Source organism: Corvus kubaryi, unplaced genomic scaffold, assembly GCF_017639235.1.
Source record: "Corvus kubaryi isolate FWS band 111438036 unplaced genomic scaffold, C.kubaryi_AGA036_p1.0 74, whole genome shotgun sequence".
Taxonomy (NCBI): Eukaryota; Metazoa; Chordata; class Aves; order Passeriformes; family Corvidae; genus Corvus; species Corvus kubaryi.
In genome coordinates this window covers 5616891-5760383 of record NW_024582061.1, presented here as the reverse complement: position 1 = coordinate 5760383, position 143493 = coordinate 5616891, and the positions used below count along the sequence as shown (strand labels likewise).

At 41.6% G+C, this 143493-nt stretch overlaps 4 protein-coding genes and 1 long non-coding RNA gene across 10 annotated transcripts; 2 read left to right on the top strand and 3 right to left on the bottom strand.

Annotated features, from left to right (window-relative positions):
• Window positions 1–9659: 9659 nt before the first annotated feature.
• Window positions 9660–17211, bottom strand: KCNJ8 (potassium inwardly rectifying channel subfamily J member 8). The gene is made up of 3 exons (XM_042050945.1): window positions 16696–17211; window positions 16014–16458; window positions 9660–12488 (listed from the first exon to the last, which is right to left on the bottom strand). Exons 2-3 carry the CDS (start codon window positions 16376–16378, stop codon window positions 11588–11590), a joined length of 1266 nt encoding a protein of 421 aa, XP_041906879.1. The 5' UTR covers window positions 16379–16458; window positions 16696–17211; the 3' UTR covers window positions 9660–11587.
• Window positions 17212–26950: 9739 nt separating this feature from the next.
• Window positions 26951–98225, bottom strand: ABCC9 (ATP binding cassette subfamily C member 9). Of its 4 annotated transcripts, XM_042050750.1 has the most exons (43): window positions 98010–98223; window positions 95512–95738; window positions 94120–94197; window positions 88873–88976; window positions 87235–87400; window positions 84301–84442; window positions 83810–83931; window positions 82749–82915; window positions 81835–82077; window positions 77611–77805; window positions 74956–75120; window positions 73269–73424; window positions 71323–71457; window positions 69842–70004; window positions 69290–69330; window positions 68323–68465; window positions 65055–65163; window positions 63838–63948; window positions 63205–63277; window positions 61207–61312; window positions 59549–59587; window positions 56099–56137; window positions 54137–54238; window positions 52665–52749; window positions 52089–52169; window positions 51009–51146; window positions 50396–50521; window positions 49668–49764; window positions 48500–48747; window positions 47466–47614; window positions 46621–46690; window positions 45639–45796; window positions 43464–43556; window positions 40740–40842; window positions 38393–38494; window positions 35524–35644; window positions 34439–34569; window positions 33782–33860; window positions 30795–30903; window positions 30460–30563; window positions 29579–29712; window positions 29248–29310; window positions 26951–27257 (listed from the first exon to the last, which is right to left on the bottom strand). In XM_042050750.1, exons 5-43 carry the CDS (start codon window positions 87377–87379, stop codon window positions 27120–27122), a joined length of 4725 nt encoding a protein of 1574 aa, XP_041906684.1. In that variant the 5' UTR covers window positions 87380–87400; window positions 88873–88976; window positions 94120–94197; window positions 95512–95738; window positions 98010–98223; the 3' UTR covers window positions 26951–27119. The 4 variants fall into 4 exon arrangements, with proteins under 4 accessions (XP_041906684.1, XP_041906685.1, XP_041906686.1 ...); XM_042050752.1 differs by lacking the exons at window positions 59549–59587; window positions 94120–94197 and adding an exon at window positions 27937–28116 and having other exon boundaries at window positions 27170–27257; window positions 98010–98225; XM_042050751.1 differs by lacking the exons at window positions 59549–59587; window positions 94120–94197.
• On the top strand, window positions 97510–100751 carry LOC121675359. The gene is made up of 2 exons (XR_006020062.1): window positions 97510–97784; window positions 98211–100751. It is a non-coding gene; the product is annotated as an uncharacterized LOC121675359 (long non-coding RNA).
• Window positions 100752–114441: 13690 nt separating this feature from the next.
• CMAS (cytidine monophosphate N-acetylneuraminic acid synthetase) lies at window positions 114442–127027 on the top strand. Of its 3 annotated transcripts, none has more exons than XM_042050934.1 (9): window positions 114442–114675; window positions 117319–117461; window positions 117688–117843; window positions 120398–120531; window positions 121386–121480; window positions 122161–122332; window positions 123831–123981; window positions 124750–125032; window positions 126293–127027. In XM_042050934.1, exons 1-8 carry the CDS (start codon window positions 114515–114517, stop codon window positions 125022–125024), a joined length of 1287 nt encoding a protein of 428 aa, XP_041906868.1. In that variant the 5' UTR covers window positions 114442–114514; the 3' UTR covers window positions 125025–125032; window positions 126293–127027. The 3 variants fall into 3 exon arrangements, with proteins under 3 accessions (XP_041906868.1, XP_041906867.1, XP_041906866.1); XM_042050933.1 differs by having other exon boundaries at window positions 125139–127027; XM_042050932.1 differs by having other exon boundaries at window positions 124750–127027.
• A 4850-nt stretch (window positions 127028–131877) lies between these two features.
• LOC121675440 (sulfotransferase 6B1-like) lies at window positions 131878–140063 on the bottom strand. The gene is made up of 6 exons (XM_042050927.1): window positions 139813–140063; window positions 138827–139011; window positions 137647–137773; window positions 135383–135477; window positions 134159–134345; window positions 131878–132044 (listed from the first exon to the last, which is right to left on the bottom strand). Exons 1-6 carry the CDS (start codon window positions 139955–139957, stop codon window positions 131926–131928), a joined length of 858 nt encoding a protein of 285 aa, XP_041906861.1. The 5' UTR covers window positions 139958–140063; the 3' UTR covers window positions 131878–131925.
• Window positions 140064–143493: the final 3430 nt, after the last annotated feature.

Genomic DNA, 143493 nt, shown 5'->3' with positions numbered 1-143493 from the left:
TTTTTTGTTGTTGCTATGTAAACTGCGTGACGGCCTGGGGAAAATCGACGGTGGGAAAATCTCCTGAGAAGAAACGTGTCCTTCGCTTCCTCTGGGAATGCTCAGTACCCTGGAGATTCTTCTTGCTTGACATTTTGTTTCTCAAGTGACTACTGGACCTTTGCTCAGATGAGATAAGTCATTTTTCTTTCCCTGACTACAAGTAGTACATGTAATTATGTAATTGTAAGGCTTAAGGCTAAACTGGTTTATGATAGTGGACATGCAGGGGTTTGTCCTCCCAGAGCTTTTCTGAGCCAGACTGAGCTGGGCTGGATTACTTTGGCCATGTTTTGGTGGCAGGTAGCACAGCAAGCTCAGGAAATCCCTGTTCAGTGGTGGGCCATTGCCCATCCCTGCTCTCAGATATTCTCCCACAGCAAATTTGGGGGCCAACACACTTGAAGGCAAACTAGGGTGTACTTCTTATGTTCCTGAACAAGAAACAAACCTTGTTTATAAAATTAAAACATATATTTGTTCTATCTTCTGGAAATACAGCAGAGTTAGTGGGAATAAAGGTTGTGAAACATGATGAGGTTGCATCTGGAAAACTTGAAGTCCTCCACAGAACACCAGATTCAGATTATGCTCAGATTGTGACAGATTGTGTCAGAACAAATCACAAATTTTAGCAAATCTGAACCTCTTCTTTGCACCTGGTAGTATATTCAGATAGGAGCTGCTCACATTCACGGCATGTGGAAGGCACTTTGCAGGCTCACAGGCTCACTTTGCAGGCTCTAATAAATGCACACAAGTGATCCAAACAGTCTACTTCAATTTATTTTCATTGTACAGTGTTCACATCTGGTGTTTCAAACAGCAGCAGTCTACCCTGCAGTGTCTGGAGGTCTGTCTCTATCCAAAAGGAGACAATGCTTTCAAAATCGGTACTGAACCATGAGATACATTAGGGAACACCAAATCTTGTTCTCTTACTAGATTACTGATGTATCTTTTTTCATTATTAATTGAGGTTCTGTTACTACATAATCTTCCTCTCCTTTGTTTTACCAGAAAACCTATGGAACAAAAGAAGCCTGCTGCCATATGGAAAGGGCAGCTAGAACCTTCCTGCTGTTTCCTTTTGCATGAAAGGTTGCACTGAAATGTCTAAACAAAGATCTTTGTAGTTGTGTGTAAGTTTAGGGTTAAAGAGCTCCCTGGGGCTGGAAGGCACACACCCACGCTGCCTGGGAAGGGCTGCTTCAGGATTAGGAAAACTCCCCTGCTAGACAGATTTATGCTGTGGGGTTCCTGCCACTTTTCCCTTTGAATGCTCTTCCTGCCTGAGCTCTTTAAGTAGATATTTAACTGTAGAATCCTTAAGAATTCTCCTAATTTGGAGGGGACTTCATGCAAGTGTACCAGGATTGCTGAACTGTTTAGGATTTCAGAGGTGTTGAGGTGTTTTAATGAATCACACAATCGCTTGGGTTAGAAAGGGCCTCAGAGCTCATCCAGTTCCATCCCCCTGCCATGGGAAGGAACACCTTCCACTAGACCAGGTTGCTGAGATTCCCATCCAGCCTGGCCTTGAACACTTTTATTTCAGTGGGTAACGCATCCCCAGTGTTTTAATTTCATTATATTTATTCATATTAGCAGACACTACTCTACAGTTCACACTTTATTAGGTACCTATGTCTTAGCAAGAGATTCCCAGCACAACAACTGGAATCTAGCACTTACAGATCTCCCCTTCAGAATCCTTTGATCCTAAAAAAACCAAAATCACGTTTACTTCACCAAAAAGAATAGTACATCTAGTAAGAAATGCTCTTAAAACTGTGACCAGCTGACATTGACTGCTGCTTTCCTTAAAAGCCGTCCATCTCTTGACTTCTTCAGAGCATTCCCACATTAGCCTGGTTCCCTAGAGGAGCTGTCTTCTCCTTCTCTGGATGATGTGTTCCTTCAAGTCTGCTGTCTCTGATATCCCTCTTTTCCATCTTGCCTGGTCACATTACAATACTCTGTATGTGCCAAAGATGGCTTGTCCTGCCATTCCTGGGTTTTATCCTTTCTTTTGCCCAGCAGCCCTTTGTTGAGCTGGTTCACTGGAGTGGCCCAGCCAAATTGTTTCAGCATTCACTCTCCTCTATTTATCACAGAGAATCCACATTGTCAATGCTCAGAGTGTGTGCAAGACCCACACATGCCATAATCAGTTGTTTCGCAGGAGGAAAAGCAAAAGCCAAGGAAGGGAAGCAGGAATCTGGTTTGCCTCTGACAGCCCTTTGAACTGTGCTCTGGCAGCTCCGAGTCCCCAGGGGCACATCAGGCACATGTGCTTTGGAGAGCAAGAGGATCCAGGGCTGATCCTCACTGCTGCTGCTGGGAGTTTGCATGGCCACGGCATGTGACCCAGCTGGGAGAGAGTCCCTGCCTGGCTGAAGGGGCTGCACGTAGCTCTGTACTCACTGCTGATTTCCGTGACCAAATTCCATGTCCTGCACGGCGTGTGCAGCTCCCATGTGATGGCATCCATGGCTGGGGAGCTCCCCAGGGATACAAATGGGCACTGAGAGTTAAGTGCTAGCCTTTCAAAGCTCACATCTCTGAGTGAAACCATTTGGCAAGCTCTCTGTGTCTTTGCTAATGATTTCACCCCTAGGAAGGTATTTTTACCCTCTTCTGTGTGCATGGTGCTGATGGGTCCGTATTGATGGGAGGTCTGGAATCTGTTTCTACTAAGAAAACCCCTCCCCTTTTCCCAATAGGAGCTAAACAGCAACAATCTTCAGATGTGTATTTGCACACACACATTTGTACATGCACACACTTTTCCTCTGCATTTTATTTCCCCAGTGTTATATCCCAAATGACATTCCCAAAATACTCATATGAAATGCCTGGAAATCCTAATGGGGGTAAGAGTTCCCAGCCTTTCTCCGCCAGTGTGTTCAAATGTAACTCAAGCTGAAAATTTCCAAGGGGAAAGTGATCATGAGGAGCTCACTGAGACACTTGACAGAAATCTAAACCAACCCATTGCAAAGAGTTACAAACAAAAACTGGTCTCAAAACCAGTGCTTCTCCTGTGACATCATGTCACATTAATCACTGCTAAGTTGACCTAATAAGGATGAAAATTCCCATTTTGCGGCCTGCTCTCCCAAACAAAAAAAATGCATCTTCTGCTGTGTCGGACCTTCCTTAATGTCTGCCAGAAGAGATGGGGTTGGGAGCTTTGCTCAGATGTCAGTGTAGTTAGCTGAGGCCCGAGGTGAGGGAGAAGTCCATCTTACTGAGGGTCTTTTCTCTCTAAAGCACATGGTGGAGTCTCTGAGAATGAGGACTCATGAGATATAGATATAGATATATATGTAATGTGTGTGTGTGTGTGTATGTGGCCAAAGACTAAGCTTAAAGTGGAATCTTTTGGCTGGAAAACCAAAGTAAAAATAACTTGGAGAATCCCTACTGTCAAATCTGGCAGTTCAAACACTTGCTTCTTTATACATATAAATGTGCATGTACATATATATATATAGATATCAAGTTAAACAAACTTTTCTCCTTTGATTTGAAAATGTGCACAAGGAAAACTTAAGCTGAAGGATTTTACTGATGAATTAATAGTTCTGTGCTTGAAGTGTAATAGGAAAGAATGTGTTGATGTACACAGATGTACAGTTTTGGAAAGACATAAGGAGTCTGAGTGATCTGCAGTGGATTGCAAACACTGTGCAAGGTGTGGCTACCTACTTAAAATTGTATTTCTTTTTTGTGGACACCACTAGCAGCCTCTTAGTGAGTGAGTGCTCAGATGTTGACATCTGAAATGAGAAAGGGATGATCACGTTTCCATGCTAAATTATTGTGCTTGTATGTGTCTTGTGCATGGTTTCAATTTAAACATCTCCACCTGTAAAGTCACTGGCACCTCTGCTTTGAAGACTGTTCCACCTACCGTTCAGTACATGGTCAAGAAGACTTTGTTTTAGTCTTCTGAACTTCTTATTTCTCTGATTTTGTGCCCTTTCTCTAGTAACTGATTTGAATGAATTAGGACTCATTGCCTGTTGCTTTTTATATTTAACCAGAGGATCTGAATTGATATTTGAACAGATTATAGTCCCTTAAGGAAAACACCCATGACCGATAACACCATACTTACTACTAATATAAACTGAAGGATATTCATGTCTTTAAAATTAGGTTAAATTTAATATTTCATGGAGCACATTGAGTCTTGTATTCCATTTTTCATGTGGATGTTGACAGTACAAAGCAGCTGACTATAAGGAGAGCTTCAGTCCAGAAATGTCATTACTCTCTTAATTTAACAAAAAATATGTAAAGAATGATGTGAGATTTTGTATATGGAAAAAATAGCACATCCCAAACAATTTAATCTGATCAGCCAAGAATAGTATCTGTTTATAATATGATTTAAAACACCAGCTAAGGCTGGGCAGACAACATTTATTAGTACTTGATATATTTTTGAAATATATTTATTAGTACTTGATATATTTTTGAGGTGAAAAGATGACCACCCAAAGGGCAAACAATTGTCACTTGCTCTGACTCAAACTCAGCAGAGTTTCTTTCAGTGTCACAACCCTTCAGTTTTGTTTCATGTCCTGCCCCGACTGAATTTGAAAACCATGACAGTCAGCAGAAACAGCCCCTCTCTGACAGACCAACCCAGATCACCCAGAATCAAAGACCTAACATCAAAAAATACACTCTGAAGGATAATGAGGCTGGGCCATGAGAGGATGCAATCAATTTACATGGCTATTGTGGTTACAAAAGAAAAAAAAGCACTTGAGGAAAGCAGTGATGTTCCCTGGATGAGGAAGATGCTGAGTCCAAACCACAACAGCCCTTCGCAGTCACTCCAGTGCCATTCCTCAGTTTTATGGTCTTTGTAGTAGACCTCAGACCATAAAACCAAGAAGTATCATTTCACTTTGGCCCACACAGAAGCTGGCTTTCTCATCCTTGCTACTGAGCCAAAATTTAACAACAGCAGGAATCCAAGTAAACTCCTGTAACAATGAGATACCCTAATTTTTACAAATTATCCCCAGGGACACTTGTCAATGCTGTTTGAAGAATCCATAATTAGCACTGAAATGCATTTGTCAACATAAATCAGCCATCTGGGGATGCCTAACTCTGCTGGGGTTTTTGTTCCCCCATGTTTGTTTGTTTCCTCAGTGGGAGATTAATTTAAGACTCAGAGGAAAGCTTTCTCTTGACCAAAACTCATTGAACTCTCCCTAGCCATAAATTTGGAATGCAGCAGGGACCATTAGATCACCCCATGTGACATATTGAGCGGCACAGGCCATGACATCATGCACAGCTACTCCTGCACTGGGCCCAGAAAACTGTGTAGAGATTAACACTTATCCTCGAGAAAATTACAGCATGTTTGTGGTGGGAGTGATGTCTTCAGACAGATCAACTCTTCCTTAGAGTACAAAAAAAGGTGTTAAACCTTTGTTACAGGTGAAGAGAGAATCCATTCCATTTCTGTTTGCCTCTTTGAATTTTTAATAACCTAAATGTTAAAATAATTGGTAGCAATAACTAAAGTATGGACAATATTTTCCTTGAATGCATGTTTCTTGTAGTGTGTCTTGATGATCCTAGAATATTCCCATCAATGCTAGCCAATAACTCGTCAGTGTTCTGAGAGTCCTCAACCAGAAACCCCCTGTATACTCATATTTTAAAATATTTCTTTCAATCCAAGCCCCTTGGTGATGTGTCCTGACTGTGAGTGCCTCAATCCCAGTGGCTGTTTCTCTTGGACAGCACTGATCTTGCCTCTGCAGGCTAAATCTCTCTTCAGCATCCAATAAGGGAATGTGGGAATGTATTTTATCTTTACTATCCAGTTATCACATGAGAAATCTTTTTTTTTTTTAAAGTTAAAGAATTCTTAAGGGAAAATAGAAAACATAATTCAGGGAGATAGGGCTGAGAAGCATTATTAATGTGCTAAGGATGTTAGAAATTGATGCCTATCGGCTTAGATTAGTCTGGATGTCATGTAAATATACACAAATATAGGGAAAAATATTTTAATATAAGATTTGGGGTTAAGTCTCACCTGGCTTTTCAAGCAACCCCCACCAGTGTTTTGAAAGTACCAGGCCCCACAGAGAATATGTTTTGTCAAAATAATGAAAGCTTTGTTCCTTTCATCATGTAATATCTAATGTTTTTTAATCCTGTCAAAGCTCCTTTCTGGTCTTGGACTAACTACTTTTGCAGCTTGCAGCAAAAAACATTTGCTAATAATAACCACTAGAGTGCTTGGAAACTGGTTTCACAAAATGTCCTCAGTCTCTAGTTTGTGAGGGAATAAAACATGTGGAGAATTAACCATCTTTTTTATTTTCAATCAGAAAAAATAGTGTGTCCATGCTGCTTTCCAGATGGCAAAGCAAAAGCATGATTCCTGGGCTGCACTTTATAAAGTGTAGATAAAGGCTCAGGCTTTTATGAAATTCATTCACTATGGCTGTGAGGCAAGGCCTCTGAAACGACCCTTTGGCCTAGAGTGACACATGGCCTTAGGGTAAAGACCCACGGCACACAGGAGGTGTTCAGTAAATCTGAATATTCCTCTGGCTCTCACTTGACAATGTCTTGAGTATCCCAGAAAGCCCAGAAAGAAGGGTAACCCTTGTGTGGAAGGAGCCAGGCAGTTGTATAGGCCAGGGCAGATCACTGTAGGCCAACGTGCTCATGAAGAAATGCTCAAGGGGCAGAACCGTTTTACAAGGCCAGAATTGTTTTACAAAGCCAGAGTGATGCCAGGGGTAGCAGAGAGGTTAAAAGTGAGGCTTGCAGCAGGCCTTTCAAGTGTCGAGCTCCTGCTTCTGTCCCTGGCTTGCAACAGATGTTGCAAAAGAGAGCGCAAGAAATCCTGAAGGTGACAGCCACAGAATCAGCTGCCAACAGGGGAAGTTTGTTCCAAATCCTGTTACTCAGAGGTTGGCTTCGACCCTGGAGCATTAATCTTTATATCCCCTGTAAGCACTGCCTGTGTTTGTTTGCTCTGTGTCCCCACCACGGTAACTCTGAATCTTCTGGGTGTCCCAAACATGGACAAACACTCTCACTGCCATTTTTCTGTTTAAAACAGAGAGGTTCCTTAGGTGAAAGGTAGAAAGAAAAAATAAAGTGCAACCCCAGACATTATGCCTGTCCTGGAAGGACTTTATAATTACTTTTCTGAGTTTAGAAAATAGTTTTGCTCTTCTGGTAGGCTGCACAAAGAGCCAAAGCATATTAAATACACAGAATAAGTGATGTCAAGTAATGCAGTTCCAGTTACACCGTGTGCAGAGGGATGGGAATGGCAGGGACACGAGTAAATGTGAAGGGATGATGTTGATACCTGGCTGCTTCTGTCCCTGACCTCTTGCAGAACTGCAAAACTTGCTCAAGAAAGGGGCTTTGCACTGAAGGATTTTCTGCACAGAGCAGGAGCACAGCACGTATGAACATTGTGATAGACAAATGTTATAATATTGGCTTTCTGCAAATGTTAAAATGAATGACGTTCAAGTAGCTTTGTAATTGTAATAGATACATATTATAATAATGGCTTTCTACAAATAGATGTTATATGTATAATGTAGCTTTGTTATATAGTTTTGTAACAATAACTAATGCCTTTATTTCTGTCATTAACTAAAAACTTAGACATAATAGTGAAATAACTAATATAGTTATGCTTGTGAACTGTCTGCTTGGTTGGATAACATTGTGTTGAAGACCCCTGCTACTGACTTGCCAACTATCAGCAACTGCCGTCTGCAGAAACCATCGACCAAAGCCCACTCTGGAGGTGATGATAAAAACTGACTAAAACCACAGCCAAGAAATGTGCGTGCTCTGAAAAGGCAGATCCAAGGAGGAGCCCTGCTAAACAGCACCTGGAACATGTAAACTAGTTTAAGGAAACGTTTGAATATGCATCATTGATTATGAAGATGCACGAGGCTGATGCAATAGGACAGGTATGTAAAGGTGTCTACGAAGTAACAGGTGTGCTCTTGGCTAAGTGCCAAAGCACCCAGCGCTGTGAATTTTGCTTTATTATCTTTGTCCCTTATTGTCCTTTATTAAACTTTTAAATCCTAACAGGAGAGTGAACCTCATTTTTCACAAACATGACATTCACGGCACGAAGTTCTGCCTTGTTTATCTGTTCAGCATCCTGGCATATGACTGAGGTGTATTAGTGTTACCTCAAAATACCAATATCGTAGTGTTCCAAGAAACAGAGTGCATTAAAAGTGTGAAGCAGAGAGAGCCATGAAGATGAAATAAAAGTTGGAAGTAGAAAATGGTTCTGGGCAAAAAAAAAAAGCTCATTTGAAATACTGAGAGAATAATGAGGTAACATAAAATTATTATTCAAAAGGACCATGGAAAAGGCTGGGATACAGGAAGGTCCAAGAGTATAGAAGAATGAATGAAGAATGCAAAGAGAAAAAAAGGAAAGGAACAGGGAAAAATCAGAGACAGAAGAAATCGTTGGAGGTTAGGATTTTTCATTTTGTTTCTTTCTCTCATGGAATTTTGTCACATCTGTTGCTAAAAGACAATAACGACCTGTACTTATGAGAGGCAAAAGAAATGGCCAAGGTAGGTGAAGGGTGCAGCTGGCTACTCTCTTACCTGGGAGGTTTTCTCTTTGGAAGGGCAAAGATACTGTGAGATTTTGGCCAGGTGGTGAGGGCCTGGGCTCGGCTCCTCTCGCTCTCTCTCTTTCGGCATCAGAGGAGGCACAGCCGGTATGCGGTCGCTGCCCAGAGGATTCACTGCAACTACGGAGCTTTTGTCCTCCCATTGCTTCTCCTACTGTGGGTGAGCCTTTGCTCGTTAGAGCAGCTGTTGGACTGGGACCTTATCAACACCCTATCCCTCACCATCTACTTGGGTGCCTCAGGGGAAAAACCCAGGACCCCTACCGCCTCCCCCTTCCCGGGGGGTGCATCTCCCCGGCTGCGTGCAGCAGCTGCTATGAAGAAGCCCGGCCGCCACTGTCCAGCTCCGCTGCTTTCTGCCGCTGCCTCAGGCTGTTTTCGCTACACCCTAACCCACACCCCCTGCCTGCCGGGACCCAACAGCTCCTCCTACAGCTGCGGAGCTTCTGATACATTTCCTTTACTACTCTGGGGTCTTCCTGCCATCCCAGCCGCTGCTCCGAGGTTCCTGCTGCACCCCTTTCGCCATCCAGCCCGCCCGCCATTACCGCATGAGGGAGACGCGGCTGAGCTGGCGCCACAGCGCCCCCTGCAGGTGCGGGGGAACCATCGCAGCTGCCCTGCCCGGCCGGGAGCCAGCAGCGCCCCTGCCGGCTGCGAGCGGAACTGCACCGAGGGGAAAGGGCCCGACAGCCGAGAAGGGATGGACTGGGTTCTGGTTCTGTTTGCTGCTGCTGCCAGTGGTGCTGTTTGTTTGCCTTGGTATACATACTAGTAAAGAACTGTTATTCCTTTTCCCATATCTTTGCCTGAAAGCCCCTTAATTTCAAAGTTATAATAATTCAGAGGGAAGGGGGGTCATATTTTTTCCATTCCAAGGGAAATTCCCGCCTTCCTTGGCAGATACCTGTCTTTCAAACCAAGACATTATTGCAACTTTTTTTTTATTATTATTATTATTATTTTGTATAAAACCTGCTTTTGCACAGCATCTGACTTAACCATGTATCCAACAGCCAGTCTCAGAGAAATTCACAGCCCTGGAAATGGAGGACAGAGACAAATTGTATGTGCTTCCCTCTGACTCTTCTTGGAAGCTGCAGCTGATCATTGTTTGGACACACAACAGACAGATTAATTCCTCCAGATGTTCACCATCCACCTTTCCAGAACATTAATGGGCAGGCCAGGGAATGAATGCTTTTAGCAGAAACTTCAGTTTCCTCTGCTGCTTCAGATGAAGTATTTTGTCAGAGTTTTTGTTCTGGAGAACACCTGTTCCGAATGCAGAGAGTCCACACCTCAGAGCAATGCCCCTCCCTGCCACCACCCAACGCCTCATGAAGCCTGAAACCATCCATCCAACAACTGCTGATGTGCTATTTCCAAAGAGAATTAGAATCCAGCATTGCTTTTGACTATTTCACCTTACAGGAAAAAGGAAACAATTAAAATTCCGAAAGTATTTAAATGGTTGAGTGGCTTGGAAGGTCAGAAAAAAGATAGTACTTCTCTCGAGCCACAGACGTAAGACAATTTCAGCAAGAGATTTGAACAGGAACTTGTCCATAGTTATGCTTATTCAGGAAACAAACATGTATTAATTTAGGTTACCAAATGTGACAGAATTAGTTGCCTTATTTTTATGTATTCTTGTAGAAAAACTTGGGATGACATTTTTGGGAAGACTCCAGGTAACAAATGCCCATCTTAATTTGAAGAGAAAAGCTGCTTCCCACCAATTCTCAATGCCAGATTATATAAAAACACAGGTGAGGCACTGCTAAAAAACAGGAATTCAGCAGCAGCACCCAAGTGCCCCTGAAAACCATTCAGATAGTTTTGAAAATGCTATCTCTAGTATTATTGGCAGGCTTCCCTCTCATTCCCATTCATGAGTTCCCACTGGGAAAAAATAACCTTCTGCTGGAGCAAGCAGACTTAATCCTATGAAAAGTAAGTGAAGCAAGTACACGTGTTTCCTTCCATGTAGGAATCTATCGGAGAAAGCGAAACAGGATTTGGTCTTCCAACGTGATGAGAATGTTAAAGAGGCATCTGCTTTTTCCAGCTTGAATAATTTCAGCGAAACACATGCCCAGGTGGCAGCCAGGAGGACTGGAATTTCTCAGTTTGGGCTACAGCTACTCTAAGATGTGTGTTGTCCTGCAGCCAAGTATCTCACTCTGAGAAGAAGAGCAGCACTTAGCTGTTTCGCTGGTTTTCCTGCCTGGAGTGGCACCAGTTTTCCTGTGGGGTGGACAGGTCACTCCACCTGACCTGAATTTGCTCTCATAATGCCCTTGCCACAAACCAACAGAAAAGAAAAAGCCTGGAAAACCAAAGGTAAAATGGTGGCTCTTCTCCAGTGAAATCCTTGATGAATTTAGCTATTCCTTTTAAGAGAACAAGGAATTCACACAAACAGGTCAACATCCAAATGTCATGCACAAAATCCATGGGAGCTGTTGAATGCAGAAGTTTCGTGAAAGCACTCACTTACATAGGAAAGCCCCACATTTTGTGACAGCCAGCAGAAGAAAGAGACTCTTGATAGGAAAAATATGATTAAAAAAATCAGCATGCCATTAAAACAAGTATAAATACACATTATATTACATGAGTGAAGTGTGTTTTCTTTAGTGTACGTGCCATTTTTTATTAATTCATACACTAAGTGCTAAGGTGTTTTCTAATGCCATTAGGGGGTGCTTTCAGTAAGTAATGGAATAAATAGTTCTTGCATGGTTCTCTTCTGCATCGTGTTCTTGGTTTCTTAAGTAAAAGGAAATTGAAGCAAAATACCTCAGATGCCTCCTCCTTCCAAAGCCAGTGCCATGGCACGAAGCTGTGCATCACGTTTCTGAGGCACTCTGGCTCCCCTCGGGCGTGATAAACTGCACTTTGGGCACGATGAGCGAGGAGTTGGTTCTCCGCATGGAGTTGCTCCTCCGAATGGAGTTGTTTCTCCTCATGGAGTTGCGCTTTCTCAGCGAGTTTTGGTGGGACAGCTCGCTCTTCTGCAGGGTCTGGATGAGGATGGAGGGCTTCTCATCGAGCTCCCGGGCACTGCAGCGTGGTGCAGCCACTTTGACGGTGTTGCCGAACTTGGAGTAGTCAACGGCATACACGCCTTCCTCCTCGGTGACGATGGGCACAAAGCGGTGACCCCACAGGATCTCCTCTGCCACGTAGGAGGTTCTCGCCTGTGTTGTGATGCCGGTGGTTTCTACAACCCCTTCCAGTATCACGATGAGCTCCAGGTCCTGGAGCGCCAGGTCAGAAGCGGATATGTCATAAAGAGGACTCCGCTTGTCTATGACGTGACAAATGATCAAGGGAGCCACCAGGAAAATGTTGTTGCTTTCAATGGGGTTATCCACGGGGATATCCACTTGGTGAATGGGTATGACTTCTCCTTCAGGGGTCGTGGTCTTCCTCACGACCTGGATTCTCACCGAGGCGCTGATGATCATGCTCTTCCTCAGGTCCCCCACCCGGAACATGAAGCAGAGCTTGCCATTGCGGACGGCAATGACCGCCTGCCGGCTGAAGATCAGCGTCTCGGCCCGCCGGTGAGCCTGTGCCGTCTTCATGAATATGCAGCCCAGCATGACAGCGTTGATGATCAGCCCCACAATGTTCTGCAGGATCAAGACCGTGATGGCCAGGGGACACTCCTCGGTCATCATCCTGCCCCCAAAGCCAATGGTCACCTGAACTTCGATGGAGAAGAGGAAAGCGGAGGTGAAGGACCTGTAGGGGAAGATTGCACCCAGTTAACTCTCAGGACATGTAGCACAGACTAAGAAGCTGTTAACACGTACTTCCAGAAACAAACTTAAGGACCTATTTGTATGGTTCTAGTACACATAAGCCTTCTGTTAACACCAGCCAAAGCACTGCATGCTAGGTGGCTTAGATTTGTGTGGCTGGTGTGGTGTCTGATGCCTGAGCTCCTCAAAGACCATCTGGGTGACCCTGAGCTGCTCAGGGAATCTCTGTCCAGGAGCACAGGCTGCCCACTGGCTTAGTGAACAGCTCTGGAACAGCTGGGCTTTCCACCTTCTCCATCCCATGAAGCTCTTGGTGGAGAGAGGTGGTTTTGGCAAGAGTGGGCAGTCAGCTGGCACACTGAGATCCTTCCACCAGCCTATGCAGGGAAAGGAAACAGGGAAAACTGCAGCATTTCACTCATGCTACCTGAACTGTGACCCAAAATTTCCTGCGGAGGGAGGGGAATGGGGCTTTCCCAGATTTGTGACGCTTCCCAAACCCTTGCTCATCTTGTGACTGAACAGGATGAGGCTGCAGAGAGAGGCCAGTGGCCCCCAGGGTACCCCCTGTACACCCTGGCAGCAGCACAGCCCTGTGACCCAGGGCTTGGGTTTAGCTCACTGCCAGGGAAAGACCAGCTGGAAAATGTCAACACAGAAGTGGGATGTAGAAGTGTGGGTTAAGTTAAATACCCTAAAATGCTATGGTGCTGGATGTCAGAAAATGCTGTCCACAAACTTCCCAAAATACTTTATAGTAGCCACAAAGTCATATCCCCTGTATATATCAGGGTCCTTAACTTCCTTTTATATTTATTTATTCCTTTATTCCTTCTAGATACATCCTTCAAGCACAATCCAATAAATCTGAAGCATCCCAATGTTTAACAGGGATATACCTGGAAAATATATCCTGCCCATGAAGATAGGTCTTAATCATTCATTTGGTTTGCTCTGCTTTTCAATTAATCTGCTTTTAATTTTTTTTTATTTACTAGCCATATTTTCACTGGTATATCAAGGACACATTCAAGTAGCATAGGCAATACTAGGGATAATTTTCTGTGCAATGAGAAAGTCTATCTTTCAGAAAACCAGCCAGTCTCTGCACAGATATCTTTGAAATAACTCTTTTCTTTTGCCTTTGCTATTTTCCTTAATCATTAATAAGTTCCTTTGTATTGAGGGGGGTTATTTTTGTATTTCACTCTGAAGAAATCAGAGATGAAGGAGTTAATTAATAGAATCCATGGAATGATTTCTTGTGTTCATGAATATTCATTTACATGCAGAATGAAGCTTCTGGATTAAACTTCATTCAGCTTAATTCAGCTTAAAAATCCATCCAGTAAATAACCTGACTTCCCTTAGCAATATTATTTCTTTCAAAAAAAAAAAAAAAAAGAAAAAAAGAAAGAAATCCACGTTTTTAACAGTGGAAGTAAGTGAAAGAGCAAGTTTGTAAAGCATTTTGACCATGTGAAACGGGAGAGAGTAAGTGCAAATCACACTGTTCCCAGGTCCTTCCCCCCAGAGCTGTGTAACAGCTTTCCTTTTTGGATAATGTTTGCTTTCTGTGGCAAAGAGCTGTGAGGCTTAGAAATTCCTGCAGTACTTTGTAAAATGAAAGTGCTGTGCAAGCTCTAGGCACTGGTTAAAATTTCCAAAGCCAGGTTTTCCCATAAATATGTAATGGCATTTACCCAAGAAAGCTCTCCTGAAATATCTGTGGGCCTAAATCTCAGGGGAGTAGCTTAAAAACAATTTGCCATGATTCTGGCATTGCAATACTAAAGATATTTTACACCCAAAACCTTGCCATTCTTAAAGATGTCAGCAATCACATCATTACTTCATGACTTTGGCCAAAGTGGTAGCCAGATTTCCCTAGGAAAGGAAAAGATTTCCCATGGCTTGGACATTGGACTGGAGCAGCTGCTGCCTGAACACCCCATGAGGGAGGGGTGTGTGTTCTTTGGCATGGGCTAAACCAGAATTTCTATTGACTCATTCACTGTGCTTCCCAGCAGACATCCTGGAAGAGCCACAGGTAGCTACGGGGAGGGAATAGGGGCAGAGTCCTGGCTGTGGATGTGCCTGGCCCCAGTGGCATGAAGCCCCTGGCCCCCAGCTCAGGACCTGTGGGGTGACCCAGCAGCCACACCAAGGGAGCCACCAGCCACGTGCAGGGATGTCCCCTCAGCTGACCCTGACGAGCTGCAGGGTTGTAGCTGTTTGCTAGTTCCGGTTGGACAGATCCCACAAATCCCAGAAATGCCAGGGGTAACGCTCCTGCGGGCGCAAGCTGGGTCATGACATCTCATTTCAGAGGAAACTGCTTGTGGCCAGGCATTGGAGAAGAAATAAAACAGCAACCCCTGCTCCAATTCCCCCCAACCTAGTGAAGGTTAGCTTGGAAAAATCTCCTCTTATTTTACCTCGGAAAATCTCCATTTAGCAAAAGAAGTGTCAAAACAAAGGGAGAATTAAATGCCTGCTACCTCATGGGCCAGATACAATGTCCCTTCAGACTTGATGAGTTGCCTCAAAACTTTGTGTGGGAAAGAAGAGAAGAGAAGTGGATTCTCTGACGTCTCAGAGCACTCTGCAGCCCCCAGACCCTCACAGCACTGCAATGTGTAAAGGCAGATGATCTGGGGCAGTCTGGTGGTAGAGAACCAGGACTTTTCTACCTAAAAACCTAGTGCTACAAAGGCAGATTTAATTGATGAGATCCTGAAGTGATCTTATGGCTTACCCCACCTGCAATTCACAGTCTTCTCTTCCATGTATGTTTGTGTCAGCTTATCAGAGCCTTGACAACTGTTGTGGCTTTGGGGACGGAGAGTAAAATACTTCAACAGGTGACATTTAATCCAGTCATCCCTTAAGCTTTCACTGTCTGACACATCATGCACAGTGTGGAAAGTGCTCCTCTGTCAAACTGCTGGCCTGTGGCTTCACCAAGGTATTTTGAAGCCTCGCATATTTAAGAGTCTCATGGGATTCATCTTGAAACGCACCTAGTTTTGCCCTAAGTGACACATTTCCTGGCACCTGTGGCTGGTGCCCTGCGTGACACCCAGGGCTGGTTCCCTGCCTCACGGGAACTGCTCTGGAGGGAGCACCTCTCGCTGGCGTGGCGCTGGGGATGCTCCCGCTGCCGTAGACAACGTTACAATACATATAACACATACCCACTCTTGCAGCAGGCTCTTATCTCGACAGGCAATCGAGTTACCCACAGAGTGTGGAGACACATGAAAAGCAGCAGGTCTCCCTCTCTTTCAGATCCTGTAAGGAATCAAAGACATCTACAGTACAGTATTTTCCAAGCCCGGGAGGCTTGCTGAGTTTACGCAATCTAGAGGAAAACACTGCACTTTTCAACTGTCTCAACCAAACATAACGGTTCATGTAAACCAAAAGCTGCGCTTCAGACAACGCCAGGACAGCAGGCAGCTCTGTCCCTCCCCGTCCTTCATCCCACCAAACTCTACTTTACCTGACACACGTCACGCACGGTGTCCACTTCGTGCTGTTCAAAGTGTTTTCCGTGCTCGGGTCCATGTCGCCGTGGGCAAAAGCCACCAGCCACCACATCATGGCAAAGAGCAGCCAGCTGCACAGGAAGGACATGGTAAAGATGACCAGCGTGTGACGCCACTTCAGGTCCACCAGGGTGGTGAAGATGTCCTGCAGGAATCGCCCCTGCTCACGGATGTTCTTGTGGGCCAAGTTGCACGCGCCATTCTTGGCGATGAAGCGGGCTTTGCGTGGCCGGTCGCGGATGCGCGGCTTGCGCAGGTTCTCGGCAGCGATCCGTGCCAGCACATACTCTTCAGGGATGATACTCTTGCGAGCCAACATCTTCCTGCCACCATAGTCCACTCAGCAATGCGAAATGGAGGACGGTCCCTCTAGCAAGTCGCCGCGGGGCTCGCTTTACCCTGCAAAATAGAGAGAGCCTGGTCAGAGTTGTCACCTGTGCAAGAAGTCCCGATTAGGTACCCCCTGCCAAACCCCCCTACATTAAATGCTGGTTCTACAGTGCCCTCCCTCTCTCAGACCATCGTTTTTATATGAGCAGTCAGTATCAGCTCGTAGCAGAAATGAAAGATGCTATTAGGAGACTCCTTGCAGGAAGGGAGGCTGCAAAGCAGTCTCACAAAGTCGGTGTAAAGTACCGTGACAGACACCAGGTCGGTTCCGCAGGCTGTTTCTCCGGGAGACAGCAATGCTCAGATGGGTACCGGAACACGAAGCACTAAGTTATTCGCATCCTTCAGGACCTGAAGAATCAGATGTCTGTGGTTTGAGCCGAAGTTAGTCTGCGGAGAGAGTGTGGAAACTCCTTCCTTACGGCTGCAGCCCCGCAGCGCATCCAGCAGCCCGCCGGGAGCCCCTGCCCCGTCCCCCGACAGCATCACAAGAAGGGGCTGAGCTGGAGGTGCGGCAGGCAGGGAACGGGACTCCACAGAGCAAGCGGTCGCATTTTCCCTCGCAGCTCTCCTTCCCTTCCGGGATCAGGCGGGGAAACCCTCCCTTTATTTCCAAACTTTGTCCCCAAACGGGTGACAGAACAAACCCACGGAAAGCCCGGCTCCCCGGCGGCTGGCCCGTCCCACCGGGGGAGGGCAGGGCTGCCTGACCCCCGGCGCCTCGCAGGGACCCCCCCGGCCCCGCCGCCACTCACCGCAGAACGGGGCGGGACGCGGCCGGCCCGGGCGGAGCGGGCCGGGCGGAGCGGGGGGGTCCGGGCGGAGCGGGGCGGGGCTCGGGGGGGATGCGCGGAGGGGCCGGGCGGGAGTCGGACTGGGGATGCGGGGCTCGCTCGGGGTGCGGGGCTCGCTCGGGATGCGGAGCCGGGGCGGGGAACCGCGGTCGGGATGCGGAGCACGGGCTCACAGCTCCCTTCGCTGTGCGGTGCCTGTGGCCGATGGGTTCGGGGCTTTTAGGCAGGTTCCGGCCCATTTAGCAGCGGGGCAAGGTGCTAACGCTGGTGGTCTGTGCCATTTCGCTGGGTATACAAAGCTGCGCGCCTGCCTGCTTCCACTGGCAAGCCAGGAGTTGCGCTGGCTTTATCTTCCCTCGAATCTGGCTGAGACAGAGAAAACGAGGCTTGTGCGTAAGTGTTTGGGGGACCAAAGCCAGAATCTCATGACCTTTGCAGCTTTGGACAAACTTAATTACCTGTCTCTGCAAGAAAAGGAGGAAAGACATTTCTTTTCACGGGTCGCATCAGGCCCATTGTAATGTTCAGCTGGGGAATGGGCACCGGCAGATGGAGGCTTGTATTTGGGATGGGTATAGGAGGAATTATGCACAATGACAACCTCTCCCCCACCTCCCCAGTGAAATCACTGAAGTTATTTCTCTTTCCCACTGGTTGAGGTTTACAGTTTTGGCCCTTGTGTTTAATGGAAACTTGCATTCTTGGAAATTGCAGGTTTTTTGTTGGGTTTTTTTTGTTTTTTTTTTTTTTGTTTTTTTTTGTCCTGAGGTCTTAGGGTTTGTAATAGGAAGAATAAACAGTACATCAACTTTATGAAAATATCTAAATTTAGATTTTAATGAAGCCAAGTGCAGAGATTGTGTCAGATTAACCGCAAATCCAAGGAGTGTGAGTGTGTGTGTGTATGGTAGGGAGGTTCCAAACTTTTCTGTGTACCACTCAAGTGAATCACCTGTAGGGTATAAAATTTATACAGAACAAAATACCTCACTCCTCTCTGTAAACTAGGGAACTGCTTGACAGGCCTGTTGCAATCAGGAAGGTTTTAAGCATGTTCAGGCTTGGAAAAACTGAGAAGGCACCTTTGACAGGCAGTGTAATCTTCAGCTTGAAGATATCCACCCTGCTGAACACATGCACGTGCTCAACTTTAAATAGATGAGTGGTTCCTGGAAACTTCTCCAGCACTGGCCTTTGCTAATACCACATACCTGGTAGCCAGAGGAGAGACAGATGCAAAGCTCCAGTCATATTAGGCAATTAGCTAAGTATTTGTGTGTGAAATTAACTTTAGGCAGATGGGAAGCTGAAAAATCAGGGTCTAAGCCAAATATGTTTAGATTCTAACCAGACTCTGAGTACAAACACATAAAGTCACTTGGGTGGGTATCTGCAGGGTTAGCATTGTTGGTGTGTGGCACTTTGTGGGCCGGGCTTGGAGAACTTGGGAAACGATCCTGCTACAAATGGGGTGGCAGAGACAGCTCTAGAGGGGCTGACTCATTTGTTTCATGCAGTCTCCAAAAGTGCATCTCACTTGGATGTAACTATTGGAAATAACTGGTTTAATACACATGAAAAAAAATGTTCCCTTTTCCTTTTTCCCTTTTCCTTATTCTTTTCCTCTGCCCTTCTCCCTTTTAGCTCCTGTGAAGTATTTGTTCTGTTCTAGGGATAGAAACAAGATTGTTGTTCCCCAGTACGGCTGCTAGATGCAACTCAAGATAACTGTCTGGGAACTGCATGGAGCACTCCCCACCCCTCACTTCTCCATGAGATCCTTGAATTGTATGACTTTGCTTCTGACACAGATTGGCTCATGCCACTTGCCCGGTCACACAGTTTCCTCTGAAGCTCTTGAAAGCCACAGCTTTATAAGCAGGAGCACAGAAAGAAATGTTGCTTTATTTACTTGCCACCTCAGAGCATAACCCATGTGTGGCTGGTTTTGACCCCATCCCCTTCTCGCTCAGCCCCTCAGCTGCTGCTGTGCTCCCCACCCCATCTCTGCTGGTAGTGAGTGCAACTGTGTGACACTAAGTTAGAGTGTGGATTAGCAGGTAGTTTGAAAAAATGGGTTAAACCCATCTTTGAGGGCAGGTGGGAGCAAGGAGTAACACTCCTCAATCTACTGAAGTGGAACAGAAACTGCTGCCAGCACTGGCACTGTCAGGAGTCCCCTGTGAGCTCTCAGCCCCACATGTTCCCCACTAACCTGCTGGAGGTTTCCTCCCCCTTCACTGGGCACCCTGCAGAGGCTGGAATTTTTGTAGCTGAGATAGGAAGGGATCCATCAAACACACACAAATAGTCCTGGCACAGCCCCAGTGTGACTGAACAGAAGTTACTGATCCTTTCACCCACCATCATACAGTGCAGGAAAAGTGTTCATAAAATCCCATCTTTTCCTCTCTGCCTGTTCTATACTGGAAGAGATGCCTTCCTCCTCACTTTTACTGGAGATTATAGTTTTGAGGAAGCCTGCTGGGCCATGACCACAGGGATGTGAGGATCAAGAGCTCCAGACATGATTCTGAGCACAGCATCCATTTCCCTAAGTTCCAGTGTATGAATATGCTCTGGGGAGTGACAGCTACTAAAACCCGTCCCCTCTGACCTTTTAAATACTTGTTTGGTTGCCACATGCACACTTGAGTCTGAGATTCAAGTAATAGCTGGGAAAATCTCCTAAAACGTCTCCTAACCCGTTTGGTAAGGAACATGGTGTCTGAGTGTTGTGAACACAGCCTTTTCAGGAAAAAAATGCTCAGAATTGATGACAGTTTTAGGTCCAGTTTTCTTAAGGCCCTTCATGTGTCTCCTTCTTGCTGTTTCATTCCCCTACACCCACAAGCATTAGTGATATTATGGTAAATATCACTTTACAACTATGCCTATCTAAAAAACAGGATTAAATAATGCGCTTAGACATGAATCTGAAATTTCCCCATTATAGCCATGTCCAGCCCTTTCAGAAAATCCTGCTTCGTAATAAGTTTTGTTTGAAATTCTAATCTTAGCTTAGAGATAGGATGACTTTGCAGGCGTCCAGAGATGTCATGCACTTAGAGGCTTCCACAGAGACACAAAGCTGATAAGCCATATTCGGATAGCGTGGGTGAACTCTTCCCTACATGAGCTGGCAGGACATCCATCAAACATGAAAGAGCAGAAACTGCAAACTAAGGGCATCTGTTACCCTGAACCAGCTCTTTTTTTCTCCTCCTGTTTCATGCAAGAGCAGCAGGACAAAAATAGTTTTTATCATCAGAATACATGTGACTAGTGCCCCTGGTCCAATGTAAGTTGCATAGTGAAGTTTGTTCATTACATACCTTTTCCTGGAGTTTATCCTAAGGCTCTGGGAAAAGCAACCCCAGTTTGGGGTTGTTTCCTTGCCTCTCCATGCCATAAGTTACAGGATGGTTGTAAATCAGTTTCTAGGTGGGTTGAACATGGCTACAGTGAGTCTCTAGCTGTGTTCCTAGAGTGTGGTGTCCGTTATGTTCTTCTCCTCTCTGGCTCACTGGCTTTTCCAGGGTTAAATTAAGATTGTGCCAGTGACAGAAGGGAGATGCCATTCTCAAATTCAGACCTTATCACGGAATATCTGGCACCTCCAAGCCCTCAAATCTCAGATGCTGTGCTGGGACCTGAAGAAGCAGATGGCCCCAAACCTGAATAATTCAGCCACAGTACCCAGAGATTCTTAGACTCCAACCTTCCTGCCTCTGACAGAGAAGTCTAATGGTCATATTGCTGAAAGAGTAAGGGCCTAATGTGCCTGGTAGAATAAAAACACATATAACCATTAAATAAGCAAGAATATGCTGCCTTGGGGCATCTGTGGCTGTGATCCTGAAGGGTGGTAGATCTGGACCATGTCATTTACACGAAGCTGCATTAGTTCCTTAGTTACATGGTTAAATATTTTACTGCACGTTGGAAGTGATATTTATGGATATAGCCCGAAAATCCTGAAGTAAATTAAAGGGAGAGTTAAGAAATGTCATGAGAATAGCTATGTGGAACTCTTTTGGGCAGTCCTAGCTGGGACTGTTCATTACTTACTTATACCTTTAATCCAAAGGTTGTATAACCATGTAATGTATTTATGTATAAAGCAGACTAATATACATACATGGGAATGAATGCAGTGGCCACTGAAATGTGCAGTGTGGTGTTGTGAGCTGAATGCTGCATTATTATACAGCAGTTCTTGGGATGAAAATCCCCGTGTTCTATGACAAGCACGTGATGAATGACAATTACACCTAACAGAAACCAATTGAAAATATTTTTTAAATGACTGCTTGTTTATAGTGTTCAGAATGTGGTTTATTATATTAAAGAAATGAGCAGCCCCTGCCAGGAATGTCTGTTCTGTTTGCATGGGTAGTACCTAGCAGCAGACGAATGCTGTCAATAGTGAATAATTATTAGTAACTGTAGTAAATAAGATTTTCTAAAAATCTCTCTTCTCTTGACAGAGTACACTTGGAAGCTTCTTAGCTTCATTCAAGCCAATGCTTTAAGCTGTCCTGCCAAGACAGCATCAGCAAGTTGCTAATTTGTACGAGTCAGAGAACTTCTGCTTCAGGACAGTTTTTTTGATAATTTGAATACCTGATAGTCTTTCCCCACAGTTCTGCACAGAGGTCAATTCTAGTGGAGAAAAAACAGAGCAGTAAAAAACCAATGTGGAAATGATTGGGATGTTTGCATGGCAATGAATAATTTGATTTACAGTTTTGTTTTCAGACTTTTCTTAGTAGTCTCTTAGTTTTGCCTCTGAAAGGATTTATTTCCAAAGAAACTAAGGAGTTCTTCACATGCCACCATGGAATTCATATCAGAGAATTTACATAACATATTTCGATTTTAAATAAGGCTTTCAAAAGATGCTACTTGAGGATACAAATATACTGAGTTAATTTTTGCTTTTAATCACAACTCATGGGAGAATCATTGCTCCAGAGAGGTTTTTACAAGTGGCGCTGTGGTTTCAGTGGATACTTTAGAGCTGATTTCGACTGGCAGTATCACACTGGGGACACGGGGTTATAGTGCTTCCAAGGGGAACATACTCCAGCTTCTGACACTGGGTAATGGAAATATGGTAATGAAAAGATGGCCCCTGCCCACAGCTTTTTTTATAAAGCTAGCTGTTGGCTCAAGTGCATTATATGTCTACTTATTTATTTGATAAAATACCTACAAATCTTGTGTAAAATGCTCACGTGAGGTTTCCTTCAGCTTATCATGATGCATTAGCAGAACTGTCTGTGAATGAATTAACATCTTTATACAATAAAACACAACAGTCCATTGCTTTGGGAAGCAAAAAGAGCACAATCAATTAAATAAAGCAATTCATTGTACAAGGAGTTTTTACTACTTGACCACATTCAAAATTGTATTTATATTTTAAGAAAACACAATTCAATATGATTGCTTTTTGCAGAGGTTTTACATATAATGAGATGCAAACTTCTTTGGGCCATATTCCTGTTGGTACTAACTGAGTTGCATGGAGGTGTACAAATTTATAGCAGAGGTGTTCTGCTAGTTTACACAAACCTAAAAGGGGCTTGACCAAGTGCTTGAGAAGCTTTGGAGAATATATTCTTTCAGCTGAATGATACAGTTGGGAAAAGCAGGCACACTCTTGCAAATAAAGAGCTTTTTCAGGTCTGCAGTGAGACTGGAACTTACAAACACTTGAGATACTTCTTGTGTGGATCACTTGGCCTAACAAAGCAGAGATCTCTCCCTGCAGATTTGCCTTGCTTATGCCCCTGGCTTAACAGAGCTATCCCAAACTGCTCAGGGGAAGTGCCAGTGTTTCCCAGCATGATTAAGTTTGGGCTCAGTAAAGGTTGTATGGGATATTTCTAGTTTAGAAGAAGCAGGGATGAGCTGTTACGCGCTCTGATGAGTGTGATGAACGGCGACAGAACAGGAAGGTAGACTTTGATCTGTGCCAGCCGTTAGACCCGGCTTAAGGAGTAGGAAAGTTACCCATGGGTTGTAAGCGAAAGGTTAAGAAACACTGCTGTGGCTCCACAAGCAGTTGCACAGCCAGTTTCTGTACTTTAAGGGGACCTGCAGGAAAGATGGGAAGGGACTCTGTGAGGGAGTGCAGTGCGAGGAGGAGGGGGAATGGCTTCACACTGACACAGAGCAGGTTTAGATTGCATATGAGGAAGAAATTGTTCCCCATGAGGGTGCTGAGGCCCTGGCACATGTTGCCCAGAGAAGCTGCCCCTGGATCCCTGGCAGTGTCCAAGGCCAGGCTGGATGGGGCTCTGAGCAAGCTGGGATAGTGGAAGGTGTCCCTGCCCATGGCAGGGAGTGGAACAAGAGGAGCTTTAAGGTCCCTCCAAACCCAAACCATTCTGTGATTCTATGATTGGCAACAAGGGATCTACTCCTTCTACTTTGCTGTTTCTCTTCCAGAAACAGTTACCAGAAAAATGAATGCAGATGGGATGAGAAATTGTAGATACAAAAATGCTGCTAGCAAGGATTTTCTTGCTATTTTCTAAGTCCGTGAGAGACTTTTCTCTCTCACAGAAGAGGTAGCAGTTATGTAAACAACCAAACCACCTGCAACCTTGAAAAGTCTTGTTTATGGTACAGTAGAAAAATATTTTGACAATGGATGTTTTAGGATTTTAGCCAATCACCCCAAGGGGTGGCTGATCCTTTGTCCAATTAAACTATGAAGAAAAAAGTCTATAAAAGAGTTTGTAAAATAATTAAATAAATCAATCTTGCTGCACAATTCCTGCCTGTTCGATCTTCTCCTCCTCCTCCTCCTCCCTATGGCTGTGGGACACGGTGATATACCATAGGAACCAAGCCTGCAGTAATAAGAAATATTATTTAGGATCTACCAAAGAGATGACTTTCCTCTGTCCATAGTTAATTTTACACATAGCCAGTGTTCACATTCAAAGCTCCTTTGCAAAAGGAAGAACTTCATAGTTCTGAAGCATAATATCACAATAATGAAAGCTTGGTTAGTTTAATGCTTAGAAAAACAAACCAACCCCAAACCATGATGCCACTAGAGTAAGTGTCCCCCTGAAGAGCAGGGGTGTTATGACAGAAAGACAGGAAAGGGGAAAGGAGAGTGAGTGCAGAGCTGTGTGAGAGAAGAAATGGGGCAGGGGGCATGGAGCTCAACTGGGAAGGAGTGGGAGGGAACAGGCAGAATGAGGAGCATCCTGAGATAAAGCAGGAGCCTCAGAGGGCTATGATGTGAGAAGATGGTGAAGAAAAAAGAGCAAGGAGTCTGTGGAAGAGAAGAAGGGCCTACCAGCAGAAGAGGCAGTGTGAAAAGAGTCAAAGATGCAAAATCTCCAGGCTAATGTTTCCTTTACTGTGCACATGCCACAGCCTTAGGAAACTGCTCCCAAGTGGGACACATTTTAGACCTTTACATGAAACCAAAACAAATTTGTTTCAAAGATTTCATCCCTTCTGCACCCTTTTCAGTAACAAAACAGCTGTGCAGCTATTGGAAACACCCTCCTCCTTTAGTGGGAAACACAAAAACTGTTCAGCCTAAGCCCTTGGTGAGTCTGTGCCATCATATGGACAGCAGCTATAGCAGGAGGAGATCTCCTGTGTCTGCAGCAGGTGGTTTATGTTCTCTTGTAAGATTTGTCTGTGTTGAATAGGATTAATTGCTTTAGAAATGAGATTGTGCTTTTAAACCTGCTGGGCAGCAGTGGGACACGCTGCAGTAGTCATCCAACACTTCATTCGTGGTGAATATAACACTGGGGCCAATATTCCTGCACTCCTCCCTCCAAACAACTGGAGCATGATGAGGTTCTCCTCACCACATCAGAGATTTTCTGTTCCACATGTTCAAACAGCAGAGTTCACTTCTACAGGCGTGGGTGAGCAAAGATGCTTCTCACACCTGTAATGGCTCTGGGAAAAACCTAAGAGAAAAGAGGTGCTAATTATTGGCCCTCTTAAGTACTACAAGACACAATCCCAGGCCCGTGGCAACCCTTTAATGTGGTGGGAACAGGGATCTCACTGAAGTGGTTGGCACCACTTAAAATAAATCAGGATTGCATCGCCACCAGAGACACACAGCTCAACAAAGCTTTTTGTACTTCATCTTTGTACCAAGTTTGACAGCAGGGAATCCAATTAGCTTTTCCCTGAAGACAATTAAATTAAATCAAGAATAATTTTGGCCTTTTGGCCGTGAAATTTGGATAACAATATGTGCTTCTGCTGCAGGCATCTGCTTTTTAAAAATGTATTTTATTTGTATGACAAAGGTCAGCATAGGGAATTGATCCAGAAAAGAGCAAAAATTTTTTCACAGCAGTAGACAGGGAAATCACAGAAGTACTTCCCCTCATAAAATGTTCAAGACTGAGCTCTTTTGTTTAGTTGTGTCACACAGCTTTTATTTCCAATAATTCAGAGAAAATAAAAACCTCCAAAAACCAATTAAAAAAGATAAACCACTGTATCATTTTTACACTGCCAGACTAAACGTAATCCCAATTTCAAGTCCTACAACTTCTCCAAAATTAATTGCATTTTTGGGCATGAGGGGAGGGGGCAAATACTGTGCATTATGTTATTTTAATGACACTAAAAATACGCTTAAGTGCGCTTAAGTCTTCCTAAATTTTTTAGCAGTAGGTGAGTAAGAATGACCTTGAGTATTACCAGTGAAGCTGATCTCTCAAGATGTACCTTTGAAAATATGCCTGTGAAACTCCATTTGGCTGTTTACTGCCCATGGGTCAGGATCTAACCACATGTGAAAGTCAGGTGCAGGCAGCCTTTGCAAAGCTGCCTGATATAAATATGTGTCCAACTTCACCTGCATTCTTGAGGATCTAGCAATAATTTGAAAATCACACCTCCTTGCACTAGATCTGATTTTGAGGTAGGCCACAAATGTGTAAAGGAAAATAAAGATTGTCCCCAAATAGAACTTGAAGGACTAAAGACATATAAAAAAATTAGTGGTTGGCTAATCACATGCCATTTTAAGCAGAATATTTTAGTGGACATGATTAAAGGATTGGCTAATATCAAGTTTATAAATTCAGATCAACTTCAATACAAAGTCTGGAGGTACTGTACAAAATTCCTCTATAAGCCTATCAAAGCATGCATAATCATAGTATGATTTGAATCTTTGATGAAAATTGGAAGAATGAATATGGATTTAGGAACTGACTGTAGGAATAAACCATCGTTGTGCTGAAAATAGTTTTGTCACAACTGAAGTGTGCTTACGAAAGTGAAGGACAGGAAGAATGTCCTTATTCCTGATGAAATTCCTTTCCCTCATTCACTGCCCCTCCACTACAACTTGGAGAGCAAAGTTTATGCCTTTGGAATGCAGCAGATTGCCCCAAGCATTATGGGCTTGGATGTTTTTCCTAATTTTTCCCTCTGGGGACAGAATGCATCTGGGGAACCTCTTGCTTCCTTGACAAACTACACGATTTTATTGCTGGATCCAGCATTAACATATGCAGTTTATAAGATCAGTGCATTCTTTTGCTCTCTTTAAAGGAAAATGAAGTCAATAAAAAGTCTAAGGAAAATGCCAAATTCCCAAGAAGTAAAAACTTCTCCCTCTGTGTGGGCATGTGTGTGTGTGTGAAGTTTAGTAGCTTTGAATAAAGTGACATTTTTATTGCTTCAAGGCATACGTGTATAGCAATAGGCTTTATTCTTTTGGAAGATAGAAGTGTGAAGAGAAATGCTCTAAAAAAGCAAAACAAAAAAAAAAAAGGTAAAAGTGATGTTACACTGAGTAGAAAATATTTGCATTTCATCTGTTTAAAAATAAGCTGTTAAAATGCATCGTGTGGCTCTTCACATGTCAGCCCGGACAAAGGAAGCGAAGATGCCATCTTCCTGGGAAAGCAGGTTCTCAGGAGTATCGTATTCCAGGATGTTCCCTCGCTTCATGACAATGACCAGGTCTGCAGTGAGGATGGTGTGAACCCGGTGCTGGCATGAAGGAAAGCAAACAGAGTTTTTCATTTGGATAATTCTCACTAATGGGCCTCATGCAAGGCAAACCCCGTCAGGGAAAGGCTGTCCCTGTTTACAGCAATATTTGGAATAGATTCCTGTACTTTAACCTGAAGAGATCTGCAATTACTTTACAGGCTCTGCCACCAAGCCTAAAAATACTAAAAATAAATGCACTGTCAGGTGTTATAGAATCTTGCTCTGCTCCTTGTTCTCTGCACCCCAGCAGTCTGCTCTCCATCTATCTCAGGGCACTCCTGGGCTGTTCCTTCTGTAAATCCCTCTGAGATTTAATTTGAGCATGCTCCAGGCAACAGCTTAATCCCATAGGCTACAGGTTTGAAACCAGTTTGAGTTTAATTTCAAGGCCATATGAATACAGCCGGTCAGGTATAGATGGGATGAACTCTTAAAAGTGTGATATTTCACTACACAGGCTGAAAGTCAGAGATCACTTCATGGGTTGGATTTCCTTGACATGGTAGTTTCAATGTCAGCTGCATGTCTAAGATTTAGGTATGGTCAGCATAAATAATCATGAAATTAAACAAACCCAGGAGCCACACAAGAAACACCTTCTTGCACTGTCCTCTCAGAAGCTGTGCAGTAGAAAGGAAGCAGAGTGAAATGAAACTGAAGAGGTAAAAATAACTACCAAAGAGCCAGAAGTCCTGTGAACAGGGTGGACTGAGAAAGTCTACTTGTGAGTCTTCACCAAAGTGGTGAACAGGCCGTTCTCTTTGAGGAGCAAGTTTGAGGCAGTGTCACATTCAACTAGAAAGCCCTCAGAAAGGACTAGGACAAGACTGGCATCCAAAATGTGAGATACGCGATGCTGGAAAAAAGAACAGAAAAACAGGTGGGTGAAGGAAGGATCAGCTGTGAATGAGGAGAAGGAATGAAGCCAGCTCCGTGAGGAGAGCTACATATTAATGTGTGCTATTTCACTTGGGACACTGACTTTGGAAAGGCAAAGCCAAAGAAAAGTGAGATTCCAGCCAGAAGGACAATACAGCATGCAACTGAAGGACAACAACCTCACCACCAGGATCTTCATCATTTACACAGCCAAGAACCTTGGAGCACATTGTAAATGAGCTGGGTTAAGTGGCTTGCCTGACACAAACTACTCACTGACAGGCTTGAAACCAGAGTCCAGGAGGCCTGACTGTAATCTCTAACCACAGGACTGGATTCCAGACAAGGCAAATGAAACAGCTGTTGAAACACGTATTTATCTCGTGGAGAAAACCTCTGTTTGTTGAGTAATGCCACTGTCAGAAGGTGGAAATATTCCTAATGGTATCCAGCACATGTCTGTGCATGTGTATGTATAGACATGCATGGATATATGGAACTTTTGGGCACTAGAAGTGGCAGGAAAATGGGAAAGAACATCATAAACCCCTAGCTGAAAAGGTATTATTTTGGGAGGTAATTCCCATTGTTACAGTTTTTAAAACCTTTATTGTCAACCCAGCTTTTTATTCCAAAAGACAGAAAAGATAGCCCAACTTGAGAAACCACACCAAGAATATTTTGAAATCTCAACTCATAAATTTGTGCTGTGATTGTAGGCACTATACATACATAGCCTTCAGAGGTAAAATTCAAACCTAGATTTTGATCCAACTTTCAATAATGGTTCAAGCCATGCATTGGTTTCAATTTTTTAGTGAGAATGACTTCAAATTTTGTTGGAGACAATGCAGATATTGAAGTTCCCTGTAAAGTCTTTGTTCAGATCCAAGTGTTTTAGTTTAATAGCAAGACAGCATTTACTGCAAAAGTTCAGGTTGATAGTAGGTGTCTGACTTGTTCTGCTTTCATGGGAATATTCTGGACTCATGGTTTAGTTCTGTTTTGTGATTTTTTTAGTTTTATACAGTGGTGTTTAACTGGTGGAGGGCAAGATTAACTGCCTGAGGAATGAGGGAAAAAGAGCTTTTTCTGGCTTAATACTTACTGCTATTGTTACAACAGTGCGGTCAGCGAAGGCAGTCATCACAACCTTCTGCAAGATGTTTTCCTGTAGGAGGAAAAGGCTCACTTCAGTTACTTCATCCTGTTACTTCTAATTCACTTGTTTTCAAGCATATTCCACACTATCTCTTTCCCAGCAGTGAAACATCACACCTGTGAAAACAGGGGTTCTCGAAAGCATTTCATTTTATCCTGAGAGAAACAAAACCACGGCCAGCTTTTTCTGCTACAGAGATCTCACGGCTTCATGGCTGACACTTAGGGAAGATGGCTTTCTCCTGGTAGATCCGTAATTAGCTAATTGCTGTACTCACTGTGGCCATGTCAATAGATGCTGTGGCTTCATCCATGATGAGGATGCTGCTCTTGCGGACAAAGGCTCGGGCCAGACAGAAGAGCTGCCTTTGCCCCACACTGAAGTTCTCCCCTCCTTCTGTGACCATGGCATCTGTAACAAAACAAGTTCCTGTGAATCTTGCACCCCTGAAATGCTGCCCCTGAGGAGCTCTGCCTGTGCACTATTCCAGGGCCAAGCAAAATTCCCATAAAAGACAATAGCCATAATCTTGACTGACCAGTGGGATGGAGGGATACCAAGAAAAATGAGCACAGCCTCTTGGGAAAGGAGAAATATATCACTAAACAAACAGTTGGCACAAATTGTTAGGAAATCTGGTAGGCTGCAGGGTAATATCTTAGTAATATGAAATATGCTTGATATGGAAATAAATGTATGAGTTTTCTTCATGAAACGGATCTGCAATGGTAAGAAAAATGCTCTGTCAATGTTTACAGCTCTGCTGGCAGAGCCAGGTTCTGCTAAAGGAGGTAAAATTGGGGTTTTTTTTCTCCTTACTAATTATCCCACTATGAACATAGAATCACAGAATATTCTGAGTTGGAAGGACCCCACAAGGATCATCAAAATCCAACTCCTGGCCATGCACAGGATAGCCCCAAGAATCACACCATGATGCTGAGGTGTTGCAGGATTTTTCCACAGTGCATGGGAAACCAGACTATTCTTCAGCTTTTCAATAAGAATATTCCCTCTAGCATGAAGAGAGAATCTTCACTATTTGCCTGTCAGCTCCTACATGATGATCCAGAGTGTCAGATGGGATGGATCTGTTTATTTGTGTGCCTGCATGATCCCATTATTGGCCCATGGTGCCAGAGATTGGTTCAGACATACCAAGGCCTCCTGGCAATGACTTGACCATGTTCTTCAACTGAGCAATCTCTAGAGCTTCCCAGAGTCTATCATCGGTGCACTTGCATTCAGGATCCAAATTAAAGCTGCAAAGAAAACAGTAATAGGAATCTTGCTACTGCAATTACCTTCAGGCCTTCTGCAAATGAACACTTTGGCATTGTGTGTGTCACTGGATGTCCCTTGGGCAGGCTGTGCAGATGGATTGGACTGAGCTAGGAAGGTTCCTTGCCTTTTCCATCCTCTCCTGTCGCACAGCTCCCATGGCAGGCAGGCTGTGCAATGCTGCCTGCCACCCCCTGATGGCATACACCTACCGGATGGAGCCACTGAACAGGATCGGATCCTGGAGAATGATGGAGAGCCGGGAGCGGAGCGTGTGCAAAGGCAGTTTGCTGATGTCTATCCCGTCAATCACTATCCTCCCTGTGTCAAACAACACGCAGAACATGTGAGGGAATTGCACAAAGCACATGATCCACAGATAGCTGGCAGAAAGGTGGGACAGCCCCTCTAGGCTGGTGTCCAGATGATGGGACACTGTTTCTGTGAGCTCTCAGCACTGTCAGACACAGGGGGAAGGTGAATGTATCTAATAACACAAGCCAGGGATGTCCCAGCTTAGCAGTGACACTGCCACCTTGCTCTTCTCCTTTTTCTTCCCCCCACCCTCCCTTAAGGGAAATACATGGGTTCCTTGCTATGTGATTAATGATTGAAGGATAATTTATTATGGGTCAACTTGAGTTTTACAGCCAAACAGAGAAAGAACAAGAGCAACTTACGTTGCTGTGCCCTTCTTTGTTCCCCTTGAATTCAACAGTTGCAGAAGATATTTTGAGATGTGCACAATTTCTTTTGCATAACATATATATGTATATGCAACCCGTTCACCAGGAGCCAAAACTATCCTTCTGACTCCAGGAGGAGCTGGGTAGCATTAACTTTGTAATGAGAGGCAGATCAGGAGAACAGAAAGGATGTTCTGTTCCGGGGAATTTTAATTCCATTCACCTACAGCTCAATTTCATTTGAGTGTGTGGTGTGAATTAACCACTTACTGTGCTGCTATTGTGAGATTACTGGGAGCAGTCACATTAATCTTCACCAACAAGAAGTTGCTGCAGCAGCTGGGATAATTGGTAAAAAAGAGGATTTTTTTCCATTTCTAGTCACTACTTCAGGTCAATGAACACATGGATATCCTCTGAAAATCTGATTTATGATGTGCTGGGTGTGGCAACTGCTGATATCCAGGCAAGGGAGATGGGAAAAATGTACAAGAGAAACTGGTTGGCTGTTCTGTAAGTAGAAGATGGTGAGAAGGGCAGAAGGAATTTTTTTCATTTAATTCTCAAGTAAAATCCAGGAGTGACTGACCCCACTGACTTCCTCTGAACATAGAAACATCTTTCAGTTTATGGGGAAGGGGTGGGCTAGGACAAACTGAATGAGGATATGGTAAAGGGTATTTCCATCAGGCACTTCTGCAGTTTTCATGTGGATTGCTTCACCAGGCAGCTGCACTCCTCCCTGGGATGTACCTAACCCTAATTTCATCAGCTGTCTCTCCCAACAGTAAGAACTTAACCATGAACTGGCAGGCATGTGGATATTCAGAGCTGTGTATGTGTGTTCCTTCTGTCATTCCCAATTCTCATGATTCTGCATTTTGTAGGTTGTTCTCTGACCCTGTTCCAGTGGAAGATTTCATCCCCCCCTAGCTGGACTACTTCTATTATTTTAGTTTTATGCTTTTATTATATGGTCAGAAGAACCAAGATTTTATCTGTAAGGTGCAAAGTCCAATTATTTTCAGACTTCAAGAAAGTCCAAATCAGGTTATAGGACTTCTGCTTGAGGCATTGGTGGTTGCATAAACTTAAGTAATTACTTTTCTTCATAAACAAGGACATTAGAGTGGGTTAGCAGAACATGAGGCGGAATAAGGAGGGAAAAATTAGTATGGCATGCCTGGGGAATAGGGAAATGCATATTTGATATGGAGCTAGGAAAAGAAAAGAGGAGATGAGAGGACTAAGGGGAAAAGTAAATTTGAGAGGAGTTGGGAAACTGGGAAAGGAGTGAGAGATGGTCAAGCAAGACACAAGAGAAATGAGAGGTTGTTTGAACAGAGGGCAAGAGAAGGGAAACACTAAACAACAGAGAAGCAAAAATAGGAAAATAAAATGGGACAGATACAAATTTAAGGAGATAATGAAGACCTAAGGAACAACATGAATGAAATCCTGGCTCTAGTAAAGTTACTCGAAATCTTGTTATATAACTTTTATTAGAGTCAAGATCCCACCCAGAAATGGACCAGCACAGAGGCCAAATATGGGTCCATCTGGGAGAGGGGTGTGCACAAAGGATAAACAGAGCTTAGTTAGAAAAGGCTTAGACATTCCCATTGGGAAAAATCAGGGATACAGAAGAAGGAGACAAAGAAAATATACAGAAAGAAGACTTAAGTAGAAAGAAACTTCAAGCTGGCCATAAGCATAGTTATTATTTCTTCGCAGTATTTATATATCCAGGAATCCTGGTCATGAATGAGAAGCCTGTGACCATAGATGCATACAGGCACAGAACCACAACAAAAGCAAGTATTAGCTGCATCAGATTCACTTATCCTCCCACATCCTACTGGGCTTTCCCACGCAAACACTCCATGCACAAGGGATAAATTAGAAATGTGGAAATCTTTGGAAAAAAAGATGACTTTCTAGTGGTTTTCTATGGTCCTGCAACAGCACACATGTATCTGTATTATAAATCCTGAAAAGCAGTTCCTGCCAATTAGCTGGAACAGTGAAATGCTGCAGGAGTGAAAACACAGCAACATTTTCTCAACCCTTTAGTCAGAATCTGCTGCAGTTGTGGGAAAGCACAATAAAATAAAAAAAGAATCAAGGGAATGGACTTGTTGAGTTCTAGTTTCTATTCTGCTAATATTTTGACAGCTATAATAAGTTTATGCTATCATTCTTTAGGGAGAAATTTAGACTCCAGAGAGTTACATATTTTTTGTCCTATCTCAAAAATTGCATTTTGTTTTGTCAGACCATACGGAAAAATTTTTTTAAAAAATTAGAAATATAATCTGTGCACAACATTTCCTGGAAGAACCAAGTGCTACTCACAATAGGACACTTTGTACTTTGAAGGCATGACACTTCCAATCAAATATCTTCTGAGCCAGAGAACCAGTTTATAAACTATCAAAAAGGCTCCTCACTTCTCTGAGGAAATAAGGGGGGAGCAGGTTGAGGAGTGACAACATATTCTGGGGAAAACTGACCATCAAAAATGTCCACCATTCTGAAGAACGCCAAGGACAGGGAGGACTTGCCGCTGCCGGTGCGACCACAGATCCCAACCTGCAACAAAAGGAGGATGTCACTTACTCACAGAGTACTCACTTACCACTTACTCCTTACTCCTTGCTTACACCTGCAGTTCTTTTGGGAAAGCTGCACAGATGAGTAGAAAGGTCCTTCCCAAGGGCAGGTGGCACACTAGGGAAAACACAAAACAGCACAGCGAGCGCACTCCCCTTTTCTGCCCCTCATCACAAGGACTTGTCCCGGGAGCATTTCAGCATTTTAACCAGGATGCCAATGACACTGCATGCTGAAATGTGAGATACACTTGTGTTTTTACACAGTACACTTTGATGTTCCTCTAATTTATCTGCCATCTAGGCTCACTTTTATGCAAGGAAAATGGACTTGGAAAGACATGGGATGCTCAGAAGAAAAACTGATCCCAGCCAAGGGTAAGCTTTTGTCAGTGTAAGTTCTTGATCTGTGCCCAGGGACCTCTGAGAGGACTGTAAATGTATATATCTGCCGCTGCAAGTTGTTAATCTTGTTCTTCTGGCACTTTAGAAAGGAAAACACAGTAACAAAGGATCTGCACCAGAATGAGGATGATGGGCACTTGCTTGATATGATACCTTTTGCCCTGGTTTGATATAGGCCTTCACATGCTTCAGAACAGGCTTCAGGTTGTTTTCATAGCGAACACACAAATTTTCAATCTTGATTTCCCCCTCCTGGGGCCAGTCTTTGGGGACCTGAGAGGGATCTGAAATAGTTACAGAAAAACAAACTGAAGTGAGTGCTGCCAGAGGGTCACCCTTTATGACAGTCCCCTTTCCCTCTCTCTTCTGCCTGGGCAGCTTCCTTTAAGCCACTGGAGAAATGGAGCCCCATTTCCCTGTCAAGGGGAGGCTGGGCTGGGAACTGCCTGGCAGGCACTTGGCTTCCAGATCTCCACACATGGGGAGAGAGGACAGATACTAAAGCATCTCTTGGCACTGCAACAGGGAGAAGCCAAACGAGCAGAGAACGTGGTGTCAGGGCAGTGTTAACGTAGCCTTGGATCAGTGACCAGCACAGGAAGGGCAGCTTGAGGAAGGAAGTTGTTACTGCCACACAATGTGAGCTATTGACATTATCACAGCTCGTGTTTCATCCTGATTTGCAAATACACATCAGCTTTTGTCTCCGGACTAAGGAGCTTGGCTTTGCAGGGAAGCTTCTTGACCTACAAGCCTTTGCTTGCACTTCAACCACTTCTAAAATAGCAATCAAAGCCAATTTGAAGTGTGTGGAGCACGAATTCCAATGTGAAGCTCAGAGAAGAGTAGCTGAGATCTGCTTGCCAACCCTGTAGTCCCCACCTGCTACAAAGATCAGAGATTTTGAAGCATGTGACATTTCTAATTTTTATCCCTATTTTTGTTTTCTGAGTAACTTACATGGATGTTTTGTTCATCTCATCTATAACTGCAGCATTTTCTGATTGTACTACAGGATCCTGCTCTGTCTCCTTTGATAGGATTTTTTTTCATGTTGACTAACATGAGCAACATATTTCATAGCTCCTTTTAGCTATCCTTGTCACTCACATCAGTGGCTGTTACTACACCTCAGTGAGAACAGATTTTGGCCAGAGAGGTGTGTACATTTTGCATGACCAAGTCTACCATTCTTTAACATGACCATGTAAAGCCCCAAAAGGATTAGAGAGCAATACCCAGGTAGCCTTCATAGTTCTCAGACTCCATGTTCAGGAAGCTGTGTACTTTTTTCACTGCACCCATCTGCACCTCCAGATCAGCCAGATTCCTCACTACCCAGTTCAGGTAGTTGGTTATCTGCATCATAAAACGAAGACAAGGACAGGGTTCAGCCTTTTTTCTGTTCATCTACCCATTTGGAAATAAAGGTTGGATACACTTACGAAAATCCTTGGCCTGACCCAGCACAGCGGGACTCTTTTTAGCATTACAACAGCTCAAGACCCAGTGCAACAGCATCAAATCTGTAAGAAGACAGTCATACTCCAACACTATTAGCCCTAAGACAGTAATTTAGTGCTTGGTATTCTCATCCTTGTTTTTTGAAGGAGAAGTATGGAAAAGTTGTACCTAAACTCTGACTGATTGAGGGCATCTCTTGTTTTCCGCATCTAATAATCAGCACTAAAATGTGTCTTCTTTAAGCACACAAACACAGAAAAGAATCAAAATTGAAAGTGCTGCTTGGAAATATTTTCTATTATATATATTCTAATCTTTTGAAGACTGCAACTAAAGATTAAGGAAGTTCGCTGTTTGCAAATATATTGAAAAGATTTTATGATAATTTCATTTCTGTTTCTGCCTGTGCATATTTAGATAATCCATTTATCTCTGTGGAAAATATGAGAAGTTTCTAGCATAGAAATATATGAGGGAAAAAATGTGTTATCAGTTCAGCAATATTTCCTTCCTGGTTTTTATTCTCATTTGTGATGAAAAATATTTGATCAATAATAAAATCAATAGTAAAGGTAATACTTTTAGTAGATAATAGTTGATGATTAGTTCTCTAACAATACTCAGTAGCTCAGACAAACTCTTTTCTAGGACTTACTATTTAAGGCTGAAGATTGGAAATCTGTTTCCTAAGTCGGTATTCAGGTGCTTCTATAAAAAAATCTTCTTATTAGGAAGATTGCCAAGAACCGTTAAAAATCGAGATATTTTATGTACCTGAATGAAGGTTTAGAAACTTAAAAATAAAAACACCTTATGCAGAAACCTATTCAGAGAAAGGCTTTGCCATTTTTTTTTTGGTGGGTGCCAAATAAGGACTTTATTAAGAATAAATCACCTAGTCTCACTTCTTTACCACTAACCTAATACTGATGCAATATGCAAACGGTAAATAATTTTAACTGAGATTCAGAAAAAATTGTTGTTAATTTAGAGGACTTGGTTGCTTGCTTTATCCTTGAGATAGAGTTCTTGATGGGGTATTCTCTCCTTCACGTTCAGAAACCTGCACATTTGGTGTCCAGCTTTTGAGTTAGGAAGTTACAGAAATGGGAAAGTTTGCAGATGAGCAAAACATTGTGGAACTGCTGCTTGCAGTGGCAGGCTGCTATCCTAGATCTGGCAGATTTGATAACACACCTGGCAGCCAAAAAGCTCTTCCCACTGTCTCAGGCTTCCTCACAGTTGTGCAAGGGAGTTGGCAGTGTTTATAAAAGAGGAGAGAATAAACTCAGGATGTAAACACAACCTTGGTACAAACAGTTTTCTCTCATCCAGGTCCAAATATCAGCCCTCTCTGAGCTTCAAAGAGAAATTATAATAAAAATTATGTCAGGGGCACAGGTAATGATCCAGCTGCCTTCAAAAGTTCATCAGGGTTATTGTGGGGCAGGAGAGAGACAGGTGATCACTTGTTGGCTACAGCTCTTCTTCACCTTCTGTGCCAGACTTCAGCACATGGCTATTTCACGCTAATGAACTGTTTGCAAATACAGGCTAAAGCAAAGAAGCCAATGATGATACAGACATCTTGGCGCTTCCAGATCCCTGCTAATGAAGCAGCATTACCAGGAATGTTTTCAGAGTGAAGCTGGAGCCCTGGGACTGATTCTCTGTTGTTGACAGATTCTCACACTGTTGCAACAGCAGCACAGAGGGGATCTAAGGCCACCCTAAGGCAGCTGCTGAGGACTTTCTTTTGTAGCCACGGGCTCACCAGCATTTATGTGCAAAGCCAGATCTCAGTGTTAGACCCAAACCTTTATCCCTCCCTCACAGCAGTGCTTCAAAGCAGCCAGATTTTTGCCATGCCAGCCATGGTTTCAAAAGTTTTTCCTGCCACTGTCATCATCCTGCCTTTGTCCCCACACTTGTGGTTCATTCAGTAATATTTCTACTTTCTGTGGTGATTGTCATTCATTCTGTGCTCATGATAAACACTCAGCCTCTCTTGCAGCCAGGTATACTAGAATACTGTTCCTTCTTCTCACTGCTAATGACAGTGGCAAAAGTAACCAGCTACTGGACCACCACAACCTTGTCATCTCTGACTCCATCACCTCTGAATTCCTAGTGCTACCTGGCATGATGAACCATGCCCACAAAGGTCCCAATCCCCAAATCCATTCACAATTGCATGGACAATCTTGGGCATCTCAGCAGTTTTCCTCCAAAGGCAAAACCATTAATTCTGTTTCTTTGGCAATTATTTTATTTGATCTTTGGTTAAAAATTACCCAGATGATGACAATCTGTATTTCCTGGCAGCTTTTGCCATGTAGAGGTGGAACCAGCAGTGTGTTGTACAAAACAGAGTGCACAGCAGGTCCTCTTACGCATTTTTAATTTTCCTGCTCCGCTTGGGAGCACGCAGGGCCTGGGAATGGTTGTGTTTTTTTAATTGGCTCATAAAACCTGAAGCAAGTCCAAGTTGCCCTGAACTCCCTCAGCTCTGGCTTGAGTCCATTATTTTCAGGATTCTTTTTTTCAAGATGAAGAAAGCTGGGAGATGACCGTGTACACATAAAAATATTATAAAAATAATGTGTTGGTCTGCAAGTTCTTACACTTGGCCTTGGCACGTACCGTCAGAGCGTACAGGAGACCCAGCCCCACAAAGCCTGAGTGTGGCCCTTCGGTGATGGAAGTGACAGCAGCAGTCAGGACAATACAAGCACCCAGGTAATCCTGGAATGAGAGACAGGGGGACAAAAAAGGGAAAAAATGCAGCAACCAGAACATTTCTTTACCTGCGGAGCAGTTTTGCTTTACCAAGAATTATTTATATAATGACACCTAGTCCTTAATTTTGGCATGGTTTTTTCCCTGGAAAAGGTCATCATTGTGATGCCCAACCTGAAATACTCAAAGCAACTTGCTGAACACAACTGAAACAGGCCAGTAATTGCTGCAAATCCATTTGGGCTAGGGCATCCCATGGTGGCCACACCAAAAAGAGCAGGGATCAAAAAATCTAATAAACATATTTTTAAAAAAATCATGAGAAGGATATAACAGTGACACCCCTAATTCCCAGCACTAAAACAAATCAACTCCAGTCTCTTCACTCTCCTTCAGGTCTTCTGAAATATGGGTTTGCCTCCTCAAAAAAAGGAAGTATCTTTGACTTCACAAAGTCCATGAAGGCTTTTGCTAGAATTTATACAGGTCATGCACATGTTTTATTGGCAGAAGATTTGCAGGAGCTGGAACCCATTTTCTTGATGCCTATCTCAGGTTTGAAGTTATGCAACATGTCATCTCATGGAGTCAAGGTGCTCATTAATGGAATATAGTTGGTATCTGCTGCCTACATTACATTTACTTTGGATCAAATTTTCCATTCATTTTTCTCCTCCTGTTTGATGATGCCCTGTCAGGAATCTTTCCTTCTGAGATTTGAAATGAGGGCTGCCTAGTTCATTTGTCTATAAAATGTGTTGATGAGCAGAATACAGACTCAAATTTTAGGGGAGAATGGATTCAAACTGACAGAGGGAGGAGTTAGATTGGATACAAGGAAGGAATTGTTCCCTCTGAGGATGGTGAGGCCCTGGCACAGATTTCCCAGAAATGCTGTGGCTGCCCCATCCCTGGCAGTGTCCAAGGCCAGGCTGGATGGGGCTCTGAGTAACCTGGGAGAGTGGAAGGTGTCCCTGCCCCTGGCAGGGGTTGGAACTGGATGGGCTTCAAGGTCCCTCCCAACTCAAACCACTCTGTGATTCTGGGATTCTGTGACTCACACCTATGGAGAATTACAAGCACAATGGTCTTGAACCTCCATCAGCAGCTTGGACAGGACTTAACAGCTGCTATTAAATCCCACAAACTTTTTGGTGCTCTTAGTACCACTGTGCCATTAGGCAGAGCTAACTGAACTATTCCTTGGCAAGACCACATTATTTCTAATGCTCTGATGAGGTGAGGCGTATTCTTGGACCAAATTCATTCTGCATGTAAGCAAGTCTAAGACTGTGAGACATTAGCAGGCGTGTTCCAGGATTGGCTGTTGCTCTGTTATTTATCTGTCTTAGATTTGGAAGCAATTTCAGCTGATCTTGGATGCTGTAAGAAGCTGAAAGCTTCGAGCTGAAGGGAAAGCCTTGCCATCATGAGAAATGGAGAGTAACTTTGTTGCTCCAACAGGAAAAGAAGGTGAATATATAGTCTTTGATGTGAGGATTAATCATGCCTGTTGCTATTTATGTCTAGCAGAATCAGGCCACTGCTCTGTTTATTCACTGCTCTTTCTGTTTCAGATAAATAAGGGAATCACAGTTACTTTGCTTGCCTCTTCTTGCCTCACAGATCAGGAAAGTCCCTCATAGAGAGCTCCCCCAAAAACCAGGAGCCTGTGTCACTGTCAGTGGCTGCATTGTGCCCTGCTGTCATTTTCTGTCTGGAATCTAGTTCTGCTATCTTCTGTGGTATCAAACAATAAAACCACAAACAACATGGCCTTGCAAGGGTTTAGCTTACAGCCGTGGGATGAAACCTGCTGCTGGAGAGATAGTTCAAACCTGGGAGATCAGTGTGCCTAAAACAGCACTGGCAGAAGGATGGCACAGTTCACAAAACCACTGAAAAGCCACATTCTGCCTTGAAAGCAGTTCCTGCTGAGGCAGGTCTGTGGATGCTGCACAGTAGTAGAGAAAGCCTTGTTTGAAGTTATGTAAATGTTTGTTCTTGCACTCTCTTCAGACGCTAGACAGCACAGCAGCAGCAGATGAGGCAGACTTGTATTTTCTTACTCCTGGCCAAGAAAGCTGAAAAAACCCTCTGGGTTTAACATAACAATCCTGATCTATTTTAAGGAACTGTGTGTATAATCTCCTCGCGAGATTAATACTCGTTATTATCTTCTCTGCATCAGGCAAAGTCTCTGTTTGCTTCCAAGGTTTCAAAACCATGGCTGGGACAAAACTGAACGTACCGTCCTGACCTCCAGCCATCTGTTGGCAGCTGACAGAAATAAGTAGGCAATGTTGTTCGTGTCCGTCAGCTCCAGCATACGTTGTTTAAATCTGGCTTCGTGCCTGCCGAGACCAAAGTTGTTACATTACAACACATTACACACTCATACACAAAAGGGTGAAGCATTAACTCTGCTCTGCCTCCCCTCCCCCCAGCCCAAAACCTTTTGCCCTTCTGTTTTTGCCGAAGTTTGGGTTAAAAGCTCTTCCCTGAGGATGCGTATCTGCTGCCACAGCTCCCCATAGCCAGAGCAACATATGGAGTAGGGAGGAATTTGTTTGACAAGCAATTCTGTTGGACAAGGGTTTGGACCAGAGGCTGTCCCCTCAAAGAGATTGCAATGCCAGGATGCTGGGAAATGTTTTGTTTCCCAGAGCTGATCCACTTTTTATAGGGTTGCGTTGCAGTCCACTCCTCCCTCCCACAGGTGAGTGCTGCTGTGGCCCCTCAGCTCCTCCTCATAAGCCGCTAGCAGAGGTACAGGGCTCCCCTGTCAGCTTAAACCTGATTTCAGAAGCTACCTGGCCAGCCTTAGGGCTCTTCAACAGGGTTGAAGGTTTCAACATCCCTAAAGTTTCAGGTAATGTGGATGTAGTGATCTGTAAATCAAACCTTTCAGCTACTCAGCTCAGCTGTTTTCTCAGCCAGTCACACTTTGCAACTCAGAAACTACATTCAGGGAGAGCTATGGATCACCTCTAAATTACAAAAATGAGTGGTTTTACCTCCACTGTCACTTGTTCCTCTCTCCCCCACACAATGCCATCAGATTTAAAAACCAGTGCAAGGATGCCAGAGCACTGAAGAGCCAAAGTACACACTGGGAGGGGAAGGGAAATCTCTATTGGTAACAGTGTATAAATTCATGGAGCCTTGTACAGTCAGATGGAAACCATGTTGTTGTTCCATATTCTATTGTCTGCTGAATACCCTCACTTGAATAAACCAGCTGAACTTCAGTCAGCCGCTCAGTGTCTGTTTTATCTTCCATTTCAAAGTCTCAGGGCCCTGCTGTGAAGCACCTGTAACACATGTTCTTCCAGAAACTTCCTTTGTATTCCCTGCTATTTCCCACTGACATTCTATTTCCCTCTGCACAGCTTGTAAACATGACAAACAACCTCCCCAGAACAACTGGTAACAGTAATGATGTGGGGAGGAGCAAGGATACACTGACTACTCTGCTCATCTGCCTTCCTGGCAACAAAACCACTGCTCTCTTAATGGAAAATCTGACATGCTCAATCTGTGTTTTCATCCACGTTCAGCTCATCTTCTGGGCACTTTCAGACTTTTATCCTGTCAGATGACGAACAGCAAAGGTCACTGAGATTGCTCTCTGATCCAACTGTACTGCTTTGTGGTAAGTTATGTGAGGAGCTGCTCAGTTTTATCCTGGAACATACTGAACCCAAACTGCAGAGAATGACTAACAGGACTATCAGTAAATATGAGTTTGCAGACAAAAAATGCAGGAGTCTTCATGTTTGGTGGGCAGTGGAGCACAGGCAGGAAAATGAAATAGCTTCGATTAGCACCAGAGATCCTGAAAAACTCAACTGTTGGGGTGCCCTCAGGCTGCCTTTTGCTCTCTGCCATCCAAGCCCACGTTGCCTTTTTGTGAGGCAAAAAAGCACTGAGAAAGTGCTAAGTTCCTTTGTCTTCCTCAGGAGACAAGGTGAGAAAGGCCACTCTGAACCTTTCAGGAGGTACTCTGTACATCAGCATCAGGCCCTAATGATGACTTCCTGTTTCATTCAACATCATTCTGTTGATAAAGCTTGTTAAAGCATTTCCTGTTGACCACTGGCTCACATCTCTTCAACACAACAATGTTTTTGCTTGTCATTCCACAGGCTTTACTGGTTGAGGTCCTAAAGTGTAGCTTGACTTGAGGAAACAGCCTTAAGCTGATCAAACAGGTGTGGAAATGGCATTGCAGTGGGATCTGCTCTGGTTTGGAATTCTGCATAGTGCAGAATGGGTGCAAGGTGCAGTTACTGGGGGAAAAAACTCAAGCTGGCACTTTGACAGAGTCATGATAACCATAATGGAGTGAACACAGGAGGACAGTTTGGCCAATATTTCATGTAGTAGAGAGAAAATATATGCATGGAAAGCTGGCAAAACTCTCTGGATCTTAGGGGATGTATTTTTCAGTTTTGATTAACAAAGGGAGGTTTTACAATATTAAGATCAAGTTCTGTTCTGCTGCAATTTTCTTGGAAAGTGCCTCACGTTGCACACTGCCTTTCAGCTGGAGAGTGCCATAATGATGTCTCCCTGCTTGGGAAGTGGGTTAAACACAGAGCTGATTCAGGGGCACTTGGACATAGCAGCAGGTTTGAAGGGGCAGTGCCTCTGCCTGCTTGGAAAACAGAGCTCCCAGCTGTCCAGGTTAATGGCATGGTTAAAATAGACTCATTAAAAGTTTAAATATCATATCTTAAAAACATAATCATCTTTAATTCAGTGGAACACCAATATGTGTGTGTTACTGAAAATATGCAAAATGTTTAGGAGGCATGGCAAAGCAACAGGAAAAAATCTATTCTCTTTTTTTGAGATAGCTTAATGAAGTTCATCAAATTCAACAGTTTGCCCTCAGACATGCTCCAAGGAAGCTGCACAGGCCAGCCTGACCCCCAAGCCTCCCTCTAATAATTTGTTTTACAAATTTTACCTGAATGCTCTGATGGTGGTAAGGCCTTCAGCTGTCTCAGAGAAGTGACAGAGCAAAGGGAGCTGGGTGCTGTCATCAAGTTCCTGGAGGTCCCTGGGAGCATAAAAAACAGCAGACAACCATTACAATGTAAACATTGTCTGTAGAAATTTTGCTGCACAGCAGACAACAATAGACATTCCGTGTATTGCACATACTCTTTTCAGGATCACACAAAATAGTATTTCTATAGTACAGAAAGACACTGGCAGGAGAATATCACATTCCTTTTTCACCACAGGAGCCTTTGAATCATCTCTCAGCTGCCCTCTCCATCTACTTTTGGTCACTTTAAGCTTCTATTGTCTCCCCAGGGTTAATGACATTATCATGTGTCTCCTGGATAAAAACCCGCTGTCCATTTAAGACAGATCCTAATTACCTTTTATTCTCACAGATTCTGATATATTAATAAAATTAACTTAAATTCAGAACCATTGATTTTAAACTTTCCAGAGTGCTATTTGTGGCTCTTAGGTCAGGTATATAATAGCTAGGGTCTGTGTATCAGGAAGTTTATATATTTTATGATAACATCTGGCCTAAAAAAGGAGCTGTATTTCCAGATAAACCTGGCCTCATTCTCCATATCTGGAAGTACCACAACTGAAAATAAAATAAAACAGACAATAGCAGATCTTCTCTTTGTGCTGTTAACATTGGTTGTAGCAGAGACAGCACTGACAGAGAAATAATATGAATGATAAATTTCCCTAATTACTCAGCAATGGCACTTCCAAGACCTGCATGGAGCAACAATATTTAAGTCCAAAAAGTTCCAGTCTTTTGAAGCAGGAACGTTTTCCAAGCCACAGAAAAAAAATACATCTTTCTGTAACACTCTGCCATTGGCATAGCAGCCAGTTGTACAAACAGAAGAGAGTCCAGATCATGAGAGATTAAAACTTATTATCAAAATCCTACTAATTTTGCACACTGTATTAAATAGGCCAGGGGAAACAACTGCTCAATGATGCTGGATGTTGCAGCACACAGAACTGAATTTGCTGCTGATGTTTTGATGATAAATATCTCTCAAATGTATGATGGAAAATACACAGAAGTTTTCGAAAGATGTAATGGAAAATACAACAAAGAGTCAAAGTGCTGCAAGAAATACTGTAAATATTTGCATTTCTAAAAATTAGTGAGGCTTATATGCCTGCAGAGGACTGCATGCAAGTGAGTTACAAATACTTGCTGAAGCTATTCCTTCATCCTACATTCCCCAAGACTAATTTTTATAGAAATAAATTGGATGTTTTAATTTCTATTGTGCATCAAAAGAACACAAGTCAAGTCTGAATGCCTCTCAAGTGATTTAAAAGAGTTTAATTTAACAGATTAATTTGAGAGTGAAAACCATGTCTACTGATTCATCAGCCACCTTGAGATCTGGTGTGCTGCCACGTACAGCTTCAGTTTGGAGGCTTGGTGGGGCAAGAACAAGGTTTCTGAAAAATCTCAGTGAAGTTAAGCAAATTATTTCACAATTAAACATTTCTGGTTTATGAATTGTGATTACAGAGTTTTCTTATAAATAAATCTTCTTGGAAGATTCTGGCTGATAACAAAAGATTAATGGATTGAATGTAAGAAAAAACTTTAAATGGCTTGCTGAAGATGTTTTATGAAATTATAGAATGAATTTAGCACTAGAAGCATGACTTGCTTTTTGCTGAAAAACTGTACTCTTTACACCCAGCCAAACCACCCTGAATATGAAACACTGTACAGTGGAAATGACTTTCTGTGGAGCTTTTTTCCCCAATATGAAGGAAAAGCTATTGTTGATGTTAATCCAGGGAGTTATTTTCCATTCTCTACTAACCCTCAAATGTCAAAGAGGAGTTTGGACCAGATGCAAGCTCAGTTGATTAATAAACTTCATGCTCATCTGACTCTAGAGACAAAAAAATTGATTCAATTGGTGTTACTTCCTCAAATACCCCATTTATAGCCAGGTCAGTTGAAAATATTCTCCAGTGCATGTCTCAAACTCGTGCCTCAGCATCAAAAGCAGGATGCCATGGACATTTCCCCCTTTTTTGGCTCCTACAACCTCACTGTCCCGCCACAGTTCATATGTACAATATTTCATGGAGGAAACTTTCAGGAAGGTTCTTTAATACGTACTTGGAAGCAACCCTGAAGTATTTCTGGATAAAATAAAATGCTATGCCCAGGGGCACGAGGGCCACAAGGAACCATGGAGTGGCATAGGAGATCATCCCAATGGCTGACAGGCAGAGCAAGGTGGATCTGGTCAGAGACTCCAGCGTGGGAGGGATGTGCTAGTGGGAAATGAAAAACATCCATGATGCAAAAATCCCTGTAAGTACCACTAAAAGCCTTTTCCTATAGGAAAAGTGGAATGATACCACTATGCACTCAATGATATTCTCCTAATATCAGGAGTCTTTCTGTTTCTGTGGGTCTCATAGGCAAAGGTACAGAGGTTAAAAAATTAGTCAGTAGGTTTTTGCTTTCTAAAGGTCAGAGTTTCAAAGATCATGGGGAAATAGGAGCCATTTCCACCTCATTTATATATCAGGCAAGGAAGAGAGAATTGTTCTTGATATCCCAGACATTTAGAGAAATAGAATGCTCTGACTCAGAGTCTCATAATTTTTATTCCATGTTCCCACCAACCTTACATTCAGGATTATTGTTCATCCAAAAATTTTAACGCACAGCCATAGTGAAAGCAGCCCTTCCTCTCCCTGAATGCTCTAAATCCACATGTGCTGCAGCCAGGGTGGAACATTTATTTATCACATCCACTCCCACATATTCAAAGTTGTTATATTCTACTTTGTTTCCTGTTTTGAGCCCAAAATCTGATGTTTTCTTAATCCAGATCTTCCACCAGAAGCAACCAGTCTGCATATGAAGAAATTAAGAGCCACCACCTCCCATTATGTTTATTTTAATGGTTACCAGTCCTCATTACTACAAGTGTATGTACTTTTTACTTTGAGTGTCCCTCTTATCATTCCCAGAGCGTGGTTTTGCTATACCTTTTCCTACTGAATATTTTAGTACATCATCTTATTCAGTATCTACATGAAAATTTGCAAAGCCAGGATGATAAAACAGAATCTATTGATACATCTACCTGATCAATGATATTTGTATCAGCAGAGAAGCGATTTAGAATCAGCCCCAGCGGAGTCATATCAAAGAACCTGTTGGACAAATTAAAACCAAAAAGTTACCTGTAAAGGAATTCTAGTTTTAGATTAAAAGTCCAGTCAGACAGACCACAGAGCTATGTACAGCCATTGTCCTAAACTAAGCAGTAAATATGAGTAACATACCAGATCATCTTATCTGCATCCTGACCGTCTAAATGCTTCTTTTGGCATTTTCCCCTGAAAAAAACTTTTGTCTCCTCTTCCAAAAACCTTCTGTCTTGTGTCCTGATCTTTCTTTCCTGCTCCATCAAGATTTAAGATCCCTTCCAAAGATCACAGCCTGTTCCTGGCTGCTGCTCAGCCTCCTTCTAAGGGGCACCAACCCCAAATGTTTCACTGTAATAACTTTATTTGTTATCCAGGCACCCTTTTGGCCATCCTGCTGCCTTTGAGACCCTGGCTATTGTTCATAGAAGAAGCCTTGGTGTCCACATGATTTGACACCATGGCCATGGCTCAGAGATGGAGCTGGGTGCCCTGGAGCCTGAACTGCCCTCAGAGCTACCCTTGATGCCCCAGCCCTGAAGGAGTGCCAGCTTTCTGACACATTTCAGCCAGATAATAAACAGGGGCAAAATTTCACATGTTCTCTCACGGAATGTTCCCCCCAACCCCCACCCCCCAGTTACCTCACTAACTATTTTCACTTTTTGAGGCCTTGAAGAAAACAGGTCAAATACAAGATCTTTTCATAGGAGTACCCTTGCAGTTACAAGAGGACAGGTTTTGACCATGTAGTTTTGCAGGGGCATCATTTTTGCTGCACCTGATTGGCCCGAGGATGATCTTGTTGAGGAGATTGTGGTGCAGGTTCTTGGCTGCTGTGAGGCCCATCCACTCCACAGTCAGGGATGTGATAAGGCAAAGGACAATCCCGGCTCCAGAGAGGATGCTGAAGACAGCTACATGGTAAGTCTAATAGAATGACAAATACATCAATCCTAGAAATAAATACCCATTTCTCTTTCCTGCTAGGAAGTTCCCAGGGTACCTGATACTAATCTCTTATATTACATAATTATAGATCATCTTTGGGATATAAAAGAACTATGATGGAACTGCAATTCATCAAGTTCACATAATTAGAAGTTCTGGCAGTTCTAAGATCCCTCACTCTATTCTACCCCTCAAGACCTTGAAATGGTAGTTCTTAGAACTGTGAAGACTGACTATGTGGACAAATACAAAGGATTGTTAGCCAAGAAACTTAGGGGACCCAAGTAGAACCTCTCAAGAATTAAGGCATCTGAGAGATGTTGGGAAGTTCCACTTTATTAAGTTCAAGCATCATAAAATTCCCAGTGCAAATCCTAAACTGATCTGCCAGGGTTATAACACATTTCAAGCCTTCTGAAAGTTTAGTAAGTGGATTCCAGTGAGATACTGTACATGAGTCAAATTTACAACTATAAGCAGATTGTACTTAAACAGTACAATTGAAGACTTCCATTATTTTTTTTCTGGCAGGACACTACTCAACAGCCAGTACTTAGGAAAGTGGGGTCATTGACTTAGAAGACCAGTTATAAAATCCAGATGGAAAAGTTTAGTGTAAGGTTCCTTCCTTTGAAAGGCCAATTATTTTTCTACCCTCAAACATGCTTCTGTTTCAGTTTTGCATGTTCAAAAAAGACTGATAAAATTTGAATTGCCTTCTTTTAACATTAAGAATTTGTCCATCCTGTATAATAATCTACCTGTCATTTCAATCCAGCTGACTTCTAGATGAACAGCAAATAATTACTTCAGAACATGTTTTCTCTCATTTTTTTCCCTGTCAGGCTCCAAGATCTGGCTCACCTTCTCTGCAAGCTTATCCTCATCAGCATTCCTGGCTTCATTTGCATTGTCCATGGATGTCCACGTAGCAAGCCAGTAATCTATGGCCACGATAACTGAGTGTTTCAACAGCTTGGAGAAAATCATCAGAAAGAGCAAGAAAAATCCTCCAGAGGTTAGATATCTCCAACAGGTTTTCCATGGCATCTTTGTCCTGAGCCTCAAGACAGTTGACATGTTATCATCTTCATCATCTTCCTCTTCCTCCTCTGTGACTCAGACATTTGATCAAGTAAGCTTGGATTCAATACTAAGAATTATACCTTGTTTTACCAGATTTGGTTGATTTTTTTTCCTTTTGAATTTAAATTTTAAAGTCATAATTCAGTTTGTCATTTAATAGCAGCAAACACTTCAGACAATTTTCATAAGAGTTCCCCTGTGCTCTTTAAGCAATTCTATAGTTCGCCAATCTTTGACTTGTCACAGTTTCATTAATAAATTTTTTATAAACTAAGTCTTCACTACTCATTATTTATAGCAGAGGCCAGGCCAACCTGTTCAGCAGCTTTTATTACACAGTCAGCAGAGTAATTTGGAAGATTTTAGAAAACCCTCCAAACCTTTCCATCCAGACTCTTCATCATCTGTTTGCATGAAAAAGTTAAACTTACTCTTCAATCAAGAGTACTAAAATGATAATTGATCACATTCTACTGAAAGAGAAATGGTGGAAGACTTCTGCTATGGAAAATACGTATTTCAGAGGTGTATAAACATGAAGTTTATTTTTTTTCCCCAGATAATAAGAATATATATCTCACAGGCCTGCAGGCCTCACTTGAGGAAGGGAAACGTTGCCCTCCTCTTGACAGCTACCTCAATTTGTTTTCTTTACAATCCTTTCTGTTGTTGTACTTCTATCTAACCCATCGGTAACTCCAGGCATTGTGAGTTAGCAAAGAAGCCAGCTTGTTTTGGTACACCCTTATCCCTGCACAATGTTCAGGGAAATATGTGGAGAACCCCTTAAACAAGTCCTGTTGTAAACAGATCAAAATGTTGGACTTTCCACTCTTATTACCAAGTGTTATCAATAGATTTTCACTTTGCTGCTAAGAACTGTCAGCTATAAAAGTGGAAAGACAATGAAATATGGGGTTCATTAAAGTGAAATTGTAAAACAAACCTTCATCTTCATCTTCCAGCTGTGACTTGGATTCTCTGGGGTACATGGCCCTTCTAAGGGTTTTTCTCTCAAGAGTGGTCTGGTCAGCTTCCATATCCTGAAATAGTTAGGTTATCATTAATATTAATTAGTTAATAATAGGTTTTACTAATTTGCGAGATCATTTATTAATTTGAGAGCTTAGCTGTTCACCAATTGTAGTAGTACCTGCAGTAACCTCAAAGAGACTTTATGTGGATTATATAACTCACAGAATGGAAAAATACAGTATTTTTCAATTTAAATGTCAGAAAATTCAGATTTGTCCACTTCTTTCCATCTCTCTTTCTGCCATTTTTTCATTCACTGTCTTCTGGAATAATAAAAACTTCCAAAATAGTCTTTAGAGAATCCTAAATGTTCATGGCAATAACAGAATAAAAGGGTAAGAGATACCACAGGAAGTTTCTGGGTCCAACCCCTGCCCCACCAAAGGATCAATTGTGCACCACATTTCCAAGGGTTATTTGCCTAAGACATCCTTACAAACCATCCATGATGGATTTACCACACACTTCCTAGAAAATCTATTCCAGCCCCTAAAACTTCTTACAGGTCATGTGGTTTTGCCCTAAAGTCAAGTTTAAAACTTGCTTCAGACACAGTTTTGGTTTTTTTTTTTTTTTTTTAATTAAACAACAAATATTTCTTTGCAGAAAACTCATGCTTGCCTAAATGCTCCCATTTACCTTTTCCAACTCTTGATCTTGGCGATTCATCAGAGTTTTCCAGTGTTCATATAGCTCAACATCCTTGTTTTGGATGTCCTTTAGTGTCCCTTCTCTAAGCACCATTCCATCCTTCATTGCTATGATCTAGGGGAGAAAGCACCCAGCACTCAGCAACACAGATACCATAATCACTGACCTGGATCCTACAAGACATGTCTCATCATTAATGACAATACCATTATGCAAATTTCTGTCCTCATTTTATTCAATATTTTATTAATAACTTCTTAAGTTTGCTGGCACAGCTCATGAACTGAAACTCCTATAAGTCATGCTTTCCTGCACATGTAAAAAAGCATTGAAAAGAAGGGATAGACATATTTGCAATTTGATCAAAATTCTCCAGGCCTTTCAATTAACAAAAACAAAATCTACTTAAATAATGTAAAAATAAAATAGTTCTTCCACTATAAAATCTGTGTTAGTTAAAGTGGCAGTTAGCCACATGGCATATGGAATAAAGGAAGGACTCTGTTGCAGGGAAAAGTAATAATCCCATTAAATGTTATGGTGTTAACTTCAAGTGTACATTCATCCTTAGCAATTTTTCCCCTGGTACCTCTTCTCTTACCCAGTCAGCATGTGGCAGATATTGTAATTTATGTGTGACCAGAACAAGAGTCCTCTTGTCTTCTTGCAGGAACTTCAAAATCCCTTCCTGCATTAAGTGATCACTCAAGTGAATGTCCAGTGCAGAGAAAGGGTCGTCCTGCAATCACATCAAATTGAAAAATACTAGAACAGGATTCAACAGCGAGGATTATTCCTAAAATAGTATTTATTTTAAAAAAGCATCTGTCTTTACTGATGTTTCATCTCTCTCTAGTGACTAGGACCCAGTCAGAGGGCTGCACTCCAGTGAGCTGGAATCCACTGCTCTTCAGTTCACAACAATGGACTCAGTTTCATTTTTTGTGTCTGGCTGTGTGCAGTGCTGGTGCCTCACTGACAGAGTGCAGGATCACCAGAACTGAAATTTCCCATCCAAATTTGAAAATGCCAGGATCCAAATACAAGCTTGGGCCCAATTTTGATGTGAAACTGGCACAGGAAAATTACATTAGAGTTAGCAACTCTTCTCATTTCCTCCAAACTAAACTACAGACGTGCTTGGTCTTCACTTTGAGTGAGTGTGGCTGGAAATAAGGCAACATTCAAATAAGGATATCAGTATGCAAACACTTTTTCTTCAAGAAGTCTCTACTTAATTTTGAAGAGGTTCAAACAGCCCCTTCATGAACCTCCCGAAATTCCTGATATGCCTTGAAATTAATAATAGATAAGGGACAGTCTGTCCAACTCCACAGCACTCTGCAGGAGAGTGCTGAGCCCTCATACTGTTCATTATGGTTCCTTATCAGAAATCCTGCTGATTTCTGTAGGACTCTGCTGATTGTAGGTCACCACTGAGAGCAAGGAGAAGACAATCTGTTCTACTCTTCCAGTGTTAATCTGTGCAGCAATTCCCACCTTCACCAGTCTCCCAGGATGTTTTGATGCTGCCTCTGATGGACGCTTATTTCCTATCTCTATAATTGGGTTTTGGAGTTGAATACAAGTCCCCAGAGGTCTTCTAAACATAAACTAAAGATATGGAATTACAGTTTTATTACTAACTTCCCACACTCCATGTGAAAAAGAAAAATCTTACCAAGAAGACAATGTTGGTGTTCTGGTAGAGTGCTCGAGCTACACAGATTCTCTGTCGTTGGCCTCCACTTAAATTAATCCCCTAATGAGTAAAATGGATCAGAAATAGGCATCTTTGAATAAACATTATGACAGGCCTTTGGAAATGTGGTTTTTTACAATTATAGAGTTCCAATAAAAATAAAAAAAACTTCATTAAAATGCTAGTTCTATTGATAAACAAGCATAATCCTCATATAATATCAGAATAAAAGTTATTGTTCATGGGTGAGTGTAAATTATGAAGAGCTGCTCTGAGCACAGTAGGCTTTTTAGATTGAAAAAATGTAACCAATAGCAGCATCAAATTCTGCAAGCAAAATATGGGAGACTCAGGCCAAGAAATCCCATTTGAGAAATAGCTGAAGAAGCAGAAGAGATTTCAACTTCTTTTGTGGCAACCCTTGGTCAATTACAATTATTTACCAGTTTGGCAGCCCAATACAGACTAGAAGTGATGTCACTAGTCTGAGTGACATCAGGGAGTGTCTTCTTAATACAAAGGTCAAACAGAGATTAAAGCATTCACATTATTTACCCTTTCTCCAATTTCTGTCTGGTCACCAAATGGCAATAAATCAATATCAGGCTGCAGAGAACAGGCATCTGTAACAGCCTTGTACCTGGAAAAACAACATGGTCATTGCAATTATTTATGCAGCCATTGACTTTACCAACACAAAAACCTCCAGCTAGAGGTCACCACGAAGTGTTTATGGCTCTGGGATGGCTGGATAATTGCAAAAATAAGTAGGGCAAAATGATTATTCAGAACTAATTGTAAATTGTAGGAGCATTGTAAACAAAAAAATGACATATTTATTAGAGATCTTTATTGGCAAGACTGCTTTTTAAAGGTTTAATTATGTAAATTATTGAGTGCATTCTTCCCTGTCATGGAGTTGTTTTGTTGGACTGGAGTATTTGAAGCTCTTTTCCATTGAGTTTTTATTCTTCCCCCTTTAAGTGCCTCTTCATTTTCTTTGGAGTGATATTACAGGACAAAGGATTCTTAAGTTCTTCTGATCTTACCAGAAACAGCAAACCACTTGCAAAAATTTGAAATTTTTTGGGTGAGATTTCTGGGTCTGTGGCAGGTGATCTGCTGATGAGCAGCTGGGATCAGACTATTTGCATGATGAAATTTAGCTTTTCCCCATTGAAGCTAGTGAAACAGGCTGATGGATGCAGTGGCTGAAGAATTTGGTCCCTGAAATTTTGGTGCTTTTCTGGATTTTGAGGCATTTGGTCATGATTAGGTTTTTATCAAGTCAGAATGGAATCATACATCTTAGCACAGACTGAGAGGAACAGGGTGTATTTTTAATAACTGAAAACAGATAGAGTGTTGCCTTTGAAAACATCAGCAATTTGTTTTCTTTAGGTCCAGTCACTTTTTCCACATTTGTTAATTGACCTTTTAGAAGGATGCAAGAAGCAGGTGCTGGATAGGCCCAATACCAGCTGTGCACCTCAGCTTTCACACTCCCTTCTCCTGTATTTCTAAAGGAAGAATTAAGGCCATTCTCTCGAGGCACCCCATCTTCATAAATACTGTTTTTGGGAAGTGGCTGCTTCAGTAACTTGATCACAGCAGGATTAGCACATAAACTCAGTGGAAACATGCCTAGAATCCCTATTTCCAGAGACCTCTGGCAGCCTCAGGCTCCATTAAACAAAAGAAAAACATGTCAGTAGTCTCCAAAGATGAGATTCATCTCACCTTGGCAATGACACATATGGATTCAGCTGTGTTCCACATAGATCCATGGCCACTGTGGGATTTCTCACAAACATCTTGGACACATGCTCTGGTTAGAGGAGCAGCCTTGAAAGACTAACCAGAAACCTTCCTCTGAGGTGAACAAAGTCAGGTCGGCTAAATCCACCCCAGTTTTAGCATGCACTGACTGATATTTACCAGAATCTACAAAGTTCCTCCAGAAGATGCTAAAAAACCCTCTTTAAAAGGAGCTGCCAGGTGTTTTTTGCAAGAAGGTGGATATTTACCTCTGCTTATTAAAGGGGCTGCCAAAGATGATGTTCTCCTCCACAGTGGCATTGAGCAGCCACGGCTTCTGAGCTGCATAAGCCACGGAGTACCTGTTCCTGCTGCAGACAGACACAGAGCTTTAGTAAGAATCAAAGCCCTCACACTATGAAATGTCTGATAATCAGATTTTTTAAAGTTAATTTCATGAATGTGGATTTAGAAAAATACAGGGAAACACATAAGCAAAACAAAGTGAAGGGAAGAGTTTTAAATTTGATGTTTTTGTTAGAACAGCACCCGATCTCTCCCCTGATGGCAAAATCTACACTCTAGGTTGTATTCTATTCTACTATAAATGCCTGGTACATACCTCAATCTAGTAACTGCGGTTTAAATCCAAAGGCAAATTATAAATAACAGTAAGAAATATCAAATTCTCACAGGAAAAGTTATTTGGCATTATTTTCTCTAACATCAGAACAGGGAGTGAAAAAGCACTGTTCAAATGGCTTCAGCACACTTGAATTGCTGCTTTCTGAAGTTTTAGATTATTTTATGTGGCCACACATATAAAATACTTTTTTCTCAGTGAATACTTTTTTTCCTTTCAGGCTGTTAGATCCTCAATGATACTGGAATAGAGAGCAGTTTAATACAGATTGGGAAGGAAGCACTGCAGTCTCCCAGGGATTTATTAGACATACTTTAGATGTGTCTAAATGCCTGGTGACATGTGTCAATAGAGGCATGAATGCTCTTTACTTCTGGCTGTTTTGCCAAGGTACAGCAGCAAAAAAGGTCATGCAATTTCAGACATTTTTCTGAGATGCCCAAGGTGATGTGAGGAAGGAGGTGTGAACTGGTACTGGCTCATGGATCTGAACACTTATCATAGAATCATGGAATGGTTTGGGTTGGAAGGGACTTTAAAGATCATCTCATTCCACCCCCCTGCCATAGGCAGGGACACCTTCCACTATCCCAGCTTGCTCAGAGCCCCATCCAACCTGGCCTTGGACACTGCCAGGGATCCAGGGGCAGTCACAGCTTCTCTGGGCAACTTGTGCCAGGACCTCGCCACACTTAAGATAAAGAATTTTTTTCTAATATCCAATCTAAACCTGCTCTCTGTCAGTGTGAAGCCATTCCTCCTTGTCCTGGCACTCCAGGCCCTTGTAAATGGTCTCTCTCCATCTTTCTTGTTGGCTCCCTACAGGTTCTGGAAGGCCACATTTAGGTTCCTTCTCAGTGTCTTTGATGGTATTGCTTCCAGCAAAGCATTTGCTTAGCTTCATTTGTAAGCATGTAGGATTTACTATTGAGAGAGGGGATGCTAGGGCAGGAGAAACAGCTGGTTAGAAGCTGTCAGCAACATCCCAAAACTTCCAGGAGTTTTAGCTGTTCATATGCACTCGTATGAAATATGTCCTCAAGATTATGGGGCAGCAAATCATTGTGTGGCTCCCAGCCACATCTCTGTGTGCCACTACCTCTCTGTCATTTGTGACATGCTTTTAGTGGAGCTTGTCCTTCTTTTAAACCTGGAGCCAGGGGTGGAGTCCGTGCTTGGCTTCAGCTGGAGCTGAGCTGGCTCCCTCTGTGCCCTGCTCCATCCCATCCCAGGTTAGGCACCATGGGGAACCCAGTACTGGGCAGAAAACTCAAAAACACACTGAAGGAGACAACTAATGATGCCTCATACCTAGAGATCCTGTCTTGCATGACAAGGAGCACACTAAACTCCCACTGAGATCGGCTGGGAGCTCAGCATCTTTCAGAAAAGACAGAGGTAGTGGTTCACTGGCTGGAGAAGTGGGGGATCCACTGGATTTGCACAATCTATCAATTAATCCCACAGCAAACAATTATCAACATGTTAAGGAAACACAGAGATGGCTTAAGAGCACAGAGATGAGGATTTGGGGAGATTCTGAAGAAATTAATGAGTGTTTTATGATACACTAGAAAAGAAGTAATACCTTCTGGATGCTTCAAAAGAAGGTTCAGTTTCATTTACACTGTAAGTTATGGTAAATGACATTTAGTAAGCAGGAAATATAAAGAATAACATTTTGTGCTAGTTTTACATACAGTGAACCTGGAGTTAATGACATACTTTAAAAACTTAACATAAGTTTGGGGTTTTTTTGTTCTTGAAGGGAAAACAAACAAGGTCTAAGCAAAAGCATAACACTTTTCTAAATTTGACAGTTTCATATCTACAAAGCATAGAGGCTAAACAGGCAAATTACATTGTCAGAAAATGTATTAAAAATGAAAATTGTCTCATAAAACCTTTTAGAAATTAAAATATTAATATTGCCTGGCAAGCAGTAAGTTAGCTTCTCCAGACAGTTCTGCCAATGGCCTGCAGAAGTTGGTGACTAATGACAAATTTCCCCTGGAGTAAAGAAAAACTTTGCAGCTACACTGTAGGATCAGAACAGATTTTTAATCTCTTTGTAGCATTAAGGTTGCATAAAGCTGTGCACAGCACTACAACATGTAGATTTTCCTTGTCATCCTCCACTTCTTAAGGATCATATCCCTAAGAAATGCATTCTGAAGAGCATTCAAATGGCAGCAATGACATAAATGATTTTGCAGCTCCCTCTATTTGTTAATTGATTTATTAGCAGTGCCAAGGGCCTGGAATGGCAGGGAAAGCAGTTTTGGACCAGCAGTGATGCTCATTCCAGGCATGGTGACGCATGTTTTGCAAAGTGCAAAACTTAAAAGAGATCATACCAGGTAAATAGAAACAGGCATTGGAAGAGGGTGGAAAACTCATGCTATGACATGATTTTCCTGACTTTAAATAAACGGCCATGAACAAACAAATCCTCTTCTCTCAGGCCTATGAATACTCCAGATGAAACTCTCTAATACTGAGACAGAAATGACTGCTTGACTGCTGGGATACCAGTAAATGCAGCAGCACTCAGTAGCAGGATATCCAAGTCTAGAAAGGGCATAAAAATTCTAATAGCAAGCAGAGTCCTTGTAATGCCAGACTCATGTATTAAGCATCTTCTTCCCAAAATGCCAGAACTGAGACATGTTGTTTTCTGTGCTGCACATCACCTCTCTGAGGACTTGGATAATTCAGGCCTCCTAAAATGCACACTCTGTGTTTTCTTCGTGCACCAATTGTGAGAGGAGGTGCTGCATCAGAGGGGAATAAGTCTCAGAAGTGTCAGAGAGCCACACATTGAGGCTCAAAACAGAGAGCCCCTCACTTTAGTGATCTCTCATTCAGCAGAAGCTTCCGGTCTTCTCTACCATGGAAAAAAGTTACAAGAAATCAAAAGATGGAGTCTAAGGAGAGATTGAAAAGGAGCTTGGAATTAGGTGAAGGCAAACAAGAAGAAGAAACCCTAAATTTGCTCCATTCAAGACCCCCAAACTTTTATCAGGAGAGCACTGCAGTGGTAGAGAAGGAGAAAATGCTTTCAGGTATAAGTTTGGGAGCACCTTCTGAACTACAAGTTAACAAAAACCGGGCACAAGCCTTGCAAGACTCTTTGCAATTCCATACCAGATTTAGCATGCTTGCCATTATAACCAAACTGAGTTTCTCAATGGGCAAGGACTAATTTTAGGATCTTGGTTTCTTAAACCCTTTTTCCTTGGTTAGAAATTTCATTCCCGGTTTAGCTTGACAAACAGACTTTGATTCTCCCAAATTATGAATGAGATTTCTGTGAGAACCCACATTCACCAATAATCCCATGAATAAACACAGAGAAGACCTTTCGTGAGCTGGGGCCTTCCCAAACAAGGGGATTAAGTGTTTGGTTTTATACTTTATTACCCTGCTGAATCTGAGAGAGTGATGTGATTGCAGGGCATGGGAGTGGGCTGAAATTGAAGCTCCTGAGATTTCTAAAAATGGTATTTTATTTGCCTGAGGGGATTAGCATTTATTTCCTCTACTTCATTTATTTATTGAAATGTGGCTATTTATACTGAGTTTTAGCTGTACTATAAAGTATACATATTGCCCAAAATGGGGTGTGGTAAGTTCGAGTCCGAAATGGTAGGAAGGGCCAAACTAATCAGTCATTTTTATAGGATTTTGAATACATAAGATGGAAAAAAACAAACAAAAAATCAATTTAAATCAAGGGTTTAAGGAAAAGTAAAAAAGACACCCTGTTGAGGTTTAGACACTTTTATGGTAACTCATAATGTTTTAAAATAGACTCAAGGATCTCTAATCAGGCCCTGATTCACTCACCCTACAAAGTAAAAAGGAAGGAGAATAAAGGTGTACAAAATCTCTGAGATAATCTTGTAACCACAGAATGAGCCATTTCCTCTGCTAATATAGGCTGGAAATTGAGGCAAGATGAGGACCAAGCATTTACACATATTCCATCTAGGAGTTGAGAGAAATTTAGGCCTGTCCCTGCAACCAGAACTGGTAGTTCTGCTGATTTTGGCAACTGAGATTTATGTGGATGATCATTTATCCCTCCAGTGCCCATTATGTCCTTCAGTGCCTTCTGCGAGCTCCTGTGGTTGTAATCTTTGGGTGAGCATTGCACTTGGCAGTCCTTCTGAGGGGAGCACTGGCCTTTCCTAATTTTTGTCACATCCTTCTGGATACTTGAGAACAGAATAGGTGATTTGTGAGGATCTATTTAATAGTTCTTGTGTTTCCTGAGCTTTTCACTTAGTATACAACAAGCTGTTTGCACAGAAACCATTAAAATGTACAAAAACCGTGTAGCAAGTGAAGGGTTTCCACTTAGCCCCTCTTGGCTTGGCAGTCTGAGAAGATGGTTCTGACTGTTTGGCTTGATGTGCCTGAGGGGAACACCTCTCTGCATAATTCCAAAAAATTAATAAGAAATAATAATAAATAACTCAGATCTGAAACAGGCTTGGCTGAATGACTGCACCCCAACAGCCCCACGCACCAGTGTCCAACAAGCCTCTCAAGCTGATTGCTCACTAGGAAAACAAAAACCCAGTTCCATGTCTAAGGATGTCACATTTCTGGGGCATGTCTCATATAAGTGGGAAAAACTGAGACCCAGCCCACAAGATTTGCCCCAGCCAAGATCTTTTACAGAAAGATACGCTGCCATGCTTTATTTCCCTGAGATGCCAAAGCAGTGACAACCCTGGCAGCAGGACACACGGCTCTCACTGCAGTCAGCCTCCACAGCAACAGGGTATTTGAATCCCAATGATGCCTTGCAGGATTGTCCCAGTATAGCTGGGGCTGCAGTCTTATCCATGCTTACAGTTACTGTGCTGTTACAGCTGAATTTGTAAAGGAATTCACTTAGCCTGCATTTCATCCCTGGATCAGTAGCTGCGTTAGTCATGCATGGAGAATCACAGGGAAAGGGACTTAAAAGAGTAAATAGGACCTTTATTATGGTTTTGCAAAACACAGGATCCACTTAGTTAAATACCTGAAGTATCCTTCTGTATTCATCTGTCTGCCAGGTAGTCTGAAATTACCAGCAAAACATAACCATGTTTGCATCAGCTATATCACAATTATAGTGTGCAATGAAAAAAATGTCTGAGGTGTTTGCTAAACCTTGTGTTGTGGTTTAGCAAACAAAACCACTACACCCTGAGTTGCCTGGTGATCTGGTGGTGTACAGACTGCTAATCAACTGACAGCATGGTCCTATCTCTTGAACAATACTAAACTTCAACTTTTATTTTTTCACAATTCGTAATTGTGAAACATTTCATAAGCTGTACCTATTATGTTTCTAAGACTTCTCATTTTTCTAATCTCTCCAAGGTTCCATATCTTTATCTAGGAAATATCTGAGTCTTTCTCAAATACATCTTTCAAAACAATTATGAGAATCATTTCAAGGTACATTCTACTTACTCCTGTTATTTTTTTTAAACTACTCAGAAAAACAATGCCTGATTGTGGTATGAAAACCTCCATTACATGTCTCAAAGAAATTAACTGTGGTAGGTCACATATTCTTCTTCCTTCAGAGCTTAAATTCATATATAATTAAACTAAATTTAGTCTAGCCTTGGCTTCAACTGTACCTGCTACTCCAGTGAGATCACATGTTTAGAATAGCAGAAAATGAAATAAAGCTAGACAGCAAAAATGCCATGGATACTATCACAGGAAAAGCAAAAAAAAAATACAGTTTACAACATTGCTGTAAGAAAAATATGACAAAGGAGGTTACTAGTCAAGGGACAGGGCAACAAAATACTGGTCTCTGTGACAAAATTCCCTCTTTTCTCAGCAAAAAAGCTGATTGAGAGGATTTTGGCTTGGTAGTTTTAAGGAAAGAGAACTGATCTTTAAAACCAAAGAACAAGTCTTGGGGTTACAGCACATCACTTCCACTGTCTCTGTCCTGCCTAGGCTTGAAGAGTGCTTGCTGCCCCACTCTAGTTTCTGTAGGAAGTTCTCGTTCACTGGTTCCTGAATCCAAGGCCTGACCTCATGGGCAGTTCTCCTTTTAGAAACAGCTTTTTACCAGCCTTTACTCTTAAGGTGTTTGGTGTTCTCAGGCTTTTTGAGTGTATCACTGTGAAGAGTGACACTGTTCCATAGGTGGGGATTGTGCAGATACCAGGGAAGGAGAAAAGCATTGCTCACATGTAATTACATTTTTTTTTTCTGCCAGCAGCAGCATTTCTGAGTGGGAAATACATCCCTTCCTTTAGGCTGGCACCCTACACATCCCACTAGGCTGGAGAAGCTCCAGCCTGTCACACTTTCACTGCTGGGTACAGGAACAACATGACAATGCTGACTTCAATTATAGTGAGTACTGAAGCCTATTTGATAAAAGGAATAGCCCATGCTTTCTATCCAGGCCATTTGCAGGCCAGTATATTAGATATTAATCACCAGACTGGTCTCCTTGCCTTCCTGGGGCACCCTGCTCTGCCTGCTCTGAACATGACAAAACAGTGAAAAATCTTTCCTGAGTTTGCAGGTGATGCATTCCAGAGAGGATCTGGATGGTGGTAATCACTCAACATGCAGTTCTGAGGGATGAAGTTTACATTTCTCACAGCAAATCTCAGCCTCCTCCTTAAATGAATACAGCAATTAATAGCTATATAAACATACTTGCTCCAGTGAACTTTTCCCTCCAGGGTCTGCATCTCTCCCAATATAGCAAGGAGAAGTGAAGACTTGCCACAGCCAACTTGGCCCACAATCATTGTCATCTGACCTATGATAATAGTAAAAACAACAGAACACAGTTTAAAAAGAGAAAAAAAACCAGTTATATTCCAGTTCACAAGGCCCAGCTAGATTCAGCTCTAGAGCACTTGAACTGATTCATTACTTTTTTTTAGCATCCACTACATAAATGGGCAATATTGCCTATATTCATCTGTGGAAACATTAATGGATTGCAATAACACACTAATCTCCAAAAGAATGAGACTTTTCCTCTTACCTATATTAAAATTTGTTTTATGGGACTGTGTTACTCTGTGAAAGTTATTTAGGGTCAAATGATATATGCTGAGGAGTGATTATTCAGTCTGAAGTTTCATGAAAATTTGGACCAATCTAACAAATGAACTGAAATGAATTTGGGCCAATCTAATAAATGAGCTGAAAGAAGACCCATAACTCTTCTCTGCTTTGCTGTACTTCTCCTTCCCCCCACAGAGACACTTTCCTACCTCCAGTCCTACTCTGCAGTGACAACGGTGCTTCTCAGATCTTCCCATAAACTGATTGAATTCACTAACTGAGCTGGCCAGTGCACTTCATAGACTCACAGAATGTGTTGGAAGGGACCTCATGGATCACCTCATCCCATTCCCCTGCCACGGGCAGGGACACCTTCCACTATCCCAGGTGTCTCAGAGCTCCATCCAAACTGGCCTTGGACACTGCCAGGGATCCAGGGGCAGTCACAGCTTTTTTGGGCAACCTGTGCCAGGGCCTCCCCACCCTCACAGCGAAGATTTCTTTCCTCATATCCAATCTAAACCTGCTCTCTGTCAGTGTGAAGCCATTCCCCTTTGCCCTGTCACTCCAGGCCCTTGTAAAGAGTCTCTCTCCATCTTTCTTGTAGCCCCTGTTTAGGTACTGGAAAATTTCCAGTTAAGCTTCTCTCCAGCTGGGAAGCCAAGGATCTTATTCCTTCCATAGGAGGCAAACTCTGGCTCACCCAGCCTCTGAACCCATGGCCTCAGACTGTAAACTCCTTGGAGCAAAGATATTTTCCTGGTGACATTCAATGCTACATGGAAACAAGTCACACAGGCTTGGAGATTACTAAATTACCATGTGACAGCAACCTAAAGTAATACTCTATTTTAAAACAAAGCCCTTCATAGGAGATCAAAATAAAGCATAAGGATATTCAATGATATGAAATGCCAACGGATGGTGTTATGAATTCTACAGCATTAACAACAAAAATAATAAATAAAATTATTTTTGTTATTAATAATAATAGAAAAAGTTAGTTGCTACTTTTCACATTTTTATGCAAGTCTTCCAAAACAAACGAGCATTTTGTAAACCTGTGGATTTCCTAGCCAAAGACATTGAGGATGCAAGGAATTACAGAAACTCAGCTTGACAAAGAGAAATTCATTGAGAGACAAAATAATTGAGGACTTACTGACAGAAAAACTGCATTTTCTGAATGAAAATAATTGTGAACTGGGAGACTATAATGTTGATAAATGGCAGGAAAATTATAATACATGAGTGTTGCTGAAAAATAATATTCTGAGTTAGATGGACCCTTGGTTTGAATGAGTCTGGAGTCCTCCCTCTTTCTTTTTTTTTTTCAATTTTCTAGTAAAAATAATAACTAATTTTTGGCAGCCATTTTTTCATGTTTATTCTTACTCTTGACTCAGTTTGGGCTATTATAGAACTATATAAATTACATAGATATGTTAAAGCCATATAATTTATCTAATTATATTGCTATATGTACAATACAGGGCATGACCTTGCATGCACTTTTACCATCAATTTTTTTCTTATAAAATTCTCAGTGTGTAGCTTTGTGCATTTCAGACTGAATAAATGGAATTAATAACAATCTGACATTATATATTTCATGTTGAAGGTGTGCTTTCATCCTACCTGTTGGGATTCTAATGTTTATGTTGGACAATGTAGCTAAACCACTTCCCCATGAAAAGTATCCATTGGTCACCTGCAAAACAATTACCACAAAACAGATATTTAAACACTGGAGGGGAAAAAAATAGAATGATTAGTTTAGATTTAAAATGCATTCATAAATACCTGTGATTAATAGACACGGTGTGGTATGGTTGTACACACACAGAAGAAAACCAAGCCAAGTTTGTAAGGATTGCCAAACCCACAAAAATTGTCAACAAGAAAAGATAAATACACAAATACATAATGTATGTAATGCAAGAAAGGGATGATCTTGAGCTGAGTTCTGTTTAACAAACACTTTCATTCTGTCAAATATGAGACTAAAGACTTAGACTTTAGACTCATGATGCCTCTTTGTTTCCTGAGAAGACACAAAATAACTACAAAAACTGGTCTGAAGCTCACTCTTCTCAATGTAAATTTGACTAAAGTGCTAACTTATTAAAGGCTTGCTCTTGCCATGGAAAATTTGAAACAACAGCAGCAATTGGGCACCATCAGGTGCTGTTGCAGGAGGACCTGCTCCCTGTTTTCATGAGGGAAAACATTTTCATCTCATTTTTCAATGAGATGAAATTTTCAAACCACCTTAATTGCCACATCATCGATCTCCACGGGCCGTGTCTGCTTCCTTGCTGGCTGCTCGTAGTTTTCAAGCTGATACCTCAGAGGCTGCCTCCTGTTGATGGCCTTGGTGTGCTACACAGAGAGAAGTGAAGGAAGGAGAAAAGTTGGACTCCTCCAGGGAAGACAGCATTTGGTGCCCTGTAAAGCAAACAATCCATTCCCTTTCCTACCATCATTCCAGCTCAGGTGAAGCAGCCACTGCTTTTCAGTATGTGATAATACAGACATACCAATGTCTTGCACACTTTTAAAATGTTTGAACACCCTTAACTGAAGCACAGAAAATATTGGGATTTTTTGCTTCCTGTGCATAACCATCTCAAATTTCAGCTCTGCCATCCTCCTCAAACACTCTCCCCATCATCTGGACTTGGCTGTCTCTGTTGGACTAAGCAAAAGGTGGACAGGACAAACAAAATATAGGCTGAAACAATCTCATTTTTGTTTCTTTTGTTATCAAAAAAACCAAAAAATGTGTTGTTTCAGGTTGGAAAGCTAAAATAAAATTTATTTTGTGCTAATCCTTTCTTTTTGTCGCCATTTCAAGTTTCAGTCACATTTCAAATTGTACAGTCAGATTGAAACTGCTGAAATATATAGCTTTAGAAAAATGTCAAAATGAAAAAAACACCTTTTCCCAATTCATCTTTGTTGTGGGTTTTTTTGTCCTCGAATTTTACTCAAATTTACTCTATGTTTAGTACTCCAGAAACAGCATTTTGGAATTAATACCTATTTCACAAAGTTTGGTGTTGTTTTCTTCCACCTTTAATTCTGAATTTCCCAGAGCAGGAATTGTTCCTCCCTAAGGATGACCAACATAAAATGGATTGTACAGGCAATATACAGTACAAACCCCATAACCACAGGAAATCTACCTGGGCCTTTTATTAAAAATTAATAATGTTGAATTTTAGTAATATTTAAATATGTTGGTGTGTTACAGTTGGTTTAGGTTGGTTTTTTTTTACTATTGGCACTTCAGCAATGCTTAAGTGCATATGGGGACCCTTCATGTCATAAAAACACAGAGAGTAAGACAAAAGAGGAAAAACTGGTCAATATTAGAGCCAGGCTAGAAGCTACAGCTTCTGGGCTTTGTCAGCTTGGCCACTGGCCCTGTATGGGGTTATGTGGCCTCTCTGCTTTGAAATTCAGTGTCATGAAGCAGAACTTACAAGTCCTGTGTGCTTCTTGCAGGATTCATAAGGTACAGAGCTGTCCTCCCCTCTCCAGCTGTCGTCTCCAATCTCATCACTCAGGAGAAACTCATTCAGCTTCTGTACACTTGAAAGAAAACAGGACAGTGAGTTTCATAAACCCAGGTTTCCACGAATACATTTCCTTTTTTGTGCAGTCACGCCAGCAGGATTTATCAGAAATGTTCCAAAAGGAGTTCATGGGATCTTTTCATCTGCCACCCTGATGGCAAATGAAGATTTATGTGTGTGGAAGAAGGACAGATGAAAATAATTAAGCATTGTACTGGTAGCTGGGAATGAAGAGCAGAGCAAGTCATGAGGGTGCCAAGGGAGCTCCGTGGGAATGGTTTCCATCTTGGCAGGCTTATCTCTTCCATGCCTTTCTCATGCCTGTGCAGTCAGGGTGCAGAAATGAGTCATTCACCCACCTCCATCCTCTGGAAATGCCAGGACAGTGGGTGCATCCTGACACAGCTTTTGCTTCGTATAAAAAAAGACATTAAAGCTATTAGAGACTGTCCAAAGGAGGTCATGAGGATGGGGAAGGGTCTGAAGGGGAAACCATATGAGGAACAGCTGAGGTCACCTGGCTTGTTCAGCCTGGAGAAGAGGAGACTGAGGGCACACCTCACAACAGTTCTGCAGCTTCCTCACGAGGGGAAGTGAAGGGGCGAGTACTGATCTCTGCTCCCTGTGACCAGTGACAGAACTCAAGGAAACAGCATGAAGCTGTGTCAGGGGAGGTTTAGGTTGGATATCAGGAAGAAGTTCTTTACCCAGAGGGTGGTCAGGCACTGGAATAGACTCCCCAGGGAATGGTCACAGCCCCAAGGCTGAGAGAGTACAAGGAGAATTTGAACAATGCTCTGATGCACAGGGTGGGATTCCTGGGGCTTTCTGTGCAGGGCCAGGAGCTGGACTCAATGATCCTGATGTGTCTCTTCCAACTCAGCATATTCTGGGATTCCATGGTTCTATGCACTGCATGCACACAGGGGTTGGGTACTGCACACCTCAGCACAGCTGTGGCCTGGAGACACACAGCAACTCTTTGGCTAGCTCTTAAAATTGTCCACTGGGAAATGTAGTGCACAGGTTCAATTCATTCTTCATCACAGGAGGATTTGATCCTCTTTCTGTCCCACTTCCTTTCAGAGTGCTGTAAGCACCTGGGTCTTTATCATTCTGGGGAAGGGATGAACAAAATCACACACCAGTCATGGTGAAGCTGTTACTTTGCAAAAACTAAAATCAAGGTGCATTGGGCGAGAGACTGAGAAAGCAGAAGGACATATGCCTCCAGATGAGTTATTTGAACATCAATCTGCAAATGGGAAAGTAGTGCATCTCAAAGCCTGTCTGTGTATTTTATATTAAATTATCAATACACCTTCAAGCCATGGAGATACAGGTTAGCAAGAAAGCACTGCTGTTGTCATTATTTCCTCCTGCCAGCATGCCTATTCCCATCTCCTCTCTTGAACAGAAAATTTACGTGAAACATAAATTCTGATATGTTTCCATATCAGAATTTCAGTCTTACTTAGGTGGCTAAGCAAGAATTCATTTTTTTGTAGAAGATACAAGACCTTGTTTTGATCATGCACCTAAGATGACATCAACCCTTACTTTGTGTTTGAATGAGGTACCCTCAGAAGTTTTATTGGCACTAGAACTACTCTTGAACAGAAAATTAAGATTCTGACCAAAGTATAAGCTCTTAATCACAGAAATAATAAGCACATACTCATGTATGTATTTGATTGAGGATAGAGCCATGGAGTGGCCAAACATACAATCTTTATCCTTCACTTGGGGGACATGATGTTCATGGGAGAAGGATGTTAGGAAATGAGTTTGAAAAAAGGATGCAATTTGTTTTGGCAAATCTTTAAATATTGCCCTGAGGGGTGGCCAGCAGTGTTAAGGAAAATGTACACACCATTTTGATATTAGGGCTATGCTAAACATTGTACAGAGATGTAGAGGCCTGGATGATTTATAGAGGAGCCTGGAGATTTTCCACTACTCAGAAATCGTTTTCAACCTAGGGAAAATGTCTCGTGTGGCCTTGCTCCTGCTGCTGCTTTGATAAAAATAAACTCTGTTTAATTATTTTTCTTTTTTGAAGTCAGAGTGTCCATGACTGTGTCCATACAGGCCACTGACACAACACCCAAAAGCTGGAAATTTGATTTATACCAACCAGCTCCTTTGAGAGTAAGTACTCTATAGCTCAGCATGAAGGAAGCTGCTCTGTTGGGCTGTTTTACAGAAATAAATACCTGGAACAGGATGCAGGACATCACTAAATTCTCACTTATAGCCCAATGCACCTTTTGTGGAGGCAGGGTTAAGCCAGTTACTCTTCCTTGCTTCAGAAAGGCTGGTCTTGCTAGAAAGCTTCACACCAGCCTCTCTCACCGCCTCAGTGCTGACAAGAGCCCAGAGAGTGCTAGGGAAGAGTGATGGCAGGTGGCCACACTGGGAGAACAGGAGCATCTCTCAAGGAAGAACAGTGCAGCTCTGAATGTGAACTGCCAAAGTTAGCGAAATTGTAAAAAGAATGGAACATTAAGAATCACAGAATCACAGAATGGCCTGGGTTGGAAGGAATCTTAAAAAGCACCTGGTTCTGACTCCCCTGCCATGGGCAGGGACACCTTCCACCAGACCAGCTTCCTCAGAGCCCCATCCAGCCTGGCCCTGAACACTGCCAGGGATGGGGCAGTCACAGCTTCTCTGGGCAGCCTCTGCCAGAGCCTCCCCACCCTCACAGGGAACAATTTCTGCCTCATATCCAATCTAAACCCACCCTCTGTCAGTGTGAAGCCATTGCCCCTTGCCCTGTCACTCCAGGCCCTTGTCAAGAGTCTCTCTCCATCTTTCCTGTGGGCTCCCTTCAGGCACTGCAAGGCCACACTGAGGTCACCCCAAAGCCTTCTCTTCTCCAGGCTGAACAATCCCAGTTCCCTCAGCCTTTCCTCCCAGCAGAGCTGCTCCATCCCTCTGCTCCCCTTGGTGTCCCTGCTCTGGACTGGCTCCAGCAGCTCCCTGTCCTTCCTGTGCTGTGTTTCTTTGTCTCTGTGTCCTGCAGTGAAAAGGAAGGGTCACTGATTTCCCTCACATCTTTAGCATCAGAGTCCCACCTCATAACACTGTTCCACTTGAGCAGGTAGAAGCAATCATTTCTGTTACTGAACGTGGGTGTTCAGGAGTTGGAGGAAGGAGAGGGGCCACTTACCTCACGATGGCCTTGACTGCAAAACGAACCACGGTGGAGAGCAGGAACAGAGGTGTGACCAAGATGTGGAACAGTGACAGGGATGCAAAGGCCTGGGCGGGCTGTAGTGGCCTGTCATTGGTGTATGCATAAGTCACAAAGGTCTGTCACATCAGGGAAAGAGCACGTCAGGACAAGGACTCTTGAACAAGATGGACAAGGACAGCAAGAAAGATATTTTGCTCAGCTAAGGCTAATAACTACCACAGTTCACTGGGAATCAAGATGAACTGAAGAGAAAGGTGTGTTGTGTTAAAGCAAACTAGATTTTAAAATCTTGCCAGTGTTTTCAAGAGGTTTAAACATTGAAGAGTGAAAAAGTTTTCATTGTAAAATCTAGCATTTGATTACAGCTTTGTAATTGACTTTAGGGTTTACAGGAAACACACAGCCCAGAAAAAAACCCAGTAAGAATCTAACAAATCTTAGGGTTTTTTTCACACATAAGACTTAAACCTGGCTAGAGGATAAGCAAAATTTATTCCTCTTTAAACTGCAGAGTACCCTTTCTCAAAATGCCTCATAATGCATTTTGAAACAGGAATGAGTTTTGTTGCTAAAGAGACAAGAAAAGACACTCAAAACCCCTTTCAAAAAGAGCTTTTCAAAATGGGTCTTCTTTCAAGTGGTAATGAATTTTTTTTTCTTTCTTTCTTTCTTTCTTTCTAAAATTCAAGTTGTAATGTTTTTTCTTTCTTACAGTAAAGAACTATTTTTCTCTTTGGTTTTACCAATCCACCTTCTGGGAATGACAACTTCCAGTGTCATGCTGTCCTACAGTTAGCAGGGTCCCCTTAACTCATCTGCTGGTTTAGTGAAGAGTAGGTCCTACAATAACAATGGTGTCCTGTTCTTCCTTTTTACACCCCCTCTCCCCACTTTTCTCTCCCATTCTTGTAAGGAAAACTGAAAAAAACCCATATCTTACTGCAAGAACAGCTGCTATTGGTATGGCTGCATTCATAAAAACTGGGAAAGAGAAACAAAATAAGCATCAGATTATAGGAAATAACAAAAAACAATTTTACAGTAAGCGTATGACACTAAAAGGATCCAGTTATTTCCAATTCAAGTAATTAAAAAGCCCAAAGGAAAATTACTCTGCAGGAAGAAAGACAACTGAAACATTACTCAACCCTTCTACATTGCAAAAAACACAATTTATATGCAGAAAACATTATTTATCTTTGCTGCAATCAGAGCTGCCAATATTATCTGGAGCCTCCTTACTATAAAGCAAGTCCTAACTGTAATGTCACAATGAAGGTAACAGAAAAATTACTGCAAAAAAATCAGCAATATACATTTTATCCCTTTGAATGTCTGTGTTATGTATTTACCATGCCTTTTTATTTTAACGCCATTACACACAGACAGAAGTGTCACAGGCACAGCTGTATCTCTCTTTAGTTGAAGTTGGGAAGAATGTTCACATGAAAAACAGGATACTCTTCCGAGCACTAAAAACACAGTTACTTACTGGAAAGAGATGTATGGAGTGCAAAGGTTTTGAGGCTGGTGAGCTCTTTCATTCTTGTTTCTTCCACACTTGTACAAAATATGTGCTCCCAGGCATATAGCTTTAATAGCTTAATGCCTTTGAGTATCTCATTGGTTTTCTTTAATCTCTCAGTAGAATAGTCCTTCATTTCAAAAGAAAATCAGAAGAAAAATTGATGACTGTTTGTAGTCTTAATGAGAACCCTCTTTTCTCCTCACTTCTGTTGCAAAATTCATTTTAAAAAAATTATTGTTTGTTTGTGATTGTGTACAGGCACCGTACTGAGAAAAAGAATATAAAATTTCATTTTCTTTGCAGATATTAAAATATTTACAGCCATGAGGGGAAATTAAGTGACCCTTTTCTGCAAAGAAAAATAACTCAAAACATCCCAACCCTTCAAAGAGAGGATGAAACTCAGGGAGGTGGGTTAGTAGGTCAATGGTGTCCATAACAACAGACAGAAACCTAAATGTGTGTATTTGCTGATACAAGAAACATTCTGGGATCCAGTTGTGCAAATAATTGAGATATTTATCAATGTATTTAGCTAATTTCCCCTCATTAAAAAACAGTAATCATAAGTTTTGGTAAAATCATGGATTTTGGTAAAATCATAGTCCGAAAGATGTTATGAGTCAGAGGAATATGAGTCAGAATAGAGCAGCAGGAAAGACTGAGATTATTTCTGAAATTATGCAAAGATAAACCCTCTGTAAAATTTTTACAGGTTATAAAAATTGGCACAACTCAACAGGATTGAAGTGTGTTGCAATTAGATCCATGCATGTCTAATTTGCTTACTGAATATTAAGATACAAAGGATCTCTAAATATTTGGCAACTTAAACATCAAAGGCTTATTTAAAAAGTTCAAGGGTCACAGCAATAAAGTTAAAAATTAGACAAAGGAGCAGAAAACGTTTCTAACTGGTGAACTAAATTAGGCAGCAAAACAAACTTACAGCACTGAAGAATTTAGATATTAATAGATAATAATCCATCAGTACCAACTGATTTTTAGAGAATACCAAAGCTTGGGCTGAGATTAAAAAGTCTCTAGACTTTACAGAGGGAGGTTGTGCACATTCTTTAATACTTTCCTGCTATAATTTATCAGTCATTTGCACTGTTTGCTAACATCCCATGAAATACAACATCTGCGTGTGGGAATAACACCCTTCCATGGAGTGGAATTCAGACAAAATTGTGCTAGTTGGATTAAAAATACTCTTTGTTGAGAAGGCACGTCAAGGCCCACATACTTTTTTGAGATTCTCTTCTGACAAATGTGAGGAAGGAAGAGACACTGAGCCACAGAGAAACAGACAGGGAGGGACGGTGGAATTGAAGGATGGCCTGCCCAAACACACACAATGGTTTTCACTAACTGCAAGAACAGAACCCAGAAACCCTGTTCTCATTTCTGGATCACAAATATCACTGAAATAATTCACTTACAAGAGTGCTCTTCTGAGCCTCAGCCAGCTTGGTGGCTATGAAGTACTGGATGGGAGCTAAGAGCACGATGACAGCGGCCCCGACCAAGGCGCTCACTCCCAGTAGGTTGTAGAGGAGGATCACGCCCATTATTATCTGTGAAAAGAAGAGCAACACAGGGGGAAAAAATGTAGATTTCAATAAGCCAGAACCATACCAAGAGAAAAATGTTTGTTCTTCTAATAAACACTTAAATGGTTCATAGGAATCAGCTGAGCCCGTACTTCAGGAGATCACATTTGGAAAGTGTGGGAAATAAACCCAGAAGCCTTTCTTTCTGACATTAACTAAATAGTTTGTGTTAGTGCCTGGTAGTTCTAAATCCAGACTGGGTTTCCACAAAACTAAAGGAGCACTAAAATGATGGTGCTTGCCCCGAGGCATTTTACAGAGTTCCTGGCCTCAAGTCCTGTTTACACTAGAGCTCCTTACCTCACTCTGGAAGCATTCAGAGGTCTTAGGGCTGTCTTGGATCACATTCGCATTCTGTTGTAGTGTCCCTGTGCAACTGCAGGCAGAGGGACATCTCAGATAGGCACTGAAGCACAAAGCAGATGTGCTGGGACTGACACAAACTGAGCTTGGGCATCAATACCACGCAGCTCTGGAGGAAAATGCTGCCTTAGTCCTACAAAGGGTTTGGGAACACTTCCCACAGAAGTTTACCTGGGAATGGCTGTGATGCAACTGCTGTGATTCTGGTTCCTTCAATTCAACAGCTCTGCTATATAAATATTTCTATTAAAAGCTCCACTTTGTGGTGGAGAGATGTCCTCAGTGATAAGAGGGTATCCAGAATTAGTTGCATATCTCATATTTTTATCTCTTAAACAAGTCTGTCTTTAAATCTCCTTTCTTATTATACAACATCAGAAGTAAGAATCAATGGAGTTTAACATTTTTAAAGCAATATTTAGCTTTTCAGGCTCCTGTACTGCAAATGGCCATACCTAGCCACAGCAGTTAGATCACCTGTTCATTTAATAATTTTCAAAGTACTGACAGCAACACTTCCACCCACTTCACTGGATATGAAACAGTGAAATGAAACACTCTATATTATTTTTAATTTCTGCTGCCATGTAACCTTTTTTGCCTTTTATCCATAAACTATTTCATGACACTCTAAACCCTATCCAACCCATTAGTAGTAGTAATATTGCTGACTAATGAAATAGATTACACTCTAAGGAAATTCAGCAGATCTACTGCAAGAATTGGTTCTATCCCCTTTAAAAATTCTTTAATGTCACTGAGATCACTGAAATGTAAGGATCATGCCAAACACAACCTGAGCTAAAATTCTGAAGATGCTACAGGAATTCAAGCTTCACAGAAAAATCAGGATGGCTTAGGTCCTTAAGTAGGCCCTGGCACTTTTGAAGATTTCTTTCAAGCTAATTATCCCAGCCTTTCCTTCCTACCGATCTGCCTCCAGTTCTTTCCCAGCCCTGTTAAGAACCAGATGTGTCCAGTGACTAAGTTTGTTTGGAAGAGAGCTCCTCTGAGCATTGTCAGTGCTCATGTCAGTCATGGAGCAGGATTCAATTGCTGTTGGTCCTGCCACAAAACCCGGTTACAAGTGGACACTGCAGAATCAATGCTTAGTTCTGATGCCAGGTGGCAAAATAAAAGCAATGGATTTGTGTCAGCAGTGGAAGAAATAAGAGCAGGAAAAGGATTGCAGGTCCTACAAGCCACAGACATGGAAATCCTACTAAAAATCCCCTCTCTCTTCACTGGCCCTTAGAGAGACACCTTTCCAGCCCTTGGGCCACCTTTTTGCTCGTCAATCTTAGTGGGAAGTGCAGGTTCCTCTCTGGATTTTGTAGTAGTGTCCCAGACATGCATTCTCCTCACCCAGGCTGGAGGATCTCTGAAATCAGGCCCTTACTTTGATGCTCTACCTGAACAGGCATTGCCCACAGATTGGGGCACAGGAACAAGAACCACATTAATTGGTTGGTTTCTATGGCAACCAAGTTATTGATTTGTCCCAGTGTCATCTCTCCCATGGACAAGTTGGATGTAGAAAGCCTCAGGATCTTGTTATATATCATTGCCTGTAAGAAAGGGGGGGAAAAAGGAAGTTAATAAAATAATGTAATTATAAAAGAACAGTAGCAGTGGGATGTTTCAAACTGCATCATCAGCCTTTACCTAGGACAGCCCTTCTCCCAGTCTCTCACCTGAGACAGCGAGAGATGGAGACAGAGTGAGAGAAAGCACAAGAGAGAACACTGACTTTAAAAAACTCCAATTCCTCTTAAAAGATTTGTTGCTTAACGCAGACCTAAAACAGAACAAAAATGACAACAAAACATCAAAATTTAGGAAATTGGCCAAAGAAACTTTTTTAACAAGCATTTGGTGAGCCTGCTTTTCTGTGACACTGTCTGTCAAAGAGATCCTTGTTTCTGATAAGACAGTTAAATTCACGCTGTGAAGTTTGATCAGAATGGGTATGTATTCCTTTGGGTTTCTCTCCCTTACCTGGCCATTCCTTTCCATAAAATTTGTAGGAGCTTAACAGGGTTTAAAATGAATCAGGGCTAACTCTACTGGATTTTAAAGACAAATATTGTGAAGCCAGTTTGCAGTTATGATCAAACATGAAACACTGCAGCTCCAAGGAAGTTTTAAAAATAATTTGTCCTTTTTGACCCATTTTCTCCATGAATAAAGTATGTCCTGCAGAATTAATCAGAAATGCCTGGTGAATTAAATCAGCTGCATATGGCCCTAAGAGTCCCAATTTTGCTTAGTGGGTGTCACAAAAAGGAGTCACGAAAGGAAACGACCAGGTGCTCTTTCATCCCCAAATCTGTACCATCTACCCTGGGAGAAGGCAGAAAATGTTTGAAGCAGCTCCATCAATCAGGGTGAGCACACAAAAAAAAAAGAAGCTTCCATGCTGAGATGATATTCCCATGGTTAGTTACATCTGGCAAAACATCAGTTCCAGCTTCTGGAGTGCTACTGCTGCCTGTGGAGTTTGGTCTGTGCAGAGCCCTGCTACACCCCCACCACGTGCTGGGCCGGAGCTGCTGGCTCCACTTCATAAACAAGGCTCTCACAGAGGGTTAAGGGATGCTGGGGTTACAGACACAGTCCTGCAGATGAATCACTCCCGTCCCATCCCACAGGGCTCTGTGCTAAAGGGCATAAATATCCAGAGTCACCACCCCCGATGCATGCACAGAGTTCCCATAAAACAAGGACGCTCTGCAGATGACTCCATCCACAGTCAGCAGAAGCGAACCCATAAGCAAACGAACAAAGCAGATGCAGAGTCAAAATGACACTGCTGATCCTCATCTATCTCTCATTGTCTGCAAAGATGTATTTTTACATGCATGGGTTTTTCTGGGTGTTAAACTTCCGCAGGTTAAAATGATGGGATAAGTTTTTAGCAAAAGGAATTGCTGCCAGCAGTTTGCCAGCACTATTTTGTCCAGTTTTCTGTATAAAAATACAGCACATATCTTCCCTGAAACCATGACTTCAAGCTTGGTCTTCAGATAAAGAATGAGACAAATGAAAGCACAAAGATGGAGCTATTATTAGTGAATCTCGTGGCAGATCTTTGCTCACCAGTAAAGCACCCCGGAGGTTGATGCCAGTCTCTGTAGTCACATAGTAGGAGGCCTGCAGGAATGTCCTTTGCAGGATAAGGGCCAGGAAGAGAAGGACTGCCAAGACATAAACATTCCTGAGGAAATCCTCCAAGGCAAGGTATGAGTTTGATGGATCCTTCACCTGAAAAGAAAGGAAAAAATGATGCAAGTGCCATAGGAGGGACTGTATATTCCTGAGAAGCTGGAAACAAGCAAATTCAATCATTGCATTAGAAAGAAACATACTGATGGTACTATGGGAAAGTTATCAAAATCAGATTTCTCATTGACCTCTATATAAAAATTATTTGGATACAAATTAAAAACTCCGCTCCTGTTCCAAAGACTAAGGATTGAGATCTTTTAGCAGTTCTAAAATGATTTAGTTTTAGCAGGAAAGGAACAATAAGATTGCCATGTCTGCCTTGTCTTTAGTTTCCTCATCAAATTCTGGTGATTTGTAGGATAGAAATGCTACTCAGTAGAAAATAAAGCTCATTCCACCTGCATCACAGAGAAGCTGCAAGAAAGTATTTTTTATTGTATGGGATTAGTTCTTTATGTTGCATTTGCATATTATGGAAACAATTCCTTCCAGGAATATAGTCTATGATACCCATAAAATCTGAATAACATAAGACTATACATGCCAGTATTCCCCACAAAATGAGATTTAAATGCCTCAACATGGAAGAGAAAAAAAATCTTGTTTAAAGCCCTTTGTTTTCATTTTCTAGTTTTTGTGTTCACTGTTCTGCTCTGTTTCAGGCAGAAAAGGAAACAAATGTACCAAAATACTCCAAGGAAGACTGTTCCTTTGGTATTTCCGATCCAGCTGGAAGCAGGATGTACTGGAATTCTTACAGGGGAAAAAAAAGGAAAAAAAAAAAGAAGGAAAAAGCCTGCTCTACTGAAATATCCAGCCTGATTCTGAGAATAAAGGTTTGGGCAATATAGGAAAGAAAGCCATCTGCCCAAGATTCATTGAAAAAAGGGTTGCTTAAGTGCATGGTTGGTCAGACAAATATATTTGAAAACTTTTCTCTTAATGTTCTGCTGCATCTAACTTCCCCTTGTTTTCATAGTGGGGATATAAATAAGAAAATAACATTTGTAGATACCTTTTTTCAATGTATATAGAGTTCTCAGGAATTAAGGCAGAAGAAGCATAAAATTAAATGTATTCACATTAATTGGAACTAGAGAGAATTTAAAGGAGAAATGTTTAATAGCAAGAACAGCCAAGAGAAAGTTTATCAAAATCCATAAATTAAAGGCAAATGTATTCTGAAATGTATCCAAGAGAAATAGTGACTGTCACCAAGCCAAGTGGTTTCAAGATCTCCAATGATTCCAACCTTCCCTTTAGCCAATGCTGATTAAAACTTTTTAAAAAGCCACAACTGAAACCCCTCCACTGAAGAGTACAAAAAGATAAAGGAAGCAAAGGATTCCTAAATCTGAGATCCAGAAATCATTTTCAAGCTTAAATACCTTGTTTGTTCACCATGCAAAAAACCCCAACATTTTTGAAGGCAAAACATGCACTTTGCCCTGTAACTCTGTGGCTCAAATCCAGCTTGTGCAGGTTCAAGGATGATAAAAAGCTTTGTTTGATAAGCTGTACAATTAAACTCTCCTTCAGTGCAGTGAAAGCCTCAAGCCAAATTGAGACCATCAGTCAAGAAAATTAATGTCAGGAGTGAACAGCCAAGAAAAAGATATTTGGGTAGTGATGATAGTCAAATACTTTATCTGGAGAGGAAAATGCTATTCCATTACATACCTATCTGCTCATTCAGAGACAAAACACTCCAGAAACTGTATGGAGATGTTTCTCTATCAGAAAACAAATGCAGGAAAATGTCTTTGTCATTTCTTCTCTGCTGTCAGTAAAATAATTTTACCTGTATCTTTTCATTAGATACTAATAAATTCTTTTTCTTGTAATAGAAAATGTTCTGTATCAGAGGCTTGCTCAGTGTTTAGAGGTGATCTCAGAAAGTTCAGTCTCAGTGAAACGTGAAATGAGCAGTGATCTGGCATCTCTTGTGCATCTTTATTATCAAAAAATGCCATTGAGTAAAGTGGATACTTTTCAATTTCTCACATGTGCCAACACATTTCCTCACAGCAGCAACCAACACAATCAGCCACAAACAGGGACTGGCTACTCTCAGCTTCCCAGTAAAAAAACAGATTTCAGAGAGCTCAAAACTGTTAGTGAAGTATAAACTGACAAATGGATAGGAATTAAGCAAAATTCCCAGGCTGAATGCACCACTGAGGCACCACCAGTGCGTGTCCTGCCTGAAACAGACAGGCACAGTTGAAGAGGAGCAGAAAAGTCGTTCCTTCTTCCCAGAACTGCTGGGGTCACTCCATCAAGACAGGCAGCTGGGGAGCTGAGGGGAGCCTCCACAATCTGTGTTCCATTCCTACCCAAGGCTCCCACTGCTCAGGTTTATAACTTGACTGTCTCTCACAACAGAAATATTCAATTTGCTTGAGAGAAACCGTAATAATACCGTGTAGACCACAGACCTATCAAAGCATGCAGCCAGCTGTCTTAAATACTTGCTATGACTCTAAAACTACTACCAGAGCCATTCAATCCACGTTGTCAGGTTACCTTTTCTGTGGTATTTGTATTATTAGTTGTATTCTGGAAGCCCTGGACAATGCCAGAAATGCACAGTGGCCCAGCAAAGCCCAGCAGGTCGGCCAGGTAGCGGAAGGTGCTGCTGAGCAGGATTGGCCGTCCAAAAGCGCTGTACATGGCCAACCAAATGGAGGGGCTCCGGTTGGGATGGTCCTCCACCTTTTTCTGGAAAACAGAAACAGGTACCCAGGCATTAAGAGAAGCCTCCCAGGCTCTATATGGCAACATTCCTGTCTGGATGCCTAAATGGTTCCAGAAAGGTGTTTTGGACCAGGTGAGGCAGCAAACACATCATAATTATCAACAGATTTCAGACATTCTTCACAGCAAGTTCAAATTCTGCCTCCCCTTGCTAACTGTGGTTTCTCACCTCTATATCCTACCACTTTCCTGAACCTGTGAACACAGGAATGCAAGCACAGATTATCATCCTGGCAGGCAGCCATTGTCCCTTGTACATGTGTGCTCAGGGAGAGCTCTGACCTTTCAGCCCTTTGCTCACGTGGGTAATCCTGGTTTCACAGTAGCTGTGAAACCACTTGATCCAGTAAAGGCTTCTGATTGCAGGAAAAATACATGACAATTACAAGAACATAGTTTAATTTAATTTACCTGGAATTTTTTCCATCTCTTGGATGCCTTCCAAGATGACACACTTCAACCAATCAATGATAACTGTGCTCAAAAAATTAAAGCAGAAGACCAGGATGGGAGGTAAGATTAATTCAATCAAGGGTCCTTTCTAGCCTTCAGATCTGTGAATTTACACAGTATCACAGCTCTTGGCTAAAACACCAACCAGCAGATATGTCTTAGTGTAATCAGAAGAGTTCTGATATCTCTGAGGTCCTTTCAATTTAACGAAGAAAGAGTTTTACTGACCAGAGCTGTGCTCTGCAGAGTGCTTCCTTGCAGTTCAGGCGGCAGCTTTTGACACTTTAAACAAGCATCTGTCATTTCTCAAGCAGCACAGATGCCTGCAAGCTGCAAGCCAAGCCAAGCCCTCTTGAGCCTTCACAGAAACATTTTAAGCACAGCCAAGCAACAACCACCCCCTGCCCCAGCAAATTCACCGAAGAAAAGCAAGTGTTTCTGTAACCTCCCTGGCTGCCTCGTCTTTTTTTCCTTTTTTCTCAGTTTTTCCTTTTTATGCTGTTTCCACAGTGAGATAGATCATGTGTGTGGTGCCAAAATGTGCAGGTGGACCAGGTGGCTGCCAGAGACTGGGCCAGGCCAATGCCAAGGAGCTTAGGAAGGAGAAATAAGCACCATGAGGTCAAATCAGAGCTACCATTCCAGAAAGGGGTGAGAATGAAATTGCTTCCTCTGAGGAGGTAAGGAGCACTGGGGCCTTGTGTGAGTTGCCCAGAAAAAAGGCTCTGAATTTGTGGCCTAATGGGTTTTGAGCTTGAGTGCCCTAAAAGGGTTAATAATTTAATAACCTGAACAGCTTGAGAGGAGCTAAGCTAATTTATTGGGTAAACAGCTGCCATCTTTTGGAAAAAAATTGTTATATTATTCTGGGCAGAACTATTCAATTAATGGTAAATTTGGTAAACGGCAAAGGTAAATTCTTATTCCTCTAACAATAGCCATTTTCATTATTACTACAATTCACACCTTGGTCATCACTACGTGAAATCTGTTCCCTTTTCGTTGGAAAAAATACTAATTAATTTATCTAATTTATTGCTAAACACTGCTTTTTCTTCTTTTTTAAATCAGGATTTCATATTAGCTGAAGCATGTAATGGGAAGAGGGGAGAAAGATTTTTTTCTAATCATAATTTATTTTCCAGAATGGTCCTTGATTGTTATGGGCTTGCATAGAATGTTGCTGTGTTGATTAACCAGTCTGGGCTACTGTTCTCAGCTGTGGCACTTGATTAGGTCTTCCTTGTCTTTGTCAACTTCCTTTCAAATTCCTGTAATTTTCTCTACCTTGGCCAATCCACAGTTGGAATAAAGGGCAGTGAGACAGTGCTTGCTGATAAATCAAGTCACCTGTAAGGTTTGCCTCTGTAAATGTGGAAATCTGACTCTTCTCATAGTTCTGGAGCTGGCAGCATGAGCCTGGTGACGAAGAGCAATGCCCTGTTCCTGTGATTTATAATTAACACAATTTCCTGGGTTTTTGTCCTAGCAGGTAAGATCCATAATGGCACATGAATAGCAGGCATAGGAAACTGATGGCCCTTGACTTTAAAAATTGATTTTTCTATTACATGCCCAAAAGAAAAGCTTTCTATTGACCATTGGCACAAACTATACAGGATTTAGGTTGGTGGGCTAAGCCAAATGTAATATCGATGTGCTAAATCTATTTTTGGATATGCGATATATGATGCACTGGTATGTGGTGTGAAACATCTAGGCTGCTTCTACAGAAACTGAAACAAAAGCCAAGCAACAGCAGACACAGGATCTCAGGTTTTTTTGGGCGGGGGGGCAGTAAATGGAATTATGTGAGAATTGATACAATTATTTCCATTTTCATAGCATGCAGAAGAAATAGCAAGACAATGTGAGCTGTCTCAAAAGCATTTTACAATACAGAGTATTCATGGTCATGTTCAGCACCTTTCATCAAGGTGTGATAGGAAGGGTTTGGGAAGGAACAGGAGTTTTCTCTCTGCGGGGCCATGGAGCACAGCTGAGATCAGCTACTTCCAGGCACAGGCAGGGGTAACCCGACTTAATCCAGAGGAGGCTGTGGGGCTCCCCTCCCCAGTTACAGGAAATTAGCGTAAAATACACACTTGGCAGCAGAGACAGTGGCATATCACCTCCTCCAGACTGCAGACCACACTCCAATCTGAAGAATTTTCCTAATTATGTGGCTGTTTTCTGGCCCAACCAGGCACAAGCCAACGCATTTCTGGACAGGAATGAACTGCAGTGAGTTCCACTGCCTGGCTCCTTGGATCTGCTTTAGCCATTTGGTTTACTTTAATGTTATCTACAAATACCAGTTTACTTCAGGGTTACAGCCTGATTTTGAAGAGTAGCACAAATGTGTGGTAATCTCAAGACTTTGGACAACAACAGAACACAAAATATCTGATGTAAGGCAGCATCAGAAATGTAGGTGAGTGTAACTGCATAAATAACATTTATGCAAGTGTTTATATGTGCATGACACACACTGAGGGAAGCTACACACTGAAAGTTTGTGCTCATGCACACAAGCAATAGCACGTTTAACTTGCCTTTTGGCAACTGAACTGCATTTTTGGGCAGGCACAGACAGCACCTGCAGATGTGAATGAGCTACAGACAAATGCTGGCACCCAGCTGTTGTGCCTGTCATCAAGAATGGCACAGACTCAGGTCCTTGGGTCATGTAGGTGCATATCCCTCTTTAAGTAGGGCTTAGGCACCTTAAGGAGATGGCCTAAGGGATGCATCTCTCCCAAGCTGCTGTGAAAAGCTCAGTTCCAAAGACTCAGTAGCTTTCTGCCTAAAGCAGAAGGATCCTGATCTCTGGTCTCTGTAATCCTCGACTGCAGAAGGAAAGAGAAGCAACCTATATCTGTTAAAATATAACCAATTGTACTGATTATTCTTTCATCTCAGAAGGCACAGAAAGGAGCCTGCAGCTCCATTAGGTGGTAGGAGCAGAGAGCTGCCTAAATGCATCCGGAAGTTTCCCTGGAAAATCCTGCCCTACCCAGTGAGTTTTCCCAGCCATGCTTTCTGTACTGGGTCTGGCCGGGATGGAGTTAATTTTCTTCATAGCAACCTGTAGGGTGCTGTGTTTGAGTTTGGTGACTAAGTCACTAAGACACCAGTCTTTTGGCTATTCTTGATGTGTGGTTTTGGCTATTTCTCTGTCTGGAGCAAAAAAAAGGTGAAGATGAGTGTTTCCAGCTGAAATTATGGACAGAATGTCTTCCAGTTTCATAAGTAGCTAAGATTTAAACAAATCTTTCAGTATTAAAATCTAGCAAGTGATCAGTCTGTTGTGGTTTTAGTTTCCAGTTGCACTCAGTTTGGCAACTCCCTCCTGCTATAAATTTACTTAAAACCAAACAGTAACTATTGGATTGGCACTTCCTAGGCCAATGTTTCACCTTGGAACAAACAGTCCTAAGTTAAAAGTTCCTAAAACGAGGATTTCATGAAAGCTGAAGAAATTCAAAGTGATGCTTTGGCTTTCTAAGGCCGAACAGTGACATGGACATCTGTGGTTACCTTTTGCTCCTCATAGGCTTCTTTGAGACAGACATAATTTGTCAGTGCTCTCATTGCAATTGGGAGCTTCCCAATGGCCTTCAGGTCCACAGGTTTCTTGTGAGCAGATATAATGAGAGTGTTCATCCACCAGTAAGTTGCCTTTGAGAGCAAATTGACAAAGGGCTGCAGGAACCTCACCCCGAGATCCTGCAGATCCTCTGGAGGCTTTACTTTCTGAGGGTTCATGAAGAACACATACCTCTGGAGAGGAGAAAATAGACAACATGGGCTCAGGAATTATCTTATTCATAGTAATTTCTTAGTAAAAACTATGTGCAAGACAACCACAAATTTGCATTTAAAGGTAATTATATGTTGAATTTAAATATACATTTGCATGTAAATGGGAGCATTTCCATTTTGACAGATAACTGGCAAACAATTGACCAACATGGCATGTGGATACAGCTCTGTACCATATCAGTTCCACTTATCTCGAGCTGAACAACAGCAAAAATGAATTCTTGGAAAATAATTATATTTTAAATTATCATGGGTAAGAACATATGCTGACACATTCACTACATAAATAGTTCATCAGCACTAACACGCCACATATTTTAAAGATTGCATCCACACACCTATACCATCCTCACGTGCACAAATACACATCTATCTATACAAATATGTGTGCACTTTGTGTGGGTAGATACACACAGGCACACACACCAAGCCCAGGGGATACATCAAGAACATACATTTTAAAGAGACCTAAATCACCACTGATTTCCACAGAATTAACCAAACATTTATGGCCAAGCTAAACTCGGGCCTAAACTTGACACAAACCAGAGTTCCTGGGACTAAGGACCCATCTTCATCCCCATGATACCACTGATATTTTTCCAAATCCTGAGGAAGAAGCCACATACCCTGACTCGGATGACATTGATCTCCACTGCCATCAGCAGCCCGTAGAGGATGACCATTATTCCAGTGATGCAGAAACGCAGCTGAGAAAAAGGCACCCCGTCCTGGCAGTATCTGACAAGCTTGATGGTTTTGGTGACAAAGGCCATTATCCAGTAAAGGAAAAGAGCTGTAAAACAGGTGCAAGTGCATAATTTTAAAAATAAATAATAAATAAGTGTAACTACACCATTTTAGCTTCCATGGCTTGGTACAATGCAGGCCCAGTGATCCTCTATGTCACCAGCCACTGTTTTCTTTCCTGGGCTACAACCCTTCAAAAAGATCCACAATGGCAGATCTTCACACAGGTAAGAAAGTCCATTGAATGGGACTTCCTCTGAAGAGGAACTTTGCTCTTAAAGTGAAGGAAAAGGCACATAGCTTAACAAATGTCATATTGCCTCTTTGAAAAAGCAAGGTGCATCCCAAGTGAGAATATGGAAATGTGCTCATTTTGAAAACGAGTTTATGGAAAGTAGTGTTATCCTGCATCCTGGCTGGTATCTGTCAGGGGCTTGTTCAGGTGGTTGAGTTACAGGCAATTTGGACAATATACCTGTATGGAACATTATTCTGCAATGTCTAGTCAGACCATCTCCTGACTGAGAGAGCAGATGGGATAATCTCAGAATCAGCTGCAAAATATGTTGAGAAAGAGCAGCATCTGCACAGGATGGTTTGTGGTCAGATCACTTTTCAAAGTGGCCTTTTGAAACAGACCTTTTGAATGCAGACAAGGTTTTCCTCAAAATAATGAGCAGTGTCAAAAAACACCTAAAAGCTCATGATAGAAATGCGACAGGCATGCAAGGCTTTCTCTTTTGTGATAAATTTAAAAGCAGTTTTCAATGTGTACCTTGTGAAAGGTGCAGTAATTCCTATGATACTACAGCTGGAAGAGCAGAGAATTATTCCTCTCTCTTTTAATATTCTCTTCACCATCTTCTTCAACCTACACAAGCTGACTTTGACTAATATACTGGGATTTTTAAGAGTAAATAAATATCAGACATAGACTTACCCAGCAGTAACTTTGGAAAGTTGGATGTTTCAATATTATGGTAATAGACTATGGATACTGTGGCAGCCACAAATCCCATTATAGCTGGTAGAAAGAGATGCAGGTGGCGAGATTTCATTTGTCTGAAAATAAGTAAGGTATAAATTAGTGAATCTGGTGCCTTTTTTTCAGCATTGTGTGAAACCATAGGTGTTCTGATCATCTATTTAAGAGGACAAACACGACTTTCCTAGAGACAAAAAGATTTTTTGTCCTCATGAGTGCTTTAACTTTGGTCAATATTTGCTTGCCATAATAGCTCGAAAGAAGAATTAATGCTAAGAACAACAGCTTCACCTTCATCCCATTAAAACCTGGACAGTTCATGAAAGGATTCTATGAAGTCTTTGGGGGAAAACCTCCTCATGGCTTACTAGCCAGCCCGGCAGGCATTAACACTGTTCATTAACAAATGCAATTAGCGTGGTTAGCCACCACACTCTGCCACTTACGTGTCAGAAACAATCCCCTCTGCTATTTCACACACGTGCACGAACAGCAGGGTGAACGTCAGGATCCACCGCAGGTTGTGCCCGGGGAAGTGCAGCCAGGTATTGTGGTGAATCTGCACTTTGGAGCTCTGGCTTCCCCAGCCTGGGAAACAATATGATGGGAAGAGGAAGGTTGTCTCACAGCCAGTCAGTGACTGATCTGGTTGTCAACTTTCTGGGCACACTTATACGCAATCAACACAAGACTACAAGGGCTGCTGTTACTAAAAAGATGACCCAGGAGTGTCTCAGTTGCCCCATAATTTAAATCAAACCCTGGACAAGGAGACAATACTTTTCCCAAATTACAGTCAAAGAGAAATCATCCCTGGCTGAGAAAAAGGATAAGAAAACAAAAAAACCCCAAACATCCCAAGTGTCACGCTCAGACAACAGGGACTGACAGATTTGAAATGATGGCGTCCTCACGTCTTTCATAGTCACAGACAGGAGCAGGAAAAATTCCCAACTGATATAAAAGCTGCATCCTCAAAGGAGGCCTCCAAGATACATTTACTTGAAACAAGTAATATTTATGATCTGTTTCAGGCCTGTTTGGGACCACAGTCTGAGGGAATGCTGAACAGTGATTTCACAGCTTCTGTCCCTCAGGCACAGCCCAGCCTCCTAGGCCTCCGCATTCCTGGCCCTTTAAAGCTCCCAACACAACGCCAGGACTCAAATTAATCAACAAATTAAACCTGAAGCCTATTTCCATGTCATCACCTCAGATGTCACTTGTCCTTTCCAGGCAAGATCCTCTCTGAGGCCAGCAACCCAGCAAGAAGCGGGACACAGAGGATCTGAGGGAGGTGACCGGCCTGGGGGAAGCGGAGGCCTGACCACAGGCTGACTCCTCATGGTGGCGAGCCTGGGCCTCTGTCCCTTCCCACACGGACACAGGGCTGTCCTGAGTCAGGAAGCCCAAAAGTCCCTCTTACTGTAAGGCAGCTCCTGGAATTCCCTGACAGGCTTCCCAAAGCCCGTAGAGAATCCCAACAACAGCACATTTTGGGGAAGTAAAGAAACCAAACAAAAAGAAACAATTTTGATTTTGATTTTGTGCTTTTGATACACAAGGATGCAGCATCTCATCATGCTTAGAGGCTCCTCAGGTGACTTAGGAACACACAAACCAGAACCTAAGTTAATTCATTCTTGGAAACTGTCAGGATTTCACCATTTCATCCTTGTTTAATAAGCAAAATACTGCAGGAACCAATTATTCTCTCTTCTCCTTTGAGAGAAGCATATCTCAAGCATTTTCCATCATTTTCTGAAACTTTTCTAATCTAATGTGGTTTTCTTTGACCTTGCTCCTATCTTTGTCTCTCCCAAGCTGCTTTTCATTTTTTCTCTGCCCATACATCTGCACAAACACAGCTCATCACCAAATTTCTGGTTTGGAGTCAGACTGTACCAGGGGCTTCAGTTGGCTTTTAATGCTCTGTTCAACAACTATTTGTCCTGATAATTAGCATACAAAATAGAAACCAAATAATTACATACTTACATAAATAACATACAATTTAAACTAATTTTTTGTCCTAACTTTATTATGAAATAGAAGGAATTTTCAGTGGCTGCAGTACTATTTCAAAATTGATTGGCTAATACCTCTAAAAACAATCGAAGCAGCACTTGATGTTAGAATGTTCTCAAATATTATCTCTGCCCTCAGACCTTGCACTGTACTTCCATCAAACACTTCTGCACAAAGCCCTGTCCTTCAAGGATGACTTGCATCTCACCTCAAAGGAAGAGCCAGCACTGAGGTAAAAATCCAGCACTGTTGGAGAGAGTTTCCATAACCCTGGGGTTTCTTTCTAGTCTTTGGTTATTAATTTGTTAGAATTTGTTTCTTATTCTCTTGCTTAATTATTTAATTAGATTTTAGTCACTGGATCATGTCACAATTAGGTAGAGAGTGTCTTAACCCACAGGTTCCTGTAGCCTTTTATTAAAGCACTTTGAAGTCTTTTACATAATGAAAGTCCCTAAATCTCAAATTTAAATTCAAATCTTCCTTGTGGAAGAAATTAATACAATGTACATATGCAACACCAGGAAGGTAACAGGGAAGAACTGACATGGCCATTTCTCATGCAGTTGTCAGGAGAATATTAATTTTCACTAATACTTTTGATGGTTATTCAAGTCTCTTAATCTCCTATGATCAGTTAGCCACTGTTTGACATCTCTGGAGAAGTATTAAATTGCGTTTATTTCACCACTGCAAATTAACTGGGATAAAAAGACCACTATAGAAGAAAAGTATCATTAGAGTACTAGCTTAGATGGGTTTTTTTACAAGACTGTGTGAGTTGGAGCCCCTCCACTGTCCTAAATTCCTCAGGAGGGATTTATCATTTCTTATTATTCATTCCTGTGGGGGAAAAAATTATCTCTATTGCTCTACTTTCATTTACAAATGCTGGCAAAAGAAGGAATTATTCTATTTTAAATATTTCCTACACTTCTCCTAGCCTTGGATCCAAGGTGAACATTTTGGATATTCTCTATAATTCATGTAACTTCAAGGAAATTCAGACCCACTGCCCTAAGTCTTCTAATATCTAATAATAGCAAAGGTTGCAAGTTGCCAGTTTCAAATCTGAAGAAAACTTCTACAGAGAGAAGTTTCACAGCATTGGGATCTGATCTCTCTGGTTCTCATCCATCTCTTCATGCTGATTAGTTCAGATTTGTATCTAAAATTCCCACATTTCAGTGGGTTGGCCTCACGTCCTCTGGGTGAAGCCATTCTGCCTCCTCTTTTTCAGAATTCATAAATACAAAGCATCCGATGGTTTCACCAAGCCCATACAAACATGATTGAGTATAAATACATGCTCTAGTGTTTTTGGGATGGCAGAACTCCATGGAATAACTCACCAATGAACAAAATTGGGAAGGTGATAAAGAGCAGGAAGACATGAGGGACCAAGTTGAGGGCATCCACAAAGCAGACGTTCCTGAGGACGCCAGCACTGATGTTGTAGGCTGAGGTATTGTCATTACCACAAAATGCGAGTCCCATCTCTTCCAGAGGGTCTGGCTACTATCGAAAAGAGAGAATTGTTGACTACCAAGAGTGCTGGCATTCCCCTTGGCTAAAGACAAAATAAATATAATAAAGAAACCGGGAAGGAACAACCCATAGAGAATAACACAGTCGTATTTTGAAAATTATTTCAGGCTATGTCAAATACAAGCACATTAGAAGGCTATGTTTATATGACATTAGTATTATTTATATTTTGATAATATTCTTTATATTTAGCTGCATTCATTATTTAAATGCTATTTTTAAATACATTATGCTATAACTTCTAGTGCTCATTATAGGCACAAACACTATGCTGCAAAAGCTCTGTAAGAATATAAAGAAAGAAAGTAGAAGATTTGAATAATAAGTATTTCCATTTCTCATCACAAAACCCAAATGGACAGAAGCTGATTTCTGTGTGTTGCTGTTTCTTTGGCGAGCCAACACTGTCTGTGCAGTATCTCCAACAATTTGTTGCACTGCATTCCCAGTGCAAGCTCTGAACCTTTGGTATTTGTGATCTGGCAGCCTAGCACTCACTGATATTTTGTATTTCTTCATTGTCACGTAGAACAATGGACACATACATGAGACATTACAGATGAATGACGAACTCTTAACCAAAGTAGATTGCCTAGGCAGTAAATCAGCACTTATGCTGGATCCTGAACGTCCTTATGCTTAGACTCATCCCAGCAGTCTCTGACTTCCATGATTTCTTGTGAGATTATCTTTGTACACCAAGATAAGCTCCTGTGTTTGTGGTTGCAGAGCGTGGGCCATAGAGTGACCCAGAATTATGGCCAGGTTCTGGCTCATGGCAACCTGTGCATCATTTATTTTCATTCTTCTTTATAAGATCAAACAGGATTGCAAAGTCTTAGCTTGCTCATTTCTTTGCCTGAGACTTACACAGCAACAGAGTGCTGTAGAATAAGTTATGCAAACTCATTCACCCACACCTTTTTCCTTTCTCGAATTTTACATGCTAAAATAGAAGGAATATATTTAATTCAGCAGAGCATCTGTCTGCAACAACGTTGGCATTAATGAGTTTTGCAGAGTCAGAACAGGATAGAGATGCAAAAAATGCATGAATGCTGTTTAAAAACAAAAAAAATCAGCTGCATGGGGAGAAAAAGGTTTCCTTCTTTCCTCAAATAGCTCAATTAGTTCTGTAAGTTTAAACAAGGTAATCATAACAAGGTAAGCATAAACTACACAAGTAGTCCCTTAGAGACAGAATAAACATGCAGACTTTCCCAACAATACAGAATTCAAAGAGGCACTTTGAACCTCTGCTAAACCCCCTTTTCGCTTTTAACCAAGTTCTTTTTGGATCTGAAAGCATAACCCGTATCAAAACACATCAGTGGAGTTTCTTTGAAAGGAGTGTGATAAATGCATTCCCTTTCCCAAATATAAGAGCAGTTTATAGCTGAGATTTGCCAGAAGTTAAGCATAACTCGCATTCACGTACTCACTGTGAGGCAAAAGCTGAGGGTCAACCGACTCAAACTTCAGGAACCACCACCTGCTAACAGTCCATGTGCTGTAACACAATTTGATGGAGAGTTTGGCCCATTCTCTATAATGAATAGAGTGATATGACCACTATCATTCTATCAGTTTGTTTCTCTATCAAAATACATTCATAAATGCATAAGGCTAATAACAAAAAAAAGAAACACTCTGTTAATGCGGGCTCTGTCTGAATATATCGAGGAGTTATTAGCAAAAAAAGATGGAACTTTAAAAACAAACACACAGGGGTTGTTTGGGTTTAATTTGTAAAAGCTTGACATGTCTTTTTTAAGGGAAAGATAATGATAATGGTAATCTCTTGAAAATCAGAAGTGCTGTTTCCTCATTTTTGTCGAAGGTCAGAAGTCCAAGGGAGTTCTGCTGGGAATTTTCCTCCCTTTCCCACAAGGATGACTCTTTTCTGAGGCAGCATAAGATGCTGTTGTGGTCTAGTGGTTGGAGTGGTACCGAAAGGCAGGAGAATCCTGGGTTCAGATGAGCACTGAATCATTGACTCCCAGTGTAGCTTTTGGCTTCTAGCCAAATATCAATCTGGGAGAAAGGATGAAAACCACATCCAAGGGAAGCTAAGGGAACTGGTGGGTTTTTTCCAATTTTTCTGGAAGGGAAATGGAATAGAGGCAGCAAATGTTCAAGTGAAGGACTATTAACTGCAGGGAGGGTGTTTTCTGCTAACTAGAACCCACCATCAGTTTGCAGATGTTTCCTATCCCACCTCAAACAATAGTCCCTAAAAGCTCTTGGGAAAATGCATCTTTGAAGAATCACATCTGAATCTTCACAAGAATCTGTGCTGTACCTGGTTTTGTGATGAAGTATGTCCAGTAACACTCTTAAAACCAATTGTCCTTCACACATTGCCAGGGCTGAGAAAAGAACCTGGTCCTATTAGTTCATATTGATGTCTAGAGACAGTGCCTATCATACTGGTGATATTTTTCATGAGAAGGTATGGGCAGTCTTTCACCATACTTTTGTTACACGTTCATTTCAAAAAGAGAGAAGTAGAATTTAATCATCTTCTCTTAAAATGAGAGAGAAAATCAAGCCTAGGTTGGATAGTTTGAAAAAATCCTCAGAAAATAAAAAAGATTACATTGCAAATGAAATGAGACAGGGTAATTGACACTAAATTCCTAAGATTTTTAATAGAAAACTTCATCATGAATCAATTTACCTAGTTACCATGTTCATTAAACTTCCACAGGCTTAATGTCTATCAAAATATTCTGATCAGTGACGCGATGCTGTGCTAACCCAATGCAGCTCACAAAATGCCAAATCAGAAAATGTACAACTTCCCTGCTTAGCAGCACCCAGCTCAGGACACACATCCAGTACAGTTTGGCACTGACAGGGAAGCATTAATAGTCCACTGATCCCTCCTCCCTCCATTCCTTCCTTTCTTCCACCCACTTGTCCATCTCCCCTGTGCTGGGAACGAGCTGTGGCTGGAAGTGGAGGACTCATGTTCTGCATCTGTTGACACATCCCAAATTTCATAACACATTCTACTGCTGGCAGTTCTCTGGGTATTCAAGAATGGGGTATGAAAACACTCTGCTACCTTAGAGGTAAAACTACCTTAGAGCTCTGAGAAATAATGTCATCTCCAGTGTGCCTTGTGGGGAGACAGGAACCTCTCCATCATTCCTTTTCCACTCATTTCTGGTGCAGAAAGCAGATCCAACACACCCTCCACAGTTTTGTGACACAAACCACTGGATCTTGCTGTGTTTTTTGGAAAACTTAGATACAGAGGAAACTCTGCAGGTGGAGAGATGCACAGACCCATCACCCCCTGGAATAAAGCATGTAATGTAGCTCCTACCTCTTGGCTCAAGTTTCCTAGATAAGGGGAATATATTGGATGAAGTTTTGCTGATATCAAAGGGAGGATGCTTTGCATTTACAGTCAATGCCCTTTGGTTCAAAGCTGAAATTAGCCATTACTTTCTGCTGCATCAGGGCATGCCCCTAGAAGCTCATTTTCATTAGCCTCAAAGTTTAACAAGCTGTGTTCATCTCCAAAGAAGGACAGAAAGAAAAGCCCCTAAGGCAGAAGAACAAATCCTTGATTTCTCTAGACAGTACAGGGCATTTTTCAACATTGTTTTTGCAGCTCTGCTAAAAATAACAGGAGTTGGACCATGACAAGTTTTCAGATGCAATAGCTCATCCAAGAAAACAGTGCAGCCTTCAATCTTTTTCAAATAAAAATTTGATAATACAATGGCCAAATTCCTTGTGTGCATACTCAGATCCTATGCTTGGAAAGTTCAGTGTACCTACAGAAAGACACATTCTTAGGGCTGCAAACAGTGTAAACGGCATGTTCAAAAGCTTTGGACTAATTAAGAGTGCCTAAGTTGCATTTTCAAACAGTATTTCAGTAGTGGGAGTTAATGCTAAAGAGATCTTTAATAATTCTAAGAATTTTAAAGAGTTTTAAAAGGCCTCAGCTACACTGACTTTTAATGAGTCCTAGTGAAAGCTTTCACTCAAAAAACTGAGCCTGGAAACTAAGAGAGATTGAAGATCTTGACTGCAGTGACTCAGTGAAAGGGTGAAAAGGCACCATTCCCTTCTTTATGTACAACCAAAAGATTCCATGAAATGAAATGAAATGAAATGAAATGAAATGAAATGAAAATGTGAAGAGGAAGAACAACAAATTAAAAAACCAAAAGAAGATGAGCATGAAGAACGAAGAATTGCAGTTGTGCTTACTGTTGTAACTCATCAAAAACTGCAGCAGGAAGGGAAGATGGAACACTTCTATGACTGACCACTGAACAAATTTGGTTCTCTTAATAAAAATAAAATTATTCTTCCCTTGGCTTTAACTCTTCTAGTAAGCAAATGCTGGGCTTCAGTCAGAACTAGATCTGTAGAGAGGGAAATAGAGGTATCTTGCCCATGTGAGGAAGTGCTGTTGGTTTCTCTCCACATAACTAAATACATGGAATATTTTTCTGTTTTTCCCACAAAAAAAGACAGAATGCTGATCACACAGAACAGCAAAACCTGTAATGCTGAAGGTCCTTGAATTAGACCTAAGCAAATCAGAATGTAGAGCTGACTCAAGTTTTCCCACCCTGTGGCCAAAGGTGATTTTCTCGTTCCCAAAGATGAGGAGACAGACTTTTTAGGTGGCAGTAAGTATGCAGGGAGAGATCAAAGGGGTAAAACTGGGCTGCAGAGCCACATTAAGAGAAATTTGAAGAGATTTCTGTTGTAACAGGGATGGAAGAGATTAAAGCCTTTAATCCTCCAACTCAGAGGTTATCACATTCCATAGCAGCAGCTGCCCTCCTACACCTGCCAGGACCCTTCCTTGGGAGCACTGGCAGCAGCATAGAGCCAGCCTGGCTGGAAGGGTACACAGGTGAATTAAGCAGCAAAGCCAGGTGGGTTTATCACCCTCAGCAGTCTGCCTGCCTTGCTGTGGACTCACAGTCCAGCAGAGAGCCACACAAACATTAGTTCAGTCTCCCAATTAACAGTCTTAATCTCTGTGGTGCTGTTCACAAGATAAGAAGCCCTGCTCACATCAAGCTTGACATCAGAGCTGAACTGCTGCAGTTACCCTACTTCAATTCCCAAGTTGGCTCATGCAGGACTTCTCAAGGACATATGAGTGGAGAAATGTTCACCAGCCTCTTAGCAAAACTTTATCTGTGGGTCCCAAAGGAAGGGAGAGGCACTGGAAAGCAAAGGCCTCTTCTCATATGGATTGACCTTTTCTCTAAGCTCATGTTTAGGCTGGAATCTTTGGAGCTAAAAGTTTCTCTACAGGAAGATGGCTTTGACTGGCAAACAGCAATGTCTGAACGAAATGGGAGCAGTCTAACTGCCACACTGAGAAAAGAAATTGTGTAACCTAAACATGAATATTCTGGAGAAAACAGATGAAGGGGTAGCAAGTTAGTTGGAAATTTGTTGGTCCTCTGCAGTTATGAACCACTACTTCTCATCAGGTAGTAGCAACTTTTCAAAATAACTGTTGAGGTGCTCATAAACTCATTTAAAAAGAAAATGTTATTCATAGTCATTACAAAAAATGGCTTTCCCAGAGAAAATTTCACTTGCTGTTGAATACAGTAGGCCAACAAGTTATGCTGGGGTGACTGCACCAAGTATTTGCTTCACTGCTAATTATTGCAGGAATGTTATACTTTATAATAATGTTGCCAAGCATGCCAGGTTTAATCTATCATTTCAGACATGGAAATGTAGTAATGGGACAGAGATCATCTGATAACAAGCATGTGCCATCTGAGGACACCAGCTGCATTCAGCAAACCCAGCAGGAGTGCCGAGTACCAGGTAATTTTTTGTTTTAACGCTTGTAGGCTGGAAGGCCTTCGTCCTTCAAAGTTACTGTCAAATTGCTCACTTTAACTTCTGTCTTTATGAACTCTACAACTCATCAGAGATTCTCAGAGATGGTTTTTCCTTCTCCCTTTGAGAATGGCCTGTGCTGAATAGTCAGTATGAGCTAAAGCTACCAGCCAAACTTCACAGAGGAGGGGAATGGGAAGAACAATCTGGAGGATGGGCCCATGTTGGTACCAGTGGAATGCAAGTTTCATCTCTCCTTTACATCATTTGGGAATCTGATTCCCTGTTGGTTTACTTTAATGAGATGTGAACTATCTGAACAGCAGTTCACCCTTCAATGAAATAGCTAAAAAACCCTTCATGTTCTTTAACCATTTAAATTTATATGCTAAGGTCCCCATTACTGGCAAGTCGAGACTTCCTGGTTTTAGGCTAAGGTGGACAGACACAGTTGAAAGAGAATAAACAGAAAGCACCACAAAAGGGATTCATGAATAAATATTCACTGGGAAGAGGAGAGAAGTTTTGGGAAGAAAGAAAATAGGTCAAAGTCGTAAACATAGAAATGACAAAACATTGAACCTAAACACTCACAAATCTCATTTTAACAAGCATAAATGGGGATTCTCAGGGCACTAAGCCAGTTCATGAGATATATTTTCCATAAGCAATTCTGAAGAAGACAATGGAAAAATGGTAGATAATCTAAATTTCCATTAAAATTATGAGAACATCCTCACCAAGTACAAAACTATAAGAATTCTAATTAAAGACATTTTAACTACCTTAAGGGTCTTTTAAAGTGGACTTAAAAATCTTCATATTCAAGAGTTTCATCTTACCTGGATTATCACTCTGATCGTCATGCTCTGCAAGGTACTTATGACTATAAAGAGTATAAGTACACTCCTCAGGTGGAGCTTGTTTGGGGGAATAAGAATATTTTGAAAAACATTTATTGCAGTAGTTCTGTTGTCCATATTAAAAAAAAAAGATATAAATTGACAGTTGCACTTCCTAATTAAAATATATCCATTTACAGAGCATACTTGTGTCTCAGTTCAGATCAAATTTAATTTTGGTCTTACATATAATGTGCATTATATGCCCATATATACATATAAACATGTATGTATATACATATGTGTATGCATATAGGTGCAGGGTGGAGAAAGTAGTTTTACAAAAGTACTTAGTTCTTATCTTCCGAAGAAATCACAAAAGCAAGAATTTGTCTTTCCTTCTGGAATTTCCCATAGTAAATTTTAACTAAGGACAAATGATTAATTTAGAGCTTTGAATGCACACAATGGAAGGCCTAACTCTGAGGTTTTCCACAGATTTTAGGTTAGTGCTCTGAATCTCTTTCCTTTCTAGGTTTAACCCTTCTAGTTTGCTCTTCTTACCTTCCTAAAAGCACTCTAACCCAACCTATGTGATCTACAGTCTTGCAAAGAGTTCTACTGAGGTAACGGCTTAAAGCACTGCCCCTTTAAAATCTATTTTATCAAAAATGACCCAATACAAAATACAATTTTCTTTTTATTCCTTATTTAAGCTGTGACCACCTATACTCCACAGACCCCTCTTCCTTGCTAAGCACTGTCCCAGCTCCCCTGGGCCTCAGGATGATGAATTACCTCTGGTGCTTGTCAGCATTCGCAGCGCTAACTGCCGTGTGCCACAGCCTGATCCAAACGGTGCTGAAGTCAATGCAAAGAATCTCATTGACTTCGGGAGCCTTCTGGATCAGGCTCCAAACACAGGGAAAATCACAACGGCAGTGGTGCTAAACAGGCTATTGGCACTGCAAAGCATTTCACACAAACATCTGCAGTGGTCTCACACATCTAAATACATCGCTTTTTTTTTTCTTTCTTTTTTGGAAAGCTTCTCCACACAATGCGATCCCCAACACCAGCGTGCTACGCTGCCTGCTGTAAAACCTTCGACTTCACATTGCCAAGACAGGACAGTTTAAAAAAAGAAACAGAGCCCTGTGAACAGCAGCAAAGAAAACATCAGCAGGAGGGGACGGTAAAGGCTGAGAATGCCTGCGGATGGAAAAGGAAAAAGAGATTGGAGTTGTAATCCCAGGAAAGAACGAGGAGCAGCCCTGTCCCACAGATATAAAGGGAAGGAGGAGGAGGAGGTGGTTAGTGGGAGATAATGGGGGGAGGGTCATCGCATGCCCCGTTTGGTTGCTGAATGTTAGATCAAACTCTGCAGCTTACCTTTGTAAACACAACCCCAAAATACCAACCCAACGTGTCACTCGGTTGTGCTATGTGATCAATATCATCCCGATGGCAGGATTTTCCTCCACTTAGTGAAGCCGCTCCAAGCCCTGGAGTGGATTATTTTTAGGCTGGTGATGGGAAGATCAGCTGCTGCCTCCTATCGAGTTTCCAAAGTGCACAAACTCTTCTTGCCTTTCTCATACGCTGAAGGGGGCAGGAAACTGGGAAGAGACAGGCAAACAAAAAGCACCAATTTTTCGCCTCCTGAAGCTACAGTCCCCTGGGATTTCTTCTGCTTGCTTTTATTTTCGTTTTTCCTTGTCTGGAGCAGTAAGATTCCAAGAGGCTGCAATGCAGCACAGGGACTATTAGCAGATGGCTAATCTGAAGGAATTGATTTAGACAGGTAGCCTAACTTTTGGCAGGATTGCAGAGATTCAGCTTTTTGATTTCTTTGGAATTAATCTTGGATAATTTGAATTAGGCAACATAATTTTGCATCTCTTCTACCATCTTAAGCAGAAGAGTCTACTCAGATATTTTACTTTGCTTACTTAGCTAAATCCCTCCAGCTTTTTTGCTTAAAATACAGACCAAATCTCGCTTTTGATCATAGAGGTCTGTTTCCTTTGACACAGCTTTTTTAAAACTTGAAATAAAATTCCAAACTAATTTGATGCTCATACCAGGAATATAGTTTTGAATACAATAGCCCTTATTTACGTGGGATAATATTTTTTAGTTGCAAAATCCATTGTATATGTTTACTTAGAGGTAAGAAAGTCCCAAGAGAGCCTACATGTGGTCAGTTGGTTTGTTTGCTCATTTTCTCGCAGCACCATCAAACAAAGATAAACCAAAATTCAGATTTTTCCATCGTGACAGTTTCACATGAGCCCTACAACGTGAGGCCATAAATTGCAAAGATCTGGGACTTGTGGTGCAGCACAGGACATGTGGCAATGCATGGTGGTTTTGAGTACAACTGTTGGAATCACAGAATACCCTGAGCTGGAAGGGACACACAAGGATCATCCAGACCTATTCCTGTTCAGTCATTAGGTCCTAGAGCTGGAGGCCCCTGGGACAGAATTTTGCTTAGACCTTGCAGAATCCAGGAATTGTGTCTAGATGATTAGAGAGCAAATGGTTTCCAAGGGATTGAGGTCAAAGGTGTTACCATGTTTCCATGAATGGGGTTAAAGTGAACTGTGAGCTGAGGATGGAGTTGGATGGCTGAGGCCAAACACTGCCAGATTTATCAGAACCTTGGCAAACCCGGACTGCTCCTTTTTCTCTGATGTTTCAAACCTGACTTTTGTAGGGATAAGAAATCAGAAACCTCGGAGCTAGAGATAACTAGTACCTTTTGTTAGCTCCCATTGATTTGAAACACCAACACAGCTTTATGCTGAGCAACTGAGACAGACCTCAGCAGTCCTCCAAGGCACGTGAAATCTTTGACTTGCGTTTACTTTTTTTTTCTTTTATTTCTTCCCTTTTCATGTATCAAATGCTTTAGAAAAAAGATTGTGGATTGGAAGTCTCTGAGCTCTGCTATATATCTATGTTTGTTAAAGAAGATTAAAAAAAACAGTATTTAACCTATCTAATCATCATCTGAAATAGCACTGTCATGTGATATTTTTGAAAATACATACAATTTCTGACAGAAGTGCGTGACATTTATGGTCACGATTTTCTTTACCAAAACATGAATGTTTAGTTCATTGTTATTCAGCTCTGTTTTTTCTACAAAATTGTTTAAACAGGAAGGAAAAAATAACGCAAAATGAACATGGAATCAACCAGCATGTTTCATTTTGCTGTTTCTAAATGGGGCGCTTTCATTCCTCTACATGACAAGCTAAAATGCACTGAAATGCATTTTAAAAGGATTAAGAAAAATGAATGGCTCTGAAATGTCAGAACACTCAGCCCGGATCTGGCATTTTCTATCAGGGCTTTTCGATTTGCCAGGCGGAGGGAGGGGGGAAGGAGGGGAAAAAAAGGTAATTACAGGAATTCAAAATATTTCAGGGAATGTTTGGACCTTTAAATGACTGGAAACAACCACAGGCCGATCCTCAGGTACCCCCACGTCCAGCACGTCACCAGAAGACGAGCTCTGGTACCAATATCTCCCCACGCCGGAGCTTCTTCGGCTGCAGAGCTGCCAGTGATGCGGGACCGAACCGGGCACCGGAACCGCGGGACCGAACCGGGAACCGGCGCCGCCAGCACCGGGACTGCCGCCCGGGCAGCGGGTGCGGGGGGGGGGGGGGGAATGCGGAGAGGGATGCGGGGAGGGATGCGGGGAAGGATGTAGGACGGGTGCAGGGAAGGATATGGGGAAGGATGCGGGGAGGGATGCAACGACGGATGTGGGTAGGGATGCGGAAAGGGGTACGGGGAAGGATGCAGGGAGGAATGCGAGGAAGGATGCGCCACCCTCTCGGGCGCCCGCCCCCGCCGCTCCCCGGGGCACTCACCGGCGGCGGGGGTCCCTCCGCGGGCTGGTGGCCCCGCGGCCCCGGAGCGAGAGGAGTGCCTGACCATGGCGGATAGGCAGCTTAAAGGCAGAAGCTGCTTCCCCTGATGGCTTTGGGAGGGAGAGGCAGAATGCAAAACATTCTAAGCGGATCTTAACAGAACCTCTGAGTTTTGGTTCCTTCGTTCTGTAAAATCCACAGCCCGGCTGGCACTGATTTCCACACCCTGGTGGGCTTCCATCAGCTCGACCAGCTGAACTCAAAGAAACCAAAATGGTGGAGGAACAGAGTGTGTGGGAAAAGATTTTCACAAATTAGGACTCACCGATGTGAGGAAAATGACCTGGTAAGCGCTGCAGCATGGATTAATTGATGAAGTATAACAGAAGTACCTTAGATATACCCTACCGCAGGTCCTGGCTGAGCACTCTCCACCTGAATTGTCTTGGTTTATTGAACTCACTAACCAGGAAAGGAAAGGCAGCTGCACTCTGGACAGCGCTCACACCACAAGCTGTTCTGGATTCAGCTGCCAGCAGCTCTCTCTGCCATTTTCCACATTGTGGACCAATCCATGGGTCTCCCTCTACGTGTACTTTATGGCACTCCAACACTTGCAATCCAGGCACGGGGCCCTAACGAGTTCCCATTTATTAGCCAAACTCAGGGAGCTGCCTGCAGGCTCCTTGTCTTTTCCATTTCTTAGGTGAAGAGCTGAAATCACCATCATTTCATCCACTTGTGCAGGTTGACACTAAAGTAGCTGTTTTGGAGAAAACCTCTCATTGTGCCAAGCCGGATAAATCCCTTGACTGATTTTAAATCAACTTGCATAATTCATACCAGGGTTTTATTCTAACAGAAATACAAAAAGATATTCAGAGTAGATTATATAAGTTATGGACAATCAAGTCTTTATTTTGTTTCTAAATTTGTCACAGTGACAGAATCCTCACAGTGCTGTGTCAGAACTCGTGCCACCATATAAAAAGATCAGACTGACACAGCTTTCAAGATTAATTTTACTTACACTTGCAACCCTACTTAAAAAAAAAAAAAAGTTCTGTATTTGTTTTAATTATACATTGCTCATTTTATCGAAGAAAAATTAATGGATCTACCAAGAAAATTGTAATGCAGTAGCAAAGACTTAATTTTTAATTTTAATTTTTTTTAATGTAGTAGAAAATGCAGCCGGGTCTTTGGATAACTTCTCTGTCTGTTTAAAATACTTATTGTTATTAAGCTTGGAGTGGGGAAGCAGCAGAAGCTTAGAATTATTTGAAATATTTTCCACAGCTTTTTTTAAAAGTTATCATGCCTGGTTTCTATGGGGAAAATTGTTGTGGAAAATATATACAGCAAGATTTCAACAGAGCAATCTAAGCAGCAAAGAACTCTATATGGAGAAGGACGACAAAATCCCAGACCTCAGAGCTCATCTCTATAAAAGGTGTAGAAAGCCACAGGCCTTGAACAGGGATTTACAAACCTTCTGATCTTTGAGGGACAACGGCGCCATGGTGGAGTCAGAGGCACCAAATGCAATGCTACCATTTGCCTTGGTACCTCTTGATCTTTGAAAAAGTTAGATCCTGCACACAATACAAATTTTCAGATCTCCAGGTTTATTTGTTCTGTTTGAGAAAGGTTGTTTTATTAAAAAAAAACCAAAACAAACAAACCGACCTGGGCAACTGAACATGTGTGGTTTGCATTACACTCTTTTGTTTCCTTCAAAAACCCCACAAAATCTGAGAGCTATTCCTTTAATATTAGAGGGCTTTTCAAGGCTGTCAAGAATAATGCAAGATTTCCACATCCTCTGAGTATAGAGGAGTTGCATCATAAATATCACAAAGTAAACCTTTTGTACTATAATTTAAATTCTACCAAACCCATAGACCCACTTGTATTATCCTTAACAATGATATTGTGGATTTTGCATGTGTGTCTGTGTGTGAGGAACTGGGAAAAGGGGGATTCCTTTTGTTTTTAAAGAATCACAGAATCATTAAGGCTGGAAAAGACCTTCGAGGTCATGAAGTCCATCCTGTGACCAGTCCCCCACCTTGTCACCCAGCCCAGAGCACTGAGCGCCACATCCAGTTGTTCCGTGGACACCTGCAGGGGTGGGGACTCCCTCCTCTGTGCTATATTGAATTTGAGTGCTCTAGGCTGACACTGGACAGTTCAAGCCATTCTTTTGCATTGCACAGAAAATCTTCATTATTCTAACCCAGCAAACCCACCAGTCAGATTTTAAACCCTCTGCAACCAAAACAGAACTAATGTAGGATCAGGTTCATTTTCTCCCATTAAACTCAACAAGGCACCTACATTGTTTAGTCCCATTTACAAATGTTGGCTTTTAGAGATGTAATAGTCAGAAATAAAAATTTTAGGTGTTTAATTTCAGACTGAATGCCTGAAAGGGGCACTAGATACTAAACACAGAACTCACCTCACCCAGGATTAAATGGCAGATACTTGATTGCTTGTGTCTCTGCCTGTTACTAGGCTCCCTATAGAGCATTTGGAGAGAAAAATACATTTTCAGATGATTATTCTTCTCATCCTAAACCCGGTATAGAAGATAGTGGGAGCTGCTTCCCCACTGGATATGACAATGTCACCCCGTGGAGAATGACAGTGTCTACATGGTTAAAGTTTTGAAAACTTTACTTGTATCTTTTTCTTTTCTTCTTCTTTGATGTATGGAAATAAATTTTCAGCCTGATATATTTTTTGCGTGTATCTGCCTTACTTTGTACAGCAAGAGAATATTTTAAAAGGGTAATAACCATGACAAGTGTCTTGTAGAACTCATCCCCACCATTTTTACTAGACCTGGTAGAGCCCACACAAAATGTCTCTCACATCCCTTTCCGTCTCTGTAATTCCAGAAGTTTTCCTACTTGAGCCCTGCCACATTCTATGTTGGGAAAAATGCATAGCGTAAGGGAAAACAAACCATCGAAACTATAAGAAATCTCTTCTATAGGAAAAGATGAAATTCATTTGCCCATAGTAACCCTGAAATCTGACATCTGTTGCATAAAAAATACGGTGTGGGGATTTTTTCTGTTATTTGTTCCATACAGAATACATTCTTTAAAAATCCACTACCATAAGAGGATGTGTTTAATCCTTAAGAAGATCCATATCTTTTTTTGCAGGCAAGATATGTAGCGCAGTGCCTTGCTTTCAGAGAAACATTCAACCATAAAGGGTCCCACATCTGCCTTTTAACTAAATCCTCATCCTCCAGTCTCTGGAGCTGCATATCTGTAAGCTGGAAGCTTCTTAACAAATCTCTGTTCAGACTTCTGGGAACAGAAAAGAACTTCTGTTCAAATCCATTTCCATAAAAAGGACAAACCCCAAATACATTTAAAATTATTGTGATCACATTTTATGTTGTATTTCAGTTAATAATATGTCATCCAGGTAATTCAACTGCTGCAGATTAAGTGCAGTAGTTCAGGATTTAATACACACTGCCCTGTTCTTTGTGTTATTTGATACCCCTGTATTTAGCACAAAATACTAATGTCCTGGATCTGGGATCTTTTCTTGTTCTCTTTTTCATGATGTCATCTGCCACACTTGCTGAAATAAGGAAATGGTAATGTAAATCTAAAGTCCATTTTATAGCACACAGAACTTTATTAAATCTCACTTTACATGGATTAAAATTGGGAATAAAAAATTAATCAAAAGATCGAGATTAATTTAAAATAACTCTACCCCATTACAGTAGGAGGTGTTAATGGCCCAGCAGTGGAAGGCAGTGTCTTAGCAGAAAACAAATTTGAAAACAAATTAAAACTTCATAAATTATCCAGTAACCAGCATACTGCAGAAACTTTATGTCTCAAGGAATGCTGCACCCACAGACTCTCCCAAAACACTTTCTGAAGCTCCTGGGTAGGGTATATCTAAGGTACTTCTCTTATACTTCATAACAAGCCTGTGACACCAATCTGACAGTGTGGTTAAAGGGTTAAAGGGTTCATATAAGTAAAGAAAAAGTGGGAGAAATTGTTACAACACAATTGGTCCAGGTCCAAGACAGCAGCAATACCATATGGTACAGAAATTATACAAAATTAAACAGCCTTTGTGGTGAAAACAGCAGTTCCCGTAGAACAGCAGTAGCAAAACACCTCCCTGAAGTGCACAATGCTTCCAGGCAGACTCTTGGCAGACAGCATAAGATTTATCAGTGTGACTTCAGGGACATTTACATCAGATTTGCTGTAATAAAGCAAAGGGTCTGAGAAATGTCAAAGGGAATTAAACAGACTTTCATCATTGTTCACTCTCTATTTTACATCTTGTCCCTGTAGCAGCCAAGAGCAGCACCATCTCATTTCAAGTGGCCCAATGGGTTATTTTGCAGTTTTGCATATGAAATACTGGCACACTGAGGCAATCTGGACACCACCAAAATAATATGACCAGAACCACCCTAGCCAAATCTTCACTTTGTGAATTGGTATGTAAATGGGCTGCACTCAGCTATTCTGATGAAGTAATTCATCCCTCCTCCCAATTATCTCAGGAAGACCCTGCTGGTCTATGTGCATTGCTGTGTGTAACGTGTTAAGCATTGTCACTCTAGCTGCAATTAAAAATGAACCTCATCTGTACAACCCAGATCCAAATCTGGTCTGTACATGCACAGATATGTACATCATCATCCAGCAGTTGTTTAAAATTATGGGGTTTTATTTATGAGACAGATTCTGCGAGCCAACTTGCAGCAACTAACTGCGAGATGGGACTGAGGGATTTCTGAGAGCAGTCGAATGTAACTGGGTTTAAATTTGAACCATAAGGCAACAGCCACTAGTGGTAAGAATCACACACATATGACATGTTGTGCCTGAAAAGATTAAATGATACCTTCAGAAGGTCAAACCCCCTTTTCCCTCTGCAGAAAATCCTAGATGGAAGTACAAGTTCGTATGTCCAATACTCATTTCATACATTGTAGGGTGCCCTGAGCAGCTGATGTGAGTGTGCACTCTTTGATTTAGACTAAAAAAAACCCACAACAAACTCACTTTATCTGTTGCTATGGCAATACTATGTTGGAAAAAAGTAGCTAATGATATTTTGATTCATGTTGTTCCACAAAACTGAGAAAGAAACTGTGAGAAAAAGGAGAGACGCTTTAGAGGATGTCTCTGGGAATATTTTTGTCTTTCAGAGAAAACACAGCTGCACATCCTTCTTACCTTAATTGATCAGACAGACCCCTTGTGGCTTCATCTGAACTGGATATTTGGTTAAATCACCACTCAGCCCAGGTAGCTGGTGTTTAATTAAACTGGTTCAATGCTAGTTGATAGGAAAACCACAACTAGCAGAATTGGTTGGAATTTTATTTTCAAAAGCTTTTGCCGTTCTGCCTTTCTCATTTAAAAACAACCAAAAAAAGCGAAGTATTTCTGTAATGTATTTACTTTTTGCTTACAAAAATACAGTATTTTTTCTCATTTCTATCTATTTCTCCCTCTTGTATTTCCTCCCTCCGTTTAGAAGCAAAACACAGAGCAAGAAATTGGAAAATCTTATTTTTAAATCTTATTATGGACACTTTTAAGGTCCATAGTACCTCGTATTTGTTGAGATGAAAATTATGATAACACTGTGAAAAGTCTTACACATGAAAAATTTATCTTTCTTTCCTATGACATTTGTTTCAGCGTTTTCAAAATGCAATATCCTAGGCCCCATATTTTGAAAATTTTAACTTGTCTTCTTAAGAGGCAGTGCTAACAGTGCTCCTACTGAAGCTGGGAGGAGATGCAGATTCCTGAACCCTTGAGGAATCTTCCAGACCTAAAAAGAGAGATATTAATTGAAGTAATAGAAGATGGGGAATATATGGAGGGATGCAGTTACTCAATGTATTAAAACATTTTATGATGTCTGGGGAACCCAATAAAATGAGATCCTGATAAATAAAACAAGATGAAATGCTTATTCACCACAATTTCTGGACCCACTTAGATCAGCAGAAAATAAGACTCTTGTTTAGAAAGCTTTCTCTCCTGCAAATAAGCATTTCAGCTTTCACCAAGAAAATTTACAAGGGTGGAACAGTTATCAAAATATTCTGTGCTTTGGTATCAGATATCACCAGTAAAAGTGACACCACAATTTTGAAACAACCTCCTTTTCACCCTCAGTTGGAAGCATTCAACACTGGTACCTGAACAAGGTGTACCAATACCCAGGCATCTTCCATCTACGTAAGGAGCTGTGGGAAGAGTGATACAGGGGCAAGTTCCTCCTCCCTACTAAAAACTCTTGTTTTCAGACCAATGGCTGTCATTCCTCCTGAGCCTTAAGAAACACATCAATTAAGACAGAAAGTTATTGGTTTGAGCTCACAGAGTACTTGATTAGGGAAAATGGGAACACAGACAGGAGGAAAATCAGCCTGCAATTTAACCTGGAGACAAAAATGGTTGATGGAATAGTTGTGTGTTTGTGGTCAGTGTGGCCATGGTCAGTGTCAGGAGGAGCTCTGGCTCCAGAACAGCATCCCCTTGAAACTACCTACACTTTCTGCCTCAGTACATCTAAGCCAGCCTAAGAAAAATACGTATTTCCATGTCAAAGACATATATTTTAGGTAGTTTTCACAGGTGGTGAGGGCTAAAGGAGATGTAATGCATTTCAAACACTCTAACAGGTAAGAGATCTGATTGGCACCATTCACAGTACAGGTCTTTGCAAGTGCTGTACTGTCAATAGTTACTAATATTTTCCAGGAGTCCCTTCCTTAGAGACAAAGCAGAGGTGTGATGTCTGATTGTGGTTTAGAGTATGATTTGAGGTTACATAGTAGGACAGGTTAAAGTTTGAGGTCCCCATTACCAAAACCTCCTGGATTGGTCTCATTTTGAAAAATGACAAAAACTTGCAAAGGCAAGGGTAAGAGTATCATAATATGGAAGATGATAAAACAACTAGATAATGTCTGTCTCTAAAAAGTAGAGCTTTCTGTGTCCCACTATTTTCCAAGACTTAGCAAGGAAAAAGTCCAGGGTACGAGTCACCCAATGTCCTTTTAGTCACCTCTTGGCCCAAATGGTCACCCCAGCTTCCTGTTTCCCCTCAGGAGGTACTTCAATCAAAATTGGATGATTGAAGCTCATCACCACAAATCAGAGTTAAGTCAATCAAAATTGCATGACTGAAACCACTTAAAACTAAAACCAACTATAAAATCATTTTATAGTACAGATATTTTGAATGTTCTGTGTCTTCATTAAAATATTAAACCAATTACTTACTCCACAATCAGCACAGTACTACTTTTTGGTAGGGTTAATTTAATGAAAAATCAAAATTTATCACAGATGTCCTATGACTGCATGCCTCTAGAAATACAGATTCAATTACTCGCTTTCCCAGCAGCAATTACAAGTGAAATGTGGCGTGTGGGCACGTCTGGGTAGTCCAAAATGAGCCTTTGCTCACTGGTGAGTTGGACTGTGAGAACCATCTTCTGTAACTTTCCATGGTAGTGACACGGGAAGGCAGTACATGCAGAGCTGAGCTCTGCAATGCTCTCAGCAGCAGCGTTGAGGCAAGTGACCCCGAGGCAATGTGACACAAAATATCTGAGAAGACAGCCAGGCCCACGGGGGCACGAGAGCTCTGGGAACTCTCTGGCTCTAGCAGCCATTGTGCAAGCCATGGGGAATGGGAAGTGGATTTCCCAACAGCCTGAATTACAAAGGTGGGATCAGGAGCCCCCGATTGCTGCCTGATCTTTTGTACAGCCTTCTGTAATTCACATGCTCATAGAGAAATTATGAAGAGGATTATTTATCTGACCCTGCAAATTTATGCTCGGCCTGTGCACATGATTCCATCCCGGGCCTGCTCCGTGGGTCACCAGCCAGCCATGAGACTGCAAACAGGAACAGGGCCAAACAACAACTCTTCCCTTATTTGTTTCCCATTCAGCTTGGGGCCTAGACACAGGGAGGGAAGACACACTTTGAAAGGAAGAGGAGTAACATGCATGCACAAGGGATTCATTTCACTTAAAGGGAAACGACCACTGCTCTAGACCTGTAAGAACGGGAATTCCAACTCAGCTTAGCCATTAAAGAAACAAAAAATATAGTGTAGGAACCCAGAGTGCCGAGAACATTTCTCTGCCTGTTTTTAAGGGTTCTTACCCCCCTGAACAACACTGTTTTAACTTCAAACCTTGGGAAAAATTACCAACAGTCAGACAAGAACTAGAAAATACAGTGGTGTGAATTAGGTGATAGACTACTATGTAAGATTGTCACAGGGTGAAAAATTTAGAGGTTTTGGGCTTCTCTTTGTGGTGAATAGGTAAGAGTAAAAAGTATCAAAATGCAGGATTGTTGTTCTCTAAACCTTCTTCTTCTTCTACTACTCCATGTTCTGCAGTAAAAGTAGTTTGGAATGATTGGATAGAAAATTCCGCAGTTCCTAGTCGTGCTACTGAATAATTGGTAGGAAAGTGAAAATAATGTACGTTTTTAGTAACTATTGGTTAAAATACCTTTAAAAGCTGTGTAAATCTTGATAACTAGAGCTCACTCCTGCTTTTCTGTGCTCTATGCTGTACCTGGGTCACGCTAGTGGCTCTGTTCCTCTGATAAGACTTAATAAACAACTATCTGGAAGCATTGAAACTCAAGGAAAAGTCTCAGTTTATCTTTGAAACTCCTCACAAGGACTTTCAGCAAATTCTCTCCCATCAGGAGGGACTTGATTTACGGCACGGTTCAGTGTCAATACAGTAATTAGAAATTGCAAGCAGTAATAGCATAATGGCATCTGCAGAAGCTATTCCTTGTGCAACAATATTAGATAACTGTCTGGAAATCTGTCTACAGTAAAAATAGTGATTTTGCTGAGTTCTCTGTGGACACATTTTGACATCACTGTTAAAGTAAGAAGGGTAATTCATTGCACTTCTGATGATGATTCTCTCAGTTGATTATTACTTGCTGCTGTGCCACATGGTGTTAATGCTGCTATAATAATGGCACTAGACGGTACTGGTCCCAGCAGCTGCCAAAATGACATGTGAACACTGCTTTGGGTTGCTAATTCTGAGTTACTCAGGGCTATACCAGGCTGTGCTACAGCAGCAGTTTCAGAAGGCATAGCAGACTAAGAGCTGTGTGAATCTATAATTAAACCTACTGCTTTAGACAGACAGAGGTATAAATGGCTTTAGACCAGGCACAAATAAAGCTCTGTTCTGATTAGGCCACAATTTCAAATTGTGGATCTCTCTCCTACTCAGAAGCAACACAAAAAGCCTTGCACTTGGCAGACCAAAACCATTAGCAGCAGCCAGGGATGTCTGGTGTCAGGCAAAAAGGAGGCACTATATACACGTTCCTGTGCTTCAAGTGAAAGAATTTGTTAATGTGTAAAATAAACATGCATTTCATAAATAGTTTTGACATATATTGTGGGCAAACTGCAGCAGCAGATTGAGGATGTTTATGCAGTCAGCCAGTTTAATGACCCAGTGCACAGATAAAATGAGTGAGCTGGCTGCTAAAGTGGCAGAGATTTATAACAAACATATTGAGAGTGTTATGAACACAGGATGAATGGAAAAGCATGTACGTGAAAGCAGCAGATGAGAAAGCAGAGCAAGGGGTAAAAGAATAGCTTGTACTGGTAATGAAGAACACCACTTCCTTGACATTGTTCCCAGAACATTGTTCTCAGCAGTAAAATTGAGTCATGTCATGTTTAGGGCAAGCCCAAAAGGCCTGCACTGAAGCCCACAGGACAAGATGACTTCACAGTAGAAGATGCTCCAGCATCCTCACAACAGGATGGCAATAAGGCTGCAGCCTTTTGTTCCCCATTGGCCTGTTAGAAAAACAGATATAAATTTCAAACAAACAAGCAAAAATGGGCAAAATCAGTAACTTTTCCAAAGGTTTATGGAGGCTGAAGTAAGCAAGAACCCGAAACAACAGACTGCCCTGTAACAAACTCTGACTCCTAAAGGTTAGCAAAGATCCATCAAAACCCCAATCATTGTCAATCAAGAAAAGTGCCAGAGAACACATGACAGACAGCGTCCTTTGCTATCTGTGCTGCACACAAGTGATCCTTGCTGGGGAAACACACGTTGATGCTTGCAACTGTGACATGGGACTGTGAGTGAGTGAAATGTTCGAGGGAATGTTAGTGCAAACATCAACTTATACAGAGATTTAATAAACAGGTAAAAAGTTCTCTTTCTCTAAGATTTTATTTTGTTGAATTTTCCTTTTTTTTAAATATTTTCATGTCCCTTGATGTTTTCACCACTAGCATTTCTAACAGCTGGCCTGAATATGCCATAATATAAGTCATGCTTGCAACTTGTCCTAAACAAGCCATTGACATGACAAAGATTATTTTCTTGCAGAAATCTTCTACTTGTGTGACAATAAATATCAGTTCTTCTCTCAGTTTCTACTTAAGGAGCTCTATTTCCCTCAACAGCTCTTCACAGTTTCATTATAAGAAGGAAGACCAGGCAGGATTTTTTGCTTTACCAGCTGTTAACAACTTTTTTTTTTTTTTTTTTTGGGGGGGGGTCATTTAGAATCCTTAAGGCTGGTTGATGGAGAAAAGCTATAAGAACAATAGGCTAGGAAAAAAAATAATTTGTTCATGCATGTGATAGAGATTTATCTAAAAAAAAAAAAGAGAGAGAGAAAAAAGAAAAAACACCCAGAAAATGCTGAACCATGAAATTCCCTGACTCTGTAAGAAGATAAACACAAGCTGGAATAAAAAGAGTGAAAAGCCATGAACTACGGAAAGAAAACATCATTCCTGTACTAAGTCCCTTAAGTAGGAGGGAATTTTTGAAGGTTTTAGGGATGATCAAGATTAAATCACACTGCTAAAGAAAATTTAAAAAAACAAAAACAATCAAGGTTACAAAGACATTTGCAAGTCTGAACTCAGGGGAAAAACTTTCTGCTTGCAGATCTGGCTAAAAGCTTAACCATGTCCATGTAAGCAGGACAAACTAACCTGGCATCTGAAAAAGCTGAGTATTTCGGGATACCTAGCCCTGTTAAAACTAATTTTCCAGCTGGGGACAGCTGTTGATGTCCCCTCTCTGAGGGCAATCCAAAGTTAAAGTTGCTTTCAAATGTTCTCTACAGGTACTTCCTGAAGGATATTTGAACTATAAAGTTTAGCTGTACAAAGAACCTAAGGTATTCAGGCTTCCAGCTCATTGCCTCATTTGGATACCTGGATTTAGAAAGGACAAATCTAAGTAATGGTATCAAAAAAGATGCGTAAGTGTAAATGTCTGCAATATTGACTTGATTTACCAAGGTGTTTGGACTCTTTTATAGTAAAAATAAATCAGTGTTGTTACTGCAAAAATTAATAATTATTTTATATCCAGGCAGGTAATGTCTGCACTATTTGTCAAATAGTGCAATAGTCTTGGTGGTAATAATAGTAATAATAATAATAATAATAATAGTAGTAATAATAATAGTAATAACAACAACTTCAGCAGTTTGAAATTACTCTTAAATATTCATATTTCAATTCTGATTTCTTCTGTGTCTATGAGATTGCCAAAAGGATCACAGTCCATCCAGTAGGCACTGAATTAAACACAGTGCATTTCAATCTGCTGCAGTAAAGTAGTTTGCACCAATTCATTTCTGCAGAAAGTCCAAGAAATACACTAGGTCAAGTGTAAACTCTGAGCAATCATACTCCTTCCTGCCTGTTTTTAAGAAATTTCAGACCCTTGAACACTTCCTTGGCCTTTTTTATAAACATGGTAACATTTATTCACCTAACTCTCATGTATGGACAAACTATATTAACCCAAGACTTGCACAAAGCTTCCAGTAACAGGAATGGGTAATTTGATAGATTTTATCAGGCCCATTCCCTGTTTCCTTTACACTGGTGTGACTCCAGCCAGCTCCACGGATTTCACTGGAGCTCTCCATGGTTTAGGACAGGAGATTTGGAATTTTGAACTTCCTGTTGCTGCAGAGAGGCCTAGAAACAGCATATCCCAGTTCACCCAGAAATCATATCCCAGAACTTCCCACCACATGCTTCTATTGAGCCTTTCTTACCTGTTTCCATAGTATTCATTAAATTAGGTATGTCCTAGGAAAAAATAGGACCCTGCAGTTGGGGCCACCTGCACTTATGGAGCATAAATTAGACTCCATGCACCCATGACCAGATCCAGCTGGGCCAACAGCAGTTTGGCCATTGGTTTTTAAAGCATTTGGCTTTGACCCACACTCCACAAGGCTCGTTGGCTGAGCTTCAGAGAACCTCTGCGACATGCTTCTCCTGTCTTTTCACAATACAAAGTGTGGATGTCAGAAAGGGCAGCGCAGATCTCGAGACTGGCAATTTGGAAGGGCAGGGCTGATCTCATGCCAGGCAGTTCAGAGGGTGTTGGTGTGAAAGCAGACCCCAGCCACCATTACTGAGAGGTTTCTTGTCCAGCCATGCCTGATGCATGTTAATAACAGCTACACACTGCAGAAAATTTCCCTGATTAATCAGCTAAGTTCCATGATGTGCTCCCAGGTAGTAGGTTACAACTTCTGAGTATTAACACCTCAGCACACACCTACTGAACACCTCTGGATTTGTCCATTTTTTCTTACACAAGGACAGGAATGAATGGACTTCCTTCTTCAGAGAAACAGTAATCTGATAGTTTATAGCAACTGAGTGGTGGCCAGAAAGGAAACTCACAGATTTTACTATTCCCAATGGAGTCATATGGCATGGAACATATTTTTTAAATAGAATTTATTCCCATTAATTTTACTTCTATACCAGCATTTCCTTGAAATGATCCAGTTTGGCTCTTCTTGTTCAGGGACAGTTGGGAATGACAAGATGGGGATATTAGTGAGGGGAAGGGAACCCGTGCAGTTCCAAGACCTTGTCCACACCATGGGATGTGGGAATAAGTGCTGCACTGCTGGTGCTGATGGGGCAGCTGCAACCCCTCCCTCCACACTGGGAAACCATTTCATGATTCCCTAAAGCAGGGTACATGTTCCAAAGATGTGGAAAACATTATATTCTTTGTTCTGTTCTCCACTTTTCTATTATTAGAATAGCAAATGTTCTTATCTCCCTGAGTGCTGTGACCCACACAGTCCCACCAGGAGCAAGCTGTCAGTGCAAACACAGAGGAAGGAGTTAGAATGTGTTTAGGTGAGTAATGTGTGCTCAGAGCTGAGTTTCATCCTTGGATACTGGAGCAGGCAGCTGATGAACCCTTTGAACCAGGCAGAGCTACTCAGACCAGAAAGCACAAAATGCTCCCTGTGTTAAAAACAGGGAGAAAGGAAGAGCCTGGGGACCATCCCCTCCGTCTGCTCTGGCAAGTAGTGTCACACAGCAACAGCTTAGGTAGCTGGAGAGTCAGTAGAAATGCACTGTTGAGCTGAACTAAAATATTGATACAGATGCATTTGAACCATTAGTCGAACACTTGATCCTGGAAAAAAAAAGCTGGAATAAATAATCAAAAGGTTTTGATGAGCACATAAAATAAATCAAAGCATTAATAGCAGGCAATAAAATTTTACAGAGAATGAGTCAAGCCAGTATAATTTCAATCTACAAAGCCCAGCCTGTGGCTAGGAAGAGATTGAGTAGATGCCCTATATCATAAGCTCAGTGAAACTATCAATAGATTTCACATAAATAAACTACAGGAATGGGGTTTTCATGAAATTATTTTAATGTGGGGACAGGTCTGGTTGCTGTAGGAATGACTGCAGGAAACTGCCTTGGGGCACACACAGAGCCAGAGGCAAAGGCAGAGGTTTGGAAGCATCTGGCTATACCCCAGCTCTTGCAGAAACAAACCTTAGGTCAAAGCAAGCCACTGGCTGAATTATGTCAATATTGCACAAGAAAAGGTAAATTATAGAGTTGTATAAATGAGGTATGTGAAGCAGTAATCCTTCTGCTTCACTCCCTTGCAATATCCTGTTTAATTCTGAGCACTACATTATAAGCAGCCCAGAGGAGAATAATGGTGATGATGGGAAGTCTGGAAGATCTGAACCAGGAGAAAGACTGAACTCACGGGTCTGATCCTGAAAAGGAAAAGTCTGAGCTGAGATGGGGCCTGTTTTCAAATAGGCACATGCCTGCTGAAGAAATAATCTAATCTCCAGATCTGTTTCAGATAAGACAGGAATGAATGGACTCATATTACAGAAAAGAAGATTTAGTAAAGATTAGGAAAATCTTTGCTATCATACAAATCTCTACATTGCCTGGACAGGTTATCCAGTTAACATTACTGATAGTCTTTAGGACTGGGTTACATACAAGTCTGTGAAAAAGAACAGAAGTATTTAAGATGCTTGTGCGAGGACCGTTTCAGCCCTGTGAGTGAAAGATTTGTTTTTGATATGAAGAGAAAAAAAAATTAAATCAGTTTTAATTATTCACAGACCTGTAAAAAAATTCTTATTAGCTGAACCCCATCTAGCATGGCATCTATGATGTATGCCAGATGTCCTAATGTCATTTCTTTTCTCTGTAACTGAAAGTTGAACCCAGACTCAGCTCTCTGCTTGGGATACTGCTAGACTGTGAGAAGGGTACTGAACTGTATTACCTAGCTGAAGTATTATTATTGATAAATCATAAAATTTTCACCATGTGGTGAACCAAATTACAGGCGCTTTTAATTTCCTCACTGTGGTCAAGCATTGGAATGGGCTGTCCAGGGAGGTGGTGGAGTCAAGAAACCACTAGATGTGGCACTTAGTGCCATGGTCTCATTGATGTGGTGGTGTTCAGTCAAAGTTTGGACTCGATCTTGGAGGTTTTTTCCAACCTTAATGAACTTGGTCTGTTGTGGGCACAGCAAACTCTGACAGAAGTACAGTGCTAAACATGTGGGAGCTTGGCTCTGGCAAAGGCTTAAAATCCTAGAGTTAAAAAAAAAAAATTAAAATAAACACATGGAAAGTAACCTGCAGGAACCACACTCCTCAGAACCTTATGGCTACTAATTTCATCTTATTAAAAAATAAAGCCCTGAAAGGAGCTGCCTTGATCTGCAGAATAGAAGAGCAAGCTCTCTATTTCTGCTGGGTCTCTTGGAATACCTCAGAAAGTAAAACAAAGCCCCAGTACGATTATTTTTCTTAAATGTCTGTCCACAGATGAATGTAAGTGGGAATGTTCCGCTTAGCAGTGATAGATAAGGTCCTTCTGTTCCACAACACATCTTGAATAACCAGAGCACATCGGTGACCCACATGTGGTCCGTTTTCACTACAGACTGACACAGGACTGAGACCCTCCAGGAGTAACTCCGTGATTTCTTCAACAGCCTCTACTTTCCATTTTCTAAACCATATTAAACCCCAAATTCCCGTGCAGACTTATGTCAGCAGTGGATTACTTGATTTTTCCCATTAGATTTCTGCAAGACAGTTGGAATGGCAACATCTTATGTTCTTATGCTTTAGTACATTTTTAGGAAGGGGAAAGGAGAAGCGAGGAGTGCTTTCCAGCTCCCCTTCTCACCACGAGACTCCGTGTGGCTGCTCTGCCCTCTGCCGGGGCTGCTCAGGAGGGAGACGCTCAGGAGAATGACGCTGGAGAAACCCCTGGAATCTGGGGACGACAGAAACCTCCGGAATTGTCAGTCGCGGTGCTTGGGCAGCGCGCTCGGCTGCCGGGGCTCCGCGGGATGAGCCCACCGCCCTTAGAGCCACGTCCTGGGCGCCCACAGGGATGGCAGCCACGTCCTGCTAACATCCACAAAGAACTGCAGAACCACAGAACCGTCAGGGTGACCTCTGGAGATCAGCCTGTCCAACCCTCTGCCCAGGCAGGGTCACCTGGAGCAGGTGACACAGGAGCATGTCCAGGTGGGGTTGGAATGTGGAGAGGGATACTCCACAACTTCCCTGGGCAGCTGCTCCACGGCTCTGCCACCCTCCGTGTACAGAAGTTCTTCCTCATGCAGTGCTCCTTGTGTTTAGTTTATGGCCATTGCTCCTCGTCCTGTCACTGGAAAGAGGCTGGCACCATCCTCTTGGCACCCTTTGAGATATTTACATGCATTAATGAGATTCCCTCTCAGTCTTCTCTAGACTAAAGAGATACACACCGCTGAGGTCCGGCCATCCGGCCAGCCGTGAAAGCAGGCAGACAGGGCTTTGCGGGGCACCTTGTGCCCAAGGAGCACCCTCTCCTCACCAAAGGGCAGACGATGCCCCGAAACCCCCCTCAAGCCCCCCAAACCGCGGGTCCCTCGGTGTCCTCCGGTGTCCCTCCGACGCGCTCCCAACACGCATGCGCGGCAGCGCAGGACTACATTTCCCGGCATGCCCCCGCGGGGCGGTCCGTGCGCGTGGCAGGGCGCGGCGAGAGGGGAGCAGGACAGGAACAGGGACACGGACACGGACACGGACACGGCCATGGATGCGGGCGAGGGGCGGCCGCAGCCCCACCTGGCCGCTCTGGTGCTGGCGCGGGGCGGCAGCAAGGGGATCCCGCTGAAGAACATCAAGCTGCTGGCGGGGGTGCCGCTTATCGGCTGGGTGCTGCGCGCCGCCATCGACGCCGGCGTTTTCCACAGGTGCGCACGCGCTGCATCCCCCTCCGCCTCCCCTTCCTCTGGAGGGTCCTGTTTGGGGATGGGGGTGCCGGGGGGTTCTGGTTCGGGAGGGAGGTGCCGAGGGACCCCGGCGTAGGGAGGGGCTGGGGGAAGCCGCCGCTTCGTCAAGAGGGTTTTAGAGGTGTCTGTCAGCGTCTGCAGGGAGGGCTCAGAGCAGGGACCAGGCTCTGCTCCGGGGAGCCCAGCAGTGGGACGGGGGAAACGTCAGGAACGGGGCACGAACTGATGCCCGGGAAGTTCCACCTGGACATGAGGAAGAACTTTACTGGAATAGGCTGCCCTGAGAGGGTGTGGAGTCTCCCTCGGTGGAGATACTCAAAAGCTGCCTGGATGGAATCCTGTGCAACCTGCTCCAGGTGACCCTGCTGGAGCAGGGAGGTGGGACCAGATGACCCGCTGTGGTCCCTTCCAGCCTGACCCATGCTGTGACTCTGCCAATGAGTGTTGGAGGAGATCCTCACTTAAGACAAAGGGGTGCAGTTACTGTGGCACCAGGTTAAGGGTCAGGCAAGGCAAGCACCCTGTCAAGAACTCAGCTGTCCCTTCCTGCTGAGGGTGAGCAGCAGAGGAATGAAGGAATCAAAGTCTTTTAACACAGTAGTTTGACATTAAAGTTGTTCTGATGCGTGGTTGGGTGGCCACTAGCTGGTGATGTTTACCAGCAAACATTGATGGTTTTACTTTATTAAGACATCTGCATTAAATGGAACTACCAGGCTGGCGATGATCTGCTGAAGCACAGGATGACTTTGGTTCGTGGCCATCTTGCTGCTCAGGACTGTGTGCACTGAGTTTGGGATCTCTGAGGATGGAGACCCCACAGCCCTTCTGTTGCTTTTACTGCATTCACCCAGAAAAAGCTTCCTTGTTTTCTCTCTACCTGCCCAGCACAGAAGACAGCAGCGAAGTCGCCTCCTTGCTGAGATGTCTCTTTCAGCATCTCCTGGCATATGTCTGCTCCCAGGCCCAGTCATCGTGCTGGCTCCTGCTGGGCTTGCTGCCATTTTCCTATCTGGTATCAGGGAGCCCACAGCTGGACACAGCACATCAGAAGCATTCTCACTCAAATGTCAAGTGGAAGGAAATAATCTTGTGTGCTCATGTGACTCAGAAGAGAAGCTCAGTTTGTGGGCAAGTGCCTGAAACTTCTGTAGCAATAATTAGAGCTAGATAGAAGCAAGGGTGTTGTTGGTGTTGAGAATATGGGCATTACAGATTTTTCTGCAGGAGCAAGACTGAGGATTTTCTACACATTTGCTGATAGTTAAAACCATGGTTAGGATGTGCTTAGTGTGTAGCACACTTAGGGGCAGGTTCCCAGTGCAAACCTGCTGCATAATGCTCAGAGCAAGTCAAGTGGAAATGCAGCCCAGCTAGATGCAGAGCAGTCTGTATCTCATAGCTGCTGTATCGTTATCTAGCCTGGAAAACCTTTCTTGCTGTATCTGAAAAGTAGAGGATGCAGCATTCTGTTTTATTTTTAATAAAGTAGCAGACAAGAACACTTCTGACTGAGGTCACTGATAATTTCTTAATGATGGTGAATCTGTATTGCTTAATGGCCTGCTGTGGCTTCTGTTTGGCATCTGAATTTTCACAACAGGAAGCCAGTCAGGGTTGTACAAGCTGACTTTGAGGCATGGCAGGTGCCTGGTCACCTTTGGAAAGGTGTGCAGGGTACCTGTTACACAACAAAACTCTGTTAGCTGAATGGGGAGTGTGTATTTAAGTTCACCATCCCAAAGCAGTTTATAGAAAACACCTCTTGTGTGTTTGTTCTCGTGGGTGTGACTTGACATTGCTGTCGCTGTCACACATATTTTACTTCTGATGATCCCACGGTGTCTTTGGGGGAAGAAATGTAACTGCAGCACCATTTGCTGTGGACAGTGCATTGCTGAGAGAGGAAGGGTGACTTTTCATAGCTTTTGTTTTTACACCTCACATGCTTTTTTGTCACAACGATGCCAGCAGTGGCTTCACAGTTGCTCAGTGTTTGTCATCACATGATGCTCAGAATTAGCCCTTCCTTTTGTAAATGTTTGTTTTCCCTGAACGATCACAATCTTGCTTTACCAGTACAGGAAGTTTTCTGTGCTAAACATAAGGAACTTGAACAGCTCCTTCTCTGGGATTGTATGGAGCCCAATTAACACATTTTAACACACTTGCAGCATAAGCTAATCTTTAAACTTCGTGGCAGTTTTACTTGTTGTAAACTAAGCTCTTACATGATTCTGAATGCCGCATCCAACCCATTCACTGTTCATTGACCTGTTAACGTGCCTGACAAATTCTGTGTGCTGACACTGGCTTTTTCTGAGAACACTTTCAAATTTTATGTTGCTTAAGCTTCCAGTATGGAATGCAATTTAAGATTCAGATTTTAGTGAATGTCCATGTTTTATCTCCATTGTTCCAAGCTGCTTGTTGGACTGACTGGGGTAGTTTTATTAACACAAATACAAGAACTAGTTCCTTTCATTGCAAGGTGTAATACATACATAAATAAGCTGGGGTTTTATTCAGGTTAAATTACAACAGGCAAGTCAACAATGATGGGATTTATTCTTTATATTAATTTCTGTCACTGTTTGCCAACAGCATATGGGTTTCCACAGACCATGATGAGATCGAGAAGGTTGCAAAGCAGTTTGGGGCTCAGGTCCATCGCAGGAGCCCTGAAGTCTCTCAAGACTCCTCAACTTCTCTAGAAGCCATCACAGAGTTTCTCAATCATCATCATGGTAAATCAGGGGTGAAGTGTGCTGAGCTTTTATATTGTAGCCCCAGAGGGATGATGCTCTTAGTATTTAGAAAAATAAGTAAAGCATTGAGTAAATAAAAGCTAGAAAGATTCTCCTTTTTTGGGTTTTTTATTTTTTGGTGTGTGGTACCTACTCATACCACACTTTGCTGTTGTGTTACTGAAAATATGAATTGTTTCATAAATGTCTCTTGGTTTTTCTTTAGAGGTTGATATTGTAGGAAATATTCAAGCAACATCTCCCTGTTTACATCCCAGTGACCTTATAAAAGTGGCAGATCTGATCCAGAAGGAGGGGTTTGATTCTGTCTTCTCTGTTGTGAGGCGGCATCAATTCAGATGGAGTGAGGTAAAGAAAGGAGGTAATATTTAGGTGTTTCTGGTTACAGTTGTACTTAACTTTTTATTTTTTTCAAATGCTTGCTTTTCCTACCCTTGGTATTTGAGGAAGTGATGTCTGAGGCATGGACTGAGTTCTCTGAGAGGTGTGAGATGGCTTAGAAATTCATGCCAAGCACAGCTGTCTTGATAATACCAAGCATTGCTCAGCCCTTCTGTAACTGTTTTGTAGAAATTAAAATATTTTAACTTGTCTAGGCTGAAAATACAGCTCCAAAAAACCTGACATTTTAACTTCTTTCTAATGGGTATTCATGCATATTCAGTCATGACACTGAGGTCCTAACTAGAAAATTGTTTGTTCTTGCTATGCAGTAGCTAACAAATGACCAACAATGTGAGGTAAAATCTTGGTGAGGATGGGATGACAACCTCTTGGCCTGGGGACTTAGGCTTTGTTTCATCCTGATAATTTGGCTGCTGACTTATGTCACACTGCAGACTGCCTGTGAGTCATGAGGGCTGAACTCATGTTGGTTAGCTCATCCAGAAGAATATGACTGGTTTTTCCCAGAGAAAATACGCCTCTCAGCTACAGTGGCCAAGATGACCAGAGACCGTAATTTTACAAATAAAGATTCTACCTTGGTTTAGCTATAAAGCACCTTTTGTCCTTGTACAAAGAACTATTCCACACATTATGTATATTGGTTTTGTTTCTGTGGTTAAAGCAAAAATGTTTTCTTTTTTAAAAAATTATTATTTCAGGTACTGTCACAGTGGGGTTTTGTTGGGTTTTTTTTTTAATGAAAGTTACTCAGACATTGCAGTAACTGCTTCAGATGAATTTTAGGTGAGTTTAGAAAGCATCATGCTGTAAAAGAGCACATGTAATAAATGAGGCTTGATCCGAGAGATAAGTTGGAATAAAAGTTAAGCCTTTGTTTGGAATAAACACTTGAACATTGTCGTTGTTCCTCATAAGAGGAGAAATAAATGACACTATTTGTGCAGTATAAGAGGGATATCAAAAGCATGGGTGGCAATTTCAGGATTCTGTGGATTGCAGTTTAGGAAGCCACATGCACATCTTGAGATGCTGGAAGGGACAAACGTGAAAGAAAAAATCTCACGTGGATGTGTCATGTGGCTTCCTGAAGTTATTGGTGCCATAGGCAGATTGTTAAATAAGAAAGCCTTGAGGCCTACCTAAACGAGCAAGTAATTCTCCAGCATAAAATGACATCCAAAAGTTTTTAATGTGGTGAGAGATAAGGAATCATTCAGCTGCAAGGACTGAGGAGAACATTGTGCCAACATGAGCAGCTTAAGGATAAATGCAAATGGCCTTTCAGGAGTGTGGTGTTTCAGGGGAAATTCACAGCAGCATTGTACAATGGTTTTTCTTCTTTTTATTTTTCCATACAGCTTCAGAAAACTGATTAAATTAAAAGAATTTCATGGGGTTTTTTTTACTGTGTAGATCTGGTGCTCCTTCTGCATTAAGGTTTAATACTGATAGATCCTGGAAGAGAAAGGTCTCTCTCTGACTGGAAATGTTCACTTCAGTGAGCACAAAGCTTTAGTTGGTTATGAAACACAAGGTGTGTTTATATCTACCAAAGCCTCAGGACGTTTTGGGTATTTGAGAATGCCCTCTAACTTTCTTGTGGTTACTGGGTCATGAGACCTGGTGAATTTTGGCTGCTTTGTGCATCTGGATTGAAGGGGCTTAAGGACAAAAGCCTCTGGTCCCTGGTTTGGTTTCTGCTGCATGTACAACTGTCATTGGTAGTAATATGGGATCTTTTGGGATGGTATTTGTGCAGACAGCTCTTTGTTTATTTGTGGACACTGATTAAACCATATATGAAGAGTTAATATCCTTAAATAGGATGTATTTTGGGGAAGTGCCAAGATGTTTTCACAGGCAAAAATTATTCACATATGCTCTTTTTTCACCTTGCAGATTTCAGGCCGGTCCTTTCAGGTATCAGAGTGCATTCAGGCATTCCTGTGTGCACTAGGAGATGGAGTACAGGAATAGTATTTCTTTCACATTGGCAAGGACAGTCTGCAAGAATGTCCCTCCTATTCCTTGTAGTAACCAGTTTTAGAGCCAATAACCTCTTGGATTTTTGTTGTTGATTTTTTGGGGGGTTTTTTTTCCAAAGTTGCAATGAAAAATTCCCTTTTCCTCTGCTATACAGAGTAGTCCTGCAGTTTATCCACAGTTCCAAGAGAGAGAAGCAATTCAGTGATTCCCCAGAGAAGCTGTGGATTCTGCATCCCTGGAAGTGTTCCAGGCCAGATTGGATGGAGCTCTGACCAGCCTGGGATAGTGGAAGGTGTCCCTGCCTGTGGCAGGAGGTTGGAACTGGATCATCTTTAAGGTCCCTTCCAACCCAAATCAGTCTGGGGTTTTTTATAAAGTTGAGCAACAAGAGGCAATAATGAGAGAAGTTGGTGACTGAATTACTCCCTTAATTTTTGAACAGAAATTATTTAGGAAGTTGAGTGACTCTGAGCAGGAATTCTGTAAAGCTTATTTTATCTTTTTTTTCCCTCTGTTAACAGAAAACAAGATGACAGAACCCCAAAACCTGAATCCAGCAAAGCGGTACCGGAGGCAAGACTGGCCTGGGGAGCTCTATGAAAATGGCTCATTTTATTTTGCCAAGAGACATCTGATTGAGAAAGGCTACTTGCAGGTTAGTACTTCTGGTTTTTCGTGCTCTTCAGAATAATACATCTTCTACTCTTGCTGTAGAAGGTTCTGAATTCAATATTCTATTTTGATTCCTACTACAGTCAGTGTGAAATAACAGCACTTTGACCTCAGAACAGTTTGCTAATTATTTGTAATTTAGCAGGGCTAGTTATAGCTAGAGCAGTTCCAGTAACATCATCCTCCATAGCAAATAAATTTATGCAAATAAATGTATTATATAGCTATAACCCTAAGCCAATACAATACTGAGTTGAGTTTTGCATTTCACTGGTGTATCTTAGAATTCACATTAATGCCACTAAGGGTGTGAAACTGAGCTTCATGCAGTGTCAGAGCCTTGTCATAATCTGTAAATTTGTATTTTCAGCCAGTTTAATCTTATGCCAATTTTGTACGGTAACTTTAAAAGTCTTTTTCCGTTTCCTGATGTTTACATCCCAGTGTAGTGATGCAGAACAACACTGAGGTGTGGTGGATATTTTTCCATTGGTGATTAAGTAACAGTAAGCAAATAATAATCATAGCCTTCCTTAGCAAATGCTGAAGGTATTACTATTTTGCTGATTAGAAGATTTAGTGAAATTAGTGTGATGTAATTGCTATAACATCTTGCACACTTTCTCTAGTTGTAAAGTGGAAATAGTTATTAACCTGAAGGTTCCTTCAAATGGTTCTGTGTCACCGGCAAAAACATAATTGATGGTTCACTTTTATATAAGCCATGGTGGCCACTGTGTAACCAGACACCTGGGTTTCATTGCATGGTGCTAAATTGTAGAGTTTTGTGTTTGGGTTGACCCAAGCAGAAAATTTCAATGGTTTGTTTTCCTTCAGGGTGGTAAAATGGCCTACTATGAAATGCGTGCAGAGCACAGTGTGGATATTGATATAGACATTGATTGGCCTATTGCAGAGCAGAGAGTGTTGAGGTAAAAGTACTTTTTATTCCCTTATTTCTTTGATGTTGCTTGTTTCAAAGTGTGGTCATGTGAATTCATAATGTATGGAATGGAAGCAATGGAGATCAAAGATAATTGGGCAGCTTTATTTCTGCCCGTCATTTTTTCCTATCTCTGTTGAAATCACCTGAATTACCTTTGTTATATGGCAGGGTTTTGGTAGTTTGGTGTTTTCTTTAAAGTTCAGCTTGGTGAAAAGTGTGAGCCCCACTATACCAGAGTAATGTGTTAGCATCATCTCTGGCTTTCCCAGCTGAGGTGCCCCAGATCACCGTGCTCCACACCACAGTAACTGATCCACAGGAATGGGAGTGTTTGTGTAGAGGGCCTGAGCTGATTCCATCTCAGCAGCTGCCTTTTCTTTGCAGCTACTCTAAGGAAATAATGGGTGGGAATGGAGTATAATTTCTGTGCCTTTGTCATCCTAGTTGTTAAATGGATAACATAACTGAGCTGTCCTTTGGATCGTTCTGTTTGTTTCTTTGAAGAGGGAAAATACAGTTGGAGAGTGATGGTGATGAGAAAAAACATTAGAAAAGAAGAATTTGAAAGCTGTTTCTTCTGTCTGAAGATTACAGCTGTATGGGAAATATTTGGGGTTTTGAAGTGTGCAAAAACTTCCATCCTAAAAAGATAATTTCTTTGTTTAGCTTTGGCTATTTTGGCAAAGAGCCACTAAAAGAGGTGAAGCTCTTGGTTTGCAGTATTGATGGATGCCTGACCAATGGTCGCATTTATGTGACAGAAGATCACAAGGAAATGGTCTCCTATGATTACAGAGATATTGTTGGCATTGATCTGCTGAAGAAAAGAGGAATCCAGGTAAGTGCTGTTCTGAAGTGTGAGCCTTCATGTCTCATGTAACCTGCACATTAAAAGATTCTAAAAAATTGTATTCTGGCAGCATAGAAGTTGAAGTTTCTTCGCAGTACTTGTGATCAAGCAGCATAATATATTGGTGGGGACAAATGTTATCCTCAGAACTCTTAGAGGAAGTTAAGAGTTTTGAGAAAGTTCTCAATCGCAGTAGTTACAGCATCTTTCTCCATTTCACAGAACCATAGAATGGCCTGGGTTGGACCTTAAAAATCATCTTGTTCCAACCCCCTGCCAGAGCAGGGACACCTTCCACTATCCCAGCTTGCTCAGAGCCCCATCCAAACTGGCCTGGAATACTTCCAGGGATCCAGGGGCAGGCACAGCTTCTCTGGGCAACCTGTGCCAGGGCCCCACCACCCTCACAGGGAACAATTTCTTCCTGATATCCAGTCTAAACCTGCTCTCTGTCAGTGTGAAGCCATTCCCCCTTGTCCTGTCACTCCAGGCTCTTGTCTCTGTCTTTGCTGTGGGCTCCCTTCAGGCACTGAAAGGCTGCACTTGGGTCACCCCAGAGCCTACTCCTGTGAAATGGAGTAGATGGGTTTTCAGCAGTCCCTCAGCTTCATTTTCTGTGAAGCCCAAGGGGTGGGAAGCTTGTAGTCATTGTTTTGTTGCCTGTGGGAGCTCATTTCCATACCTTCTTTGACTTGGAATGTTTCATTAAAAACCCCTAGGTCTTTGTGCTGCACTTCATTCATTTCTAGTGTATGTTGCTGATACAGTCCTACCTTGTGCTCCACTTCTCTTCATTCTGTACTTAAAATCAGTGCCGAGCATTTGGTAGCCTTTAAAAGCAATTAGGGAAGATAAGCTTGTCTACATCTTGGACAGAAAACCTGAAGAAGTTGCATCTGAGATTTCTAAAAACCCTGCTGCAATTATCTTCTGGTTTTAGCCTACCTTGTACATCATTCCTGAAACTTCAAATTTGGAATGAACTTCCAGAGGTAAATGTGCTGTGCTGCTTCAGTCTGTTTAGAGTTGGTTTGATGCTATGAAATGCTGCTGTAAATAAAATTATGTTATTAAGTAGAGGGGCCAAGTTAAAAACTTCATGTTCTACAAATACTACGGAAATCTTTCTTGGGAATTCTCTCATTCCATACCACGACTTAATTAGATGATACTGCACTAGATAGTCACCACACCACCATACTGTGATATTTAGTATTTTATTTGTATATGTTGTATTTAAAAAGACAAATGTTAATTTTGTTTTGAGCATCAGGGAGCGCTGCAGAAAGGTATTTCACTTTCCTAAAGGAACCTCAAGACTGTCTGTGGTTTTGGATGCTAATTGCTTCTGCTCTGAGTTGTGAAAACCAATTATTCAGTGCTTTTCTGATGCCTGGGAGAGCTTCTATTAGCAAAACTACTTTTTTTGCAATAGTAATGTTGTATTTCTTTGGATGTAGAACTTACTCTAATTTTATTTCAACAGGTTCGACTCATCTCTGACAGAGATTGTTCAAAAACACTGTCAGCTATGCAACTGGGATGTGTAGCAAAAGTTAATGCAACAAATAAACTACAGGTTCTGAAGGACTGGCAGGAAGACATGGGTTTGAGCTGGAAAGAGGTGGCTTACTTAGGTCAGTTCCTTTTCTTTTGGTATATTTTATATTGGTCTATCTTTTATTTTGGTAGATTTAAATAGTGTAGACAAAGAGAAATTTCATAGTGCTGCTGAGCTTCAAACAGCTTTTCTCTTTGTAAATACACTGAATTTAATGGGATTGCTGTGCAAATTGCAGCACACAATCACCAAAAGCAGGTACTTTAAGGTTTGATAGGGTACAATCTCAATGATGAATCAGTGTTTCATTTGGTAAGGGAAGTCTTCACTGTTTTTCCAGTGGGATATAGGAAAGCTTTTGCTTTTAGGAAACATTTTGATAACAAAGTGTTGATAAGCATACACTTAGAGCTGACAATTTTGAACTGATTCTAGTTTGTTTCAGAGGGATATTGTATAGATTATGTTCTGAAATGGTAATCACAAATGGACAGAATCAGAGCTGAAAGCCATGTGGTTCTGTGCTGAGCTGTATTTCAGTGTCAGGTTAAGTGTGGGGTCCTGCCAATGCTTATTCAGCTGCTCACATCATTTTACTGCTCTTAAAAGTACTCTTCTCTTGCCTGAAGATTGTGAAGTGTGATCACCATTTACATGGATCACCACGATTTTCCAACAACTGACTTGCATGTGCAAAGGGCTTTTGAGCTGCTGAGATGAAGATTGTGATAAAAACCCCCAAATTTCAAAAATCAGATTGATGCGTACATAGAAAAACACTGAGAAAAGTACTGATTCTTTCCCCTCTGTGATCTTTTGCCTTGTCTGTCATCTTCCTCCCTAGGAAATGAGGAGTCTGACGTGGAGTGCCTGAAGCAGGCAGGCATGAGTGGTGTGCCTGCTGATGCCTGTGCAGCTGCTCAGAAGGCTGCTGGGTACATCTGTAAGAGCAGAGGTGGCTGTGGAGCTGTGCGGGAGTTTGCGGAACACATATTCCTGCTCTTAGAGAAAGTGAACTCTGCAAGGAAGCAACTGGAAGAAATCAGTTCAGCAGGGAAGGAAAGGGGCAGGAATGAGAACAGCAGGAAAGGAAATAAGGAGCTGATGGAAAAAGAGTAACGCCGTTGGTCAGTCCTGCTTTTCTTCCGCAGTAAATCTGTATCCCAAAGGAATGCTTACCTTTTAAATTTTACAGCACAGTGGAGTTTAAAAGGTGTCTCCCTCTAATTCCAGGTCCCACATTCATGATTATATGCTGAAAATAGGAACATATCCACGATGATTTTAAAAGCCATTTAAGTTCAATGGGAGGAATGCTACAAAAGAGCATGCCCTGTAAATCTACTCTTAATCATCACACCTGTCCTACAGGAATGGTGCATCTTTATTTCATAATCTGACTGTTTTCAGGGATCAATGATTTTGCATGACTTGAAGATTTGTAATTCAGGCTTAAAAAAACCAAACAAAACTTCTGTCAGTTTTGCTCATGTGGTTTGCATTTCTGTTACCAAATGCATGGTGTTGTGGTTGTGTGATTGCGTTTTGCAGGCTTTGTCCTTAGCAAGGAAGTGTTTTAACATATGCTGGGGAGGTCAGGTGTAAAATCCTATTAATAAAACTTCTTCCTCTGTTTTTAAACTACAACATCATTACTGTAAAACAAGTTAATATTAGTTAAAGAAAGCACTTTAGCATGTGTTCAGTTTTAAGCTCATAAGTAATTAAATTGCATTTGGAGTTGTGCCTCTTGGAATCTGTTTATTTTGGGTTTTATTGAAGTGCTTAAATTAATATTTTGCCAGTTTTGGAGTTAAATTTCCCATTGGCTTTGAGATCTCTGCAGAAACTCAGTTTCTTTGTATGAAGACTCTATTGCAACCACAAATGAGTTAAAGCCAAATAAAAGTCCTAAGTTTATTGTATAGAAAAGTAGCTGCTGTTTAAAAAAAAACCAACAAAATCCAAACCATAGTTAATGTGGGTTTATATAAAATATATATACAGACCACTTTAACATGTTAAAGCTGGTTTACATGCTTTATTTATGGAAAATAGGATTTGTATTGTACATTACAACTACCATAGTATTTATCAGAGTCAAGTTTTGTTTTGGATTATGCTAAAAAATAAAAATACCCATGGTACACTGGCAATTACAAGTGAGGTGAATTTTAATGGCTTGTCATTTTATTTTCTCTGCTAAATAGACACTCCCAGAATAATATCATCTGATATATTGGCCTCTGATTAATTTTGTGTTTACTTCCTTTCACAAAGCAAAATGTTGAACTGAAGTTATTTACTGCCTATCTACAGTTAACAGATTAATTGTTTACTGTACTAATCAGTTCTTAAATCACCTAAATTGAAATGTCTCCTTTCAGTCACATTTTAGGGTTCTGTGCTGGATAAATCCATGGACTTTGACAAGAGGAGAGCCACATTTTGGACGTCAGTGTTTTCACTTTGATGAATTCTTGTTTAGAAGAACGTGGTATAATCTTACATTGGGAGGAATATGAAAGATAAGAGAGTTGTAGAGACAGTTTACCAAAAAAAAATGGGATATGCATGATCTACTGCCTGAAAGGTTCAGATTTGGATTGCCCACACTGCTGTGGAAAGCCTAATTATAGAGTAGGATGAGGGATGTCTTAATTACTCCTCTTGATTTTATAGAAGAGCCTCAATCATATGAAGGATTTAGGGGTCAGAGAGGCAGAGACAATGAGGGTAACTTTGTCCCCTTAGAGGTGAAATCCCAAGTCCTGGGAAAGCTTCAAATGTGTAAATATTTTTCTAATGCCTGTTCCAGTACATGTGACACCATGACTGCCTTTGATTAGAGGGGTGTTACTCATTCAGACTGCTCATTTTAGTTATACTGGGCTTATTTTGAAATCATCTTTTGGTCACATGAGTACTTGTTTTTTACTTTAAAAGGCCTAGTGTATTCCAAAGAAGACCTTAGGTAATGTGGGCTGTTCTATCATGATTATGTGAAATGGAAAAAAAGGAAATTATGTAAATATTTGTTATAAGCTGTTATGAAAAAATAGCTGATTACGTCAAATTTTAAATAAACAGCTTTCTCTAGTCTTTTGAGTAGAGAATGGTTATGGGCTGGCTTGTGGTGAGTTTCTGTACTGCAAATCATACACTCCCAAGTTCATGTGCCACACGTGAATGGCTTATGATGGTGGAGGTGGACAGATTTAATACCCAAACTAATCACCTGCACACCTTCACCTACTTCTGACTCCGTTCATTTATTTTTATCTGCTCTTTCTTCTATTCAGTTTATCTTCCTCTCCAGTTCCTGTAAGGTAATGCAATGAGTTCTGACCTTAATTTTAATTCAAGTCAATATGAATCACATATATCTCAGCCTTTGAAGTCAGAGATATTTATTAATACTTGCTGATTTCAAGTTTTTAAGATTTTTAAACCTTGAGCACACATTAGTTACCTAGTTTTTCCAGAGTCCATGTGGGAAGGTTTTTGGTTTTAATTTTTTTTTTTCTGGTAGTATGTTCTTAAAACACTATCTCCTTTTTCTAGAAATAGCTCTAAATTAATCTAGTTCCACCCAGCAGGAAAAATCCTCCTAATTGTCACCATTGTAAGAGCAATAATGCTGTACAGAAGAAAATCACTATTATGTGTGAAACTGATGCATAAACGAGTTAGAAAAACTTACCAGTAATGCACGTGTCTGAAAAATCTTTGGATGGTGGGTTTGTTTCTCTCTCATGTTCTGGGACAGGTTGGTGTATCCCCATTTCTGATCCTAGATACATTTCTGGATGTGGCTCTGGTTTATTAGAGCATTCCCCCTGCTCTGGGGGAGGCATTAAAGAGAATGAGCAGTGAGCAATGTGAAGGCAATGATACCAAATTATTCAGGTTAGTAAAGAGAGGGGCTGGTGAAACTGAGGAGTTATATATAAAATGAGCTTGATTGAGAAACAACCCTAATGTCATATGTATTAAAATATCCATTTTCACTGAGCAGTTATAATTCAGAAGAATATGTACTGGTCTGAAGTGTGTGGTAGCAGTTAAAAAACCAGGAATTATTAGAAAAAGAATATATAGCAAATAGGATAAAAAGAATTAATCCAGTGTATAATTCAGTGGTTTGTATCTTGAATACTGCTTGTTTTGTTTCTTTTGTGTTGAAAAGGCAGTAGCATTCCAAAGGTTTGTGGGAGGATAAAATGGATGATGGAAGAAAGGAATCAGGTTCAGTGGCAGCAGTAACCAAGTCAGAATTCTTCACTTTGGAAGAAGGATGACTGAAGGGAGTTGTGTTAAAATATCTGTAAAATTAAGGATGGGAAGCCATGGAAAGGCCACTGAAGAAGCTAGCAGTGGCCAAAATCAGGTGCCTGAGGAATACAAATTTATCATGTTCTATGGTGCTTTCCATTTTTTCTGTGGCCTCAGCACAATTGCAGCTTGGGGATTTCCAGAGTTGGGCATGGGTTACAGACATTTAATGAACCTTAGAACACTTAAAGAGGCTTTGGCCACGTGTTTCAGGAGTCTGATACCTGATACAGTTCTGGTTCTGAACCTTGGATTCTTCCTCCTATTTCTTGTGTAGGAAATACGCAACTGCATTTTATTTTCATTTCACAATGTGTATTAGTGGTTCATTCCATGTCAACATGTGGCTCTGACACAGTGAGAAGCAGGACATGGCATTACTATTATCAATAGGAGTAATCTAATCTTAAAAACGCATGGAAAATAGGGCAAAAGTGCATGCAGAATTATGTAAGAGTACAGGGACTCTTACCTAATCAGTGGTCATTAATATCTGTAGTCAGAGATACTCACAGTAAATTGCTGGGAAAGTTCTTGGCCAAAATGTACTCAGAGATTGAGAGAATGTTTGGAAAATAGCACATGTTCTTCCTGATTTTTCACATGCTTTGCAGACAAGTTTCTGGCCTAAATTGAAGTATACCTGGACTAGTTAGGGCTACTCTTGTATTAAACATGGAGATAGTCCATGTATGTCCATCTCCTGGGATGTAACTTTTAACTGAGGGTATAGTTGCACACCTGTTCATGGCTAGTACAGTCCATGTTGGATTTTGTTTTTACTGTCCCACCTTTTCTTTCCTGGTTACACTGTCCACAGCAGTTCAGGCTCAAGCTGGGGTCAGTCACCACTCACTGATCCTTCTGAGCAGTGAGGCCCAGCAGAAGCGTTTCTATTCATTAGATAAAGCTTGGTCTAAGAAGCTTGAAAATGGGATGAAGTATCACAGAATCACAGAATAAGCTGAGTTAGAAGGGACCCATTGGAATCAGGAGTCCAACTCCTGGCCTTGCACAGACACTCCAACAATCCCACCCTGTGCATCCCTGAGAGCATTGTCCAAAAGCTCCTGGAGCTCTGGCAGCCTTGGGGCCGTGCCCATTCCCTGGGGGAGCCTGTTCAGTGCCCCAGCACCCTCTGGGGAAGAACCTTTTCCTGATATCCAACCTAAATCTCCCTGACACAGCTCCAGCTGTTCCCGGAGTCCTGTCCCTGGTCACCACAGAACAGAGATCAGTGCCTCCCCCTCCTGTTCCTCTTCGTGAGGAAGTTGTGGACTGCAGTGAGTCTCTCTCCTCCAGCTGAACAGACCCAAGTGCCCTCAGCCACTCCTCATTCACCTCATAGCCTTTTACCCAATTTAGACAAATATAAAACACTCCCATTCATTTCACTTAATGAACTTCAAGTTTTCCTGAATATATTTATCATGATCTACCTTTGGATTAATTCCGTTCTCTGAATGCTGCCTCTTAAAGGACCTGGAGCTACACTTGTCTGCTCCTGGAGTCTGAACAGATCTTATGGGCAGTAGTTCTGATAACTTGCAAACAAGCCCTAGTCCTGACTCGCCACATGAGTATATCAACTCTTGGAGCACTTTGTTCAAAGAAAGCACACATTTGATTTATAATGGAAGTCAAGAGGTTTCAGGGGATTTGGGGATAAAGCTGCAGGCAGTGCACGGCAATGTGGAGAACAAACTGGATCTGTGCCTTGCAGTGCCTCTGTACTGCTGCCCCTGCTGAGGAGCAAGGGAACTCAAGTTTGGGCTGCTTCAATTAGGCTGCTGTCATTGGTGTCAGAGCTTGGACAGCACAGAGACACATGGCCTAGCTCTGTTTCATTCACCTGCTGATTAAGTCCTGCTGTACCTTTTTTTTTTTAATTGTAATCTAGGTAAATCCTTAATTCAGCCAGTAGGCAATGCTGTAAACTGATTAATTCCTCACCTCCCCGAAGTAGCTAGGGAACTAACTGCTTTTTGAGCAACACACTGTTACCTCCCTGGCTGATGGGTAGGTTTAAATAATTTACCAAGCTTACCTTGATCCACAAGACAAGTCCTCATCCTGTCCCTTCACACACAGTTCCACGTTGTGAATATGATGTTGATGTAAATGGTGCTTTATGTGTGTGCATACAATGTGTGATGCAAAAGCTGCTTACAGCAGTCTTAGTGCAGCTAAACTCCCTTGCAAACCTCATTTCCCCAAGGACCCTCTGGCTTTTTTTCCATACTCAAAGGGCCAGAAGACAATAAGTCTCTAAGTAAAATGTTCAAGCATTTTCATTAGCTGATCTCTTGGCACTTATTAATAGTGGAAGAATGACACCTGAAAGGAGGGCAGCAGTGGCATTCTGGGGGGAGAGTGAGTGATTTTAATGTCAGAAGAACAAAGTCACACATCAAATGGGTCATTTGCATAGAGCAGGGCATCATCTCCCTCCAGCCGTGTTGAATTGGTAAATGACAAAGGACTGCACACAGGCTTTTCTCTCACTCTTCTCAGCACCATAACTTCTGTGTGGTTTGTGCAGGTGCAAAATCAGTACATGTTGATGCCAGCTTGCACAAACCAGGTATGAAATGAAAGGGCTGCCTGGCAAGTGTGAAGTGTGTGGCTGGAAAGAGATCAGTGTTGATGAAACAAGGCCCTACCTCAGCTATTCAGAAACAACCCACCCAGAGGAGGAGCATCCCTCACACACAGGAGTCAAAGCAGAGTCATGGTGCTTGTCTGCACGAGTTTCTTTTCAGTCAGCTTTTGTTATGATTGTTCTGCCTTGGAATGGTGTAGTTGGGTGGAACAGTCCCTGGGATGTGGACACAGACAGCTGATTCTTGGAAAATCTGTCTTACCAGGGCAGAGGGAATAAATAAGTGTTCAGATTAAGCTGTCTCTGAGTCGTGGTTTGGTTCTGTTGCACAAGGAGTGGGAAGTAAAATAGGTCTCATCAAAACACTGGGAACAGGCATTTTGCAGGAAGAAAATCAAATGGAAAGGAAACACATTTATGGTTGCCCAACATGTGGTGCTGAAATTTATTTGAATTTTTATCAGTTGCATTTAAAACACAAAGACTCTCTGGTACCTAACCCAGAAATAAGTTACATCAGAGAACTACATACTGTTAAAAAAAGAAAAGAAAACAAAAGAAACATTTTTGTAAACAGACTTCAGATCTTCAAATGCTGCAGTTTTCAACTTAATTATCAATCACAATGTCCAATAAGATAGGCACTTCCAAATCATGGTGTATCACAGAAAGAGCAAGTCTGGGGTCAAATTTTTGATAATTTTCTTATTATGTGTTTTTAGATTTCTTATATATTCAGTTTCTTAGAAGTTTGTTTTTTGCTCTTCTCTTCATATTATCTTGGGTAAAATTCCTAATTCAGGTCTACTGAGTCTGTTCATATCCCCTTGGAGCAAAAACAATAAATAAATGATGAAGTAGATTTGGTTGTCAAACAGCTGACTCTGTGAAACCATCTACAACTGCCCTTTGAGAACTGAGTTAGCTCTGCATTGTGTCAGAACTTTCCTGTTCTCAGAAACTCCATGTTTACAATCCTTCCTATTGGAAGCATTATAAAGTGAATGGAGCACCCATTCAGAGCTTCACCCCAACTGGTTTGTGTATATTTGTTGATAACTTGATATGGTTCTTCACGTGGACTCAAAATTCATAGATGAAACTGTCTGCCATCTTGCTGAGTTTCATTTTCTCATTAAATACCTCCTGAAACCTAATATTCTGCTTTGGAGTGAAGTAGTTCTTCCAATCACCAACAGCACCTAGGAAAGCAGGAACAGAAGTGAGCAATATGTGGAGCAGAAAGTGATTTAAAAACAGCCTGATTTTGTTAATGTTGCAGTTGGCACAGATATTAATATATTCTTAACCACAGTCACTGTGGTAGGTCAAGATCACAATTGTTCTGGTGAAACTCTGGTAGAAGGATCTGGATCATCATCCATACAGGCTGATAAACCCCCATCCTCAGAGTTGATTAGTGCCAGCAACACAAGTGGTGGAAGAGCAGCAGCTTTCCAAGGTGGAATTAGAGCTCCTGGTCATCTGGGCAGAGGGACATCTTGCCATGCCTTAGTTGAATGTAGGTAAAGGTCTCTGCCTGAGTTTTTTCACAGTCAGTAGAGGAATTATAGAATTACAGAATGGTTTGGGTTGGAAAGGACCTTAAAGATCATCCAGTTCAACCCCCTGCCATGGGCAGGGACACCTTCCACTATCCCAGCTTGCTCAGAGCCCCGTCCAGCCTGGCCTTGGACACTGCCAGGGATCCAGGGGCAGCCACAGCTTCTCTGGGCAACCTGTGCCAGGGCCTCACCACCCTTATAGGGAACAAATTTCTTCCTCACATTCAACCTAAACCTGCTCTCTGTCAGTGTGAAGCCATTGCCCCTTGCCCTGTCACTCCAGGCTCTTGTCAAGAGTGTCTTTACTACATGGTCTTGTAAATAGTCTAAAAAATCATAGATTCATAAACCAGTTTGGGTTGGATGGGACCTTTACAGGTGATCGTAGTCACCGTCTAAACTTATTAAATGAGTGGAAGCTGAAAAGCCACTGGCAAAAGAAGATTCCTAGAAAAGGAGCCCAGAATGGCCTGATGGATAAATCCCACCCTCACACCTGCTCCTAATCTCTAGGAATTTTTATGGATGAGATGTCCAGCTACTTAAGAGGGCAGTTAAGTACTTTTGGGTGGCCATGGACACTGGTGATCAGAAGAGTGTTTCAATGTTACCCAGTTCAAGCAAAAAGGAAATTGTTATTTAAACTGACACATTTTTATGAGACAATGCTTACAGTTTCCCCTCATGTGGATGCTCTAAAGACCCTGCATCCCAAACCTGACTAAAATAGTCATCCCATTTTCTGACTAAAATAGCATTCAGACAGAAAGGACAGGAAAAGAGAGCCTGAAGCATAATATATTCATATAAATCTTCTGTAAAGTGGCTGAAACTAGCTAAATGTCTGGGATTTGCATAGGAACTACTTGTAAGTGAAACTGTTGGGATTTTTCAAAATTTTCATCATATCTTTGTCAAAGTTCACTGACTTAGAAAAATGCATCTCATTTTTTTGTTTCTTTTTTATTGGCAGACTGTATGCTGTCATTTGTTTCTGCCGACTGGTAAAACCATCGTGAATTAACAGAAGCTACCATTTCTCTGTTTATTAATTGAAACAACTCTTAGTTTTAAACTGCCAATTATTGTTCAAAAATTAACTAAATCAAGATAATAAAAATCCATGTAAAAACAAGGGGTTTGATCTGCTTGTTATCCAAAACTGTGGAAGCTTCTGAAATGCCAGAAGCAAGAAAACAGCTCCTGCAGGTATTTTAAAATCACATCTGAGCTAAGCACTGTGGAAGATTTTCCAGGGTCTGGAAGTTACCTATGACCATTCTTTTGTTGTTGTTGTCAGCATATTCCTTCCCCAGGAATATTTCAGTAAGATAAGGGGTGATAAGAGCAGTCTCATTCAGAAGGAATGTGTCTGGCTCTTTTTTATTCTAGTCAAGTAAGTGACCTTGGTGGGTGATATCAGAGAGACATGTTGTAAAACACTGAGGTGGCCAACTTTTAGATGAAAAAAAGACAGATAAAGAGTAATGCTGGGTGAACCTTTCGTTTTGGCTCAGCAGCTCCCACGGAGCAGTATGAGTCAGGCTGTAGTTCAGACCCTTCTGTGCTTCTCTAGTACAAGTCTGAATTTGCAGCCAGTGAACTTAGGAAGTGATTTTTAAGAGGGCTTCAGATTGAAGAATCCTGTCACTGCTTCCCAGAGCTGACCCCAAGACTCCAGGAAAGACCTGCATTGCAGCCTCTGTCTGCATTCCCACTCCTTCTGCTGGGTTAGGCACACAGGAATTTACCTTTTCGGAAGATCAGCTTCCTGTTGGATGTCAGAGCACACACGGTGTGAGTGGGATCGCTGTTCTCCTTTTCTGTGTCATTCTTCATCTCTGAGAACGAAGACTTCTTGCAGATGTCTTGGATGTCGCTGTCACTGACGTTTAAACTCAGGAACAAAGTGATTTTCTTTACAACCTTAGGGAGATCCTGAGGTGTAAGAAAAAGACAGTGTTTCTGTTTCTGGGCGGATTATCAGACTTCTAGCTGATTTGAAAAGGATCCCTTTTATTACATAATGAGCTTGTCACACGTTTATTTGCTTTCAGGCAAAGCTAAATATGTCATTGGAGTGTGCAGATGACAGGTGCAGTAAACCTGCTTCCCCTCTTAGCTGTACTCACAGAAATGAATAAATACAGAATATGTCATATCACATACAGTCACATCGTCAATTTTATCTCCCAGTTCAGGTAAAATGTTCTCCTGTCTCTCAGAATTACTTCACTGGAAATAGAGGAATACTCGAAGCCCAGCTTCCTGTGTAAGTAGTTTATTTCACTGGAGGTTCTATATCTAGAGATCTCACAAGTGACTCAGCATCCAAAACGGCTTGGTTTTATTCCTAGTAGTGGAATTTTTTTCCCCCAAAAAATGAAAAAACCTATTTTCATGGAGACACTAGAAAGTGTTTTCTATTCACCTAAAAATTCATTCTCTGAAAGCTAAGGTATGTTGATATTTTACTTTTTCTTTTTTAAGAATAGCAAATTGTCTGCATGATATTTTTCTTCCATCAAAATTGTTTCCCTACCCCTCCAGCCTCTGATTTTCTTTTTTATTGGGAACACAAGACCCAAACATGAGTAGTTCAGTTGTCTTACATCACTTTTGGAAAATTTCACCTGAAATGTCAGGCATGGCAATTAATGTGTGGCCCTCAGTGGATGTCCTTGGTTGGTCTTTCCATAGGACAAAAAAAGAAGAACTTGAAGTTCTTCCTGAGCCTGAGGAAAATTGTGTGAGTCCCATTCCTGCATCTAAGAAATGCAACTCTCACAGGATTTAATATTTCTGTAAGTTGTGCCATCAGAATTACTTCACTAATATAGAATTCTATGCAAATATAAAATATGTCCAAAGATATATATTCTCTTTTTCCTTCTTTCTCCTTTTTCATTATAACTTCCTCTTTGATGTTTTAAGGATGCTAATTTACAAGTAATCCCTCCTGAGAGCATATTTACCTTCTTCATGTCTTCATAGAACAAAAAGAGAATGTTTTTTTCATCTTCATGTTCTTCCCAGCTTAGGAAATGATCAAACCAGGATCCACAGACAACTGAAAGGAAAACCCATGTAAAAGAGATTCAGATAAACTTCAGTCATAAGGAACTGTGATGGTATCTCACTCATTTAGGTGAATGATCCTTTTGTAATATGTACCATGTATTCCTCTAAAACAGAGGCAGTTCTTTGTGTCAAGTGACTCAAACTTATAAAAGTAACATCCAAAGAGGTTTCCATTCTTCTTGGAATTTGTTTTCATACCAGATACTATGCTGAGATATGATTCTGTAGTGGAAAGAGGCTCCAGATCTAAGGAAAGGCCAATAATGAAGGAAAATGCACTGGCCTAACAAGATCTGAACATCTCACAGATGACTGCATGTCTGAGACGTGTCCCAGAGATAGGATCACCTCAGCAGGAGGTGAAATGAGCAGTCCGGTAAACGGAGCACACTGTTGTTACCTCTCTTTCATCCCAGCAGAAGGGAATCTGTATAATTTTTAAATGCTGAAGAAGAATTACATAAAGAACTTATGCAAAAGCCTCATCCAGCCAGTGACACAGATAAAGGGGTTTGTAGCTGATCTGTTTTGTCTGAATGTACCATTTGTTGAACCATGGGAACACAGCTGGATTTCAGCTCTCTTTTAAAAACCAAAATTCTGACCTCTCCATCTCAAAGGCAAGATGAAAACCTCTTGCAGGGCAATGAGAAGAGGCCTGAGCAGAGCAAGCTCAGCCAGCATTCTCCAAAGCTGTGACTTTGCTTTATAACCACCACCACCAGCATATTACTATCTTGTAATGGGCATCATTTTGGTCACAAACTGTGAGTTACAATTAAGTATGAATTATAATTAATAGCTATAATTAAGCTGGATGCTCCAATCTGTAGCCCTCTCCAGCACATAAAGCAGTTTCTAAGTGCAAGGCATGTGTAAGGCTCCACAGTGTGCAATTAAACCCTGCTCCCCTGGCCAGCAACTCTGGGGATGTGGCCAGTGGTAGGACAGTCCTGGTGACTTCAGGAAAGCCTTGGAGACTCCAGGGAATTCATTACAGTTGTCCCTGTGTGTCCTGGCCCTTGTTTTGGACTGATATTAACTCTGCAAGAGTACTGCAGGATTTGGATCAAGCAGCACAACCTTGAAATGTTTCTACCAGGAGTAAAATTTACCACCTTTCCCTCCACATCACCTCTTACCTACATTTCTGTTGTAACCTACATGGTTATCTATTCATGCCACACATAAGCACTTGGAAAATAGAAGGTGGCTAATAATTTACAGGTAAATAGGAGATGCTTTTAAAATTTAATCATTGAAACACAGAATGGTTCAGAGTGGAAGGGACCTTAAAGATCATTTAGTTCCAACAGAGCCCCATCCAACCTGGCCTTGAACAGAATCCTCTTTCCTTTTTTTCACTACTGTATGTTCAGAGTTGGTGCTAAACAAGCCAAGATCCTGCAAATCACTGGAGCATGTGCCAGGGCTGCTCTGAACTCAGAACACCAGACGTGAGCCAAAGCTTGGAGGAAGCAGTAAACAAATCGACTTCTGGAGCTCTGCTGTGAGCCCATGATGACTGCAGTAGCACTTTTCTTTCAGTTTTCAAGCTGATCAGTCATTATTGCTGTTATCATCACTGTGGTGACACATGTCCTCAAAGGAGTAATAAAACACTAAAAATGGGAGTGCCCAACATGAACAAGGTCCTGTTGCCAGCTGCCATCCCACCACTCCTAAAAAATCTCCCTCTTGTCCTCGGTCTTTGGACCCCATTTCTGAGACAACACGTCAGGGAGAGTGTGGCTTCAGGAATGTGTCCAGGCTCCTTTGTTGGGCTGCCCAGGGCTGTCTCCCAGCCTGGAGAAGACACCAGACCTGCAGTCACAGCTGTCCCTGCAGCCTGGTGACAGTCACCTCATGTGCCCTGTCACCAACCACCGCTCTGCTCGCCCAGGGCAGCAAAGAGCAGCAAAATCTGTGAAGAGCTGTTGTGCTGGAGTGATGCAGCTGCTTCTCAGAATGACTCCTTGCCGGGCTGAAGAGAGCATCCTGTTATTTGCTCTTGTTTAGCTCGGCATTAGAATTTATCCCCTCCAACCCCATATGGATAAAGAGTGCAATAAGGAGTTTTCACACAGTTCAAATTTCTTAACTCTTTCTGTGCACAATAAACTAACATGAACTGCAAGGAGAAAACATTTATCCTTACCATTGCCTTTTAAGAACAAGTCAAAGAAAGCAGGCCAGGTGTCTACAGTGGGAAGGTTTGGGTTATCTCTGTAGTAATGAAACATGGAAACTGCAGTGTCTTTTGGATTTCTGCTGATGTAGATCATCTGTAAACAGAGAAAATGTAGTTATTAATGATAATATCCTCCCTTTATTTTAGAGAAGCTCTGTGTGTAAATAGAGCATTGTCATAGGCAGTTTGCAGTGTCAAAACCTTTTCCTTTATGATTCCTCCTTCAGTGACCATGCCATTAAATTAGAAATGTATTTATCTCTACTTAGTGAGGAGTCCATAGTGATTAGTAAACAATTCCATGTGGGCAGGTGTGTGTTCGACCCAGCTGGGTAATGTTTATGTTTTATGAAAGAGTCTGTATTAACTTTAACCTTGAGTCAGTATATTATCTCATATATCTCACATATGAAAGCATTAAGTAATTAACATTCAAAGGACAGCTGTAAAACATAAATATTGGCCTTTCATTCAAATTAGCTTTGTCCCAAAAGTCTGGATCTGAGTGATCCTGAAATTTTTGACTTTTAATATAAAATCTGAGACCCAGAGCTTATTTTTTAAAGATCTCCCACATTAGCATGGGAGGAACTGGTCTAGTAAATGTCCCTGCCCATGGCATGGGGGTTGGAATATGATGATCTTTAGGTCTCTTCCAATCTGGGTGATTCTGTGATTCTATGAGCTCAAAACTGTGATCTGAATCTGCATCCCACATTTCATTTCTCCTCTGTTTGCCCAATACCTTTATGGGCTCTTCCCAAAGCTCCAGCAGGAGGGGCAGAGTACTTTTAATCCCAGAACAGCCTATAAGTACCCAAGATTTTCTAAGACAGTAGGAAATGGGGTCATGAGGAGACCCCCATTCCTAATGGGAGATTTCTGATTGAAAGATGTTGATGTTCTGTGTGGTGCCTGGTGTAGAAATCACCCATGGGAGCAGTGGGGCAGGAGAAGAACCCAGTCCCTAGTCCAAGTCTCTGTTCCTGCTGCCTTCAACAGCTGGTCAGCTGTGTCTCCAAAATTCACAGCAAAACACTTCTAAAAACTGCAAATCATTCAAAGATTACTAAGGATAAAGAGGACAAAATAGATTCCTAGTAGACTTTCTACGTATTTTACTGCTTTGAGATCATTTTTGCCTTACCTTGCATTTCTTATTCTTAAAATTTGGAGGCAACATGTTGTAGTCTAAGTGTGTTGGGATGATTCTCTTTGATGAGAGTTTATTCAGCTCCTCCAGTTGGGAAATGTCTCCAAATTCAATGGGAGATGTTATTGCAACTTGAGTATTGTAAAGTTTTGTTATAACTCCTGCAAGCCAGTGGGTCCCTACAGAAATGTAATTTTAAGAAAACAAAACAAACAACCAAACAAAAAAGGATTAATATTTATTACTGTGAAACATGCATTGCTCACATGGAAACATCTTGCTAGTGAACAAGGTATATTTCTAATCCTCCAGATTCAAGAAACTACGTGACTAAATAATCCCATCGGCTCCAAATATATACACATTTAAAAAATTTCGGACTGTAGATGAATTACAGTGTAACTCTGAGAGAAGTGTTAATATTGGTACCAAAACCATCTCATTAGACAAACTGCTGTCAGCTGAGAGGTGGCTACATTGTTTTTATAATTTATTTTAGAATAACCTGTTTGTTTGGGGTTTTCTTTCCTTACAGTAACTTGAGTCTGTATATTTGGAAAGTACTGATTGAGCTCCCCCTTGCTGTGTGCTCCTCTGTGCAAGAGAGGTGGGTGGAGAGAGGATAAGAAACTAATAAATGTACAGCCAAGAGCCACACAAATATCTTCATACAATTCTTGACTAATTGAATGTAGAAAGTCCTTGAGAAAATCTTGCAAGTGCAGATTTTGCTTACAGGTAAGGAATATTTATTTGCTTTCCAACATGAAAACACCTGAGATTATTTTCAGTTACAGAATCAAAATGTAAATGACCTATCTCTCTTGTAATCTGAACACTTACTGACAGAATAATATATTCACACACTCAAACATCCTTTCCTATTTCTTTCACACAGACATTTCCCAAGTAGTTTAAGCAGAGAACATGAAACACACACATGAGACTTCATGCAATTAACATTTAAAACTAGAACTTACCAGATTTGGGATAGGAAACCAGAAGGACATCATCTTCTCTAGCATCAAAAGTATCCAAGGATTTTAAAAGTTCTGGAGAAGACCTGGTGGTAAAGGAAATCCCCTTAAATGTGTGCAGGAGCTCTGCCTCGCTGGAGTTGGACATGGTTGCTTAAGTCTTGGGTTCCTGCAAATCAGATAACAGGGATATGAGGGGGATTTAAGAGTCACTTCTCAGTCAGATGGTTCAAAGTGACAAATTGAGACTGAGCAGCACAAACCTCATGCTTATATACTTTGCTACACACCACGATGCCTTATCAGATACTGATTTTTTTTTTCAGGTAGTTGATAAAGGCAACTGAAATATTAGAGCTAACTTAATAAATAACTGAAATGCCGAGTCATGAAAAATGCATCCCATTTGTCATTTATTGGCTCTCCAGATAAAGAAATGAGGTAATGGTCAGAATGTAATTTTAAAAAAAATAGCGAGCATGAACATTACATGGTGCCTTAAAGTACGCTTAATAAGATTATTCTGTAAATTATACTTTGTTGGAAACTATTCTTACCTTCCAAGGGAAAAGCTGCATCTTAAAATAATTTTGATTATTAGAAAAACAGTGTCTTATTTTATGCGAATTAATTTTTTTGTTTGTTTCATTTTATCAAATATACAACAGCTTGACAATTCAAAAGTGCAAATTGATTCCAAGTGCTTGAATCTTGTGATGTTAAGGAACCAGTGTTTTGAAGATTTTCTGATTTCAGCCTGAGGAATCTTGAAAACAGAGGCACTTAGAAGCACAATCATTTTTTAAGATGTTATATGTCTCTATAAGAAGAGTATAGGCAAAAAAAAGTCACAAACTGAAAACAGATATTTAAATAGATGTACTATATAGATATTTAACATGGGCTTTAATCCTGCATGTTTCATGACCAGAAGTGGTTGAAGACTTTGAAATCTTTCCACAGAATATGCAGATTTATCAAAATAAAAGTCACTTGCAGGAAAGAGGCAGTTCTCCATTAATAAGGTGGTTTCAAATGTATTTTTTGGAAAAAAAAATCGAATCTGTGGAAATTATCATTAATACTTTTCAGACAGAAAGCTCCACTTTTGTTTAATGTGACCTGAAGCAATGCGAATGTATCACAGTAAAATAAATAGTTATGAACCAAAACATTTTAGACTGTTTAGTATTTTCAATTTTCCTTTCAATGGCCACAAAGTAATTCACTCTTTTTTTACATTCTTTTCTTCAAAAATCCAGTAGCTTCACCCTTCCTGTTGAAAGACTCCCTCAATTTATTCAGCCAAGGCCCTTCAGTACCTTCAACTCAAGAACCTCCATGCAGATCTTGGTTTAAAATGAAGCAGTGCTTTGGGGATTTTCCAGCCTTACCAATGTTCTTTTTTTATCAAAAATAACAACTTGGGTTTGGTCAGAGGAGCTGATTCCCAGATGTACTCCCATGAGCCCTGGTGAGAAGTTAATAAATAGACATGTCCTTCCAAGAAACACCTGAGCAGCCAGGATTGATCACAAGGAGTAAGGACACTTACCAGCTTCTAATCCAATCTCAAGGAAAGTCAGCAAAGTAAAATTGATGTTTTTTCCCCCTTTTCCTTTCTCAGCCTCGAAGAGAAGTGATCTTCTCACCTATAAAATTGCCCTTAAAGAGTTATTGCCTGCAGAATGTGCCCTGTGCCATCAGCAAACTCTGAATTCCACTCATGCAGGTCCAAGCGGCATTGAAAATCATGGAAAACATGCTCTGGAAGGATGTTTCCTGTCACTAAGGATGAGAGGTGATGGGGAATCTTTCCAGTGGGGGTACAAGAAACACTTGGATCCTGGTGCTCAGGTAGGAATTAGGGGATCTCTCAGAGGAGCTCAACATTTTCCTCTGCCTCCCAGGCTGAACACCTAAGCCACTGCTTCCTACCTTAAGGTGTAAATACTCAAAATCTATCCTCTGTCAGCAGATTTCACCATGGTTACTTCAGGTATACGAAGTATGTCCAAAGGCTTAAAAAACCCCTGTTCCTGTGTTACTCTGAATGTCTGTATTCATTTGAATACAGGGATTTCCAAGGTTTATTTTGCAAGTCATAATTCCAGTTATAGGCATGTAGCACAAGCTAGTAAAACTTTATTTCCTTGGCCTGGCAGAAGTAATCTCATTGTAAAATGTTTTGCATATTTACCATGCTTATTCTCTTTCATTTCCTCCTGCATTCCTGTTATGTTTTGAATCAGCACATTTGCCTCATCTAATAACTTAGACCTGAATTAATCATTCACAACAGAAATTGCTAACGTGTAGAACAGAAGCAATACAGTAGCAGAAAAATCCCAGTTCTCTGAGCTCATTTCAGTTGCTTTTTTTTTAGTAGCTTGTCTTTTCAGTGTGCATAATGGCAATCCAGGGGAAATGAAGCTGAAATTTGTACTCCCCAAATGATGCCTATACTTGGAAAATAAGGCCTATCCCTGTGAGGGAACAGTATCCTGAATTGCAATAACTTAAGGAACAAGAGAATATTCAGCAGCTTGCAGGAAAAAGCTGTTATTAAAACTATGCTAACTACATTGCCATAAAAAAGTACATTATTATAGCTACATTATACAAAGAGAGCACAGGTGTAAAGACTGTGCCAAACCCTCCATCCAACTTTGATTTTCTTCTTTATCAATACATATATGTCTATGTATATATGTGAACACGTATATACAGACACACCAGGACTGCAGTACCTATTGCCTGAACTCTGCACCAGGCTCTGAGGAGCTTTTCCCAGCATCAAGTTCTCCTTGTCCTGGTCCCTGCCATCCATACTGATGAAGTGCACAGGTTACCAGCAGGTTTCACAGGTATTTGCTTGCCAGGGAGCAGCGCAAAACTTGGATTTTGGGGGTTCTTTATGATTTGAGCAAATACAGCTGGGCAGTTGGACACTGCTTCAGTCCAGCTCTGCCTGTCTCCATGTCTGACTTACCTTCTCCCATCTATATCCTTGTTGGGTGAGCAATTTCTTTGTTTTTTAATGGCTTTCAAATTTCAACTGCTCTGTTCTTGCCTCTGCCCTGCAAGCTTCAATTCACCCTCCTCTTCTCTGCTTGATAAAAGGCAGTACCATGTACATCTCCTTCAGCTGAAGATTTCCCAGCTGAGGCCAGTCTGTTCCCCTCCAAACCCCTCTCAAGGCAGCACATGCTAAAAGGATATTGTGATATTGTGGAAATATGCAGGCAAAGCCACGTGGGTTGGTTGCACAGATGAAAATTTGCGTGTACATCCACAGGGTTTGGAGTGGTTTTAGCTAGAACTTTCAAGCATCAGGTTCCTCAATTTTTAAATGTCCTAAAGTTGTGAAATATTTCAGTGTTGTCTTAATGAATGGAGTGGTAAAACTGACGTGGCCAAGAACTGAAATGCCTCCACTTCATCATTGTTTCAGGTCTGATGAACCCACATGTCCCTAAATGACAAAGGATTTAGCTTCACCTGATGCACCTGGGAGAAGAATTTCACTTGAAGGGCTTCAATGAAATCCCTATTTATTTAATGTTACAATTGAAGTGTCTTGTCTAAGTTTATGGTCAATGGCTATTTAGTAGAGACAGCCTGCAAAATATTGGATGTGAGTCGACGACGAGTGCTCGGACTGTTTGGGAAGTTAGGGCACCT

Coding starts and splice junctions, on each gene's coding strand:
- KCNJ8 (XM_042050945.1), bottom strand. CDS start 16,378: ATGTTGGCTCGCAAGAGTATCATCCCTGAAGAGTATGTGCTGGCACGG. Junction 12,489..16,013: donor CCGTGCGTGACGTGTGTCAG/GTAAAGTAGAGT, acceptor CTTCCCCTACAG/GTCCTTCACCTCCGCTTTCC.
- ABCC9 (XM_042050750.1), bottom strand. CDS start 87,379: ATGGGACTCGCATTTTGTGGTAATGACAATACCTCAGCCTACAACATC. Junction 63,949..65,054: donor GCAAGAAGCACACAGGACTT/GTAAGTTCTGCT, acceptor CTCTCTGTGTAG/CACACCAAGGCCATCAACAG. Junction 52,750..54,136: donor AGCCCCTTTAATAAGCAGAG/GTAAATATCCAC, acceptor TTGTTTTTCCAG/GTACAAGGCTGTTACAGATG.
- CMAS (XM_042050934.1), top strand. CDS start 114,515: ATGGATGCGGGCGAGGGGCGGCCGCAGCCCCACCTGGCCGCTCTGGTG. Junction 120,532..121,385: donor TTGAGAAAGGCTACTTGCAG/GTTAGTACTTCT, acceptor GTTTTCCTTCAG/GGTGGTAAAATGGCCTACTA. Junction 121,481..122,160: donor GCAGAGCAGAGAGTGTTGAG/GTAAAAGTACTT, acceptor TTCTTTGTTTAG/CTTTGGCTATTTTGGCAAAG.
- LOC121675440 (XM_042050927.1), bottom strand. CDS start 139,957: ATGTCCAACTCCAGCGAGGCAGAGCTCCTGCACACATTTAAGGGGATT. Junction 139,012..139,812: donor GGTTTCCTATCCCAAATCTG/GTAAGTTCTAGT, acceptor ACATTTCTGTAG/GGACCCACTGGCTTGCAGGA. Junction 132,045..134,158: donor GAAGCTGATCTTCCGAAAAG/GTAAATTCCTGT, acceptor CTGCTTTCCTAG/GTGCTGTTGGTGATTGGAAG.